The 136,306-nt window shown below is 46.7% G+C and overlaps 6 protein-coding genes across 10 annotated transcripts; 3 read left to right on the plus strand and 3 right to left on the minus strand.

Annotated features, from left to right (window-relative positions):
• Positions 1 to 9,168: 9,168 nt before the first annotated feature.
• Positions 9,169 to 13,116, plus strand: LOC133351722 (G-protein coupled receptor 22-like). Its single transcript, XM_061567150.1, has one exon. The coding sequence runs from the start codon at positions 10,540 to 10,542 to the stop codon at positions 12,166 to 12,168; it is 1,629 nt and encodes a 542-aa protein (XP_061423134.1). The 5' UTR covers positions 9,169 to 10,539; the 3' UTR covers positions 12,169 to 13,116.
• A 9,196-nt stretch (positions 13,117 to 22,312) lies between these two features.
• Positions 22,313 to 45,711, minus strand: LOC133351770 (phosphatidylinositol 4,5-bisphosphate 3-kinase catalytic subunit gamma isoform-like). The gene is given in 13 exon segments (XM_061567270.1): positions 22,313 to 25,655; positions 26,784 to 26,938; positions 28,476 to 28,587; positions 28,769 to 28,893; positions 29,872 to 29,962; positions 31,473 to 31,619; positions 32,539 to 32,633; positions 34,422 to 34,647; positions 37,464 to 37,529; positions 40,012 to 40,660; positions 41,144 to 41,478; positions 41,480 to 42,444; positions 45,550 to 45,711. Coding segments are annotated over 12 exon segments (3,180 nt in total). The 5' UTR covers positions 42,398 to 42,444; positions 45,550 to 45,711; the 3' UTR covers positions 22,313 to 25,394.
• Positions 45,712 to 50,428: 4,717 nt separating this feature from the next.
• On the minus strand, positions 50,429 to 72,473 carry LOC133351818 (coatomer subunit gamma-2-like). The gene is given in 24 exon segments (XM_061567376.1): positions 50,429 to 51,390; positions 52,110 to 52,208; positions 54,363 to 54,501; positions 54,658 to 54,755; positions 55,204 to 55,375; positions 57,335 to 57,474; positions 58,064 to 58,132; positions 58,788 to 58,916; positions 59,030 to 59,133; positions 59,807 to 59,882; positions 60,411 to 60,654; positions 61,038 to 61,133; positions 62,583 to 62,611; positions 62,614 to 62,770; positions 63,341 to 63,408; positions 64,719 to 64,852; positions 66,068 to 66,312; positions 67,403 to 67,495; positions 68,229 to 68,304; positions 69,148 to 69,227; positions 69,592 to 69,663; positions 70,090 to 70,170; positions 70,610 to 70,662; positions 72,296 to 72,473. Coding segments are annotated over 24 exon segments (2,622 nt in total). The 5' UTR covers positions 72,333 to 72,473; the 3' UTR covers positions 50,429 to 51,259.
• A 2,114-nt stretch (positions 72,474 to 74,587) lies between these two features.
• On the plus strand, positions 74,588 to 85,798 carry LOC133351672 (zinc finger and BTB domain-containing protein 39-like). 2 transcript variants are annotated; one of them, XM_061567065.1, is made up of 3 exons: positions 74,588 to 74,654; positions 79,419 to 80,737; positions 80,940 to 85,798. In XM_061567065.1, the coding sequence occupies exons 2-3, from the start codon at positions 79,481 to 79,483 to the stop codon at positions 81,243 to 81,245; spliced, it is 1,563 nt and encodes a 520-aa protein (XP_061423049.1). In that variant the 5' UTR covers positions 74,588 to 74,654; positions 79,419 to 79,480; the 3' UTR covers positions 81,246 to 85,798. The 2 variants fall into 2 exon arrangements, with proteins under 2 accessions (XP_061423049.1, XP_061423050.1); XM_061567066.1 differs by lacking the exon at positions 74,588 to 74,654 and adding an exon at positions 75,144 to 75,162.
• Positions 85,799 to 89,151: 3,353 nt separating this feature from the next.
• On the plus strand, positions 89,152 to 97,778 carry LOC133351627 (zinc finger and BTB domain-containing protein 17-like). 4 transcript variants are annotated; one of them, XM_061566969.1, is made up of 3 exons: positions 89,342 to 89,363; positions 90,138 to 90,209; positions 90,871 to 97,778. In XM_061566969.1, the coding sequence occupies exon 3, from the start codon at positions 91,171 to 91,173 to the stop codon at positions 92,902 to 92,904; it is 1,734 nt and encodes a 577-aa protein (XP_061422953.1). In that variant the 5' UTR covers positions 89,342 to 89,363; positions 90,138 to 90,209; positions 90,871 to 91,170; the 3' UTR covers positions 92,905 to 97,778. The 4 variants fall into 4 exon arrangements, with proteins under 4 accessions (XP_061422950.1, XP_061422952.1, XP_061422951.1 ...); XM_061566966.1 differs by lacking the exons at positions 89,342 to 89,363; positions 90,138 to 90,209 and adding an exon at positions 89,152 to 89,191; XM_061566968.1 differs by lacking the exons at positions 89,342 to 89,363; positions 90,138 to 90,209 and adding an exon at positions 89,166 to 89,187.
• An 8,736-nt stretch (positions 97,779 to 106,514) lies between these two features.
• Positions 106,515 to 124,756, minus strand: LOC133351808 (max-interacting protein 1-like). The gene is made up of 7 exons (XM_061567343.1): positions 124,408 to 124,756; positions 123,276 to 123,384; positions 120,829 to 120,882; positions 120,690 to 120,719; positions 117,517 to 117,631; positions 115,855 to 116,029; positions 106,515 to 114,285 (listed from the first exon to the last, which is right to left on the minus strand). Exons 1-7 carry the CDS (start codon positions 124,475 to 124,477, stop codon positions 114,113 to 114,115), a joined length of 726 nt encoding a protein of 241 aa, XP_061423327.1. The 5' UTR covers positions 124,478 to 124,756; the 3' UTR covers positions 106,515 to 114,112.
• Positions 124,757 to 136,306: the final 11,550 nt, after the last annotated feature.

Below are 136,306 nucleotides of genomic sequence, written 5' to 3' on the forward strand. Positions count from 1 at the left end.
CCCTGATGTTGCTTGACTGACTGTCTGGGTAGCGAGTACCCAGGGCGGCTACTGCATCGGCAGTGGTGCACAAGGACAAATAGCAAACAAACAAAAAACACCGTGGCTTTAAAAAGAAAATAAATGTAATAGGCGACGTTCCGGGCATTGGCCGTTCTTCCATAGAACATAGAGAGGCCTGTGCATGTGCTGTGGAGACGTTGCCTGTTTAATAGTGCACCGAGTAAGGCTGGTGGTTTCTTCAGGAACTGCTGATGGTTTTGGTGTTGCTGTTGTTGCATCAGGCACCAAGGCGGAGTGGTTTCAGCACGTTCTTTTGCGTGTTGTTTGAAAACTATTAAGTCCACCACGATGGCACATAGCGTGTCGTGAGAATGCTATACCCGTGCACGGATACAGACCGCCCCGCCCCCACAGTTAATTGAATCAATGAACTTATTTTAGAACAGGGTTAAAGCCCCCCATTGAGACATTAATTTTATTTCCACTGAGACCTTGGCACATTTTCAAGCCACATATTCACAGAACATAAAAAATACTCACTTGAAACATTTGAAGCGGTGTTTTTTGACAACGGGCTGGCTGTAAATGATTACTAATGGACCATTTTTGGTTGTTTGTTATACATGCAGTTTTCACGTCGATATTGTGCGGATTTAATCCGTCGTTTCGAGAACGCAAAGCGCTGCCCAGCCGGTGTGTGCATGGGTTGGTGAAGGTGGGGAGCCATGGTCGTGGCAGCACAGAAAGTACAGTACAACACAACAGATTCTGCTGCACCGCCCGCCATGTAACTCCGCGGTCTATAGCAACTTGTATGAAAAATCAGAATAGGTGTTACCCTTTTGGCAATACAACAGGTGTTAAGATTTCGATTTAAAGCTTTCGTGACTGCAGGGATTCATCTTCTTGGTTCTTTCGGTAAAGTCACGTAGAAGGGAAATAATAAAATAAATCATTAAAAAATTATTCTCACGACGTTTCGGCCACAACGTAAGCAGCCGTCCTCAGGTGAAGACCAGGTCTGAATGAGATGCTGTCTCCCCGACAGACCTGGTCTTCACCTGAGGACGGCTGCTTGCGTTGTGGCCGAAACGTCGTGAGAATTATTTGTAATTATTTATTTTATTATTATTTTATTATTTCCCTTCTACGTTACTTTACCGAAAGAACCAAGAAGAGGTGTTAAGATGTTCAAACGCCAAATAGATGCCTTTTGCAAGGAATCATGTCTGCATTAACGACACGTATTTGTGGAAATGCGAACAAACATGGCACTGACAATACAGTATATGCATTCTATGGTCTGACACTGGTGAGACTGGGCCATAAAGAAGGCGTAGGGCAATCAGTTTCAAATCTGGCATCAGTTTTTGTCTATCGCATCAGGTTTTTGAGATATAAAATATTGCATTTTCAATAAAAACTGCAGAAGAAAAATATTAAATAAAATGATTTTATAAACACACTGTCCTAAAAATACAGCACCATATTTTAACACTAAAGCAGTCACTGACTCGCAACAACTTGCAATCATAAGTGACAGTTAATTTCGGGTAAAATCAATGAAAATGGGGTATGCCGATAGCATAAAAATGAGATGTGATAGTGCAAATCTGAGATCAGATTTGGAATCAGCACCCTCAAATTAGTCTAAAACAGCTGCAAAAGTCCAGGCCAGAATTTTTGCTATTTTTTGTTGACCAGTGTTATTCTTCGTTGCAAGTATACGAAGAGATGGTCATGGTCGTAGAGCGACTGATGTTAAGTCTAATGATGTTCTTAGAAGGGTTATACATCTGAAATTTAGCACAAGTATACATGCGGTAGTGAAAGCAATGCTGTTAGCGAGAACATCCCAAATATTCGGACATGATGCCAACAAAAAACTGGGGCGCGGATCCGAGGTTGAGTGGTTTCAGTCACAGAGCAGGCTCAGCACAGACGTCTATATCACTCGAAGTCTCACGCTATAAGCACTTCAAAACGTGCCCATCGTCAGCTGAAGCAAGTCTTCGACTCTTGTGGAGTGAGACACACACACGCACACACAGTGAGACGTAAGGGTATGTAGGTAAAGACAAAAAAATTAACCCGTAAAAACAAAGTTTTTCACTATAAATCCTTTATATGCGTGGCGGCTAGAGTCCTCTCGTCCTCTGGCTTGAGATGGCTGCCACCTATGGGTCAGATGATTGCCTGCCACCATTAAGCAATTGGTAATTAAATATTTAATTTGTTTTTTCCTAAAAAGTGTAAAAATTTGGGAAAAAATGTTCACGAAAATACATTGTCACGCACAACGAGTCTGTGTGCAAAATGTCAGCTCGATTGGATCACGGGAAGTGGGTGAAAAAAACGACCGAAAGATTTGCACGGTCGTAAGCGCGCAAGCAAGTGAACTTAATATAAAGGATTTAAAATAAACTCGCCCAGACGTGGAAACAGAGCAGACGCTCGGAGCAAGCGATGTCAGCAAGCATCTATTAAGACCGGCACGGCGAACAAATAGTCACGTGCTGTCAGATCCCTCCCGCCCGCCTTTGTCTCCTCCAGTGCTGATGGTCTAGACGCAGCGCACCATGTACTCTCATTCAAGGCTGAGGTCAACCTAGGTGAAGCGCAGGAGAGGATTAATAAAAAAAGCAAACTTGATAATTGTATGTGTGCATGCTCATCTTAGTTGGCACCGTACGCGTTCGTCGAAGGTGTGCGGCGGATGACAACGACTGCCCATTGTCGTGTGGCCGGGGAATCGAACCCAGGGTGGCGCTGGCTCGTAACGCAGTACAACGAGAGAGAGACACACACATCACCATCACCACCACCACCACCACACAGAGACACGAATGGAACCCCTGCGAGAAATAACATCGCTCTTCTGTCTGTGCTGCAACCAGGGCAGCAATGGGGAGATTCTCTGCAGAAAATAGCCCGGGCACACGTCACGATGGGGTGGTGGGTGGTGGTGGTGGTGGGAGGGTGGTGGTGGTGGGGGGGAGGGTACTCGCGAAAGGGAAGGGGCAACGGAGAGAGAGGGGGGTTGGAGATGCAGCGAGGAGGAGGGAGATGCAGCCAGCGAGTGGCCAGGAGTGAAGGAGGAGGAGGCTTTTGGAGAGGCAAGCTGCTGCTCCCAGCTCCGTGGATCAAATAGGCAACAATAGCTGGCGCACAGCCGTCTGTACAGCCAGCAGCAGCAGCAGCAGCACGACGCGTTACACTCAGAGCCAGTTAACAATCGCGACCAACACCCTCTGCACGTGGTTATTACACTCACAGTCCGATCTATAATGTAAATAGCGCACAGCCACAACACACCCGATATTCGGGGATAGAGCTTGCCCCCTTGCCATCACAGGAGCTGGCAAATGCACCCAGCAGCACATTGTTCGCTACCAATGCCCTGCACCGAACACATCTCTATACCAAACGCTACGTGGGTATAGCTATCAACACCCCGTATTCACGAAAAAGAAGACACGTAACTACTATCACTCTACACCCAACACATATTTACCAACATTTAGCACACAGCTATCAACACTCAGTAAGCAACACCTAGCTATTGCAAATACCCTACAGATAGCTACCCACACGCTGCATTCGACGCATATTTGGTAGAGTTAGTATTCAACATCCCAAACATAGCCACCAATACAGAACACCTACCACACAGCTGCTGCCAAAACCGGCAGCTCGGTCGCTATCTACCAAACACTCGGCTCGTGGACACCTAGATTATAGTAACAACAACAGCGACAGCAACGACACCACTCCGTAACCAACATTCAACACATGGACTGCGGAGTAAGAGGCTCCTCGGAGTGAAGAGATTCCGGAGGCGTGGAGTGAGCAGAGGAGAACGCCGCGCAAAAACAATTTTCTCGACAAGGTGAGCGGCGGCAATTGCGATGTTCACCTGCATGATGCTTGGATGACCAAAAAAACCACGGGGACATAGGCTTGCACGCTACACGTCGTGCGCGTGGGGCTACCGTAGCAAAATCCATTGTTGTGCTGCACTTCTATGCTCCCGCGTCTACGTTGCCCGTCGCCGCTAAGAAGGGTGGGGAAGAATGGGTCAAGTAACCCCCTCTCCCCTTCTTCTTCTTCCTCCCCCTCCACCCCCCACGATTCACACGCGCGTGGAGAGGGCCGCTTTCGCAAAGAGCTCATCTCACCGTTCCGTCTGCGTGTGGTGTCGTGGGGATTTTCCCCGACTTTGGCTGCTACTCTGACATTAGACTCGACCACCGGACATCATCCCTTCTCGTAAAGCACCTCCCCCCGCTCCAAGCTCACGGTCAACATAGTGAAGTCTCTTCTTTGTTCTTTCGGTAAAGTCACGTAAAAAGGAAATAATAAAATAATAAAAATTAAACATAATAAAATACAATTCTCACGACGTTTCGGCCACAACGCAAGGACGGCTGCTTGCGTTGTGGCCGAAACGTCGTGAGAATTTTATTTTATTGTTTTACTTTTATTATTTTATTATTTCCCTTCTACGGCACTTTACCGAAAGAACCAATAAGATGAATCCCTGCAGTCACGAAAGCTTTAAATCGAAATAGTGAAGTCTGGCTTCACTATGTTAGAGAGATTGGTGGCAGAACGATGTGGCACTACTCGAGAATATTGGCACTTGTAACTAAGCAATATAAATGCATTAATTCATCTGTTACTTCATTTAGAACGAGGCGACAACCAAACGAGACCTAATTCTCCTGGGCAACCCACGGTTGGCTGCGTAAATGAACTTAAAAGGGGATGTATCCAACGCTGATTCTGCCGTAGACACGGGGAAAATTGAACGCCACATTTTCAAATAAAATGTCATTAAATCGTTTCGCTATTATGCCTCATTAGAGTGTATTGGGATGGAGCGGTGGTGCAGCGGTTAACGCAATGGGCGTAAACCCGGCCACTTAAGTTCGATTCCCGGGCCACGGCTAACAATTCAATCAGTGGCGAGTGATACCAGATTATAGATTTCACAATCACCCGTCAAATCCCCATCACCAGCCCACATCCCGCCAGTGGCTATTAAAAAAGATCCCTGAATTTCTATTTAAAGCTTTCGTGACTGCAGGGATTCTTCTTCTTGGTTCTTTCGGTAAAGTCACGTAGAATGGAAATAATAAAATAATAAAAATAAAACATAATAAAATAATTCTCACGACGTTTCGGCCACAACGCAAGCAGCCGTCCTCAGGTGGAGAACAGGTCTGTCGAGAAGACAGAGTCTGAATGACACACCCCAGGCTTGGAGCGACTATTTAAGCTGGGATGGAGGGGGAAGAGCGCATTGTCTTCTCGACAGACCTGTTCTCCGTTGTGGCCGAAACGTCGTGAGAATTTTATTTTATTATGTTTTATTTTTATTATTTTATTATTTCCCTTCTACGTGACTTTACCGAAAGAACCAAGAAGAAGAAAATATCCCTGGTGACCGTCACGGCGTCCGGATGCCTTCACCTAGCAGTAGGTGCTATGGCAGGGCCGTGTCTTGCGCTGCATCACATTTTGTGAGCCATTGGAAACCTCGTCCCCATGTCCAGCACTCGAAATCTGGAGTGGCAGTCGAAGGATGGAACACGTCCGGGAGGGCGTCCCCTGGGGAGATGGAGCGATTCGAGCAGCTCTCGCATTGGATTGTTACATCGCAGGGTCGTGAGATAGGGCGACGGCTTGGGGAGGTACTCATCCAGCAGTGGATATATCGCGGCTGACGATGATGATGATGATGATGATCGTTTATAGGGGATCACATCCTGTGCACGCACACACAGACACCCTGGTAGACGATCGGTATCTGGACATGGCCTGGACTTTCCCTCGGTCGATTCAGCCTCAAACGAGTACTTGATGATCAGATCCAAGTAGCATTACTAATCCACAAGGCACGGACTCTGTGGTGATACAACATCAAGGGTTTATTTTTCTCACTTGATATTTTCCAGAAAGCTACTAGGCTGCTTTGGAGTAGGAATTTATCAGCGTAAGGCACTACTACTACTACCACCACTAGGGTACAAGATACGCCTATCCATAATAATCATGTATTTAGGTACCCTATATTGTTATTGTGCCATACATCCCTATAACAATATGATACCGCAGTTTCTCGAGGACAAAATAAGGCAGCGAGATGGACGTGGCGTGACCAAAATAATTCCCGGAACACCGTTACAGGCCGTGCTGGCTGAAAACAGCGACATTAATACACGAGGGGGAAGTGACAATTGAAAGGCACTGTGCTTTGGGGACTTGGTAAACAGGGATTGGAATTACCCAAGCAGGATCTTGTCTGTAGTAGGCATCGCTCTGTTCGGCTTTGCTGATGATCGTGATTATGATGATGATGTATGTATGTTGAACTTCTTTTACACCGTACGTAGCCAACCGTGCTAATGGGATAAATTTAATAACCATAAAACTATTTTTTTATTTGACCAGGTAAGGCCCACTGAGCTATGTAGCTCTTTTTAGAAGTGACCTGGTCAAAAACGACAGCTCAACGAAGTGGCTCATCATGTGGACATTTATAGCAGCCAAATACTCTCAACGTGTGTTTCTAAATGTGGAGGGGAAAACCTGCACGCAACCACGGGGAGAACACGCAAACTCCAAATAAACAGCAGGCGTCAGGATCGAACCCACGACCTCCTGTATACCAGACGAGGTAGTTAACATCTCCCACCGAGAGAACGTGAACCTGCCCCGCCGAGGCATTACTACTATAATGAGCCAAGAATGTATGTTTGTGTGTAACGCGCGTGACGTCACTCCACATGCCGCACCCCCCGTCATTAATATTCATGAGCGTGTGACGTCACTCCACATGCCCCCCGCCGTCATTAATATTCATGAGCCGGTGGATTTTTACACTCACGCAGAAGAAGGTCGAGCGGAAAGACATTTTTTTTTCGCAAATTCGCTTTAAGTTTGACATTTCTTTATTGAAAGTGAATCTAATAAATAATTCTACGCAGCAACAAAGTGGATTTTGGTGTCTTTATTTATTTCTTCAGCACTTGAGACAAAAGGTAAGTCTAATTTATGGCTCTACGTTATGGTAAAATAGACATTTCTCGGTGATTTTCTACATATTGTATCGAATTCCCATTAATTTCAACCCCAGCGACCGAAAGCAGTAGAGAATAAAGTATCAGAGCAGTGATTTTGAACAAATTGAAGGTCAGTTATATCCGGTGCTAGTGACATTAATTGAAGTGTTTTATGACTTAGTTTCGTGCAATAATCACTGCCATTAACAGTGCTAGAGTGAAATGCAGTGAAGTGTTTAATGACATACTTTCGTGCAAGATTCACCGCCATTAAAATTGACACAAGCCACAATGATACTCTGCTCGTAAATATTACAGCTTCGGTCCACGGACGGGCAAAGCGAGCCGGTGTTTGTAAATAAATGTGCACTTTTTAAATAATTCAACAAGATCCGATGACCTTTTTTGCCGAGACGCGCTCTCAGCAAGAGCCTCGTGCCTAATCGGAGACCCCCTTGGTGAGGAGGCTCCGGTCACGGGGTTCAATGTCAGAAAGGCTCGACACGACGCTGAAGCCTCTTCTTGGTTCTTTCGGTAAAGTCACGTAGAAGGGAAATAATAAAATAATAAAAATAAAACATAATAAAATAAAATTCTCACGACGTTTCGGCCACAACGCAAGCAGCCGTCCTCAGGTGAAGAACAGGTCTGTCGAGAAGACAGCGTCTGAATGAAACACCCCAGGCTTGGAGCGTATATTTAAGCTGGGTTGGAGGGGGAGCCTCACCTGAGAACGGCTGCCTGCGTTGTGGCCGAAACGTCGTGAGAATTATTTTATTAGGTTTTATTTTTATTATTTTATTACTTCCCTTCTACGTGACTTTACCGAAAGAACCAAGAAGATGAATCCCTGCAGTCACGAAAGCTTTAAATCGAGACGCTGAAGCTATCCAGCCTGGGGATTGCCCGGTGCATTCACGGGGCGATCACCGATGTCCATATTACTGACACTGCACATGATGGTGATGATGATTGCGATGAGCCCACCGTCAATGCTGGTGCTGATGATAGTGAATCAATTAATGCTGCTGAGGATGATGATATTGATGATTCTACTGCAATACGGTTAAGATTATTGTTCTACTGCGTGCCAATATGGTTATTGATTAATGACGATGACATCGTTGATGCTGCTGCTACTGTTGTTGTTGTTGTTCCTGCTGATGGTGATGTCATTAATGGTACTGCTGCTGCTGATGGGCCTCATTAATGCTGACGATGGTGATTCTACTCTGACTGCAGTTGTTTCTAGACGATACTGATGAACTCATTCACAATGCTACTGATCTTCTTGGTTCTTTCGGTAAAGTCACGTAGAAGGGAAATAATAAAATAATAAAAATTAAACATAATAAAATAAAATTCTCACGACGTTTCGGCCACAACACAAGCAGCCGTCCTCAGGTGAAGACAGAGCTGTCTGATAGACAGCGCTCCAATGAACACTGTTACTAAGCTTGGCAACGTGTGTTTTGGCCGAAACGTCGTGAGAATTTTATTTTATTATGTTTAATTTTTATTATTTTATTATTTCCCTTCTACGTGACTTTACCGAAAGAACCAAGAAGATGAATCCCTGCAGTCACGAAAGCTTTAAATCAAAGCAGAATTATTTCATTATTTAAATTTTTATTATTTTATTATTTCCCTTCTACGTGACTTTACCGAAAGAACCAAGAAGATGAATCCCTGCAGTCACGAAAGCTTTCAATCGAAATGCTACTGATTTTCCCTCCCCCCTGTTACTGCCCACAATAATAATAACAACCGGTTATTTATCCAGCGTTAGCCACAAAGAAAAGTCTGGAGACCAATTTTCACCAGACCGCTGCATTGGGATGTTTAACAGAGGCCACATATGTTGCACGTTTCTTTACGACGGGAGGAAAACTGGTGGACCCAGAGCAAACCCATGCAGGACAGAGGGGGGAGCAACGCGTACCAACTCCACACAGATAGGCACGGGAATCTAACCCAATGTCCCACTGCTGTGTTAACCACTGCTATGTTAACCACTGACGATGTCTGTGGTCTACCGGTCAGACGTACGCGTCATTGTTGTTGTTGTTGTTTGTGTTCCCAGGTTAATTATCGCACAGTCAACCTCACCACCCATCGCACATCGCTCAACCTAGTTGTCAACATCAACATCATCGACAACAGCGGCAGCAATAGTAACAGCAGCAGCAGCAGCAATCGCGATCACAATGAAGCAACATTATCTGCAGCAATAACAGCAGCAGCAGGGGCATCGGTTGCTACAACAACAGCAGCAGGGGCATCGGTTGCTGCAACAGCAGCAGCAGTGGCATCGGTTGCTACAACAGCAGGGGCATCGGTTGCTACAACAGCAGCAGCAAACGTAAAATCAACGCCATTAACAGCTGATGCTACAGCAACAACAGCAGCAACAGGAGCAACAGCAGAAAAATCAGCAGCAGTGGAAACAACATCAGCAACAACAATTTACAACAACAGAAGCAGTAGCATCAGCAGCAGCAGTGGTAGCAACAGCAGTAGCAGTAGTTGCAACATCAGCAGCAGTAGTATCAGTAGTAGCAACAACAGTAGTTGCATCAGCCATAGCATTCGTAGCAACTGCAGCAGTAGTAGCAACAACAGCAGCAGCATTAGCAGTAGTAGCAACAACAGCATTAGCATTAGCAGCGGTAGCAATAGCAGCAGTAGCATTAGCAGCAGTAGCAACAGCAGCGGTAGCAACAACAGCAGTAGCATTAGCAGCGGTAGCAGTAGCATTAGCAGCAGTAGCAACAACAGCAGTAGCATCAGCAGCAGTATCATTAGCAGCAGTAGCAACAACAGCATTAGCAGCAGTAGAAACTGCAGCAGGAGCATTGCTGTTGGCAAATAACGACTGTATGAGCACATGGATGAGTGGGGAGGAGGAGGAGGCGGCGGTCACAGTGAGGCTATGGAATTGAAACCCATATGAATAGCAAGGTGTATAACGTCCATTCTCATGCCCTTTATTTACGCAGGAAAGCCTCGCCGAAACTCAAGGCTCATTTTCAGGAGGGCCCCACATTCAGTCACATTAAACGAGTGTTTGAGAATCAGAATATTTATTTGTACTGCCGGAGGAATCTGATGAGCTACAAAGCTAATTTTCACAGACGTCCGGTAGTTGGGCACCCGGGAGGAAATAATAAGAGTGGTGGGAGAAACCCCACGGCGCACACAAGGAGGGGTAGACACTAAGGCGTCAAACAGATTGATTAAAGAATCCATTGCCGCACCGCCATTTCCTGGCCACCTCGTGGCCTTAGCCTGAACGGGATCGTATTCCCAAGCACGTGGCCTGCCATCAAAGCACCAACCAGACTCAATCCCACTTCGTTTGGGAGATCCCGTCGAGAATCTAGAACGTTTGAGAACCGGGCGCACGACTTGATTCTGTGTTTGTTGTTGTTGCTCATTCTCCACCACCACCACCACCACCACCAAAGCGATGAGAAATATCAGCGGCTCCACCACCACCGCCTCCTCGTCAACCACAACGCTGACGTCTGGCGAAGACCAAGGCCACCCGCGGGCCTTCAGGGCGACCGTGGCCGGCGTCTTGCTGCTCGAGATCGCCCTGGGCCTCGGCAGCAACCTGACGGTGCTGGCCTTCTACGCGCAGCGCCGCTCGCACCTCGTCAACTCGGTGAGCATCTTCGTGACGGTCAACCTGCACGTGATCGACGCTCTGCTGTGCGCCGTGTGCGCGCCTCTCAGCGTCGCCTCCTTGCTCTGGGAGGTGGACGGGGATGATTGCGGTGGCGGCGGCGGCGACGGCTGGGGGTGGACAATCGACGGAGAGCCGCCGAGGTCCTCCGCGGTCGCCAGAGGATCGCAGCTGGCGGTGGCCCACGAGGCGTGCGTGGCTTTCGCGGGCGTGTCCACGGCGGCCAACATGCTGGCCATCAGCCTGGACCGCTACGACATCGCGGTGAGGCCCGCCAAGCGCTTCATGACGCGGGCGCGCTCCGCTGGCGCCCTCGCCATCGTGTGGCTCCTCTCCGCGGTCGCGTTCCTCACCCCGTTCCTCGAGTCGAACTTATCCCCGGCAGGCGACTTCGCCGCGGGCGGCCAAGTCGCGTCCCCCCCGAACGCGACGACTTCCAACCGGCAGCAGCAGTCCCACCACGACCGCAATGGGCAGGAACGACAGCTTCATCAGCGGCAAGAGGATCAGAATGCCCCCCTGCATCAGTTGCCGATGATGATGGCGGGTTGCCACTGGCTGCGCTACCACCTCGCCCTGCAAATCCCCATCTGTGCAGGCACCGCGGTGGCGATGCTCGTCTTCTACTCGAGACTCGTGCGCGCGCTGCGCATCAGGGTGGTGCCGAGCCGAATGGCGCGGCCAGATTCGCGAGGGCGCAACAGCAGCAGCAACAACAACAACCACCACCACCACCACCGCCGCCACCACCGTTGCAGCCGCCACAACAGCATTGGGATCAGCGGCTTGGCGCTCGCACGCAACGGAACTCCCAGAGGCGCCAACGTCGCCGCCAATGACCACCCACCGTTGCGCGTTGCGTGCGCCGCGCGGTGCGAAGGAGCTCGCGGTGGTGGCGCTGGTGGAGGAGGTGGAGGTGGAGCGGGAGGAGTCGGCGCCTCTGTGTCCGTCATCCTCACCCTCCACCGCGCCATCAAGCGCTACCGCCAGCGGCGCAAAAACCAGCGGCGCCTCTTCCGGATGTCCCTCGTCATCGTCTCCACGTTCGCGCTCTGCTGGCTGCCCCTGACGCTGCTCAACGCCGCGGCGCTCTGGATGGGGCCCGACCCGCGGGGGTCGTCGCGCGTCGCCCTCGCCAGGCCCCGGGCCGCGTGCCTGGCGGCCGCCTACGCGGGCCCCGTGCTGCACCCGCTGCTCTATGCCTTCTCCAGGCAGAAAGTTCGCCGGGCGCTCGCGGCCCGAGGGGTCCGGGCCGGGGTCGGCCTGGGGCTCGGGGCGGTGAGGCGGCGCGTTGAGGCTTTGCGCGCCGAGGACGCGTCCGTCGGGCGCCCGCTGGTCGAGACTCAACTCGTGGTGGCCCCGCCGCAACCGAGGTTCCAACTACAACCCGGTCTCTCGGCCGACCCCTAGCTGGGGGGGCTGGGGGGTCGGGGGGTCGGGGGGGCCTCACGGCAACCGGGCGCCACGCGGAGGCAGGATGGAAGCAGCCCTAAGGGCCGGACAGGAGACTCCCGTTTCGGAGGGGTCAAGGGTTTCACGATCGCGGCTTTGTCACGACGGCGAACGCTTTTTGGTCGAGGGTGGAACGCGCCGTGGGACACTCGAGTCGACGTTCACACGAACTCGCGCGCTAGCACGTGGTGCGCGGATCACACGTTCGGCCTTAATATCATTACGAGGGTGGTTCTCGCCGGTGCTGATGTGTACGCACACACCACGTGAGGTGCTCATCTAAGACCCAGTCGACGTAGGAGAGACCGAGATAAAACACGCACAGACACACAAGGACGTCACTTGACAGCGGTGCCTTGTACTGGAGGCCAGCCTCGTGTGTATGTTTTGTATGTATGTTTGTATGTGTGTATGTATGTGCGTATGTATGTGTGTGTATGTGTGGGGAGCGGTAGTGTAGTGGTTAGCGCGCTGCGCTATGAACCCGGCGACCCGGGTTCGATTCCTGCTCACGGTCAATACCAGTGACGATTATCTGAACTGGTCCCGGGCCTCCCGTAGGTCGACTCAGCCTCAAATGAGTACCTGGTGTGGTGTGTAAATATCGCCACTTGGGGAGACAAAGGCGGTCGGGCGTGGTGCTGGCCACCCACCGCCTCGCGTACCGTTCCGGCCTTCATCGGTGCTCGCTAACAGCACTTGCCCCTACAGTCTGTCAAGGCTACACGGGGGATCTTTGTTGTATATTCAAATTGGTGTCGCGAGCAGACTAAAGGTGGCCACGTTCAGCTGGGAATCACTCGTGGGGTTCACGCAGCCACGGCGAGGCGATCTCGCACCTGATCCTAGGAGGTGTTTATTATCTACAAAACGTGATAATGTCGTTTTTTTTTTGGTCCACATAACTCCTCTCTAGCTCGACCGCTGCACCGGTGTCAATGGCCGAGAGAGTTGTCATTTTGCAAGTGTGCTGCGTTTCTTACGAGATGTCACGAGAGAAATGTGACCCTTTGTGTCGTGGCAATTCGACCCATCGCTCCTGGTGCGAGTTCAATCCGCTCTGACATTCACAATAGAACAGCGGGCAACGCGAGGCCCCCGTTTCAAAGGAATCCAATGGATAGGGAGTTGATCTTGGGCAGGATGTTGTGGTGGTGATGGGGGGCAAGGGGCAGCTTTGTGGAGGAGGAAGGGAGGGGGCACAGAGTTAGTGGAGGAGCGATGTAGACGAGCACGTTTCTCACGTCGAGTAGGAATTGTTGATATTTACCCACGAAATGTGTTTTTACCTATGTCAACTGTTATCGTTGTTGATTACAAATAAAGGGAAGCAACGAAAAGAAACGGCGGTAAATTATATATTTTGGTTTGTTTGAAACACTCGATTTTGGCAACAACAACTACCCCCCAACGAATGCATTGACGTAATACGCCTGTGTGTAGGGGTTGTGTTCCTCTTAGTTTTAACGTTCAGGAGTTTTTTTCCTGGGATTGTTATGAAGCGCTGTGGGGCCCTTGTGTGAATGGCGCTGTATAATATTCAAACTGAGTTCCGCTTACTGAGTACCTCGCTCAAGCTTAACGATCTTCCAACTCGTCATTACATGACCCAGTGGCATCACGAGCGAGTCGGACATGCCCCCCCCCTCTCCATGCCCACCATGCCCACCACGCCACTGGTGTCATTCACAATTTTATTTTACTAATACTAATAGGGGTTTTCCCCTTTTTTCTGGCAACAAAACTGACACCTTTGCAAGGAATCATGCTTACAATAACCACAATACTTGCAGTCAAATGCAAACAAAAAACAATACTCTGATAATGTATGCATTGTCTTTGAGGTCCCATGATGAAATTTTATTTTAGCCAACAAAAAATAATTTTCATTGGATTGCCCAGTGGCACGCGAAAATCGGGAGAATACGTCTCATTAACGAGATCGCCGCACCGACCTAAAAAAAATAGTTGAGCTTAATTTAGAGTCGTTACCAACCCTAAATTTTAGTATCTTTGTAAAATTAAAATCGTTTTTTTTTGGGAATCGTCAGCGTCCACAAGACTAATAATTCTTAACGTCGGAAATTCCCATCAGGGCCCACGACGTGGATAGTGATTTGTCTTTTGATGTAGGGCCACCTCCTTTCCACCGAGGTGTCTGAGAGTGCTTAACATCGCTTCTAATCTCGAGCAGTTGAAAGGAAAACCTCGGTGGCGTCTGTCCCTCTAGGCAACAGGTGACTCAACACGTGACCTGCAAATGGGCATTAGTCTGCTGTGTGTAATCGCAATTAGGACGCAGTAAGAGCTGATGGTTTATAATCCAACACAATAAAACCAAACTGTAAATTGGCAATCGATGTTTCGCCCCTCGAAAACAGAAAATCCTTAAAATAAAAAGGGGATTCGGGGAAAACTGCAAGCGTCCAAAAAATCTGTTAATTGGACGCATCGCTTCTTTTAAGTCGCTAATTTGTCCTAGAGAGTGGGATAATTGGCTCGTGGTGAGACTCAAAGACATCGAGCCCGAGCATTTCCCGTCTTACTTCTCTGCCAATTGGTACCGCGTGCGACGAAGCTCGGAGGACAATCTTCGACGGAGCTCACGGGACAATGTTGTACTCCTGTGGCGGTGACAACGCGTGGAATGAAATGAGGACCTCCTCCCCCGGGGTCGTCCGGGTACCGTGATGTTACTCCCACTGCCGAACAGTGAGAGGGTCTCGATTTAAAGCTTTCGTGACTGCAGGGATTCATCTTCTTGGTTCTTTCGATAAAGTCACGTAGACCTGGTCCTCACCTGAGGACGGCTGCTTGCGTTGTGGCCGAAACGTCGTGAGAATTATTTTATTTTTTATTGATTTTAATTTATTGTTTTACCTACGTGACTTTACCGAAAGAACTAAGAGTACAACACCACATCTCTAACTTGACACTCTTTTGTCTAATGGAGTAATTTTTTTTGTATTGTGATAACCTTCTTCTTGATGTTTGTGCTTTTTAGTTTTGGTACCATTTCTTAATGTGCGTATTCATTTAATTTTGATTGTCAGTACGGTATTCCATTTGCTTGTTAGTGGCCTCATGGAGAAACCGACTCGATGCACAAAAAAGTAATGCGGGAATTTCCATCGCTGGCTTTCGATCGCCAGCCTAACAGAGCACTTGCGCATTGGTTAGTTGAGCCTGTGGGTAGTGGCTTTAATTGGGGCCAAAGTTCTATCTTGTTTTCCACGTGGAGTGCAAATGGTAATTCAATGCTTGATGCATAAAACACACAATACAGCACATATCCAATTAACTATACCACCTGCGGGTGCTGCGAGAGAATGAGAAATGAATGGATGAATAGATAATCGCACGTGAAATGCCCTCCCTCCCCATGCGAATTGAAGTCAGAGGCTGCCATCGTCACGTGGTGATGCACCGAAAACCCACACGCCGACCCAACGAAAGCACGCACACTCACCAAGCATGCGCGTCGCTAGTATAAATGTTTGCATTTTAAATCCAACTTTGAGGTTGTGCCAGAGAGAAGTCATTCATTCGACGGGGGATTCATTTATTTGACATTAATTGTGTACGTCTATCGGCTGTCAGCGGTGCTTATTTAGCAGAATTGGTTGTTCCATCATCGCCGCTTTATTCCCCGTAATTTACGAGCGATGTTTGCGCACGGGAATATGCGGGCACACCGGGGGCGGTGTTGAGATGAAAATTAAAACGAGCAAAATTGAAAAGCCGCTCGGGCTTAATGGATCTGTAACGAGGGAGCTCAAAGAGCGAGCTCGATGCTTTTGTCGCGTGCCGGAGGGAAAACGACCCCGCGATTGGCAATGAGGACAGATGTCCCCCCCCCCCCGGCCACTGAGTGTCCATCACCTGACCCGCTGGGACACCAAAGACAAAGATCCGCCCCGTATAGCCTGATCACGCTGTTGAGGGCAAGCGAGGGGGTAGGGGGGTAGGTGGCCAGGCGCCACGCCATGTCCGCCTTCGTCTCCCCTAAGTGGCGATGTTTACTACACACCGCTGCACCAGGTACTCATTTAAGGCTGAGTCGACCAAGGGGAGGCCTCGTTCAGATAATCGTCACTGGTGTTGGCCGTGAGCGGGGAATCGAACCCGTGTCGTCGGGGTTCATAGAGCAGCGTGCTAACCGCTACACTATCGCACGTGATTTTCCTTATCAAGGGATTTCCAGGTTAAATATCTTATTTAAGGTAAAATTGTGTATTTCCTTAACGGTCAATATGGTATCTCTAATTCGTGTTTGTTTCCCGACCCGTGCGTTGCTATTTTTATGACTCGGGCATAATTCCAAAGCCTGCATCGTTCCAACGCTCCTTTGCACTGGTTTCACATATTTCGTTTTTTTTCGTTGCTAAATTTTTTGTTGCAACGTCAATGTTGCTAATTCACGTCACAGTAGGCAACATGCATTGAAGAAAAAATATACACTCAACGAAACTGCCGCTGATAAATCAATTATTTATCAATAAATAAGAATAAATTATTGGCAATAGTTAGATATTAATATTTATGACGAGTAAATATTTTGTTACATTTATGTTCGTTTTTATCATCTCTGTGCTGTGATCATTGTGTACATTTTTAGGAAAGAAGTCGAGTTGGACTGACTTGTCGAAAGACATCCCTAATAATGATTAATTAATGGAAAAAACCATTCCCATTCACGAAATTTCGTTTGACGCGCGTTTTCAGAAGAGCGCATCCCTTTCATCTGTGCGCGGTACGGTGTGTAAACATCGTCACGAGGGAGACAAAGGCGACCAAGCGTAGCGCTGGCTCCCTCGTGTGCCGTGCCGACCTCTATAGGCGCTCGCGAACAGAACTTGCCCCCCCCCCCATGTCTGTTAAACGCAACACGGAGGCGTCTTTGTGCGCAGTAAAATGACCGAAATCTCTCATTTAAAGGGAGAAAAATTGGTGCACGTGGAAAGGTGCAAGATAGTGAATGGCTTCGCGTGGAGTGGCATTTGCGAAATCCGAGCACAATCAGATTGTAACACACGGAGCAGCGCGAACCTTTAGCTTGGACAAAGCACAGCCAGCCAGCACGCTGTACCACGCTAATGAAACGCAAGAAGGATCAATTCACATCCTGACAAAATCGCTGAAACATATATATATATTGTGATTTCCCAATTGTTATGGAGACATGGGGGGGGGGGGGGGCAGTAAAACATGAACAAACCGGATTGCATCTTGACTTAAAACGTTCGTGACAGCAGGATTTCATATTCTTTGGGGACTTTCGGTAAAGTCACGTAGATATCTACTTGACTTTACGGAAAGACCCAAAGAATATAAAAACCAGATTGCAGTATTAAAGTTGGTGGTTTTGTCTTATAATCCGGTAGCAGTGTGTGCACACGTGCGTCCATAATCCAGTGAATTCTGCAATAGAAAGCATTCCACAAGACTGTAAACGAGGCCTTTGTGTCCAATAGGCAAGTGAGGACTTGGAGCCCCCACGGGCAATAGATGCCTTGTCACTATTCAAGAGTTGCAATTAGATATATACTTTTTAAATTCTCGTTTGTGTTATTTTTGTCTAATTTCCCATCATTTGGCCTAAATATACAAATTGCCTAAATATATATATATCAATTGCCATATATGATTTTAATGTAGCCGGGACGAATTGTAAACAACCAACTCTCGCGCGCGCACGATGCGACGTGGGCATCGTGCGAGCACGAACCGATCCCATCGGATGGATTGTTACCCGCCCGGTGTGGTGCACATTTCCTGTTTCGGGGTCAGAGCACATGATTAAAAAACACATTGTCCTGCGGAGGGAGCTGATAGGAACGTTGGGTTGCTCGGTCAATGGCCAGGGTCAACGGCGGCGTGGTGTATTCCGCAAATATGCCCGACTGTGAGGGCGGGCACAAGCCGGCGTGAGTAGGTTAAACGTTTAAAAGGGCACCACGGGGTGACCAGCCCCTCCTCACCCAGCCCCACCCCTCCCCACCCAGCCCCTCCCCACCCTCCCCACCCAGCCCCTCCCGACCCTCCCCACCCAGCCCCTCCCGACCCTCCCCAACCAGCCCCTCCCCACCCAGCCCCTCCCTCCCCACCCAGCCCCTCCCTGCATAACGAACACAATAATCCCCTGTGGGCTGGTGTAACCAGGAGGTTCCTACCAGTAAAAAACGACGCTGTTTGTGCCACAGTGCAATGCGATACATTCGTAGAAAGCATTCGGTGCATTTGTTAACATCGACGTCTGTATAGCGGTTTGCTGTAGCTAGAATTAAATTTGTTTGTATTAACCCACCTATCATTATTCTCGGGTTAATATTTTACTTGTCATTAAAAGCAAGCTTAAAGCGGAACATACAATAGTTTTAAGACACCACGGGGGTTTATTTTTTACCCAAAAGCATAAAAACCCTACATCGAGGTGTGCCAACCCTGCCCATTCACGACAATCAGCGACTTGCAAATGAAAAAAACTAAAACCTAAAAATAAATAATGCCTCCAAAAACCGAAAATGAAAAACCGCAGTTATTAATCTGTACAGCCCCTGGGACGCGATGAGCTCTGGGGTCAAACGCGAATGCTTTTAAATGAGCTCTGAGAAAGAAAGAAAGAAAAACCCCGGGTTTCATTATTAATCAGAGGCAGCTCACCCTCAACTCCCAGCCACCTTTGTTCCTGAACGGGGTGGGGAGGGGAGGGGGGTGGTGCCATCCCTCGTCCGCTTAATCGTTCGTCGCTCCGGTGTCCGAGATGTCTCAAACACGAAGGAGACTCATCGACGCACGCGAGACACCGTTTCAGTTGCCGTTGCTCGACCGAGTCACTGCCGTTGCTCTACCGAGTCACTGCCGTTGCCCTACCGAGTCACTGCCGTTGCCCTACCGAGTCACTGCCGTTGCTCTACCGAGTCACTGCCGTTGCTCTACCGAGTCACTGCCGTTGCTCTACCGAGTCACTGCCGTTGCCCTACCGAGTCACTGCCGTTGCCCTACCGAGTCACTGCCGTTGCCCTACCGAGTCACTGCCGTTGCTCTACCGAGTCACTGCCGTTGCCCTACCGAGTCACTGCCGTTGCTCTACCGAGTCACTGCCGTTGCCCTACCGAGTCACTGACGTTGCCCTACCGAGTCACTGCCGTCGCTCTACCGAGTCACTGCCGTCACTCTACTGAGTCACTGCCGTTGCCCTACCGAGTCACTGCCGTCGCTCTACCGAGTCACTGCCGTCGCTCTACCGAGTCACTGCCGTTGCCCTACCGAGTCACTGAGTCGCTCGACCGAGTCACTGCCGTCGCTCTACCGAGTCACTGCCGTCGCTCGACCGAGTCACTGCCGTCGCTCGACCGAGTCACTGCCGTCGCTCTACCGAGTCACTGCCGTCGCTCTACCGAGTCACTGCCGTCGCTCTACCGAGTCACTGCCGTCGCTCTACCGAGTCACTGACGTCGCTCTACCGAGTCACTGACGTCGCTCTACCGAGTCACTGACGTCGCTCTACCGAGTCACTGACGTCGCTCTACCGAGTCACTGCCGTCGTTCTACCGAGTCACTGACGTCGCTCTACCGAGTCACTGACGTTGCTCTACCGAGTCACTGACGTCGCTCTACCGAGTCACTGCCGTCGCTCTACCGAGTCACTGACGTTGCTCTACCGAGTCACTGCCGTTGCTCTACCGAGTCACTACCGTTGCTCTACCGAGTCACTACCGTTGCTCTACCGAGTCACTGCCGTTGCTCTACCGAGTCACTGCCGTTGCTCTACCGAGTCACTGACGGTGCTCTACCGAGTCACTGCTGTTGCTCTAACGAGTCACTGCCGTCGCTCTACCGAGTCACTGCCGTCGCTCTACCGAGTCACTGTCGTCGCTCTACCGAATCACTGACGTTGCTCAACCGAGTCACTGACGTCGCTCTACCGAGTCACTGCCGTCGCTCTACCGAGTCACTGCCGTCGCTCTAACGAGTCACTGACGTTGCTCTACCGAGTCACTGCCGTCGCTCTAACGAGTCACTGACGTTGCTCTAACGAGTCACTGCCGTCGCTCTACCGAGTCACTGACATCGCTCTACCGAGTCACTGACGTCGCTCTACCGAGTCACTGCCGTCGCTCTACCGAGTCACTGCCGTCGCTCTACCGAGTCACTGACGTCGCTCTACCGAGTCACTGCCCGTTGCTCTACCGAGTCACTGACGTCGCTCTACCGAGTCACTGCCCGTTGCTCTACCGAGTCACTGACGTCGCTCTACCGAGTCACTGCCCGTTGCTCTACCGAGTCACTGACGTCGCTCTACCGAGTCACTGCCGTTGCTCTACCGAGTCACTGGCGTCGCTCTACCGAGTCACTGCCCGTTGCTCTACCGAGTCACTGACGTCGCTCTACCGAGTCACTGCCCGTTGCTCTACCGAGTCACTGACGTCGCTCTACCGAGTCACTGCCGTTGCTCTACCGAGTCACTGGCGTCGCTCTACCGAGTCACTGCCGTCGCTCTACCGAGTCAATGACGTTGCTCTACCGAGTCACTGACGTTGCTCTACCGAGTCACTGACGTTGCTCTACCGAGTCACTGACGTTGCTCTACCGAGTCACTGACGTTGCTCTACCGAGTCACTGCCGTTGCTCTACCGAGTCACTGTCGTCGCTCTACCGAATCACTGACGTTGCTCAACCGAGTCACTGACGTCGCTCTACCGAGTCACTGCCGTCGCTCTAACGAGTCACTGACGTTGCTCTAACGAGTCACTGCCGTCGCTCTACCGAGTCACTGACATCGCTCTACCGAGTCACTGACGTCGCTCTACCGAGTCACTGCCGTCGCTCTACCGAGTCACTGCCGTCGCTCTACCGAGTCACTGACGTCGCTCTACCGAGTCACTGCCCGTTGCTCTACCGAGTCACTGACGTCGCTCTACCGAGTCACTGCCCGTTGCTCTACCGAGTCACTGACGTCGCTCTACCGAGTCACTGCCCGTTGCTCTACCGAGTCACTGACGTCGCTCTACCGAGTCACTGCCGTTGCTCTACCGAGTCACTGGCGTCGCTCTACCGAGTCACTGCCGTCGCTCTACCGAGTCAATGACGTTGCTCTACCGAGTCACTGACGTTGCTCTACCGAGTCACTGACGTCGCTCTACCGAGTCACTGCCCGTTGCTCTACCGAGTCACTGACGTCGCTCTACCGAGTCACTGCCCGTTGCTCTACCGAGTCACTGACGTCGCTCTACCGAGTCACTGCCGTTGCTCTACCGAGTCACTGGCGTCGCTCTACCGAGTCACTGCCGTCGCTCTACCGAGTCAATGACGTTGCTCTACCGAGTCACTGACGTTGCTCTACCGAGTCACTGACGTTGCTCTACCGAGTCACTGACGTTGCTCTACCGAGTCACTGACGTTGCTCTACCGAGTCACTGCCGTTGCTCTACCGAGTCACTGCCGTTGCTCTACCGAGTCACTGACGTTGCTCTACCGAGTCACTGACGTTGCTCTACCGAGTCACTGACGTTGCTCTACCGAGTCACTGACGTTGCTCTACCGAGTCACTGACGTTGCTCTACCGAGTCACTGCCGTTGCCCTACCGAGTCACTGCCGTCGCTCTACCGAGTCACTGACGTTGCTCTACCGAGTCACTGCCGTTGCCCTACCGAGTCACTGCCGTTGCTCTACCGAGTCACGGGCACGGCGCTGCTTTGTGGCGTAACTGTCGTTCGCCCGACGCCGTTGTTATTCGGGATGCGAAGATAAAAAGGTCATTTAACAACAACAGCAGCAGCAGAAAGGAATACGTGGCGGCGTAAACGGCATGGACATATCCAGCGTGCTCTTTAGCTGCGCATAAAGGCACGTCACCCAGGGTACAAGCACCTGTTTACCACACACACACACAGGTATTTAATAATATATCTCGATTTAAAGCTTTCGTGACTGCAGGGATTCATCTTCTTGGTTCTTTCGGCAAAGTCACGTAGAAGGGAAATAAAAAAAAAATCATGTTTTATTTTTTTAATTTTATTATTTCCCTTCTACGTGACTTTACCGAAAGAACCAAGAAGAATATATCTCTAACCGAATGAACAAACGTCGACGACAATGTGATTGAGATGACACGAACGCGGTATTATTTTACAATAATAAAGGCCGTGCACTTTTTATTCGAAAGACAAACCGATGGCCATCTCGAATCTCGTGTGTCCGTTCTACGTACTCGGCACCCTGACATGTAACATCGATGACGATCGTTCAACGGCGCCCACTCGCTTTCGTGTTACTCGGCAAGTCTGCCGAGGGTAAATGCCCCGGTAGAGGTCCACGTTTGCACTGGAGACTTCATTTCCCACTCGATATCTTGTGGGCCACCCTGCTCGGCTGACTTGGAGTAGAGATTATCAGCATAAGGCACTACCACTGGAGTACACAATTAGCCTATTCGTAATAATGATACGTATCTTTGTGTTTAGTTGGTTGTTCTTCCCCCGCACCTCAGATTAGCATGATTGGTAACACACAGTGTGAAAGAAGTTCAACATGCATACATCGTACCCTATATTGCTATGAACAGGTTTATAAACGTTAGATTTGAAGCTTTCGTTACTTCAGGGATTCATATTCTTGGTTCTTGCTGTGTTTTTCACACCTGACGATGATTGCTTGTGTTGCAGTCGAAACGTCGTGAGAATTTTATTGTTTTATATTTTTTTTATTTTTTCCCCTTCTACGTGACTTTACCGAAAGAACCAAGAATATAGGTTTATAAGCGTTAGATTCATGTACTCGCCATTACCGCCAGTGCAGATTTCGTACAACCAGATAATAAGAGTACTGCGGAATGGACGTGGCGTGCCACACGAGTTACCGTAACCAAGATCTCCGTGCGTACGAGGCTCTGAGGCTGAGATAAACTATGTCGCCTCTGATTACCCTCGTGTACCGAGAGCTCTCGAAAATCCTAACACAGGTGGGAAATGCTACAACAACAACAAAAGCTGACCAAACATATCGAACAAGACGCAAGTGAAAGAGTCATGAGACTCACTGGAAAAACTCACCTGGACAAATATAATCACTCTAAAACGAGAATTGGCCGACGGATATTATACGATGATTACGACGACTGGCTGGAAGGGGGCAGAGGTCAAAGGTCAAGATTTAGGGACGGAGAATTATCCGAGGTGGCTTCATCTTGCCACTGCTTCCATCCCTTTGCCGGGCCCAGCACCCATTGGCTCAGTTGTAACCTGGCACTGAAGGCCTCCTTTGATGAATGTACTTAAAATAGATATATAATTAACGAATACTATTCAATAAGCGAAAACACCCTGTGAGAATAAATATCTAATTTCTATGTTTTCATAGAGACTATATATAGATACATTTAATATATTTAAAGTTTGTCTACGATCAAAGTACCCAGAATGCTCCCCATATCACTGAGATACCGGAAGCTAAACTGGTTTGAGCCTGGACAAGTGCTTGGATTGGCGACCGCCTTGCACAACACGTGTGATGGGCTGATCCGAGACTACATTTCTTTAGAACTGCTTTTTGTATTTAGTTCGTTGTCCTTTCCCCCACCCCTCCGATTATCAGGGTGGGCTACGTGTGGTGCGAAAGCAGTTCAACACACGTATGTACGTATGTATGTTGTGGGCAGCAGAGGGCAGTGCGGGAAAATTGTTGGACTGCACTTTCTACCACTTCCTACGACCCATTGGATGACGTAGGTTGTGTAAAGCTTTCTCCGGGTTTGCTCGGAGAGTAGAACAGGGGCATCATGTGACTCGTACCCGACCACAGCCATTGCGAGATTGGTGGAGAAACATTTTCCACATCCACAATAGAGGTTTTTTTGGGGTTAGATCGCGTAAATATAAATGTGTCGTTAAACCCGCCACCACCCGACACAGCCAATTGGTAAGGTTTGTCACGTAAAAAACGACATCACATCCATCAATTTATTTCAGAACGAAACAGGTTGTCTCCACAAATCTGGCTGTCGCCTGATGAAGCTAGTTGTAATTACTGGCGAAACGTCGTACTCAAATTGTACATTTTGTGGATTTACACTCCAACACACCGGTGTGCTGTACTAGTAACAAATTGGCATGTTCTGTTTACGTGACAAACCTTACTATTTGGCTGTGTTGAATGGTGGCGGGTTGAACGACACGTTTATATATTTACGCGATCTAACCCACAAAAAAAAACCTGTATCGTGGATAATATCGGTCGTGAAAGCCTCCGCTGTGTTCAACGGATTTTCCACATCGGCGGTAAAACTCGAGTGACCATGCTGACCAGCAGCCATGTCGAGAATTATCCCTGGCACGTGACCAATCGGCACCTCAGTCATTGCGAGAGGAATGCTCGAGGCGGTCGCTGTCCTGGACATACCCAGCCGCCACGGTGGCCAAGCGATGTTAACTACCTCGCCTGGTATACAGGAAGTCGTGGATTTTGATCACTACCCCGACACCTGCTGATATTTTGAATGATGTGCATGTCTCTCCCCGTGGTCGCGCGGGTTTTCTCCGGGTCCTCCGGTTTTTTCCCTCGACATTTAGAATCGACAGCACGCCTCTCGAGTATTTTGGCTGCGATAAATTTCCACGTGACGATAAACCACGACGGCCAGGTCGCTTCTGAAAAAACGACGAAATAGCTCGGTGGGGCCTTCCTTAACACCTGGTAAAATAAAAATAGTTTATAGTGTTTTTTTAATGGTTTAATCGCTGCCCACCGCACACCAGAGGTCGCAACCGGGTACCCGATACCCGTACCCTACCCGATACCCGGCTACCCGTACCCGGCCGGGTACGGGTACGGGTACCCATTTGCGACCCTGGTGCGGCTGGGTACGGGTACGGGTAGGCCGTGAGTCACTGGTGAGTAACCGTTTCTCACTCAATTCCCAACGTCTTGTCTCTTCTCACAATTCAAGTTCCTAGAATCAACCCACCAGCGCCTGCAACATGGCTTCATCCCAGAGGTCGCAATCAGGTACCCAATACCCGTACCCTACCCGTACCCAGCCGGGTACGGGTAGGGTACGGGTACGGCCGGGTACGGGTACGGGTACCCGTTTGCGACCCTGGTGCGGCCAGGTACGGGTAAGGAATCAAAACCCGTTTGCGACCTCTGCCACACACCGCTCGTCGATCCCCGGAGTGGGGTGCCACTAGGTGGCCTTGCGGCTCGCCAAAAGGTGCATCCACCAGTTAATCTGCACGGTCCAGCCCTTGACTTTGCAGTGCTCGATCTCGCCGCGGATGTGCGCCTCCGCGTCGGCCTCGGACGCCTTGACGACGAGAGCCTCGCGCATGTGCTCGATGTCGCGCGGGGTCACCTCGGGCATCCCCGTCGTCGCCATCATGTTGAAGAGCGTGATGAGCAGGTTCTTGTGGCGACGCAGGGCCAGGTACGCGCGGCAGCACGTGTCCTGGTTGGGGCGGTTGGGGGGGGGGGCGGGGTTCAGAGGTCAGAGGCAAAAGATCAATCCGTCGCTTCTGTCTCCGTGTCAGTTCCGGCGACTGTTTGTGCAGTTGCCTTGTGACTTAAAATCATCGTCGTCATCATTCTAATCATCGACATTGGGCACATGGTCAATGGAGTGGTGGATGAAGATGCCCCAAACGATTTCACCGCTCCATCCCCTTCTGTTGACAAACTCAAGCTCTTATCCGACGTCCGTATATTTACCCAATGGTGCCACCAGCAGTTGCCAAACGATAAATCCGACGCTGACAGTGGCGACAGGGGTAATTTGCTTTTAAAGAGAACACGCTTGCATCCGGGGCGTCTCAGAGAGCGCATTTACACGCGACAAGTGACGTGGAATCGCACAGCTCATCGCAAAACTATTAAAGGGCAACCCCCAGCAGCAGCTGTCCCTGTGTGGCACAAGGTGACCCAGCGCGTGGCCTGCAATCGGTCACGAGTCTGCCAATAGAGGGGGGCGTGATGATTGCCGCTGTGCGTAAACTCATTTGGAATTTGGACAGATTTCGACCGTGACGCCTGCACGCAATGGCCCAGCCCGTTCCCAAATGAAGTCGGAGGACATCTTTGACGTCCACTGTGAAACACACGGCGTGTACTGAACATTAACCGTTCTCGCACAGCGCATTCATAACCAGGGCGGCCTGTGGGTTTTCTAACCGGGCACAAGCGACAGCACGTATGCGCGTTGAACTTCTTTCGCAACGTACGTAGCCAACCGTGCTAATCGGAGGTGCCGGGGAAGGGCAATAAACTAAACGCAAAGAGCAGTTCTAGAGGAACGAGTTGCCAATCTTGATGATTTCAAAGTGCATAGCTCCCAGTGGCTTCCGACTATAGGAAAAGGAAGAGCGTTCCAGACGGCCACAGAACCAACAATCACGCCGATTAGGTGCACTAACGTCCGATGTGGCTAACTGTGCACAATTTCACCCCAAAAAAAACTAAAAACGAGCGCATCTGAAAGTTCCGCACGATGCGGGTGACCGCCTTTGTTCAACGATGATCCAGAAGCCGCGAGGTCGGCGGTGCCGCCGTCCCCCACGCGTCGCGGGCGGCAGCCGCTCACCACGAAGCGCTGGAAGTAGAGGTTTTTGTTTTTGTGCGCGCCCAGGATGCACAGGAAGTCGGGCGTCAGCACGAAGGGCACGCGCTCGCGATCGACGCCCATGAACTTCTTGATGTTGCCCAGGATGTGGCCAAAGTCGATGTGGAAGAGGTTTCCTGCGCGGGGGACCCGGCACAGACACACGCGGTGTGTGATTACCCCCCCACCCTCTCTCCTCCCCGATCAGTGGCTGAGCGTGATTACAGCACGAGGCCAGGTGCAGGAGAATGAAGTGGGGTTCCCCCATGTGCCCAATGTCCATCCTCAAATCTTTGTAGCCCGGTGCCTGGGGCCTGTTGCCCCACGGAATCCATAGACTCAAATCGAGACCCTTAGACGCATAGACACCCACAGATTTTCATAAAGACCCATACACTCACACAGATCCATAGACTCTTGGAGACTCTTAGAGACCCACACACTTACATAGAGACCACTGGTGCAGAGAACGCCTCCTCCCCCCACCTCTTCTAATTTCCCCTCCCATTATCGTGAACTGGTGCCTGGGGGCCCCATCAGCCCATGGGCTTCGGTTCAAAGTTTCAAAGTTTCATTTATTAGGTATAGCCCTGTGAGCCATTCGGCTCTTGATTCGGGTGCAACCGCAACAAACAAAAAACAAAAACATGAACAAGAAAACATCTTAAAGTGACTATGTGCGAACAGAAAATGCAAGTAAAGACAGCAAAATATTGCAGAAAAATCACCGTACACCAACCCTGTGCAAATATCCCAGTCAAACAACAACAACAACCACAAGACAACTTAGATTAAGGCCATCAGTCTAACTCTGTACTACAACAAACAAACATGGCCAAACCAAAACACTTGTCGAAAATCACCCAAATAAAATCCATAAAAGCAATGAAACAGTGATCATAGGAACTGTGACCGAATTTTCACAATAAACGACGTAAACAACATGTACTACCAAACTCCGCAGCCATAGCTGGCTGCATTAGTCACTCCACAACAGTAGGAGCATCATCCACAACAGTAGGAGCTGGCAGGGCCAGCCAGAGCCGAACGATCGTTGCGATTGCTCACACAGCGCCACGGCGGTGAAGGCTTCTGCCTACTGCTCCGCCCCCCGAAACCTTTCGCCGACGAGCGAGGGTGTGACGCCGCCGCTGACTCGAGTACAAAGATCGATCCTTACGCTCGTGATAACGAGAGCCGGCAGAGGCGAACCCCATCACTATAGCTGATCAATCGATGCCACGAATAGCGTAGTTTATTTACAATGGGTAATTTTTTTTTTTACTCAATTACACAATTTTACTTTTCTCAGCTATCATTTTATCGTGACTGGGCTAAGACCACGTGTCAGAGGATGGCCCTGGTAGATCATGTCGTAGAAGTGCTTATATCCCTTCATATGCCCTACAAATAGTGTTCTTTGAAAGTACATTTTTTGAGACGGAGTATGCTGAATTAAGCAAAAAACCAGATTGTATGTGGTTTTTTGTTTGCACGGTTATCACTGATCGCGCAGAAGCCATCAACTCACTACACTTACACAACCGGTTTAACCATGGAGAGGTGGCTGATACTGAAGATTCGAAGCCAGGATCTGAGCGGTGTCAGCCTCGGGACTTCCGAGTTTGGCCATTGCCAACCTCACCGCCACGGCCCAAGCGGGGCATCCCTCACCGTTCTTGGTGATCATGATGTTGTCGTTGTGCCGGTCCCCGATGCCCAGCACGTATGTGGCCATGCAGTAGCCGGCACACGAGTGCATGAACTTCTCCACCGCCTGCAGGTTCTGCTCTCGTGACAAAACAACGCGCGACACGGTCAGGGCCAGATGATTTCATTCTCGAGTGCGCTATTGGCGTCGCATCACCGACACCCGCGTGTGCCTCCGTGCTTCGCCCAGTGTCCGCTCCCCACCAGCACCCCGCGACCCCGTGACCCCGTGACCCCATGACCCCGTGACCCCGCACCTCTCCTGCGAGCGGCATCTGCTCGTCCAGCCACGTCTTGAGGCACCTGTCGTTCCGCGGGTTGCCGCCTTTCTCCACCTGGATGCTCGCGACGGTGTGCGCGTTGGACACCACCTCGATGACACCTGTGGGAGGCACCACCCCGCCCATCCGCGGGTGCCGCGTGTGGGTAACGGGCGGGCAGCGCGGGCCTCATTCGTCGGCTCGGCTTATTCCGCTGTAGCTACGAGTCGAGGCGCCTCTCGGAAGCGGGACAGCGCGTGCAAAATTCATCATCGATCATTATCATAGTCATCAGCCATCATCAATCCACTGCCTGGTTGAAGGCCTCCCCAATCCATCACCATCCCTCGTGGCCCCTATGATATAACAATCCACCAGGCACCTCAACATGAGCTGATCTCAGAGCTTAATTTTCTCAGTCGGCTGCCGCTCTTTCCCCGGAGGCTCCTAGATTGGGAAGTTAAACCGATTCCCGACTGCCTGCAAGAACCGTGAAAAGTGCCACACTGACAGATCCAACGATCCAATGCTGCACTCTCATCTCCTAAGCACCCCGCTGCCAAAACCCAGGCGGTCTTCCATCCAAGTAATTCATTCATTCATCACGCAACTCAGGGAAGGACCGTTGCGCCAAACGTGGGACCTCTTGGAACAGCGTTCGCATAAACTTCTCTTGGCTGCCATACACCGGCGTCTTGAGTGATTTGTTTGAACCACGGTTCACTGGGGGGGGCGGGGGGGTGACCAGGAAGACGTCGCCATTCCTCTGAGGGTCGCGGTTCTTCGAACGTCGACCGCCAATTGAAGGGCGCTATGCGCTGCTCGAGTTTGCGCATCGAGACGGGGTGACGTGTCCACAAAGTGACACCACAGCCGTCTTCCCTCTCGAACTGAGCTCTACAATCGCCTGGAGACTGGTCGCAGATGCAACGGTGACATTTCTGATGAAGTCGAACCATCAGATGCCAAGTAATCGTCCGGCCTTAACCCCAATTAAAATGCAACGTCTAATGAAGATCGAGTGCATTGTGGGTGATTTGTTGATTGATAAATCTGGGCCACATGGCTGCGGTGCACCGATAGGAAGCACATGGTCACACCTGTGTTGTAGCCCGTGGCGATGCAGCCGTAAGGAAGGAGGCAGAGGTCCAGGCCCTCGCTGTCCCAAATGGAGTCCATGATGTTTAAGGTCTGCGCACACACACACAGAGCATCAGCAACATCGTCATCAGCAACATCGTCATCAACAGCATCAGCAACATCGTCATCAGCATCACCAACATCAACAGCAACATCACCATCATCACCACCATCAACAGCATCAGCAACATCACCATCATCACTAACATCATCAACAGCATCAGCAACATCGTCATCATCACCACCATCATCAACAGCAACATCACCATCATCATCACCAACATCAACAGCATCAGCGACATCATCACCAACATTATCGCCAATAGCATCAGCAACATCACCATCATGACCAACATCATCAACACCATCAGCAACATCACCATCATCATCACCAACATCAACAGCATCAGCGACATCATCACCAACATTATCACCAATAGCATCAGCAACATCACCATCATCACCAACATGAACAGCATCAGCAACATCATCATCACCACCGACATCATCAACATCATCATTACCATCAACATCATCAAAAGCATCAACAACACCAGGTCCAACTATGAATGTCCATACGCAGCTCCAGCAATGAAGGCCTCCTGCCAGCCCCGAGACGACCTGCACCCAGAGGGAGGTCGCTCATTCTCCTCTGCTGTCCCCATCGTATGGAACCGCCTTTCCTCCCGCCCCCAGCCATCTATGCACTCGACTTTCTGCCCCAGTTGAAGTCAAGACTCAAGCCCTTCCTCTGTTGCTCCGCCCGTCTGTCTCGCTCTGTTAAATAAGCGAAGCATTCCTCCTTTCTCGAGGATGCCCATGTCCCACCGTTTCTCTACGGCATCTTGAGATGTGTGTTGAATATAGGCATTGTATTGATCCAAATTGTTATTGTACCGTACACCAAAATTATATATTACACACACATCATAATGGCACGAAGACAGTCACTGCATTGCGCTCATTTCTTTAGAACTGCTTTTTGAGTCTAGTTTGTCGTCCCTCCCCCGCACCTCCGATGAGCATGGTTGGTGACGTGCCGTTCGAAATAGGTTCAACATAGTACGTACATACAAATGGAATCTTAAATCAAATCACGATCAAGAAGACGTGAAAGTACATCGCATCAAAGGAGGTGGTAACTCGTTACATCCCTACTCCTCACTCAGCGCGTCCGCCACGTGATTGGTGGGTCACACAGCCATGTGCTCTGCAGAGATGTCCAATTGCTTGGCGAACAAAATGGTGTTTGTACGAGGCAGCATAGCAAGGATATTGTATGTACACACGCTGAACTTCTTTCGCGCCGTACGTGGCCAACCGTGCTAATCGGAGGTGCGGGGAGAAGGTCAACAAGCAAAACTATTTGTGGGGTAGAGTCAGGAGCATTGTCATGCTATGCGTGGGTTTCCTCTGGGGGAGCCTGTTTTCCTCCGCCATGGTGGAATTAAGAAACGGGGCTCGAGCCAAGGACCTGCCGCTAGCGCGGGGGATTACAGAGAGAGAGAGAGACGGGTTTGAGTTGCGTGACACGTGCGGAGGGACGGGCGACGGCTCCAACCTGCAGGATGAGCATGTCCTGGCGCAGGTCGTCGCCGTTCTTGAAGATCAACTTCACGTTGGAGTCGTCCAGCGACGTGGAATCCGCCCGGTGAAATTCCAGCCACAGCGGCTTCTTCTTGCTCGCCAGAACCTTACATTTCTCGATCTGAAAGGCCCAGACGGAGCAACGTCACGCAGAGCGTGCCACGCACGAAAAAAATACAAAGATCCCCCCGTATAGTTGGGGCAAGCGTCAATGAAGGCCGGCACGGCACACGAGGGGGTGGGTGGCCAGCACCACGCCCGACCGCCTTTGTAACCCCAGTGGCGATGTTTACGCACCGCACCAGGTACTCATTTGGGGCCGAGCTTGACCCGTCGCAACTCTTGCAGCAAGCAGTGCACCGCGTTGTCTCAGAGAATGGTTTTGGAAGATGATGTCAAGGCACTACTGGATGCTAAGCAAACTGAATATAAATGTTTTAATCCAGACTTGAAGATTCCGTGACTGCAGGAATCCATACTCTTTGGTTCTTTCGATAAAGTCACGTAGGTAGAAAATAAACTACAATTGTTTTATACCTACGTGACTTTACCGAAAGAACGGTAAGAGCATATATGTTTTACTCTATTTTTAAATCACACAGCAGGAGGTCGTGGGTTCGATCCTGGTGAAAACCGAAAAATGTGACGTGATATTTCGATTTAAAGCTTTCGTGACTGCAGGGATTCATCTTCTTGGTTCTTTCGGTAAAGTGACGTAGAAGGAAAATAATAAAATAATAAAAATAAAGATAATAAAATAATTCTCACGACGGTTCGGCCACAACGCAAGCAGCCGTCCTCAGGTGGCCGAAACGTCGTGAGAATTATTTTATTATGTTTTATTTTTATCATTTCATTATTTTCCTTCTACGTGACTTTACCAAAAGAACCAAGAAGATGTGACGTGATGGTTTATTTCGGCGGAGTAACGCAGTGAAATCTGCCCCCCCCCCGTGCCACCCACTCAACGGCCTCCGAAGTTTGTATCTATTGTCCGTTGGTGGCGTGGCGGAGCAGAGTGGAGCGGGCGAGGCACGTACGACGATGGCGCCGGCGCGCACGCACGGGTCGTACGGCAGCTGGAAGACGCCGGGGATCACGACCCTTCCCAGATTGTCCTGGAGCTCGGAGGCCGCTACAGAGAGACGGTGGTTGGGGGGGGGGGATTGGGGAGTGGGAGAGCGACACGCGTAAACACGCACAAGCGAGCAAGCACGTGCACGAGCAGACGTTCGCGCGTGCGCACTATCACGCGCGTGCAGAATCCGAATCTTGATTCATTAGCGCGGATGGCTACGTGCGGTGCGAAAGAAGTTCAACATAAATACATTTAGACCGGAGAAATCCGATGAGCTACGACCTTCCACAGATGTTCAGTCGGAGCAAGTTGCATGCCCGTGTCCTTGCACGTGTTCGCACACGAATGGACGTGCAAAGTGCAAAGCGCACATGCACGACGCACACGGATGCGCAACGCACGCAAGCAAGCACGAGGAAGCACGCACCGGTGAATAGAAGCCTCGCACACACTCTCGAGCGCAAATAATCGCACGCACGCATGCACATGCGTGGGCTAGACCCCTGTGCGCTTGTACATTGTAAAATGTACAAAGACCCCCCCCCCCCGTACAGTCAACAGGCTGTTGGTGCACCGCAAGCGAGTAGCAGCACCTATGAAGGCCGGCACAGCACACGAGGTGGGAGGGTGGCCATCATACCAGGTAGCCATTTGAGGCTGAGCTGACCTAGGTGGTGTTGGCTGTTAGTAGGAATCAATTTCGGGTCTCTGCCAGGTTCGTAGCGCAGTGCAGTGCGGCGCTAACTTCCGCGCCACCGCTCTCCAAACCCGGCGACCCAAGTTCCAATTCCCACTCAGGGCCAACAGTATACACAAGCGCACACACACACATGTATAAGCGCACGTGTGTACGTACAAAGGCACTAAACTAAACATTTTATTTTACCAGTTAAGGCCCACTGAGCCATGTAGCTCTTTTGCAGAAGCGAACTGGATATCACAAATGATAGCTCAGCGAAGTCGCTTTTGTGGAAATTGATCGCAGCCAAAAACTCTAAACACATGTTTATTCTAAATCTGGAGGGAAAAACCGGAGGAACTGGCGAAAAATCAATGCAACCACGGGAAGAACACGCAAACTCCAAATGTACAGGGGTCAGGGTCGAGATCGAACCCACGACCTCCTGTATACTGGGTGAGGCAGTTAATATCTCACCACGTGGCACCCCACACAGACTGTAGGGGCAAGTGCTGTTAGCGAGCACCTATGAAGGCTGAAACGGCACACGAGGGGGTGGGTGGCCAGCACCACGCCTGGCCGCCTTTTTTGTCCCCCCAGTGCCGATGTTTACGCACCGCACCAGGTACTCATTTAAGGCTGAGTCGACCTAGGGGAGGCCCAGGACCGGTTCAGATAATCGTCACCGGTGTTGGCCGTGAGCGGAAATCGAACCCGGGTCGCCGGGTTCATAGCGCAGCGTAGCGCTAACCGCTGCACCACCGCTCCACACACACACGGGGGGGGGAGGGAGTGGCAGAGGTCGCAAACGGGTTTTGATTCCTTACCCGTACCCGGCCGTACCAGGGTCGCAAACGGGTACCCGTACCCTACCCGATACCCGGCTACCCGTACCCGGCCGGGTATCGTGTAGGGTACGGGTACCTGATTGCGACCTCTGGGATGAAGCCATGTTGCAGGCGCGGGTGGGTTGATTCTAGGCACTTGAATTGTGAGAAGAGACATAGACGTTGGGAAATGAGTGACAAACGGTGACTCACGGCCTACCCGTACCCGGCCGGGTACGGGTAGCCAGGTATCGGGTAGGCTACGGGTATCGGGTACCCGATTGCGACCTCTGGGGAGGTAGGTGGGGGGTGGTCCCGGCGAGGGCGCTATCGACGCACCGTTGGGCGGAACGTTGTACAAGGTGCCGAGCACCAGCTGCATCTTGTCGCCGACGATGCGGAGGCTGTCGATGAGCTTCACCTGCTGCGCGAAGTTGTGCAGCGTGGCCCTCCCGCAGCCCCGCAGGTAAGCCTCGAGCAGCACGGCGAAGCGCGCCCGCGAGTGGGCGCACACCGCGATCTCGCTGCGCAAGAACCAGAAGAAGAAGTGGCCCAGGCGCTTGCTCTAGCGGCGGACGAGACGGAGGGGAGCAGAGGGGGGGGGGGGCAGAGGTCGCAAACGGGTTTTGATTCCTTACCCGTACCTGTACCCGGCCGCACCAGGGTCGCAAACGGGTACACGTACCCGGCCGTACCTGTACCCTACCCCCGTACCCGGGTACGGGTATCTGGTACCTGATTGCGACCTCTGGGATGAAGCCATGTTGCAGGCGCGGGTGGGTTGATTCTAGGAACTTGAATTGTGAGAAGAGACAAGACGTTGGGAAATGAGTGACAAACGGTGACTCACCAGTGACTCACGGTCTACCCGTACCCGTACCCGGCCGCACCAGGGTCGCAAACGGGTACCCGTACCCGTACCCGGCCGGGTAGCCAGGTATCGGGTAGGGTATGGGTATCGGGTATCCGGTTGCGACCTCTGGCGGTCGGTGACAATGAGAGGGCTTTGGTTTAGACGCGCGCATGTACGTTGAACTTCCTTTGCGCCGTACCTAGCCAACCGGGGTAATCGGAGGTGGTGCGTGTTCAGCGGACACGGAGTTGCGTCCAAGGAGGGAGGGAGGGTGTGGTGGTTAAAAAATTTAGCCGACAATTCCATTTTGCTTCGCTTATCTGCGGGTTGGCGCAGGTTATAAAATAGGAAAACCAAAAAATCAACGTGCGGACAACGTGACTTTGTGTAGTTGTGTTCTTGCCGATTTAGATCGTCGTGTTTTGAGACTCTGCTCATGTTTGTGAGCGTCGCCCCTCCGACCCTGTAGTTGATTAAAGGCCGACTGCCTCTGATTGCCCAGCGGCATCCTTCACGAGCCTCCTCCGATTTAGACAATGCCGGTTTCAGTCTTTGACAAGTCCACTCAGCTCCAAATCCTCCCATACCGCATTCACTCCTTATTTTCTCTAGCTCGTGCTGCGCCAGTTTAGCCGAAATACAAGCTGCTTGGGCATGTGGTGGCTGGGCATGGGGACTTCAATGACCTAGCCAATGTAGCCTCGCCTGCCGGAGGAGCTCGCTGCTGGGACTGTGTCCAGACCTTTCTGAAGGATCTACAAATAAAAATAGCTGCCGTTGGCCACCAAGTGGCGATGATGTCACCATGGCGCTTGTGTCGGGCTAGGTGCACGATGAGGCCATGTGAAGAGTCTAAGGCTCGCTGAACAGGAGGTCATGGGGCAGACCCAGGTGCCCGCACACACACAAAGATCCCCCGTATAGCCTGAACAGACTGTCGGGGCAAGTGCTGTTAACGAGCACCTATGAAGGCTGGCACGGCACACGAGGAGGTAGGTGGCCAGCACCACGCCCGGCCGCCTTTGTCCCCCCAGTGACGATCTTTACACACCGCATCAGGTAATAATTTGAGGCTGAGTCGACCTAGGGGAGGCCCGGGACCGGTTCAGATAATCTTCACCGGCATTGGCCGTGAACGGCAATTGAACTGGACAAAGGCGGGACTAAAGCAGGAAGTTATTTTTCCCCAAATACATTCCTTAAATAATTATCAAATAGAGCAAGTCAAGATCTATAAGTATATTGGGGTCATTCTTGATTCAAAACTGAAATTTGAATATCACATTGATTATATTGGTAAAAAGACAAAAATAAAAATTGGTTTTCTGTATCGACACAAGTACTGCTTCCCCCCTATGTTCCGTTTGGAATTGATAAAAGCTACCATAATGCCTCTACTTGATTACTGTGACATCGTGTATAAATCAGCCCCAAGTACTGTACTGAAGAAGCTTGACTCAATGTATCACTCGGCCTTAAGATTTGCGTTGAACTGCCCATATAGGACTCACCACTGAGATATCTACATTGGGTCAAACTTAGCATCTCTCAATGTTCGACGGCTTGTGCATCAGATCTTATTTATTAATGATGTACTTACAAAAAAATCCGCAGATTACCTGCTGGATCTCCTCTCTGTTTCAAAGAACAAATTTGACCTAAGGTCTTCGCTCATTTACCAGCTTCACATTCCCTATTGCCGTACAAATACTGGAGGAAGGGCCTTTGCTATTGATGCCCCCAGGGTCTGGAATGCTATTGCCAATAAACTGCAACTTGAATCACTACCTATGAGATCTTCACTCAAAATTGCTCTAGAGGAGTTGTACACCCCTAGCTGCCACTGCAATGTATTGGCCTAAAATACAATGTTTCGCTCCGGATGATCGCTGCAAAGTACGCAAAGTATGCAAAGTATCTTCTGTGTTTTGATTTAGTGTGCTGATCTTAAAGGTGCATTGAAAAATGTTGATACTCCGACTGATGCTCCTGCTGTTGTGGAGTGACTCATGCAGCCAGCTATGGCTGCAGAGTTTGGTAGTACATGTTGTTTACGTCGTTTATAGTGAAAATTCGGTGACAGTTCCTATGATCACTGTTTCATTGCTTTTATGGCTTTATTCTGGTGATTTTCGAAAAGTTTTTTGGTTTGGCCATGTTTGTTTGTTGTAGTACAGAGTTAGACTGATGGCCTTAATCTAAGTTGTCTTGTGGTTGTTGTTGTTTGACTTGCATCCCACTGGGATATTTGCCCAGGGTTGGTGTACGGTGATTTTTCTGCAATATTTTGCTGTCTTTTCTTGGATTTTCTGTTCGCACATAGTCACTTTAAGATGTTTTCTTGTTCATGTTTTTTGTTTGTTGCGGTTGCACCCGATTCAAGAGCCGAATGGCTCACAGGGCTATACCTAATAAATACACTTTGAACTTTGAACTACCGCTCCCCAAGCATGCTCACGCACACACACATTCACAAACACTCACAAACACACAGCGCCATGCAAAAAGGCGTGCCGTGCCGCACCTACCCTCAGCGCCCTCTGTATGAGGAAGCGGGCGAGTGGGCTGTCGTGGTACGGCTCAAACTTGAGTGCCTGGGGGGGACAAAGAACCAAGCAGAATAGGCGTGTAAGGGAGCGCACGACACAAAAGTAACGACTCGGCAGCAGTGACACGCACCAAAAGACACTGCGTGATGAACAGCTTCAGGGCAAATACAGATTATGATTGTCGCTTTCTCCGTGGAAGACCACGTCGTGGAACTCCTTCTGAGGTCCACAATTCGATCGGTCTCGTGGTCGGCACCTACTAGATCCTAACTGAGCATTCGCAGTGAATGCATCCTCATCGTAGTTGAGCAATATTCATTAAGGACCCTGTCTGTACTGCAAACTCCACAATAGAATCGATGTTTTTGGCTTTGTTGTTGTTGTTGTTGCTGCTGCTGTGATCGTGCGACAACCGGCTAAACGGTATCATCTGCGTAATTGATCAAAATAAACTTAAACAACAGCAACAACTTAAATGTGTGCAGAGGTACACAGGAGGTAGCGAGCAAAGGGAACGAGAGATATTTAGCGATTCTAAAATCACGGTTTAAAAGGAAAGGTTTGAGGGGAGACTTTAAAGCGGAAACACAGAGGGGGAGCAGGCATAATAAGCTGGGCAGGGAGTCCCATTGCTATGATACGGCGAGTGAAGTGATAATAAAAATTAAATATCGTGGGGTTTTTATTTATTTCACCAGTTTATTGGTGACCTGCGACCATCAATTCATTGCACTTGAGAAGCCAGTTTAATCCCAGGCAACACCGGCCAATCTGGACCTACCGCTTGATTAAGTTCCGTGCATTTTGGCACCACTATCCCTGGCCATACGCAGCTGAAATATTACGAATACTATCTGGGATGATAATGCATCAAAATGCTGCCATATCTAAATTTCGTTCTGCACTTGATACCGCCTACCTCCATCTGCTGAGAATGAAAATATATTGGTTTGCCTGCCACGCGATGAACATGCAGAGTGGGTGGGAAGTTGCTGCCGTTCTACTTTTAGGTTCAAAGGTCACTTGGAACCGCCGTCAAAGATAGCTCTGTGGTGTCCGCTTCTTATGAAGGGAAAAAAAAATGTTAGTAACAGTGCAGTCGATTTAAAGCTTTCGTGACTGCAGGGATTCATCTTCTTGGTTCTTTCGGTAAAGTCACGTAGAAGGGAAGTAATAAAATAATAAAAATAAAACATAATAAAATAATTCTCACGACGTTTCGGCCACAACGCAAGCAGCCGTCCTCAGGTGAAAACCAGGTCAGACGCTGTCTCCCCGACAGACCTGGTTTTCACCTGAGGACGGCTACTTGCGTTGTGGCCGAAACGTCGTGAGAATTATTTTATTATGTTTTATTTTTATTATTTTATTACTTCCCTTCTACGTGACTTTACCGAAAGAACCAAGAAGAACAGTGCAGTCATTGGCGACTCGTTCCGAGATCACCAACTCGCTACGCCCGAGAAACCCACGGTTTGAAAGCGTGGGTGGCTGCTGTATTTCAGCAGAAGTGATCTGTTGTTTTGCTTCACGTGAATGATGTTTCTGATGCAAGGTTGTGTATTGCTTTGAATGTTAATCAGGTTATTTTGAAGTGTATTCTTATTTAATGGGTAGCCAGTGGAAGTACTTGTTTTTTTAGGGTTTGTGTAATTGGGATGATTTATGGAGATTCAAAGTGAGTATCGGGGCATTGATTGTGAATGAGACCTCGGTTGTCAAACCTGACCTGACCAGCACAGCTACACACTAACACTTGATACGGAAACACACACACACACAACATGGACGCAAACATGTACAGCATGTACCCTAAGGGAGTGTAGGGGTGTCAGGGGAAGGATTCCCACCAATAGGAGAGAGAACCTCAGTGCTGGTGGATAAAAGTGACCTGGCACTTTATCCACTGCCGAGCGTTCACTCGAGAGAGCTTTTGAGAACCCCTCCCGAGGGTTTCGTTTTCTCTCTCTCTCAACTCGTCCACGCTGGGCAGACGTCTTGGAAGATGCTGGGAGTACCCACACTTTACCCCACCGCTCGGGATCTGCCGATCGAGTGACTAACTGCAGTGGATGCTGCTGGGCGGGATTTCATCAACTTGCCCCGTCATCTCAAATCCCGCGCAGCGATGTCAATTCGGGGTGCCGTGGTGTGCAGGAGGTCATCGATTGCAACTCTGACGCCTGAATATGTCGAGTTTGCATGTTCTGCTGGGTGGAGAAGTAGCTGTCAGTTTGTTCTCACCATCGTGGTGTGGATTTTTCTCCGGGTCCTCCGGTTTTACCCTCCACATTTAGAAACGTGCGTTCAAGGGGAATTTGGCTGCTATAAATGTCCACGTGATGAGCCAACTTCGTTGGCCAGGTCGCCTCTGAAAAAGAGAGCTATATAGTTCAGTGGGCCTCACCTGGTCAAACAAAAATAAGTGAATAGTTTACATTCAAAAAGTCCAGTGTGCTAACCCTTACACGCCTTCACATTTAAATGTCCAACATTCCAACCCACGCCCTCCCTCCCTCCCTCCCACCTGCACGAGCTGCAGCAAGAAGAGCAGGATCTCGTCGTTGCCGGAGGCGGCGAGCCGTTCGACCGCCATGCGGCGCACGAACCCGTCCACAAAGTTGCCGTCGAGCAACTCCATGGCGATGCTCAGGTCGAAGTCCGTTGTGTTCCAGCGCTGCAGGAAGCCGTGCGTCTCCCGCACGCACTCCAGGCTGCCCCAGTCGACGGCGCGGAGCAGCCGGGGCAGCGACTGCGCCGTGCGCGACAGCGAGTCCCGCATCTGCCACAGCAGCGCCAGCTCCGACGCCTCCATGGGGCTCAGCGGGTCGACGTTCACCAGGTGCTTGAGGAACTCGTCCTGGACGCTGCCCTCCGCGAAGAACCGCTTGGCCCGCTCGGGCATGTGGAAGACGCCGGCCTGGGAGCGCGGCAGCGCCACGGGGCAGTCGTACGTGTCGAGGAGGACGCTCACGACGGCCGCGCGCTCCTGCTCGGGGTTAGCGCCTGACGGCAGGGCGCTGGGGTCGGGCGCCCTTTGACCCTGCTGGAGGGGCCACATGTGCAGCACGAACTCGCCCTGGCGAAGCAGCGAGCGGTGGTCGATCAGCGTCATGTTCACGTAGTGCAGCAGACGGACGTTCAAGCTGCGGCTGCCCGAAGGCAGTACGCCCGACCTGCGGGTTGGAAGAAAATTGCATCTCGTCAGTTTTTCTTTTTGCCGGTGGACGGAAATCATCAAGTGGTGACTTTTTGAATACGGCTCACCAACGGCGATCACAGCATGACTGACTGAATGCTGAATGCAAACGCAGATTGAGGCAACAGTGCACTGAGGAACAGCAAACATGGTTACTGGCTCAATATACGTGCGTATTAATGTAGAGCTGCTTTCGCACCGTACGTAGCCAACCATGCTAACATGTGCAGTATATGAGAAGATTTACCGAGTTAACTGGTTGGCTGACCTGATAATACCGACATTTGACAGCTAAGAGCGGACGACTCGTTGGGCTGCTTTAGTTGCCGGGAGATCTCAACGGAACGGGCAAAACAAACGCCGCAGACAGAGGCCGGCACACCAAAACTCCGCGGCCTGCCTGCCGTCGACGAGCCCGAGCCGACGCGACGGAGAGAAGGGCACACTCATCCCTGCCCACCTGCGGAAGCTGTAGAGCGACAGGTTGAGGCACGCCCCCAGCGGCAGGTCCTTCATGCGGATGCCAAACTCGAGCCAGTCGCCCCAGACGATCTCCTCCTGCAGGGGCCGCTTGGACGTCATCACGGACGCCAGCTGCACCTTGCCATGGTAGACGCCGGCCTGCACGTACACCTCGGCGTCCCCCTGCGGGCACGGAGCGACGCCCGGCGGGAACTCGATGCCCCGAATGTTTAGCCGGAGGAATCGGTTGCAGTCCCAGAGCGAGAGCGTGCACAGCTGCCCCGCGTCGCTCCTCCGCAGGCTCAGCTCCTCCGCGGTGCCCGTCGCCCCGTCAGCAGTCGTCCAGCAGCGGCCAGTCGTCCTCCGTCTCCTCGGCCGCCACGTCCGGCAGCTGCGACACCGCCAGGTGGATCTCCTCGTTCTTCTTGACGCAGCGGCGGACCCAGACGAAGTCGACGATGGGGTACGGGCCCTGGATGTACTCGTCGCGCCCGCACACCTTGAACACGAAGCACTCGGCGTGCTCGCGCTCGCTGTGCCGCACCAGCTCGTTGGGGCCGTAGCCGCCGCCGAAGAACCTCAGGGCGATGTCGCGGGGCGAGTCCTTGGGCGACACTCGGATGCTCTGCTTGCGGGCGGCCAAGTGCAGCGTGACTTCGAGGAGGCCGCCTTTCTTGGCGACGCGCTCCTCCAGGTAGGCGGGCAGCGGCTGCGAGGCGACCCACGGCTCGAGCGCGTACGCGAAGGGGTCGCGCAGCTCCAGCTCGGCGGCGCGCACCGCCGCCAGCTTCCGGCGCGTGAACTCGAGCTCGTCGTCGCCGGCGAGGCACAGCGCCTCCACCTTGACGCCGATCAGGTAGTCCAGCTCCTCCTGGAACCTCTGGCCGCGCGGCGTGGGCTTGGGCCGCTCGCGGACGAGGATCCGGCCGGGCGAGATGCCGCGCGTGGCCCAGCGGCGCACGCAGTCGAGCGTCTGGAAGATCTGCTGCCGGTCGTAGATCTCGTACGCGCGCCCCTCCGCCTCGTAGTACAAGGCGTACGAGTCCGGCGGGGCGGTGATGATCACGTAGCACTCGCCGTCCATGGCGCACTTCGTGACGTCGGACCAGAACGAGTCCCAGACCTGGTCGACGCTCAGCGTGCCCTGCACGTTCCTGGTGATGCTCTGCTGCCCGCTCACCTTGAAAGGCAGCACGAACTCCACGCCGATTGTCTGTACGGTGGAGAAACGATCGTCGAATCTGGCGTTCATCTTGCCGGAGTCCAAGTGGTGCCGAGACGATGGCTTGGTGGACACAACTGCAAGCACAATACGTACAGAATAGAGATGTTCTGCTTAACGTGGCCCAGTAGCGCCCTTCATGAGCCTCCTCCAGCGAGGCCAATCTTGATAACACTGGTACCAGTCATCAGCAAGTCGACACATCGTCAGCTATTGCGTCATATCAGTCTATCTCTGCTCTAGCCCAACCATGTGAACCAAACAGAAGAAGCTTGAAGCAAGCGGTGCCTGAGTATGCAGGCTACGTGACCCAGCCAATGCGACCTCACCTGCCAGAGGAGCTTTCTGATGGGACTATTCTCAACTATTTGCAGGACTGTGAGATCCTCACACGATGCAGCCTGGTTAAAGCCAGAATGGATCGTAGGCAGTTCATCTGAAAATTTTCATGCCAGCGATGTAGGTGTTTCTATAAATGGGTCTACATTTCTGAAGCGCAGGAGAATGAAAGGCATAAGGGTGGTCTAAGAAACCTGGGGCTACATGTGGAGTGATAGACCAGGCAGCTTCCACAAAGTGTTACGTGGAAAATGCTCAAATAATCACAAGCGTACAGAGCTGTCTTGTTGAGGTGCGACTGTGAACGCAGTGATGGAGTCGAGTGTGCGGATTGCCTCTGGGAGGGTGTTCCAGAGGTGTGGTGCTGCAAATGAGAAAGATCTGTCCAACCCCCATTGGTTGTGTGTTTGGTTTTGGGTGGTTGGGGGAGGAGTGCGTAGCGTTGAGCAGCAGAAGTGATCTGTTGTTTTGCTGCTTCACGTGTATGAGGTTTCTGATTGCTGTTGGAATTGTTACCGTGTTAAATGTTTATATACACGGGGAAATCCATGCAGTTTTAGAGATATCCCGCAAAGATAATTGGGATAACTCATAAAGAGCACAACATGAGATTTCAAAGCCTCCACAAGTCTCCCACCAATGTCAATATAATTCTAGATTTGAAGCTTTCGTGACTGCAAGGATTCATGTTCTTAGGTTTTTTCGGTAAAGTCACGTAGGTAAAAAATAAAAATTACTAAAAATAAAATAAAAATCACGACGTTTCGGAGGCAACACAAGCTTCCGTCTTCAGGTGGAACCGTCACAGCACGATAGCTGTATCAAGTGAGAGAAATTCCAAGAACACAGTCCTTGTATATATACTGGTTGAGGGTGGGAGGAGCCAAGGTAGGCTCTGAATATTATTTTTGTGAGGTTCGGTGCGGCTGAAGCACGCTGTTTTCTTGGAATAAATTAAAATAATAGCAATAATAATAGAAATAAAATAATAAATCACGACGTTTCGGAGGCAACACAAGCTTCCGTCTTCAGGTGGAACCGTCACAGCTAGATTTACTGTATCAAGTGAGGCAAAAATCCAAGAGACCAGCTCTTAAATACAAGTTAAGGGGGAGGGGGGGAGGGGTTTATCTGAATGTGGTAGCCAATGAATGGAACGTGTTGCGGGGGGAGCGGGGCTAAAAGAGAACAATGGTGCACATCGACTCAGGGTTGTGGCCGGTGTTAGCTGATAATAAACATGAAAGGAAGCAATACTATTAAACGCTGGGCATGTCAACACTCGGTAAAGTAGAATAGTACCTGTCAAATAAGATGGTAAAAATGTGTGTAGTTAAATCTTTTTTACACAAAAAAAACACACACACACAGAGACCATTAGAATCATTATTGCTGTTGTTTGTTTATCAAAGAAAGACGCGTGCAGTCTTTGTAGAGTGACGATCAGTGGCAAAGCAGATTACTGGCTGCTGGCAACTTGACAGTGGTGAACAAACACGAAAAACTTACGAAACAAGTTGTCAAATAACACTGCGGCCTTTAAGAATATATGCCACGTTTCGTGCAATTACACCTTTTTCACAGCACAGCACAGACAGTCCATTACACCGTATGCCCTTTTTTAAGGCCACGGTCTGAATGACTAACGTGTTGGAGTTAAGCGAGTAAGCAATCGGCGACGTTTCGGGCGACGACGCTTGCTCACGGCACTGTGAAGAAGGGCCTTTGAACCAAAACGTCGTCTCGTTCTTTTTTATTTCCGTCCCCTGTGCTACACGAGGAATGTGTTGGGAGTGGTTATTTTTTTTGTCTCCAGTGTTCACCAGGAAATGAACATGAAAGGCTGTAGTCAGGTGCAAGTTACGGACGCATGGTCTCACTGGGGGGTGGGGTGGCACGTGCCCCCTCCCCCGCTCCCCCAATGATCCGATCAAAATCCCTAAATTCGATCGGATCATTGGGGTTTATTCGTAATAAATCGGCATTTTGCGACCCCCACTGCCACTGTGTAGTATATTACTACGTGTCAGGGACTCTATGAGATGATAGGACAATAATCGGAGTCCATAATTGGCAATAAGTACTGGCAAAGCAGTGATAAGTGATTCTAGATTTGAAGCTTTCGTGACTGAAAGGATTCATACTCTTAGGTTTTTTTGGTAAAGTCACGTAGGTAAAAAATAAAATTAATAGAAACAAAATAAAATAATATATCACAAAAAATAACCACTCCCAACACATTCCTCGAGTAACACAGGGGACGAAAATAAAAAAAAGAACGAGACGACGTTTTGGGATTTATTATTTTATTGATTTTTATTTTATTTCGTTTCTATTAATTTCATTTTTTACCTACGTGACTTTACCGAAAAAACCTAAGAGTTGTGATGAGTGACTCAGAATTGTGCGCATTTGCGTACACAGTCCACGACTTCCCTGATCACACAACGCGATTCGAATCCGACCCTCGCCATCGTCGCAAACGCGTCGAATAACAACTCCTATGATGTTTCATTGCTGGAGGGGTTGCCCCCCCCCCCTACCCCATCTACCTGAAATTCCTCTCGCAACACCAATATCGGAACACAACGGGAACCAACCCCTCGAACCAATGTCAATGTGCCACGCGCACTTCCACAATGACCGCGGGTCGGAAGAGTCGTACCTTCAAGTTCAAGTTCATTTATTAGGTATAGCCCTGTGAGCCATTCGGCTCTTGAATCGGGTGCAACCGCAACAAACAAAAAACAAGAAAATATCTTAAAGTGACTATGTGCAAACAGAAAATCCAAGGAAAAGACCGCAAAATATTGCAGAAGAATCACCGTACACCAACACGGTACCTTGCGGGTATTGGTGATGCCCAGCGAGAGACGAACACGTGGGGGGCGGTGGAGGGGGTTTCGATTGGGGGGGGGCCCGGTCGATGCCCAGAGGTACCGAGTTCGACTCCTCGTTCCCGGCGCGCGTCGAGAGTTGTTGCGCAGAGCTGGCAGCAGAGTTACGAACTCTCCGCCAAGCCCACTTCATTTGAATGGGAAGTGACTTCCTTATACGGGGGGGGGGGGGGCAAAGACAAAGATCGCCCGTATAGCCTCCGCTGACTGTCGGCGCAAGCGCTGTTTGCGAAGACCGGCACGGGCACACTAAGAGAGTGGGGTGGCTGACACCACCACCAACAACACCACCACCAACCACGCCCGGCCGCCTTTGTCTCCCCAGTGGCGATATTTACGCATCACACCAAGTGTACGTTTGAGGCTGAGTCGACCTAGGCGACGCCCGGAACCGGTTCGGAAATGATCGTTATCGGTGTTGGTGGCCGTGAGCGCGCGGGGAGGGGAGGGGATCGAACTCGGGTCGCCGGGTTCGTAGCGCAGCGAAGCGCTGACCGCATTCGCAGTGGTGGGGTGGTGGGTGGGGGGGTAACGACTCCGTCTCACGACCATTCAAGGTTAGAATCAAGGGCAGTTCTTTGTTTCGCTTGTAAAGTGCGTGTGCCAGCTCGTCTGTATCGTCTGCCTCCTCGTTCGTGTTGTTTGTCGCTGATGTTTATCCGCGTCTCGCCTGCGTGCTCCGCCTGAATTTGCTGCGTCTGTGTCGCATAGCGGCTGTCAATCCATTGCGGGCTAAGGGGCCGTCCATAAATGACGTCACGCGATTTTGGACGATTTTTGACCTCCCCCCACCCCTTCGTCACACGGCGTCACAAAAAGTCAGACCCCCCCTCGAATATAACGTCACAAAGCTCTGCCCCCCCCCCCCCCCCCCAAAATGCTTCAAATCGCTTTAAACTATTGTCATTTTCTTGGTTCTTTCGGTAAAGTCACGTAGAAGGGAAGTAATAAAATAATTAAAAAAAAATAAAAACATAATAAAATTATTCTCACGACGTTTCGGCTACAACGCAAGCAGCCGTCTTCAGGTGTGTATTTAATGTGGCGCTGCACTCTGATGTTGTAGGAGAAAACATGTATTAAAAACGTCTATTTAATCTATTTAATTAAGTAGAACGTGTTGTCTATATTTATTTAAAATTGCGCATTTTGATGTGACGTCACATTTCTCACCCCCCCCCCCCTCGTCACACATCGTCACAAATGTCTGACCCTCCCCCCCCCCTAGGTGCGTGACGTCATTTATGGACGACCCCTTAGATCGCGTAGATATGTGTCGTTAAACCCGCCACCACCCGACACAGCCAATTAGTAACAAAAACATGCCAATTCAATTACTCGTTCAGCACACCCGAGTGTGCCGGAGAGTAAACCCACGACAACGTTTCCAATTCAGAGCAGTCTTTATTGAGTGCAAAGTCCCTAAGCCGAGCGGTTGCTTCCGATCCTGCTGTGTTGAGGGTGGGGAGGCCCCCTCCACTGAGTTTGTGGATTGGGCAGACTTCGAGGGATGTGGTTTTGCGTGGGGGGTGCTCCAGCCCAGAGGCACATGACGGGGCTTGCTATTCTGCCTCCATCGCTGGAGGTTGACGAGGCAGACCTGGAGAGGTTGACAGCAGGAAGGGGGGGTGCTGTGTGGGATTCGTCTTGAGGTACCCCGCAGTCAATCGATGCTCACATCGGAATATAGTAATTCTAGATTTGAAGCTTTCGTGAATGCAAGGATTCATGCTCTTAGGCTTTTTTCGGTAAAGTCACGTAGGTAAAAATAAATACTAAAAAATTATAATAGAAATAAAATTATTTATTTCTATTATTTTATAATACAATTATTGTATTTCTATTATTTTTATTATTTATTTTTACCTACGGAATACAGTAATCGATTTCAATCGATGGGTCTGTACGTGATGACGTCGTGGGAAATCCCCTGCGGGGCCAGTTTGTACCTCTGCGAGTGCTAATAATAGCTGCTGAGCACGGACATACCGGCCAGGAGACGCAATGGTTTGCATATATAAAAACAAACACGCAGCTAGGGGTTGATGGTGGTGATGGATATCTGTGGGAAAAAATCTGTATAGCGCATCGGATTCCTCCATCCGCTCTTCCTGAAGTCCCTCCTCAAGCTACCAAACGATTTTGCAAGCCATGTTCAATCCACTGCCGCTTGACTCTCGCAAACCCAGGCATAAATAAAGCACGATTTTAGAAAGTGCGGTGATTTAAAAAAAAAAAACGCTACACGAATATTTATTTTGTAAGAAATTGGACCTAGTCTGACCCCAATCTGTATATAGTACTTGAATATGTAATACTCAATAGTCATTGTGTAACATAACGAAATAAAGAACATCCTTCTACTGCATACTTCCATTAAAAACGGAGAACTTTAGAATGTGCCACTGCATAACACATTGTTGAGGGAATCATTTTCATGTGTGGTTATTTATTGGCCTGAAAAACAAATTGGCAGCAGATAACTGGGCTCAAAGCTCTGCTCCAGCCACCAATGCAAGCATTCTACTCATCAAAGGACGGTAATGTCAGCTGTCAATGAATCAAGTGATATATTTGCCAAGCAAGTTGAAATCAGAATCATTATTTAAACCTAGACGAGAGGAGGAATCTGATGATCTATGAATCTTCTTTTCACAGATTTCCAGTATGGGCGGGTCAGCAAGTTTCAACAAAAACGAATCCCATCACGGAGGGCATAAAGGGAGGGCTATTGTCGTCTTTGAAGTAGTTTTACTGCCCAGGTGTCTTGCGGTTGTGCCATATAGTTAGCGCTCCTGCGTTTTCGCGAATACTACTAAATTCGGTTCACGAACTGAGAGCGAAAGGTCAAAAAATGTCGAACACGTGGCACGACCTAACAAAGGACATCGTAAATCTGTAAAGCCACACGGTGCCCTTGTGTTGCTAGGGCATGCCATGTCACTCCAAGTGCTGGCAACTTATTTTCATATTCTTAGGTTTTTTCGGTAAAGTCACGTAGGTAAAAAATGATACAGCTGTCGTGGCTGTGACGGTTCCACCTGAAGACGGAGGCTTGTGTTGCTTCCAAAACGGAGGCTTGTGTTGCTTCCAAAACGTTGTGATTTTTTATTGTTTTATTTTACTTTTATTAATTTACATTTTTTACCTACGTGACTTTACCTAAAAAACCTAAGAATATGAATCATTGCAGTCACGAAAGCTTCAAATCTAGAACTTATTTTCAGAACTGATATTCGGGTTCAGGAACTGGGAAGCTTCAATTCCTGAAGAAGCTCCCTTGCACGTGGAGGGAGAATCTGAACACGCATCGGACAGCTATCAGTTTCATGAAGTCACTCTGGATTACAATGTCAGAGACCAGACGAGTTAATATTTTCTTATTCCCTACAGGTGACATATACAGGGTCTGTGTCGCAGCCACGGTCTCATCCTCGCAACGCGAACTCATCAATCACAATTGTTAGAGCAATTTGTAAACGATGGATATCATCAAAACAATCACAAGCTCAAATATTGTGATGTCACTTAACAGCAAACAGACATTATTTTATCGTCGATTATATTGTATCGATTATCGTAAATTATATTGTATCCATAAGGTTGTACGTAGAAACATATTTAAGACTTTTTAATCCTTGTATTTTTTTAAAAAGCAGTTGCCAAGCACAGGCCAAATTATGTAATAAAACCCCAATAGCACACAACACTGTTACAGTTGCAATAGATAAGACTGAACGTATAACAATATGTACAATATGTGTAATCAATAAAAATCGGCCATGAACCCAGACACTTTTAGTATTTATTTTACTTTATTTCAAAGTCATATATGTCATTACAGTATCAATGGATCTTACAGAATGTGCATGTTTTTTTTTGCTTTTTCCAAAAAAAACAAACCTTGCACACTCAAGAGAAAATTATGAAAAGACACCAATAATCCTGATTATCACTTTTTGTATAAGTAATCAGAGAAAAAAAAGAAAATCTATGCAATAAAAATCTGGACACTTGCTAAGTATTTACAGACCGCGTGCTGAGGATGTTACGTTTATTTATGGGGCGATGCAATCACACGAACCCCCACCTTAGCGGATGAATTGGACTTCACTGTTCCTGTAATCAAACGCCAGCCCCGACACCGGATTTCTAAGAGCTTAAGATTATAAGGAATGATAGTTTTACAATAAAGAACACGCTATACTCTTCCCAACACTTAACATTTTAAGATCTTCTCGGGCCAACATGCGTGGCACTCGGAATTGCAGCTTTCTACGAAACAGCAGGCTTTCATTTACACCGTTTAAAAAATATATATGACACGATGCATCACCTGCCCTCGTCACTAATCGCCATCATACCCCTCTGCGATAATGGAACACTCCAAAGAAAACAGCGTATGAGCATCGACAGTTGAAGTCACACACTCAGGAAGCGTTTATATTTGGACCGTCCCATGCTGTGTGGGGGTGCAGAGATGTATCTCCTCTTAGACGAACCTGTGTACGAGAGGGCTCAACTGCTTGTGAGATTCTGACTGGGTTGCGGAAATTAAAGTGCCCCTTTGAAGCCAATTGCACAATGCTGTTGAAGCCAATTGCACAATGCTGTTAAAGCGATGGCTCAATTTTTGCTCGGCACTCACTGCAAAAGCGCTCCGTGGTTTGGTGACATCACTGGGCACCATACAGGGCTTGATTATAGAACACGTGTCCTTTTTATGCTGACAAGTTGCCCTTGACAACTGGGTCAGGCCAACGAGCAGCAAGGTACTTTCCCATCAAGTCAATGAAAGTCTTTGTTCACGCTATGCAACAAACGGTACTCTTTTCATGTCGACTTTATTTCTGTTTAAGTGTGAAATATTTAAGGCAATAATCCAGTTTGTGGAAATAGAAGAACGACAACGGTGGATGTGGTAAATACTCCGGCGAATGTGGAAAACGAGGTTATCGTGACCCCAGCAAACCTTGGAACTCAGTTCTGGTGTTCCTCATGCGGCAATGACGTATCATGTTCGTGACAACTGCAAGGATAAAGCTTGACCAAAAGCAAGAAATAAAATGAAAATAGGCTGCTGCGGGGAACAGTCACAAAACTCTTCAAGTGATACACATCATCCCTTATTAAAAGCCAACGGCCTCAACAATTTAGACTAAATACGAATGCCAGGCCGTGCTAGCTTACCTTGTGAATCGGATATGGACTGCATGGGCCTGTCTGAACATCAACAACGAACTCCATCAATACCACACTACACCGTAGCCCACGCCTAGTTTCCACAGTAGCTCATGATAGCAAAACTTCTGCTCCACACAAGCTGTCAGCATTCTTAAGAGTGGATAAAAGGAGGCTGGGGTACAGATCGCTGACACAGGTATTTAATTTCTCTTTTATAAACAATTTCAGAAAAGTAATGTACATGATGACACGATGTGGCATTGCTTTGGAAGTATGGGCTAAGAAAATTTGGAGGCTTCAACAGAACGTCCCTCTGACAAATTGCAAACACTACCCTATGGTCTCACGGCTTGAATCTTGTTGGTGTTCTTCGTCTGATGATGCAATAGGTTGGGAGCTGGGGGAGAGGAGTGTGGTTGCAGATGGGTGTGGGAGGAGGTGGGGGGCGCTAGGCAGGTTTGAGTGACCACCCCTAACCCACGGATGAGATGATGACGTCGCTGACCACCGCATCCTGGCTGCGCACGGTCACCTGCATGGTAACGCCGTCCGCCAAGGCCAGCCGAGCTCGCACCAGCACGTCGTGTCCGCCGCGGTACACACCTGCGGTATCAAGACGACAAAACATCCCCCCCCAATTCCTGTTTTAACGTTCATTGACTGCAGAGTATAACTGATCAGAATGTCTATGTACAGCAATGCAGTGGGGGGTGGAAGGAGGAATATTCAAGGTATAAGCAAGTATAAAAATCAACCCATTATCCCTTTGAAAGCTACCAATGTCCTGGATTGGCTGAAACAGTCACAGCGTTTTACCAGGTGTCCTGAAGCATTTGAGTAAATTAGGATGTTTGCAACCAGTTTAAAATGTTCTGCACTCAAGCTCGACTCAAAAAGGCAGGGTTACACCTTGGCAGTGCGTGTGGAGTATTCGGGCAGCAGGTGGGGGTAACGGTGAGAAAAAGGCTAGGCCCCTCACTGTGTGAGTGGAGCGAGCGGTTGCAGGGGCATGACTACTTAAGTGGGTGGAGCCGACACTGGGAGAACCGGCCTCCTCAGCAGGCCTCCTCATTAGGCCTCCCAGAAATGCGGTACCTTTTTACCGTCTGGGGCAAGCGTTGACAGTCTCTTTACGAGGGGCAGCACAGCACGTAAAATGAGGGCGTTTAGTGCGGCCAATGCTAAGCAAAGCTGCCGGCCTGTCTCTCCCATGCTGTAAATGTTTACCGTGACATAACGCCGAGAGAAAATGTACTTCGGGGGGGGTCAGAGAAAAACAAAAACCCCAACAACACAAATCCTGGGAACAGTCCAGAACGCACCTGCCAAGTAGAGCGTGTGTGAGCTTTTGTTCTCCGGCACCTTCTCGGAACGCTCACAAGGCTGCATGCCCAGGAAGCTCACAATGTTCTTCACGGTCTCTGTAAACGCGACACGCGGCCAGTATAACGGATCGAGCTACCGACACGACCGCCCACTCCCGCTAGCCCGGCCGTGCCACTCACTGCCAAAGCGCTGCAGTGATGTCATATCACGTGTACAATATCATCACCGTCGTCATCATCATCAGCAGCAGCGGTTGGCATGGGCAATGTTTGCATGCATTCCCACTTCTCTGTTTGCCTGGCTCCCAGGCCTAGGGGCAGTCGCTCCGTCAGTACAATAAATAGCTACGCCACTGATCACCATCATCCTCATTACCATCGTGCACTGGCCAAGTCATGTCTTTTAAATGCTTGGCCCACAGGGACCCACTACAGCTCCGCATTGGAGTATCCTGTCAAGCACTGGCCCAAGCATTCCATTTCGGATACACTGCCTCGGGACAATACATGTGGAAGAGATAGTAATTAAACAATAAAGACCTCTGTTCTAGCTACCAGTTGACAATAATGTTTTGTTTCAAAAAAGATTAAAGCTCAACGTAGAACATTAAACAATTGGTTATGTTACGTAGAATGATAAATACAGACATTTACATGCCTCTTATGGAGGTTACGTAAACAGCCAATTTAAATGAAAATAGTAATTAAATAAGTTTTTGATGGTTGGAGTTAAGTGGTTGTCAAGTGCCAGAATGCCTCTGTAAGTGAATATACAGTGTACAAACTGTGGAAGCAGAAGTAGTATTTCACAGTGTGATCCAGCACAGCGCTTACACCTTGAAAGATTTGCTAGACACATACACACAGTACAACACCCACATGTAAAGCTACCGTCACAAATATAAAAATAAATTGTCAGCCTCTCAGCTACAGAGAAGAGCTACCATGTGAAGAATGGCAAGGCCTCAAAAACACGTGTTGTGTGCCCATCACAACTGCTTCTTGTGTTCAGTTTGTTGTCCTTCCCCGCACATCCGATTAGCCCGGTTGACAACGTACAGTGCAAAAGAAGTTCAATATACATACACCATGTTTACCCTATCAATGACTGATAACATTTAAATGGCCATTTATTGCTGTGGTAAAGTTTATTTTATTTTATTTTAATAAACCTAAGCATTTTATCAATAAAAAAGTAATTGTATGTTCATGATTGAGTGTGGGTTGTGGGCAGAGTAAGGACCAGAATAGTGGCAAAGAAGGTTGTGATCAGAAGATAAAATCAACACAGAAGATAACAGCACGTAATACGACCACAAATATATTTCTACGTCGACCGCAATGATTGGTAAACCTTTACCAAACGACACCACTTTAAGGTATTCGCACCATTTTGAGTTGTCATGCTGTAAGGGAAAAACAGGTTAAATAAACGGCTCACACGTTCGATTGTTTGATTTGCACATGCGCATCCGCTTGGCAGGCCCTTCAAAGCCATCTCCAAAAATACTCAGCGATTCAATAGACTCAGCGATTCAATAGATGTCTGAACGATACATTGGTGTTACTGCCTTTCATCTTACGGAGCTTAAATTATTCAAGGGAGAACGGGCAATCCTGCCTGGCGATTTGTGGTGCTCTGGTGAAGTGCTACGACATGGATCAGAAACAAGCACAGTGATGAGGGAAATGGAAATAAATGCGGAAAGGTGATTGCTTGGAATTACATTGCAAGGCAGAAAAGGGTAGCACATGGATGAGAGAACAAATGCAATTTACAGACATCATGTTGACCGTTTGGAAAAGTATGTGGGGACTTGGGCAGAAAACGTTTCTGAAAGGCATGATGGCTGGTTGTCGAGTGTAAGGACAGAGCGGCAGCCAAATGATAGAAAAAAACCCAACGAGATGTCCAAAGAGGAAATGGAGCTCTAAGATGAGCTCATGTTCAGGTGCTCGACGGACTGTTAGATCGTAGGAATGTAATAAGATGGCGACAACCTAGGGAGGCCTTTATTCAGAGTGGATATACTATATTCTTTCAGTGCAGCGTGGCCTTGCGTGCCAGAAAATCTTAAGGGCATTTAAAATCGAAGGAGCTATACTGGATAGCAGCACCCATACCAATCAGGCACTCGGATAAAAAAAAAAATTGTTCCCTTCACCAACCCACACCAAGCAACATAGTGATATATAGTAAAACAATCTCAAAGAAGGGATAAATGTATGATGATGACGACAAGCACATACCTTCGATGGTCTTGGTGGCGGTGAGCGCAAAGGTGTCCTCCTTCTCGAACTCTTCGCCCACCTCGTCCCACGCCGCTGAGAAGTTGGGCTTGAGCACCTTCTGGATGTGGTCACCCAACACCACCTCCACGTCCTCCAGCTGTGTCACGACCGACGGCGCAAGTTAACAAAACCTGCGCTGCGACCGGCACGGCAGCACCAGCAGTTTGTGGTACTTGTATTTCTCAACGGCGCAAATTGCATTCAATTGCGAAATGCTGCCAGCGGGGGGGGGGGGGGCGGTGGACCCACTTACCACATACTCGTCATCGTAACCATCTTCTTCAGCCACACCAGTGTTGGGGTCGCAGTCTTTCACCATGAACTTCATGGTGCAGCTGAACGTGCACGCAACTGGTGGCAGGGGAGGGAGACACAGCATGGTCAGACTGCAGCACCAAACTAAAGTACCAAACGAAACAAAAAATCTATTTTTATTTTACCAGGTAAGGCCCACCGAGCAATATTAATTGTTTTTCAGAAGTGACCGGGCCGCCAATTGATAACTCAACGAAGTGGCTCATCATGTGAAAATTTATAGCAGCCAAAGAATCTAAAAGCACGTTTCTAAATGTGGAGGGAAAACTGGAGGATCCGGAAAAAAAGATCCACGCAACCACTGGGAGAACATGCAAACTCCAAATATACAGGCGTCAAGGGCAAGATCGAATTCACGACATTCTGTATACCAGGCGAGGTAGCTAACATCTCGCCACTGTGGCGCCCCAAGGACAAGGGGTGCGTGTGTGCCCCCTGGCCACCATTCCTAGTTAAGGTCAAAGACCGCAGTGAGAGGCCTCACCGGCGGCGGGGTCGTCTTGCGGCAGGCCGACGAGCGTGTATGTGGTGCCGGGCTGGTTGTAGGGCAGGCTGGTGGCCGGGATGCACGTCAGGACTTCGTAACCCTCCGAGGGCTCCATTTGCACGGTCACCTTCTCCAGAACCTGGTCGTTGAGCGTGTTCGTGCAGTCGAACTGCAGCGTTGCGGAGGGGATAATAAAGAATGTTTTTAATTGTATTCATATCAAACCCAGAAATATGAATATTTATTTATATTGGAGGAATCCGATGAGCTATAAAGCTCTTTTTGACAGATGTTCAGTAGGGGCGGGTCAGAACGTTACAATAACAATACAAAACATGCGAGTAGTGCACGTTAGTTCAACCAAGTAATTTAGAGGGAGCAAGAATACATCTTAAGGATACAATGTCACGAAAAGTAAATTATATTCTTGGTTCTTTCGGTAAAGTCACGTAGACGGGAAATAATAAAATAATAATAAAACAATCAAATTATCACGACGTTTCGATTGCAACACAAGCAATCATCAGTGATATTTTTTATAGTTTAATTATTATTATTTTATTATTTCCCTTCTATGTGACTTTACCAAAAGAACCAAGAATATGAATCCCTGCAGTCACGAAAGCTTTAACTCAAAATATAAGTAAATTGTTTTATCTGCTAGTTCATCACTCACAACAGTGTACACTGTTATTGGTCGTCTTGAAAACGTTTCGTGATTCTAAATTCAAGTGCGCTATGTGAAGTGATCTGTTCAATTGTGTTTTATTTCTGTTGGCACTTTGGGACTTGTTTTATAGTCGTAAAAGATGCACGTTCACAAGTAATATATGAAGGTGAAAATGATGATGAGTAAATGAAGATGAGCCTAAGACATTGGCACAGCCTGTGTACGCGAATTACATGGTTATTCAGACACGTGCCAAGACGGTAAATTATTTGGTTATAAGTTTGGTTCACTTCCCCACTCTGTCAATTCAATGATAGATGAAGGCCTCCTGGCATCATGTTTGTTCTTTGGTTATACTTCACGCAGGTCAGTCTGGGTTGGTGAAGGGAGCCGGACGGGCGGATGGGCACGTAAACCAAGACTCAACGCTGATATTAAGCCGTGACCAAGAATTTAATCCTTGGCGCCGGGTTCCTAGTGCAATGCGCTAAGCACAAAGTCATTTCTCCACAGTTGGTTATAAGGGAGATACCTAACTAAGCCCTAGGTAAATGTCTATGTGAAGTCCATTGTGTGTCTGTGGATACAATGGCAAGTGTGTGACGTTAAATCCATGAAAGGTTTTACACCTGTGCTTCCATTCCTGGCCGTGAACACCATTGGCAATCGGTATCTAAACCTGGTCTTCACCTCTCCAAGGTGGACTCAGAAGACAATTAATTACCGGTGCAGTCATGTGAATATCAGGAATGAGTAGACAAAGCTTCACTCCACCGTGTGCCATGCTGGCTTTGAAAGGTGCTTGGTAACACAACATTTACCCCACCAGCCTAAACAGATAAAGGATATTTGTTCTCAAGAAAATTAACAATTCTCCCACTTCTCCGTACTTCCACCCACATCCAAATTATCACCAACTTCTCTATTCCCCTAGTTGTGGCTTCTATTAATATACACGGCAGTAACCTTGCACACTGGCATGGGGGTTGCGGTGACTGAGACAGCTTGTCCGTGGTATGTAACACCACTGATATTAGCTTGATTATTGTTTAATATTTAATTTAATAAATTTTTGCTTATGACCAAATCACACAGAAAAGCACCCAATGTCATCATACGTGAGAAGCTAAGCAGGTTTTAGCTTGCACAGTGCACTTGGGTCGATGACAATGCCAAAAGACTGCGTGGCTAAATACCACTGTTGCAATGCACTCTCTCCACCTTCACCAGCTGGAATAATCAGCATGGTGAGGTATGGGTCAAATATCCCCTCATTGGCCACAAGGTATGGGGGAGGCCCTCAATCAGCAGGGCATTCACAAAACAGACTGCATATGTACTGAACATCCATAGGCTCACACTAACTCAGCACAGATGCATATCCTCTCAAGCCTGAGAAATAGTTGCAGGGTGGTAAATGTTGTACACATTTTTTTTTATGTTTGTCGAGTGACTCACCTGAAAGACAATGTGCTTGCGGAAAGTGTGCTTGATGCAGCGCACCACGTACTCCGTCTCCGACTCTGTGAGCTGCGTCGGTGGCGATGACTTGAACAATGGGCCCAGGTTCTTGAACTCGGGGATGGCGGAAAGTTGCTCTGTTACATCGCAAACACACGCGTCGCAAACACCTCAAATCTTTGCCGGCGCAGCTTCTCTCCGATGTAATTTCAGGTTTGTACCGCGTGTTGTTCGACTTCATGTCCAACACCTCCGATCCACATGCTGAGAAGTTCCTGATGAAGCTCCCAGCAAGTGAAGTTGATATGTTATACATCATGCAGAACAACATGCAGTATGACAAGAAAACACATTATAAAGCTATACAGCACAACAGTGAAAACATATGCAGTAGTACCATCGCAATAATCACATTTCATGAAGTACAATGAAAGCGATGCATGTTTACCTCGGACAAGGCTACGAGATGGCTTCCCTATCAAGTGGGAATGCGCAAGACACATCACTGGAAGAAGGGATGATGGCCGGTGGTTGAGACTAACGATGGAGTCAAAGGTGAAAATGTGTCTGATAGTACGTTCACAAAAGAGATGGTGCTAAAGCGTTATGTCGCAGGACTGTTAGAGATGGTGACAGCAGTGAATTAATTATTGCTGCTGATGATGATTAATGCTATGATACATATTATGCATCAAAAAGTTGCGGTACATGACTGTGTAGGCACACCTTGAAAGATCTCTTGGCGAGAGGCCACCACCTTATCAGGCTGCTTGTGTGTGATGATCGGACCCGTTTCTGTGTACAGAATGATAAAAAAAGAGACAGACAGACAACCATTGCAGCATACATCTTTCATCAGCTCGTGGTATGGTGCCATTACCACATCAGCAATGACATTGTACCTGTCGAACAAAGTCAAATGAATAGAATATGCAAATATGATTTCACAGCAGAAAATGTCATACCTTGATAGGCCCACCCATGTTAAGGACCCCTTCAATCAGATTGTATCTACCCATCAATGTAGTAAGCAATATTTATCTTTCTATTCACGTATTGCGCAGTTATTTTAACTCCCTATAATTCCTTTCAATTCAAGAAACACATTTTTCTTATCTGCTGTACTTCTTATCTGCTGTACTATAAATGCTGCCTGTTATTCACAATGAAACTCCCTCCCATCATCTCTTCTCTCAGGTTCCTAAGGCCTTACTCAATTCCAAAAAATCGTATCTGCCACATTTTGGGCTCTGTGTTGTAGGCCATAGGGACTGCCTTCAATAACTGTGATTAATAGAATGTGCACACCAACCCATAGATATGTTTTCGAGTGGTACCGCATGTTGCTTGAAGGTATGCCAAAAATATGCGTGGCATCTCCTATATAAAGCACAACCGTGAAAACCTACACAGCCCTAATGTCCCCGCTCCTCCCGTCACAAGCACTCACCGGTTGTTCTCTGTTCGGCCAGTGGGGCAGTCGCCAAAGGCACCGACTTCATGTCGAAAGGCTTTTCCGACGGCTCCAGCGTGTACTGGTGCAGAGCCTTCTCCAGACCGGGCACGGACACGGCAAGACCTAAACGATACACGAGCAGGTCTCAAAATCCCAGCACCGCACTCGTACGCCGTTGGCGCAGCCAAGGCCATTTTCACCACCGCCATCAGTCTGTCGTGTGAGGTGGGGCCCACCGTTGAGGATGTAGACAGCGTTGAGGGCCTTTTGTTTCTGCTGGAGGATGTTGAGGTAGAAGGTGGAGCGATCTCGGACCTCATCATCACCGTCCATCATGCACCTGCCACGCAAAAGCAAAACTCCAACTCTCTGACAAACATAACGAAACCTTAACTCTTTAATTGCCTGTGCCTGTTAACCAGGGGACATGCTGTCAGAAGCAGAGTGCAGTGCATACAAAATTTAACTATTTTTACTGTACTATGCTCACACACTATGCTCCCTATTCCTAGGTCTTTCGGTAAAGTCACGTAGATAGGTTCAAAGAAAAGAACAAAAAAAGAAAAAAAAGACCGTTTGCGTTGCGATCGAAATGTCGTAGTTTTTTGTTATTTTCTTTGAAAATATCTGTGACTTTACCTAAAGACCCAAGAATATGAATTCCTGCAGTCACGAAAGCTTGAATTCACTATGCTCCCTGCTTTGACATACCCGCACTGACCAGTGTGTCGAAGTATGCTCAAATATCTTCCATGACCCACATGGTGCAGGGGAGACTCATCCAGAAGTAGATTGACAAAAAGCGTCGTACATCCAAAACAATCGGAATGTGAATGATTAAATAAAAGTGGCCGTGACGAGCGTGGCCTACGAGCTGTCCAAAAGTTAGGGGGCGTTTGTGAGTGGTATGGTTGCAGTGAAATAATGGGAGGCTTTGGCAAACATGCTGTGGGTAAATAACGTTGCATACTGTGACAGCGGTGTAAATGGGGTTAAACAAAGGAGTCGGTTACCTCTGCAGAAGAACGAGAATGCTGGGCAGCAGGTCATCATTCTGAGCACCAAACTTTGCAAGGGCACTGACGGCAGCTGCACAAGGAGGACATCATCATTTTAATTATTTCCAGCAAAGGTTGAACTCGCTTATACAGGAGCTTGTCCATCCATGTATTGGTCCGTAATGGGGGAAGGGGGCGGCACTAGAACTCTCGTCAAGGTGATCAAATATGAACCAACCTCTAGTATAAAGCCCATTACATGCTTATCTTTGTATGCTATTGACGGATGTGTTGAGTTTTTTGTTATTTGTATTATATGTCTTTCTATTGAAAACTGGAAAAATGTATCAAAGGGTTGCCAAAAACTTGGGAGACACAAACCAGAGTATAAACGACTATTTGCAAACATGTAACCACATTTTACTCCGACAGTTACCCATCCGTCGGCGTCCATACTGAGAATTAAATAACTCAACACTTCAAAAGCATTGCACAATTCCATACGTAAACTTTTTTTTTTTAACAGGGGCTGTTGAAACACCGCCAGCCCTCCCACTTTTCCGGTAACAAACGTTCCGTAACGGGCTCAGCGGAGAGACAAAACGATGGATGCACGGACCGGCGCGGACAGCCTCGTTCTCCAGGATGACGCGGTTGTAGATGAAGCGGATGTACTTGGAGGGCGTGGCGGTGCGCGGGCCCTCGCGGCCCAGCAGGTGCAGGATGCGCGTGGCCAGAACCGTGTGCTCGCAATCCTCGATGAACTCGCAGAGGTGTGACAGGCCCGTCTCCTTGCTCTCCACGCCCTCCTCAATGATGCTGATGATGCAGTCCACGATTGCCCGCTTGTACTCAAACCCGCCCTGAGGTCGGAAAGCACATCGAATTTATTATTTCAACAAATACGTATGCATACAGCAGCCCAATTTGTATCTGTTAATACTCAATGAACTGACTATATACAACGTAATTGTGCCCTTTTATCACCTGCTTTCATGACCCAAATCTCCCTGGAAATGGAGACAATTTTTGTCGCAACTGGCTCGCACGTGGTTTTAAATATAGGATATTGAGTAAATAAAAAAGGCCAGATTGACATCGACCAAAACATGACCTTGAATATTTTCCCTATTGTTGGTGATGGAAACTGCAGAACATGTTTGGCAATAATAGCGCAAAGGTAAAAACGCATCAATAATTTAACCCAACCCAGTGCGCGGAACACAGAGCGGTAACTTGTGCTCACCTCATCCCGCAGCATGGACGAGAGGAAGTTCATCATGACGGAGTGTTTGCGTGGGTATTTCTGGCAGAGGGCGCTGATAGCCTGAACCACCACTACCTAGAAAGAGACACAAACGAGTATCAGCAGCCAACCGTTTACCACAAACAGTTCTAGGGATCATTGATGTTGAAAAATTTGGTTCTGAAATGAGAAATTATTTCGACAACAATGTTTACAGCATCACAAGCAACTGTAAAGATCATCTGTATGCCCACAACAGGAATAGGAACATGGAATGTGTAAACATTATATGTCAGCTTGCTTGATTGTGTAAGATCTGTATATTAACATATACTGATAAATCATTAAAAACGTAAAGGATATGCAAGACAGTGCAATGAGCTAATCTATCATCTGACCACAAAGTGGAACTAATGCTAACTCCATAATGATTACAGACTCAGTCAGTTCATTTGCTTGGACAACTAGGGTCTGCTGCATTTATTCGGATGACCTCTGTGCATAGTCTCATTCCAAGCCTCATTTGACAGCAAGAGACAAAGAGACATTGGACCTTCTTCTTGGTTCTTTCGGTAAAGTCACGTAGAATGGAAATAATAAAATAATAAAAATAAAACTTCATTAAATACTTTTAAATAATAAAATATATTCATATAAAATAAACGTATTATGTTTAAATTTATTTATTTTATTATTTCCCTTCTACGTGACTTTACCGAAAGAACCAAGAAGATGAATCCCTGCAGTCACGAAAGCTTTAAATCGAAAAGACATTGGACCTGTTTATGGATCCAGGATAGGGTCGAGTGCCAAATGAGGTTCCCATAGTGTAGATGCTTGCCCCGAGCTCTCATACTCTGATGGTGCATTGTCTTTGAGTTGTGCGCCTTTTGGCGTCATCTGGTCCAACCCATGTGAGACTAGGCTCTAAGGAAAGCTGTCTCGGGTGTGGACCAATCAACTTCAAGGACAGTGCACATTATCAGAGTTATGTCTTTTGTTTGTATTATGACTGCAGGTATTGCGGTCTATGCAAACATGACTCCTTGTAAAAAGGTGTCAGTTTTGTTGCCAGATAGAAGGGTAAACAACCAATTGCCAATGAGGCCTTCGCCAGATTGGTGATCTGACATCAGTGCCAGGCTTTACGGCTTCAAAAGAAGGGGTGGTTTGATCTCAGCATGCAGCAGGTCCACAGACTGAGTCATCAATATCTGACAAACACTTCAATATCCCTCAAGCTTTCGGACATGATTGCAAACCGAAAGTAGAATTTTCCCAACTGCATTTCATCAGTAAAGCATGCACTGAGAAGGGCTTACACTTTGCAGTAATGCTCTTAAAAGGAAGAGCGGCACGGTGGCTAAGGTATGCAAATAGTGTTCGAAAACAGAGTTGGCACTGCTGTGATCCTGAGTTCCAGTTTAATTACGAGCAGTAAAGTAACGGATTACTTAATGGGTCGGTTATGACTTCTAGATATGAATGTGTGCGACAGGCGGTGTGGGAGCCCTTCCGTGCCTTCCGGCGTGGGCGCGCACGCACCTTGAATTCATCGGAGATCTCGGACATAAGGAAGAGATCTGCTTCATTAGGCGATCAATGCTACTCTCGCTGCCGGTCTTCAGCAGCGTGGTGATGGCCAGCGTGGCGATGCTGCGGTTTGAGTCCGTGATTAGGTTCTCCAGGTCCAGGTTACACGCGGTCACTGCTGACGGGTGCTTCATGGCGACCTGCATGGTGCGCGTGCACAAAGGTTCACCGTATAAGCTGTGCAGACTATACAGCCCATGACTTCGTTTCACAAGAGTGACCTGCGATAAATGTTGACTCAACACTGAATTTTAGCTGTACTAATTGAGTACTAGAGACAGGTTATTTAGGCCTGGCGCAATTTTCTTCTGCTACAATTTACTGAATTGTCACGGCTCAAGGTTATTGTTCAAGAATCAACTACTTCTGTCCTTGCATTGCTTGTGGAATCAGTCTTGCCCGCAGAGTTTCCGAGACAATTCTGGCTATCCATGAAATAATCACATATTGCACATATGAATGAAAAGAAATCCAATTCTTACATGCAGAATGTATCACAAGCATATTGATTTTATTCAACAAAGCATTACATTTGTAATTGCTAAATGTCTAAATGAATACCTTGTACATTCAACTTTAAATTGTATCAACTCCATGCTGTTTCTAATTGAAATAGCATCGATGTTGTTGATTAACAGGGGCCTTCATTACGAGCGTTCCTGCCGGATCGGGAACATTTATTTTCAAAGCCGGTGAGCGAAGCGCGATACCTTATTGAGCGTGCGCACAGCTGCGTAGCGCAGCGCCGGCTTCGGGGAGCTGCAGAACAGCTGCAGCACTGGAGACGGGGACACAAAGGAAACGCAAGTCAACGCACAGTGCAGGAAAAAACATAAAGTCTTGAACCTTTTGTCAACACTAAATTGTATCTTTCAAACACATTGCTGACTTTACATATACACACCCAAATATCGACTCCTTACCCACTGGAGAGAAGGCCTGTGATGATTGAACATCACCCCTGATCCAGATTTATGATGGATTTTCACAACTCTGGGTCATAACATCTAAAATTCAATTTTTTTTTCTCTTGTTTGTATTGTCCATCTCTTTCATTTCATTAGACAACACAATGACACCAATTTGTAAAGTGAATCTATTCATGAAATTGTATGCTTGCACTGTTAAATAATACATTTTTATTATTAAATTGATGCCTAAAGGTTGTCATGAATGTCATCACGTAATGTCAGAGCTCATTTAAATATGAATCCACAATGCTTCCACTACATCTTTTAATTGGACAAGATGTAGTGCAATTAAACAATAATGGCTCATTCTTCAAAAAACGCATTACATGTTTTATTTTGAGCAAAATCCTACTGCGAATACGACATAACATGTTAAGGTACCTTGTCCAAGCAAAACGTTGAAAAGAGTACTGTGCATGGCTCGCAGCAATGATTACATGGTGCAATCATATAATCAAGAGGTGTCACTGACCATCACAGGCACAGCTTGTGACTGATACAGCACCAGCTCAGATCTCACCTCTGCCAGTACGCATCACCGCATGGCATGTGAGAGTTTGTATTTCTTTCACCATCAATTCGCAGCCCTTATATTCCTCAGTGGTACGGAGCATCAAGTACATTTGCGTTGACACGCACTCAATTTATGCATTGCTGTAAATAAGATGGCCAATGACAAAATCAACCAAAATGCTCCCGGGCCTCATGAGATCTCTGAAGTTAAGCAAGGGTGGGGGGCCTGAATAGAGCCTGGATGGTTGACGATCCTTCACAACCAAGTTGTAATTGGGCTACAGGGCTACACGTTGAGCAGAAAAGGGCAGCATATCCATAATAAATCTGTTTTGGGTTAGATCATGTAAATATAAATGTCATTAAACCCGCTATCAGCCAACAGTCAACGAGTAAGTTTTGTTACGTAAACAAAACGTGCCAATTAGTTACTACTTCCGCACACCACAACCCGCGCTGACCAGCATGCTTGAAGCATTATCAAATAACCCCTTCGATCCACACAGGATGGGTAGGCCCTCATCCAAATGGGCTAGTACATTTAGACACACGTGCACACATATGTACATCTACATCAACAGGAGAAGGTGCACCAAATCCGCACCGGAGACAGCTGGAGCCAGCTCCTTGGCCGTGCACTTGGGCAGGTGCACGATGGCCGAAGCTGCTTCATACACGACCATCTCGTGCTTGTTCCGCAGGCAGCCTTCGATGAAGTCGAAGAGAGGGCTGTCATGCCTGTCGTCAGAAAGACACACAAGCGTGCAGCACGTGAACTTCGGTTACCAAAAGCCGGGTGGGCAACATTACGGTGACATTCTCACTGTAGTACCCCAGCAAACTGAAAGAAAAAAAACGCTCTCAGTTTTTTCTGGCAAATTGCCCGATGATGCCGGATGTAATCACCAGCGAAACGTCGTACTCAAAACTTGTAAATGTTGTGGATTCACTCTTCAACACACCGGTGGGCTAAAGTAGAGAACTATTTGTCTTTTGTCAATGTGACACATTTTTTACTGAATGCCCGTGTCGGGTGGTGGAGGGTTGCGACACATTTATAAATAACGCGATCTAACCAAAAAACCTTTATTGTGAATATTGGTCGCGAAAGCCGACATGTTAAGCTCACAGTTCATTTGCCCAATATAAGCTCTGTGAACGTTTTAAATCATGTTAATTGCTGGATTAATTGAGTGAGCAGTGTCAGGTTGTGGTAGGCAGAGATCCCAGAGCTTTGAAGCAATCACAAAGTAAGATGCTTCACTCACTGTACCCAATATAAAAATGTTGTCATCATTTCACATCAACTGGGCAAGTGTATTGAAAAAACATCAGCTCGTTCAGACAATAGACGAACATTTTTTACTTAAGCGTCGCTATAACATGTTTCGAGCTGGGTGGCTTTTATATCTGCTTTTGGAAAATGATTGGCAATTCCATGTTTTTTATCGGGACAAGCAAGACGGTTCGTCAACGCACCAATAAGCCATTAATCTCATCAGTCGTGAGAGAACGCCGCCTGACCTGGCTGGGCGACGGATACCACACGACATCAGAGAAGGATGGAGCAGCAGGCCTTCACGTGAGTCCCATAAAATGGTAAACAAAGACAGGGACTACCGCCGATGAACTGGAACTAAACATTGAAGGATTTAGCATCCATAGGAGTGACAAAAGAAAAGCTCTGACTGATGGTACATGATTGTGACAAGTCGACGCATTGGGTAGCTCTGTGTCTGAGACACCGTGTGGAATATGTACCAAGTATGCACACAGCAGGGACCGGTCTATCCTTATAACACGACAGATTTCCTGCAAAGAAGCACTCAGCAGGCAACACTTAATATCATAAATCCAGACGGCATGCTTGCTTGCGACCGTTATACAACACTATGATGTTACGACATATTCACAACTCCTCTTGCTCCAGGCCACAGCCGAAAGCCTCCTCACCCGCCATCCTCCTCCTCCAGCAGCTTGCTGGCGATGCGGATGAGCAGGCAGTAGGCGAAGGGGGACTTCATGCCCTGCTTGGTGAACTTGGCGACCATCTTGGAAACGGCGTTGGGGTCATTGCGGCGGATGTGGTAGAGGAGACCGAGCGCGTGATACTGCACCATGACGTTGTCGCTCGATGCCGCCTCCTGCGCTTCATTCACCCAGCGCTTCACCACGTCGAAGCTGCCCTTCATCAGGTGCTGTGCGGACAGAGAGAGCGCGGGCATGCAATTGATGTGTGACCTGAGAGAACCTTGAAAACCCACAAAATGTCATTGTCGATAAAGTATATACAAGAGTTAATCGGGGTATTTGGGAACGTATCTGCCTTTTCACCAACACTAGTCACAAACACTGCAATAGTTTCTAACAATAATTACTGAAACATGACTGAGAGAACATCCACCACAATTACGTAGCGATAAAATGTTATCATGCAAAGGTGCAAGATGAAGTATTTACATCACTAGTTGGCGACAACTTGGGGAAGCACTTAATCCTGCAGTGAGTGGATAAATCAATGCTGATAATAATAATGACTGAAACAAGTCTCTCTGTCGAGGATTGCCAATTAGTTTCTGAGAGTAAGTCAATTGGAGTGCCTTATAAAACTCGCACGTATACAGGAAGAACACGATAAACTCCATTATCAATAGCCAGTCAGCACCCTATTTGCAGTCCTGTCTCCTGAAGGCACCTTATTGACCCTGGTAGTGGGTATCTCGGACACATCACTTGAGTGTGATTTTCCAAGCCCACCTCTGTCTGGCCATCTCTGCACATTCTAAGTAGAACGTTTTATTGCTTAATTTAATGCTGGAATACATATGCCACACTTGAGATTAATAACTACATTTTATGTGTCTCAATGGAGCAAACGCATCTGAAGACATTGCACAGCAACAGTAGGCATATTTATTTTATAGAGAACGTCAGTCAACAGCACAGATGTCTGGGAAAGACTTTCCCATACTGAGGGCAGCATCAGAGAAAGAGTAACCTCCCACAATGCAAGTCTTGGTTGCTGGAGCGGAGAGTGCGTGTATGTGAGTAAACTGAGATGAGAGGCGAGAAGAGTGAATCCATGGAGAATCTTGAGAATGTGAAGTACGATCTTGAAATTGATACAGAGTTGGAATGGGAGCCAGTAGAGGATTAGAGAAAAGATGGTTTTGTAGCTCCGTTTGTGTGTGCCACGTAGTATGCATTGACATTTTGATCTGGAGTAAAAAATAAAAAGATGCTCCGATTTAGATAAATTAGAACAAGCATTAATGTGCACTAACGTACCAGCGATGACACCAGCGCAGAGCTGGATACACTTGGTACCTTGTCCACAATGGCCTGTTTCATGTACCGTTCAATCCCTTGCAGCATGGTTGTCTGTTCAAGAACACAATTACAATTTGTCGTCATCAAACAGCAAGGAAGCAGAGATGCATCCCTATGTACACATATGAAACTACAAGTTTACAAATTGAAAAGGAACTAGGATAGCCGCACAAATAGAATTCACAGCAGACAAAAACTGAGCTTTTTCAATGTAAACTGCACATGAAAGAGTTAAGCCCTTTCTACGGCTATTAAAAAACAATTTTAAACTTTTAAAATACACATTTAGATTCACGAGCCTTTAGGACCAATGTTTTCCAGCAGCATATGTACAAGTTTACATTTTATAAATTACATTGGCAGTTTTCTGAGGTTATAGGCAAGAGGGCCTCAATGAACAGCGCGGGGATCATTCAGCACAGTTCAGCAACAATGTAATACAGGTAGTCCCCGACTTACGATGGAGATGCGTTACGACGACCCCATCGTAAGACGAAAATATCGTAAGTCGAAAATGGCCTAGCCTACCCAGGAGTCTTAAAGAATGGTGATAATTTATAAAAACAGAGCAATTTACAGTACCGTACTGTATAAACTATATGCGTACAGTACATCCCGGCAGCGTCCCAACGTACATGTATCGTACCTCGTACGCTGCTGCGTTTGCCTGCCGCGCGAAATGTCAAATATTTTACAATTTTGTAAGATCAAAATATCGTAAGTCGGACCATCGTAAGTCGGGGACTACCTGTACTATTTTTTATTGTGATAACAGTGTACTCACGTCAGTGATCTTGCAAAGCGCGCGGATGGCCGGCCCTCTGTAGAGGTCTTCTTTACCAGTCATATCTTTAGTCAAACTACAAAATAAGAGAACGCATGTTTCTCAAGAAAATCTATAACCATTTGTAAAAAAAAAACTTTTGATAATGGTCAGTTAACACATTGGTGCTTCAGTGAACCGATACGTAAAATTGACATCTTTAATAAAATAACAGGTTTTCTCTAACTGCCACTAAAAGAAAAGGAAAATATCCATTTCAGCTGACTGGCCTTATTTAGGAAATAATGATTACAGATAGTATCAATGTTGATAACAGATAGCTTATATAAACTGAACAATTTGTATTTTACCAGGTAAGGCCCACTGAGCTATACAGCTCTTTTTCACAGGTGATCTGGCCACAAATGACAGCTCAACGAATTGGCTGATCATGTGGAAACGTAGAGCGGCCAAATACTCTAAACACATGTTTCTAAATGTGGAGGGAAAAACTGGAGGACCCGGAGAAATAAGTCCCACGGGGAGAACATACAATACAAGGTGCTTCAAAATTGTTAACACTTATATTGGACTATCGTTTTTAATGGAAAAAGAACGGACAGTACACTGCAACATGATAACAAATGTATGTTAATAGCGTCAAAGCGTCTCCACTTGTTCGCCATCATTGTCAACACGTGCCTGGAATTTTCTCCAGGTGGTCTCCAGAGCCCGGAGGCACATTTCTCGTGGTATTGTTGCAAATTCTCGGAAGTGTAACATTTTTTTGAAGCACCCTGTATAGCCTCAGGTATGCTAAGTTGTTATCGAGTTATAATTGTGACACTTAGTTTCAAACATTGTTTTCATTAACTGCAACAAACATAACATATTCATCAAATAACATAATTTATTTTCTATTGTTTGAGCTGAACATTACCTGCTGGTCACGATTATGACGTCCTCCGAAATGTTGGCCATCTCTTTAATAGTGAGGTAGCACATCCTTCTTAGTGTTGGCTAGTGAAGACAAAGAAAATAACTTTCATGCAAATATCAAAAAAACAAAACCAGTAAATATTACGTAGGACATTCACACTTCTAATCTGTATGGCAAGGCCCATACAATACTACATAATTGACAACCGTGTTTCATAGTCAACCCTATAAGGCAAAAGGCCTTCTAGATGTGCTTTACAGTCGCATTTTAAGTAAGTAAATCCAATATCAGTTAAAATGTTGGCAGGATGAGGCCTGTTAGTTTTATGAAACAGGCACGACAGTGCATAATGACTTAATTTAAAGATACACTTTGCTTTATTTGCCCAAAATTACACGAGAAGGGGTTTATAATAATAGCGCAAGCACTCCCTCGTTCACTCACGTCATTGGACTGGAAGAGCTTGGTCATGGCGAAGAACGCCTCTGTCGCTTCAGTGGTTCCCAGGTGCTCTCCCTGGTCAAAACAATGCCGCCCATCACATTGGAGCATCCGTCAAAGGCACAGCAAGAGCAGTGTCACCCCAAAGGGACGGGCTGATGAATGTCGCTTTCCCAATTCAAGTTCTAATTTTTCACTGCATACTTTCACAGCTGAACTAGTTATCAATGCCCATGTTATGGTTCTTCCAAGGCATTATAAAGTCAAGGCAAACTTATTGACACAATGGACTGAACGTCATATTTGGTTGCAGTGTCAGCACATACAACATTCATAATCAACGTTTTTGGGTTAGATCGCGTTTTTGGGTTAGATGACGTTATAACGCGATCTAACCCAAAAACGTTGATTATGAATAATATTGGTCGCGAAAGCCTACGTGTTAAACTGACATACAACATGTATGAGATGTTGGTTTGAATAGCATATGAATTAACTCACCCGGTTGATGAGGTAAACCACCTTGGTGAGAATGTGAAGACATTTCCTTGGGTTGATTGGAGTTTCATTGAAAAGCCGAGTCTGCAAAAAGGTACAATGAGACGTTTACCAATCTCAAATCACTGCCTCCATATCACTTTCTTTTCTTGCACCACATCATTTATTTTATTTTCTCTGCAATAATTTTTTCTTGTTGTGTATTTTTTCCCGTTATTTACGTACTTTTTTTTATTTGCGAAGTAGATGAAGTTTGTTTTTGTATTATCTGTTTGGAACTGGATAATTGATGTGCAGCGTTTTGGGATGCAACTGCATGAATGATGCTATATACAATTAACTTATTATCATCCATACAACAAACATTAAACATATATTATTAATAACACATCTCAAGGTATAAACCCTTAAAATAAAGCAGACACCTTAAATAATATATATAGATTGGATAATGATCAGTATGCTACAATGGTTTATTTGGTTCAAAATACACGCAGCTGCTTTGTATATGAACTACACTGACCTCTTGAAGGACAGCACTTTTTTCCAGATTTTGAAACGGGTTGGAGCCACCACCTGAAAACCAAAATGCATGACGTTATAAAGAAGTTGGTATAAGAATCTGAAAACCAAAAATGCATGACAGTTATAAAGAAGTTGGTATGAGAATCTGAAAACCAAAATGCATGACGTTAAACAAAGTTGGTATAAGAATCTACATATATGCACGTATACCATCCGCTGGCTTTCCATTGAACAAAGTAATAGGACTTTCTGAGGTGAAATGAATGGACGACTGCTCAGGATGAACAAACAAGATCCTCAGCTGACCCAACTGTCAGAGCCTCCTGGTTTCGCCACTCGCTCACCTCGGCGAAAGTGGCCGACGGCCATGAACCGCATCAGAACACCACATGGACGCTGTGGGTTGGCGTATTCTCATATGGAGACCCAAGTGTGGAAGGTGGTGAACTTCAAACAATGGAACACCGAGTGAATAGTTGTCCACTGTAGGCTACTCATTCAGAAGAATCATCTTTTAAAATCACTCTGCCTCTCTAAAAGCTCGTTTGACTGGATATCAAAACTTAGCACACGTTGCTTATTCCTTCCCGCACATCTCCAATTAGCACGCCTGGCTACGTACGGTGCGAAGAAAGTTCAACATACATACATGATCACCACTTCTGAGGTCATTAAAATTGCCTATAATCTATATGAACTTTACAGTTCATATAGATTTGAGGCAATTTTCCGTCATTATAACAGAGGTTATTCATGCTAAATGTTGATTTTCGCACAGTTAGAAAAAACAATGTATTTCTCATATGTAATATGCCAAACTAAGAAAACAATTATGAATATGTTCGTGCAGCCATTGATGAGAGACTATCCACTCGCATCATGAGAACATAGTTTAATAATAATCACCGGTGACTAAAACCCGCACCTCCAATGAGCACGGTTGACGAGGTACGGTGCGAAAGAAGCTCAACGTACATACACAAAACATTATCAGCGGCGCTGGCCGTCTCTCAAGACACCGTGTTACCACATAGACCCAGCGGGGCCCACATCCTGTCGACTGACAGTCTCGATTCCCACCATCAAGGCACACAGAAGACGTCTTCTCTCCGTGTGTCACCCCGTCCCTAACCTCCACCATGGCCTTTCAAAGCGAATCGAATGTCTGTCTGCCACTCCACCTCGCACTGCTCCACGTCGGCCTCCCTACTGCGTGCAAGTCAGGGCGGGCCATTGATAAGTTCGCCACGCTGGGCAGCAGGGGTTGGGGTTAGTGCTCGTAGAATATAGACTTTGTAGCGGGGGACGGCACGAGTGATTGTGCACGGCAATTAGCACTCATCCGAAACGTGAAAATTTAATTATCCGACATCGTCGGTCCACTGCTGGATAAGGCCACCACCCCAGCCGCCGCCGCTATCACCACCACTCACACGATAACACTCCACCGAGAAACACGCACACGACCCGCGTTCATCGCTCCGTCTCCTTCCTCGACGTCAAGTCCTCTCAAACAACGACAACAACCAACGTGACAACAGCGACGACGACAACAATTCCTATCGAGTTAACATTGTGGTCAATGAGGGCCTACAGCGACACCGGCCTGAATGCGGCCCTCGACTAGGCTCGGCGGGGGTGGGGGGGGGCATCAACTAGCACGCATCGCGAACACGACTCGTACCGGACTCCTCGTCCTTCTTGTCGAATTTCTTCATCATGGCTACGTCCGGAGCAAGCGATCGATAGCACCGACTGAGAGCGCCTGTGCGGCGAGAGTTGACCGTCTGTGGTGACGCGACCGACCCCCGCCCGTCTGCGTGGCTCCGTCTCCTCCACGGGACGTGTCACTTCTACCCGGCGTGCCCCGCGGGGTGACGTGGAGAACGGGACGTCACGGCTGTATCGCGATATATCGCGATATACGGCGATATAGGACGATATACGGCGATATATCGCGATATACGGCGATATATCGCGATATACGGCGATATATCGCGATATAGGGCAATATATCGCGATATACAGCGATATACCGCGATGTATCGCGATATACGGCGATGTTTCGCGATATACGACCGCGAGAAATATCGCGATATAGATACCGCTATATCGCGATATAGATATTGCGGAATATCGCGATGCATAGCGATAAATATCGCGATAGATATCGCGATGTTTATATCGCTCGGCTTGTTGCGATCGCGATATAAGAACCAGCATGTTTATTTGTACTGGAGGAATCCGATGAGCCTGTAAAGTTATTTTTTTCACAGATGTCCAGTAGGGGCACGGGGCCAGAACCTTACAACAACAAATACAAAAAAAGACCACGATAAAAGTGTAAAGTATAACGGAAGCTAAACAAATCACCGTAGAAATGTAGAAATAAAACAAAACTATGTTTTACTGGTAGGAACCTCCTGGTTACACCAGCCCACAGGGGATTATTGTGTCCGTGCGTCGTGCAGGGAGGGGCTGGGTGGGGAGGGAAGGGCTGGGTGGGGAGGGGCTGGGTGGGGAGGGTGGGTAGGGGCTGGGTGGGGAGGGTGAGGCTGGCTGGGTGGGTGGGGAGGGGCTGGGTGGGGAGGGTGGGGCTGGCTGGGTGGGGAGGGTGGGGAGGGGCTGGGTGGGGGGCTGGTCACCCCGTGGTGCCCTTATAAAACTCAACGTTTAACCTACTCACGCCGGCTTGTGCCCACCCTCACAGTCGGCCATATTTGCGGAATACACCACGCCGCCGTTGACCCTGCAGGCCATTGACCCAGCAACCCAACGTTCCTACCAGCCCCCTCCGCAGGAATGTGTTCAGAATCATAACTACATCATGTTTTTACACACCGCCCCAGGTACTCGTTTGAGGCTCAGTCGACCTAGGGGAGGCCCAGAACCGGTTTTGATCATCGTCACCGGGAATGGAACTCGGGTCGCCGGGTTCGTAGCGCAGCGTAGCGCTAACCGCTGCACCACCGCTCCTCACCACCACACCAGCACCCGCCATTCTCCACTCAGTGACGGTGGCGTCACCACGGCGCCTGTGCCAGGCTAGGTGCACTTTGAGGCCACGTGAAGTGTCCAATGGCTCGCTGACAGGAGGTCTCGGGGACAGAACCCAGCAGATGCCAATGGATGGGCCGACTGAGATGACCGGCAGATGCACCACCAGCTGTAACACCCCCTATTGTGCCAACTCGCTGTGTTTTATCCGCCCGGCGCGTTGTTGTGAGCGTCACTCCGTTGTTGCTGGAGGGTCCTTCACGAACACTCCACCACCACCACCGCCCTATCGAATACACTGGTCAACAAATTTTTTTTTTTTTCTGGCCTGGACTTTTGCAGCTGTTTTAGACTAATTTCAGGGTGCTGATTCCAAATGTGATCTCAGATTTGCTCTATCACATCTCATTTTTATGCTATCGGCATACCCCATTTTCATTGATTTTACCCAAAATTAACTCCGTCACTTATGATTGCAAGTTGCTACGAGTTAGTGACTGCTTTAGTGTTAAAATATGGTGCTGTATTTTTAGGATAGTGTGTTTATAATATATATTTTTTTTCGATTTAAAGCTTTCGTGACTGCAGGGATTCATCTTCTTGGTTCTTTCGGTAAAGTCACGTAGAAGGAAAATAATAAAATAATATTATGTTTTATAATATCATTTTATGTAGATATCCACATTTATTTAATCTTTTGCTTCTGCAGTTTTTATTGAAAATGCAATATAATATCTCAGCAACCTGATGTGCTAGACAAAAAACTGATGCCAGATTTGGAATCAGCACCCCAAATTACATTAACCCCGTTGGAATACCTTATGCCAGACAAAGTGCGTTGACCAATGAAATCAACGTCCCTCGCACTCGACCCCTACGTAACATGGCGGCACGGAGGCTCCCAAAACGCGTTTTTTTAATTACGCTTTTAACCCCCCACGACCCCCTGTGATAGCGCGCGGGCCACCGTAGCTACGGTCAAGGCTTCAAGAGGTGGTGGTGGTGAAGAGGAAGTACCTCACCTCCGGCAGCGCGGGGATGTGAACGTGAGTCCCTCGGGGTGTCGGGAGGGAGACAGGGCGTTCTTCATGTAATGTTCATTAAGATAAAAACAAATCGAGTTTGTAACGAGCCCCCGGGGGTGTTCTCCTGACCACCACTGCCCATCTAAAACCTCTTCGTCCAATTCGCTTTGTCGCGGCGTTCAAATGGGGCCGGTAGAATTTGCTATCCCTTTGCGCGCGTGTGTGTGTGTGGTGTGTTGTTGTTGTTGTGTTGTTGTTGTTCGTTTGCCTCGTGGCGGCGGTGGTGGTGGTGGTCCCTAGGTTTTATTATTTGGCTTCAGTCGAACAGGCGAGTATCGATTTCCTAGATTCGTCCGTGCGCGAGGCGATTGTTTACCAATTGATGTCTCAGAGCGGACGCATACCGAGGAGATTGAGAGATGTAATCGGCTTGCGTGCAATGTGCTGGGTGGTGGAAATTGTGTTTTTTGCTCTCCAGGGTCACGGTGGCTTGAGAGGCGGTCCTCTTCCCAGAAACGAGTGGATAATGGTGATGATGGTGATGATGATGAGAAACAACCTTTTGTCAAATTTCGATGTAAAGCTTTCGTGACTGCAGGGATTCATCTTCTTGGTTCTCTCGGTAAAGTCACGTAGAAGGGAAATAATAAAATAATAAAAATTACAAATAATTAAATTCTCACGACGTTTCGGCCACAACGCAAGCAGCCGTCCTCAGGTGAAGAACAGCTGTCGGAAAGACAGCGTCCTAATGAACACCGCCAAGCTTGGCAGCGTATATTTAAGCTGGGTTAGAGGAGGAGAGCGCCTTGACAAAGGAGTTTACATATCAACAGAGGAATTTAGCATATTGATGACAAATGCAGATATGGGATTAGTCACTCCTTGTGGAATGTGTAGGTGGTGGGGGGTCTCAAAGTCATATTATGCTCGTGTATTATGTAGGATTAGCAGTGATAAAGGGAGGTAAATTTTAATAGTTAAGAGCTGCAGCAGCCAAACCACCGCGTATCAAGCTCGTGCATTATGTGGACAACAAAAAAGGAGTTTCTAAAGAACTACAAATACCCTACCTACTACCATTGAATACACCGAAGTGAAAAAACGAAATATAAACTACATCAATATAAATTTTGATTTAAAGCTTTCGTGACTGCAGGGATTCATATTCTTGGTTATTTCGGAACCAAGAATATACATCAATATAATCAATGTACTCAATATACTCTCCAATAAGCTGAGCTTGTTAACCCTTTGTCAATCCACTGCTGGATGAAGCCCCCCACACACACACCTCCCGTTGTCAATCGTGATGGTTGTTTCGCCATACTTCACCACGCTGGTCAGTGCGGGTTGGTGAATGGGGTGTCCACAACCACCATTAATCACGCGCCAATAAATAAAGTATGTCCATGTTTTCGTTCGGCTAATTAAAGGAACGAGATAAAAAAAAAACGAATTAGACCACGCAACTAAGAATATTCTGCAATCGGGTGACATTAAGAATCGATTCGGCGAGTTTCAATGATTGATCTCTGCTGGTTAGGCCGCTCTATCTACTACACTGTAGGTGATGCGATTGTTTTGGGTGGTCAGCTGTTCGCTGTTCGCCCATAGACCGTCACCTGAAATGACGAATTGACAAACAGGAGCGTGAAATGATTGCCTTGTTTGTCACAGGTCCAAATTTACAAGCCTTGTCTGTCCTTCCACTGCAAATGTAATGGGGTGGTTAATGCGTTGGGACAAGAGGTCACGTGAACATGAATGTGGCATTTTGGCGGGGTTAATGTAGCGGGAGCGGAATACCTTGAAACGCAACGTTTATTTTGCAAAGGCCGACACGGGTAAACTCTTTTACTCTCTCATTGGTAATCAAAACGCACGTGTTTTTGAGTCGCTAAATCGCTCTGTTCCCCTGCACGTGTCATGCATTTGAAACGTGTCAAGTCACATTACTGTGGTATTCGTGTCCACGTTAGAGGCAGCAGCTGATTCATAAATTGTTCTGTTTGGGTCAGATTGCCTAAATAAAACGTGTCGTGTACCCTCCTCCAGCCAGCAGAGAGCCAATTAATTAAGTTGTGACGTAAATAAATGTGGAATTGTATTACTGCTTCAGTGGTACGAGCATTGCTTAGGTAAAGCACATGCATGCAGTTATATTAAACACAAATACTAGACTGTACCATTCATTTCTATGACCAAATCACCTTTAATGTGCCCGATCTAGTGAGATATAAGCTAAGCTGGATTTAGCCTGAAATTAGTTGTGTGGGTGATTTCGATGCATAACCTGTGATATAGGCTGTGTGCTTATGCGGTGGGCAGCAGAGGGTAGTGTAGCATAACACATTATTTAACTTTACTGTGATTCCATCATCTGTGCTCTTCACCTGACCGTACGGCATGGGGGGTAAGGCCCTCATCCTGGAGTGGATTGACAAAAAGGCTGTACATTGTGAATCTGATAAACATGCCTCTGTTTTTGTGCCACGTAAAATAGGCTTCATGACCACAAAACGTGTCTGCTTGTACCTTAGATTAAGGCAAGTAGTAGGTTGTACCTACTAAAAGTGGACATTTCACTTCATTTACACAGATTTATAATAGGAAGAGTATTCAGTTTAACACGTATGCTTTTCATGACCAACATCCACAAGAGTTTTTTTGGTTTGCTCGCGTAAGTATGAATGTGTCGTTAAAACTCGACACATTTCCGGTTTTAACGACATTTATATTTAAGCGATCTAACCCAAAAACCTCTTGATGAAAAATTATCTCAATTATTTCACCCAGTAAAGCCTCGCTCAGTCTTGAAATATTTAGAACGATTCTGCACTTGCATGTTTGGCCAATCCCACTTAGAGAGGGGCTTCATCATTTTAGATGAAACCGGAGGATCCGGAGGGGACACCCATCACACATTGAGGAGGTCACATTTATCACTGCCATCTCATGGCCACATCTCAGAGCCCCAATGCCTATAACAGCTTGCAAGCCCTTGTGGTCACCCATCAAAGTGATAATCATTCAGAGTAATGTGGTCAAAGCGTAATTTACAGAAGAACATATTTTTTTCTGGCCAGTGGCCACAGCTCTTGTGCATGTGCGGTTTATTTTATCAGACTGATTCAACACATTTCTTTAGGCTGTGTTGATAAAATGTGAAACGCTTTTATTCTACATACAGTGTGCAAATGAAAGTTGCTGGACAAATGCCACGTTTAGGTGCGCGAGCAAGTGTAACCCTGTCAGAAAATGTGCGAGCATGATCAAATACACATCACACGCTGTAGCAACACAACGCTGCTAACGTTTGCCTTTTTAAAAATTCCTTCCCATTAAGTTCTAAATCTTGTATTTTGTCGGCATGGAAATTTCTACAGGGCATTGTGACATAGCCAAAATCTGCCACTTGTATATCGCTCTCAGCCTTATGATTTATCGTTAGGTGTAATTGAAGCTTAACTTGTTTAAATTTCTTAAGCTATACACAGGGGTGCTCTCCAGTGGTTACAGTTTTGTCGCAGCCCAAGACAGAGTATTGTTTTTTTCTCCATACGAGACGGTCACTGCCTAGACAGCTAATATCAACATCCATCCACCTTCTGATGCCAACCCAGCGCAGGCCAGGAGCCTTCTCTGCCATTAGAAATTATGTTAACTGCGTTTATTACGAGGATAACTCTACAGTTATACATTATTTTTTTCCCATTAACATTTCACTGTTGGGCAAAGGTCCCCATCGATGTCTCTGCATCATCTCTTGCAGCCTTCATCCAGTGCACTCTTCCAAATCTGCTAATCTCATACTGTCATCCCGTCTGTCCATCTCTTTTTAAATCCTTTATATTAAGTTCACTTGCTTGCTTGCGCGCTTACGACCGTGCAAATCTTTCGGTCGTTTTTTAACTCACTTCCCGTGATCCTATCGAGCTGACATTTTGCACACAAACTCGTTGTGCGTGACAATTTATTTTCGTGAAAATTTTTTTCCATAACTTTACACTTTTTAGGAATTTTTTTTTTTATATTTAATTACCAATTGCTTAATGGTGGCAGGCAATCATCTGACCCAAAGGTGGAAGCCATCTCAAGCCAGAGGACGAGAGGACTCTAGCCGCCACGCATATAAAGGATTTATAGTGAAAAACTTAGTTTTTAAGGGTTTATTTTTTCTCTTTCCCTCTATCCGTCTCTATTCTTTTGATAATCTTGGCCATATATTGATGTCTGAGCTAGATGGCCTACTCAACTCCGTTTAAGATTTTTTTTTTATTGTATATGACATCTATTTATCCTAGTTTTAATTCTGTAATCGTCATTTCAAATTATTTTCCTTTTGTTTTACAAAAAAAATCCTCCTTTTCATTGCTGTTTTGCATGCTTGTAATCTTTTTGTTCTTTGGTCACCAGGACCCAGTTTGTACCCTGTTTTCAGATTATAGTTAACTCTGTATTATCTGTTGCCATTTTATCTGAGTTGCAGATTAACGGTGCTTGTAAAAAATATATATGAAATATCGTACACAATCATGAACTGGTTTAATTATTAGCTGCTCCTCACTTGTTGTAGGTCAGAGGATCAGTGGCCATCGGAAAGAAAACCTTTGTTTTTGTTTCATCCCGGCTACTCCTTCCCCTTATTACCTTAGATAATTGAGTTTTGACTTCACTTTCGTACAACCACCCTTTGACAGTTAAGCAACAGGCATAGCCAACGGCTCCACTGCCGACGAAAATCATTCCTTGTTTTTTTCTCCCGGCCACCCCCCACCGCAGCTGTACGCCTTCGCACCGGGGAGCACGTCGCAAGCGGCGGCGCTTGCGTGCGTGCGTGCGCGATGTCCACCGGGGAGATGGAGGAGCCGGCGGACGAGCAGATCAGCCTGTCGACGGGGAAGCAGCTGTCGGACCTGCTGCGTGAGCTGAGCGCCTTGTGGCTGCGCGGTTCCTTCTGCGACGCCGTCGTAGAGGTGCAGAGCCGGCGCTACCTCGCGCACAAGGCCGTGCTGAGCAGCACCTGCACCTACTTTCGCGGCATCTTCCTCGACACGCCCTGCAGCAACATGGGGCCCTTCGTGGTGGACTTCCTCACGGAGAAGACCTTCGACCAGGTCCTGGACTTCGTCTACAAGGGCAATGTGAGCGTCGGACGGGAAGACCTCCGCGAGCTGCTCAAAGCTGCCCAGAGCTTAGGCATCGAGTGTCTGGAGGAGGTGTGCCGGGTGTTCGTCACGGACGACGTGGAAGACTGCTTCCCGGACAAGGACACTGACGCAACGTACATCTCGGAGAGCGGGCAGTACGACTGCGTCGAGGAAGGCGACGACACCCCGGGATGCAGCTACAACTCCTTCGGGCAGTGCAACGGGGAGGACAGCAAGAGCCCCCCGCCTGCCAAGCAGGCCGCGCAGTCCTCGAGCGAGGAGGACCTGCCCCAGTTCGCGGCGCTCGACAAGGAGAGCGCGAGCAATACGGAACCGTTCCCGGACCTCTGCCTGGTGAAGACGGAGATGCCGGACGGCGGCCAGCAGTGCTCGTTCGCGCTGTCCGACGAGAACACTCCGCAGTCCGAGTTGCAGCTCGACGACCAGAGCCTGGAGATCCTGCAGAGCGGACAGAGCTCCAACAACTTCCTGCGCGCCATGGAGAAGACGCTGAACATGATCCCGCTGGCCGGCAGTACGCAGCAGCAGCAGCAGCAGTGCGACCTCCTCAACGGCAACGCAGCGCCGACCACCGCCGCGCTGGTCTCAAACGGGCAGCTGCGGTGCCAGGCGTGCGGCGAGCACGTAGAGGAGAGCGTGTCGTGCCTGCGCGAGCACTCGTGCGGGCACCTCGACATGGAGACGCTGGCGTGCCGCGTGTGCGGCGCCATGTTCAGCCACATCAGCGTGGCGGTGGAGCACACGCTGGCGCACACGGGCGTGGCGCTGTCCGCCTGCAAGCACTGCGGCAAAAAGTTCCTGTCGGAGAAGAGCCTCGCGCTGCACTACAAAAGTCACTGCCGCCGTCGCAGGCCGCAAATCAAGGGCGGCCGACTGTCGTGGCATCCAGACCCCGATGCGCAGGAGTCGACGGAGAGCGCGCCATGCCAGGCAAGTGTTTTGGCTTCCAAACGTCATGGTTTGGCTGGATTTTTTTTATCCTTCACAAACGGTTTTTTAAGTTATTTATAAAGTTATCTCTGTCCGATAATTTTTTTCTCCCATTACTTCACAACGTTATCACTCAAACGACAAATGTTAACCCCGTTCTGGCACCACTTCTTCCCCCCCACCCCCACCGTACATGTGGCAGGTGTGCGGCGTGGCCGTGCAGAAGAAGATGGCTGCGTTGTGGAACCACGCGCGATTGCACGTGGATTCGGAGCTCCTGTCGTGCCGCGTGTGCGGCCTGCAATCGACGCGGCGCAATCTCGTCAAGCACGGCCTCATCCACCTGGGCGTCTTCCTCTTCACGTGTGACGCCTGCCGCAAGCGCTTTCTCTTCCGCAACCAGCTGCTTCGCCACCAGAAGGAGCGTTGTCGTGGACAGGGAGAACCGCCCCTGCCCGGCGTGCTCTCACCCTCCGCGCAATTGCCGCTCGACGCCGCCTGCGTTTAACGGCGCGTGATGCACTAGGGCGCTTTTGCGAACAATCTTTTGCCGGCGACCCATCACCGGCAAACGCAGTCAACCACGAGCGCCCGTGGCACCTCGGTTGGAAATTACAATAATCTGCCCACTCGGCCATCGCTTCGTGCAGTCCACTGTTACAATCGCTCGGTACAAAACATGATAGCATAAGCTTTGCGTACCGGAAAATCGGTCGCAAGGCCATCTCTTTCATTCATCCTCATTGCACTGATGTACTGACATGAAGCTGCCAGCTGACATGAAGCCGCCAGCTCTCAAATGAGGAGGGCTTGCAGCCAGGCAGTCTCTTGATTTATGCAACCCGATTGGAAGTTGCTGGTCAGATTTGTTCTGATCGTGGGCAACGCCATTTTTACAATATGAAATGCTGCGAAAACTGACACCGGTGACAATTGCATACGATGATTGGCATAAAATTGCCCAAGTGGATAATGGCATTGAGTGGACAACGTTAACTGGGGCATGTTTTAGGCTCAACCGTTGCTGGCATTGCATTTATCACAAGCAACAACGAGACGCTTGTTGATGAGTGTGTTTCATGAACAGTGCTTGGTCTACAAAGCACACAATTTTTGTTGGTCATGTTACCTCTGTGATCTGATTTGAAGTCATTCTTCCCAGTTTCCCACTAGGGGGAGCAGTGGTTGTTATAATTGGGCAACTAATGTTTTTTTCCCAACATAAAATGGTGCAGAAACTATTACCAGCGAGGGTTGCCAGCAACGATTGCCCTAAAATTGCCGCAGTATACAATGACCATTCGGGATCCGACCCTAATCGACCTTGCGCGTTGCTCCTCGGACGGCTCGCCAACCCTAATCTACAGACCCTAACCCACCCGACCGCCCGAGTTTCTGGGCACCATTTCACGTTTGACACTTCGACCACGGCGGCTGTCGGATGGCGATCTGCAATAAACGACAGCAGCACTGCTCCTCCCCGTGTGGCTCTTCAATCGTAGAAGTAGATTTTTCCAAGACAGCCTTTGGAGTGACTGGAATTTCACAAAAAATGTATTATATTTCGCTTGTTAATCTCTCTCTGATTGGCGATAGCTGGTTGGTGCGATCATTGCACATTAACACTGTTGTGTTAGATGCTTGGAAATATGGGTGGTTTTGATTTTTTTATACACATTGTATTTATACGGGATATTACGCAAGGTTGCGCAATGTTTATTTAATGCGGTGGTTACAATTTTCTCTTGTTTTTCGCTATCGTCTGATTTTTGAGCACGAAAAGTGATTGTAGTGTGACGGACGATCATCCACGGCAGACACAGGGTATCGCCACCGCTTTTCGGGCAATGGTTCACCCTGCAGCTCATTGTTGTACATTAACCATGGAGTACCAACTCTTTGTAGGGGCAAGACATGTTTTATAATGAGAAATTACCCCTCCCGAGCCCATAAAATTAACTCTCATTGGTTTGTCTCATTGGTTTGTTATGAGTAAGAATATAATATGAAGCCAAATGTTCACAAACATTGTGATAAGCTTCAGAGAATCTAAGAGTTGATGCAACACCCAATGTTGTTAGCCACTGGGTGCTTCCAGGGTATAAATGTTTAGCGTGCGTCTCTTAACAGTTGTGTGTTAATGTGTTTAATTTATCTGTGTATATATTGTGTGTGGATGAATGCAGAACATGTACAAGAATGTAAGAGAGTGGCTGACGTGAAATGTTGAACTTCTATGTTCCGCGCGTAAGTGAGATGTGCATTTCTATACGAGACGGTCACTGTGGTTTCAATATGAATCGAACAGGTAATGAAGGACACTGCATTATTGCGGATAAACTAGGGTTTTTGCAATTTTCCTGTTCTTGGCTATAGTTCAACGTGTGGCAAAAATCGACGCGAAGGGATCATTGCTGTCGCTACGCCCATGCTGAATGGACTTGAACAATAATACATAGGTGCTAGAGCATAGGATATATAAACACAAGACAAACCTCAGTTGATCAGTTGCCAAATGACCAAGGACCGCTATGATCCCACAGACTGTCAGAACACAACGTTCATTTGCAGGGGCTAAAGACGAGATTTAGCAGATTGTGCCCACTCAAATTAAAATGGCACCTACATTCTGTGGAGCAGTTTGTCGATGACCAATCAATTCACATGGAAATTCAGCAACTCACGCATGGCATGTACCTGATGGTAATCGCAGAAAGCTGTATTGTGGTGGGGGGGGGGGGCTCCTGAGGATGGGAAACATCAGTGATGAGTGATATCTGAACTGGTCCTGGGCTCCCCCACCCCAACCCCTTCTCCATCCAGCACACACACCACTGTGGTGAAGTATGGTCAAACAACCTCCACGATTGACATGGGGTGGTAAGCCCCTCATTTATCAACAGATTGACAAAGGGCTGTTGGTAAAGTAATTAATGTAGTTTTATTGTAGACTTACACTGCTTTGTTTTGGCTTCTGTACCAGAAGCTCGCTCAGTTGTATCAGTTAAGTGAATTGCGATTTCCTCATTTAATCAGTTTTCGGTGATAACGTTCACAAATGTTGTGACGCGGAGTATATTTCTTTGTGCATGCGTGTATTTGTTTCCCTGTCGGACACTCGTTACATCGTCAGGAGCAGCAGCGTTTAATGTGTCGCCAGCACGAAGCATTGGAACTTTGGTCCATGCTCATTCCATCAACCTGGTTTTGTCGTTGAACCACCTGATTGTGTGCCATGCCAAGACAGGTGTATCGATGATGCATTGCAAAAACCGAACACTTCATGCGTGTGTTCAAGGGAAACGTGGAATCGATCGATTTGAATAGTATTTTTCCACAATAGAAGGACTGTCGGCGTACATTTTAACGTGTTTTGACTTTCAAAACGGAGCAATGTGTTCCGGTCGCTGTGCAAATTGTGATTATGTAACAAATATTTCAAATTGTTTTGATTTAACGGATTTCACAAAGCTTTGTCCATTGTATTGGAACTTGTTATAGTGTTATTTTTCATCTTCTGAAGCACCGGTGGATAAATTCACTGTTTATACCATTGTTTTAAATATGTATTTTGTCTTTTGAAAACTGTTATGGGTACACTTATTGAAATAATATATATGTGTGTTTGTATGTAACAAAAATATATTTTTGACAATGCGTAACGTACGTTTTAAATTATAACATTGAAGTGAAAGCAACTTAGACAAGAAACTTTTATGTCAACTAGAACTGGACGATTCTCATAATTCCTAGCCTGAAATCGTTTTTATTTATCTAAAGAACCTCGGATCAGATTCCTACTGGATTGTGGGAAGAATGGAATTGTTGAGTCGTGTTGTGCAAAGCCTTGGCTTGGCTGGCCTCATGGCTCACCATTGAAACTTATGGCTGAATTTCGATTTAAAGCTTTCGTGACTGCAGGGATTCATCTTCTTGGTTCTTTCGGTAAAGTCACGTAGAAGGGAAATAATAAAATAATAAAAATAAAACATAATAAAATAATTCTCACGACGTTTCGGCCACAACGCAAGCAGCCGTTGTGGCTGAAACGTCGCGAGAATTATTTTATTATGTTTATTTTTATTATTTTAGTATTTCCCTTATGGCTGAATGTTTCAATGGTGATACCAGCCTTGGCTAGGCTAAGCATAGCCAAATCTTAGCCAAGCTAGATTTGCAGTCGGATTCCTTTCTATTTGAATGATTCTTCCATTGCAGAATTATTCCCTGTTAGAATCCCATTCAACATTTAACGGAGATTGTTTTTCATGGGAAGCTCGCGTTAAACAATCACTTCCCGTCGGAATCGTCCATAGGTGAAATCATAGGAATACTGTAGTTTATGATTGCTCAGTTTTAATGTTGACGTAATTTAAATGAAGTTGAGTACATGCATAGCATACGTTTATGGAATACTGTATCGTATTTAAAACGGAGTGTTGTTTCTGACCAAACGAGTTTTTTCTAAGTTTATTGGCATAGCTGTGGGATAGACATTTGACAAAAATAATACGGTATTCAGTACTTGATGTATAAAGTTGAGTTGCAGAGCAGCTAAGAAGCGTTGAGTTAATTAACGAGTTCATTCGTATTTACTTGCAGTGTTGTGGTCGAGCGGTCTCCATTATGGCTATTTATAAATTTACCCAAAGCACACACGTTGATGCCTATAAACAGCGAACACGAGAACGCTTGACACGAGAAAAATTGTTGCACTGCAAAATGTACAAAATGCCCTTGTGTTCAAATTGTTATTGATGCACAAGCGCATTGGTCTGTGGTGTTTTTATATATATAAAACGCGTACAATTTGGTTGTGGTTTTGTCTGTACCGTCGAATATAATGAATGGTGGCATTGATTGTAAATCCTCCATTTATGGGAACACAAGAGGGCGTTTGGCATTGACATCTCGTCCACACACTGCGGCTGTTGTATATAACCAATGCCCACATCTTGCAGAATACAACCATTCTCAAACCATGCACAATCACATCTGTGTTAACGTTTTCCAGCATAGAAATGTTTGTTGTGATTAAGAAACTGTGGTATTCATAATAAAACTGGATTTTTTTTTACTCTACATGTGGTTGAATGGGTTTCTGATTGAGTTTCACCTATACTCTGTTTTTTTCGGTAAAGTCACGTAGGTAAAAAAGAAAATCAAAATAAATTAAATCACGACGTTTCGGAGGCAACACAAGCTTCCGTCTTCAGGTGTAACCGCTCCAGTGAAATTGGAAGCTGGTGTTGCCTCAAAAACGTCGTGATTTAATTTATTTTTCTTTTCTTTTTTACCTACGTGACTTTACCGAAAAAACCAAAGAGTATGGACCCTTGCAGTCACGAAAACTTAAAATCTAGAATTAATGTCCTCTACGGGGAGGAATTTCACTTATCTGATAGAGTTTTTAACAGACAACGAGACAAGAAGTCACAGCTCATCGAGACGCTAACCTTCTGTATATAGTCTCGTGTGTCTTATAGTTCTCTCTATTTAACACAGTAATTTTGCTGTGACGGTGCCACCTGAAGACGGAAGCTTGTGTTGCCTCCGAAACGTCGTGATTTAATTTATTTTCATTTTATTTTTTACCTACGTGACTTTACAGAAAAAACCAAAGAGTATGGACCCTTGCAGTCACGAAAACTTCAAATCTAGAAAGAATTTCACCTGGCTAACAAGAAGACATCGTTGTTTTCATGTTTTGTCTCTTTCCTGAATTATATCCCGATTGTGTTATCAGTGACACGTCAAGAGATGACGAATCTCATTGGGATCTTTCGAAAGCGACCTCCCTTCATGTTCGAGAACGGCCCATGGACGTGGATACCACAGAGCTACCTCTGAGATCCCTTCAAGCGACATTTGGTCCTTACACCAGTGGGAAGTACGTTCCCAATTGTTGTTAATATATATCTGCGCGTACCCTGATCCACTTGCTCCTCTTTTTTAAATCTTTTATTAAATCCTTTATATTAAGTTCACTTGCGTGCTTGCTTGCTTGCTTACGACCGTGCAAATCTTTCGGTCGTTTTTTAACCCACTTCCCGTGATCCAATCGAGCTGACATTTTGCACACAGACTCGTTGTGTGAGACAATTAATGTTCGTGAAAAAAATTTTCCTAAATTTTACACTGTTTAGGGAAAACAAATTAAATATTTAATTACCAATTGCTTAATACTGGCAGACAATCATCTGACCCATAGGTGGCAGCCATCTCAAGCCAGAGGACGAGAGGACTCTAGCCGCCCGTTTCAAAGACCAATGTGGGCTGGGTTGTGGCCCATTGAACACGCATATAGAGGATTTAAAAACTTTGTTTTTAAATCCTTTATATTAAGTTCGCTTGCGTGCTTGCTTGCTTGCTTGCGTGCTTGCTTGCTTGCTTAGGACCGTGCAAATCTTTCGGTCGTTTTTTAACCCACTTCCCGTGATCCAATCGAGCTGACATTTTCCACACAGACTCGTTGTGCCAGACAATTATTGTTCGTGAAAAAAAATTCCCAAAATTTTACACTGTTTAGGCAAAAAAAATTTATTTTACATATATTCAAATAGAACGCATTCATGGCTTTGGCTGAACGTCAGAGTGTAAGAGCCCAGAGCGTAACCCCTCCACAGGCTGTGGTGGAGTAGCGCAGTTGGTAGCGCCCTCGCTTCCCATGCCAAAGGTCGCGGGATCGATCCCCGTGTCCTCCACAGACGAATATATTTTTAAATCCTTTATATTAAGTTCGCTTGCTTGCTTAGGACCGTGCAAATCTTTCGCTCGTTTTTTAACCCACTTCCCGTGATCTAATCGAGCTGACATTTTCCACACAGACTCGTTGTGTGTGACAATTAATTTTCGTGAATTTTTTTTCCCAAAATTTTACACTGTTTAGGGAAAACAAATTAAATATTTAATTACCAATTGCTTAATACTGGCAGACAATCATCTGACCCATAGATTGCAGCCATCTCAAGCCAGAGGACGAGAGGACTCTAGCCGCCACGCCTATAAAGGATTTAGAGTGAAAAACTTTGTTTTTACGGGTTTACTTGTTACGGGTTATTAAATCCTTTATATTAAGTTCACTTGCTTGCGTGCTTGCGTGCTTGCTTGGCTTGCTTACGACCGTGCAAATCTTTCGGTCGTTTTTTAACCCACTTCCCGTGATCCAATCGAGCTGACATTTTGCACACAGACTCGTTGTGCGTGACAATTAATTTTCGTGAAAATGTTTTTCAAAATTTACACTGTTTAGGGAATTTTCTTAAAATATTTAATTACCAATTGCTTAATGGTGGCAGACAATCATCTGACCCATAGGTGGCAACCATCTCAAGCCAGAAGACGAGAGGACTCTAGCCGCCACGCATATAAAGGATTTATAGTGAAAAACTTTGTTTTTACGAGTTAATTTTTTAAAATCCTTTATATTAAGTTCACTTGCTTGCTTGCTTGCGCGCTTACGACCGTGCAAATCTTTCGGTCGTTTTTTAACCCACTTCCCGTGATTCAATCGAGCTGATATTTCCCACACAGACTCGTTGTGCGTGACAATTTATTTTCGTGAAAATTTTTTCCAAAATTTTACACTTTTTAGGAAAAAATAATGGTATGACTGTGTGTGTGTGTGGGGGGGGTCTGTTTGTATGTATGTGCGTGCAAGTCTTCATCCTGGTTCTGGTTGTATGTGCTTGCGTGTGTGAGTGCGTGAGACGAGGTGGCCGAGTGGTTAAGGCGATGGACTGCTAATCCATTGCGTACCGTACCACGTCGTTGTCCACTCATTGACATGCTAATTTTTTCTCTGCCCCCTCCCTCTCTCCGCCCCCTCTCTATATTTAAGGCCTCGTCACAGAGACGATCCCTCTCTCTTTGTGCCGATACGTGTTCTCTCTCTGTGTATCTTCATGATGTCTGTCTGCTTATATGTCTGTCTATAGTTTTCTGGTTAGATTTTTGTTGCTATTTCTTTTATACCTGATGATGATTGCTTGTGTTGGAATCGAAACGTCGTAGTATGCTATTATTTAATTTATTATTTTATCGTTGTATGTGACTTTACCGAAAGAAGACGATCGCTTGTGTTGTGATCTTAACGTCGTGGTTTTAGTTTTTTATTTAGATTTTTCTCTTTATTTTTTTTACTGAAAAAATTTGTTTTTATTATTATTATTTTATTTTTCTAATTTGTATTCGCTTTATTAAAATTTTTCTATCTACGTGACTTTTCCTGAAATAACCAAACAATATTAAAAAAAATTAGGAATCAATTAAGGGTTCGCAAGACACGTGGCATCAGCTAGGGGGAGTTGCATTGCTGGCAACTTTAAAGGGGTGGAGGGGGGGCGCATTTAAAAAACGCGGTTTCTCTTTGTTGTTGTTGTCATTTAAAGGCGCGCGACTTGCCGTAGGTGGCCCGTGACGTCACCAGCCAAGAGGCAGGAAAATTGCGGGTCGGTGAGTGAAGTCGTCGTCGTTGTTGTTGTTTGTTGTTGTTGTTGCCGTACCGAAGCCGCCTTTAATTGTTTCTGTTTAACGGTTCGGCTTTCATCGGATCCGCGCGCTCGTTTTCCCCTTCCTCGTGCAGATGTCAGCCCGCAACACAAGCGCCTGGGCCTTCTTTGTTGAAGTGGGGACGCAAATTTCGTCTCTGATGCTGCTGCTGCTGATGCTGCTGCTGCTGTGATGGTGGTGATGCTGCTGCTGATGCTGCTGCTGATGCTGCTGCTGATGCTGCTGATGCTGATGCTGCTGCTGTGATGGTGGTGATGCTGCTGATGCTGCTGCTGATGCTGCTGCTGATGCTGCTGCTGATGCTGCTGCTGATGCTGCTGCTGATGCTGCTGCTGTGATGGTGGTGATGCTGCTGCTGCTGATGCTGCTGCTGCTGATGCTGCTGCTGTGATGGTGGTGGGAGATGTCTCGCGTGTGAACTGGGTTTCGTTAGGCCAGGAAACCTCCACTGCTGCAGTGTCAACGTCTCACGCTCTCGTGCATTGTAACTGTGTGTGTGTGTGTGTCTAACGCATTGTTCATAATCAAGGTTTGTGGGTCAGATCGCGTTATTTATAAATGTGTCGTAACCCTCCACCACCAGATACGGCCAAACAGTAAAAAAAATGTGTCACGTTTTCAAAGGACAAATTAATTGACTTCTTTAGCCCACCGGTGTGCTGAAGAGAGAATCAACAATATGTGCTGAAGAGATTCTCTCTTCAGCACATATTATGAATAATATTGGTCGCGAAAGCGTACGTGTTTAAATGAACGCATTGTGTAGGAATCTGACGCATTCTGTGAGGCACGCACATTGTGTGTGCGTCTCACGCATTCAGACTCGCATTGTGTGCGAGTCGAGAATCCCTACGAGTCTCACATTGTGTGTCTGTGTGTGCTGCTGTAGTGGGGAGCGGTGGTGTAGCGGTTAGCGGTTCTGGGCCTCCCTTAGGTCGACTCAGCCTTAAATGAGTACCTGGTACGGTGTGTGAAGATCGCCACTCGGGAGACAAAGGCGGTCGGGCGTGGTGCTGGCCACCCACCCCATCGTGTACCGTTGCGGCCTTCATAGGTGCTCGCTAACAGCACTTGCCCCTACAGTCTGTTAAGGCTATACGGGGGATCTTTGTTATCATTGTCTTACGCATTGTGTACGAATCTGACGCATTGTGTGCGAGTCTCACGCATTCTGTCAATTTCGCCTTTCACGCCAAGTAAGTTTGGGATTTGGGTGCCAAGAGAAAACCCACGACGTGTTCCAAGGGATGACACTCCAACGTTGACAGTGTGTGTCACTGGTCAGGGCCCACATGCTCTATTGTCATCACCAGACCACCACAACATCTGTGTGAGCCACCACGTCTGGCCATAACGGACACACTACCACCGTTCAGAACTGGACTTCAAAACTGCACGTGGACACATAACGTGGCACCCCCACACCCACCTTGGTCTCACGCCAGCACTAATCACGCTCACAACTTGCGCAATGTCCATTTGCAAATCTTGAGGGAGCAGTGGTAAGGTATATTGTTTTAGTGCCCCGAGAACGATTGTTTACGGGCGCTTTATACGTTAAAATTGTTATTTTTCATAAACAATGTATTTTAACTCGTCCGATTCTTTTTTCTCTTTTACAGGCACTTGTTTGGCGGTGGAGTGAGGACTGACAACAATTCCATTAAATCATACCAAAACGTATATTACATGAGCCACTAGTGATAGCACCTCGTTGTACTGTTAATCCTGTGTTACGTTATTAAGCGGCATGTAAAACTTGTTGCGGCTCCAAATACATTAATGCTCGCTTCTAATTTAGAAGACTGAATCGTGAAGTGGTGACGAATACAATTACTAAAAATCTATATGTATATACCAACTAAAAATTACAGCCAATATCAATAACGGCAATCGGTACAAATCGGGAGCAGACTGTAGCAATGGCCAGTGACAGAGGCGGCGAGGCGTTTTACTTGCGCAGCGCCAGCGCGCTGCCCAGCGTGACCCATCGGCTGAGCGCCATGCGGCACACCGGCTCCTTCTGCGACGCCGTTGTGGAGGTGCAGAGCCGCCGCTACCTGGCGCACAAGGCCGTGCTGAGCAGCAACAGCCCTTACTTTGCCAGCCTCTTCTGCCGAGCCCCTTGCAGCAACCTGGGCCCCTTCGCCCTCGACTTCCTGAGCGTTGCAACGTTCGAGCTGGTGCTGGACTTCGTGTACAAAGGTGCGGCGCGGGTGCGGGCGCACGAGCTGCGGCCTCTGCACGACGCTGCCAGGACGCTGGGCATCGCACCGTTGGAGGAGCTGTGTCGGCCGCTGCTTACGGATGAGAGAACGACCCCGATCGTCAACGCGTCGTCGTCCGCCACCTTCGACTACGACGGGAGGCCTCGCGGAGTCGAGGCCAACCTACGAGCCTCCCCCGAGCTGGTGTCCGAGGGGCTGGCGCCAGATTTATTTGACCGCGGGTTCCTGGAGGATGGCACGGGGGCACTGTGGAGGAACCGCTTTGCCGAAATGGAAGGTGTCAGCGTGGCGGGCGTCTCCGGCAGCGGGCACAAGCCGGACGATGGGCTGGACGCAAGCAGCGTGGACGACGAGTCTGGGATTCACTCGGCCTCCAGGGGGATGGAGGACAAGCGCTGCTCCGAGAGCGATAGTGGCCGAGCAGAAAACACCGCCACGGAGCAACTGTTCCTTTGCCAGGTGAAGACTGAACCGAATGAGGAGCCGCCTTGCAAGGTGGCCAGGACCGAAAGCACCAGAGCCAATGGCGGTCAGGTTTCCGGCCTCGCTGCGGTTGATGGGCGAACTCAGGAGACGGGAGGCTTCAGGGTGACGGACATTGCCGCGCTCGGCGGTTGCTCTCGTGAAGACCTAGACGGGTGCGCGGAGCCCGGCGCGAGCGATTCTCTCGCGGGGCAGAGCGCGGCGGGAGCAGCGCAGCACGAGATTGGTGTGGCGCAAATCGCAGCCGACCACGTGCAGTGCCAGGTGTGCGGCGACACCATGGATGAGAACATCTCGTCGCTAAGGGAGCACGCGGCCATCCACGTGGACCGCGAGACGCTCAAGTGCCGCGTGTGCGGACGCGGCTTCACCACCTTCAACAACGCGGTGCAGCACGTGTACAAGCACTGCGGAGTCACCGTGCTCGCCTGCCACGACTGCGGCAAGACCTTCCTCTCGCTCACGCGCCTCACCCTACACTACCTCAACCATTGCCGCAAGAAGCGCCCGCCTCCGCCGCTGCCTAGCGTGCCATTCGTGCGGCCCCTCGAGTACCGGCCGCCCGACGACGCCGGCGAACACCACGCGTCCAGCTACGCCCCGTGTCAGATCTGCGGGCTGCCCGTGCACCAGAAGATGGCGTACCTGCGCAGTCACGCTCGTTCCCACGTGGACCTGGAGCACCTCCTGTGCATGGTGTGCGGCCTGAAGCTCACCTGCTCGAGCAACCTCATCAAGCACGCGCTGCTGCACGTGGGCGTCTTCCTGTTCGCGTGCCCCGTTTGCGAGAAGCGTTTCGCCATGCAGTGCCTGCTGCAGCAGCACCAGAAGAGGGGCACCTGCCTCCCGACTCTGTGGAAAGCGAGTGCCAGGGGGGACGGTCCCCATGGTGTGGACGAGGCCAATAGAGTGGCTCGCTCCAGCTCCATGCCCCCTCTTGAGTAGACTTTTTTTTTTATTTTACCTCGTACAGTATTACTGTGTGATATTTCGCAGTTGCACTGTCTAGCTCTCCTGTGACGGTGGGTCACCAATTCTGGCGTCACAAATGTAATTAAGTTTAACAGGAGAGGAAGTATGGTGTGTGGAGGGTGCTGATTGTTGGGAGGTGAGAGCACCAACCTAGGCTCTCAGATTTATGGGTTTTAGCTCACCTTTAATTACGAGCCTTTTGCCCGTCCAAGGACGGGCGTATTGCAGTAAATCTGAAACTTGCAAGCAAAAAGCAGACACACGACGTTATATTCATTGCATCAATGCGTGCGCAATTTGTAAGGGTGCGGTGACACAGACTTATTTCACTTTAAGGTTATAATCCCTTGTTGATCATGACGTCCTTTTTACTTTGATGTCTCAATAGCGTGACGGAGATTGCGTGACATGAGGCTTCTGCCTTTGTCGGGAGGGTTGTGAGTTGACGCCGAGGAGGGGGGAGGAGGAGCCTAGGCCCCCCATGTGGAGTGACGTCAGCCGCTAATTATTATGAATAGGGTGGGTGTCCAATCTGTAGGACGTGACCTTAATGATTATTATGTAACACGATTTCTGTTCCTGGGTAGTAAGTGTTATTTTCTAATTGTTTATGCCTCAAAAGTATAGGAAATGGCTATTCCCACAAACTTTGCTTTTGTGACCTGTCAATCTGCAGTTCTCTACACTCGGATTCTCGAACTCTCTGGAGAGAAGTCCATTGCGAATGACCATCCTAGATGTAGTGTCCTTTTCAGATAACCAGGTTTTACCCTGTCGTGCATGTTCCCACAACCATTTTGGGCTGATGTCCAGTTTCTGAAGACCTCAGCCGTCACTTCTGGACCCATGCCACGAGGCACCTTCAAAGGTTTTCTTGCTGCCCTTCACCCTCCTAACTTGTGCACGTGTACTGGCGGCTTGCGTGATTTCTGTCTCTACCTTACCACCCTGAAGCCAGTGAGAATCTGGATCCTTGGGGTGTCACACGCCCTTCACATGGCCCACTACAACCTCAAATAGAGAGTGTTCCATGCAGATAACCCGTACTCTACCACGTAGATATGGCGAGTCGATTTCCACCTCTGGTGTGGGACATCATCTTGCCATTCCATCAAAGGACAATGCTATTTCCCGCTGTAAAGTCATCTTTTAATAGGTGCCTGTCAATCAAAACACCACTACACCCTGTCTCTCTCAACAGTCATACTGTCATCCTTGCCCAATCTGAACATAACCTGGTTGTGTTGGATACCTTTTAACCGCCCACATCCCCAAGGACTGGTAAGTTTGACCCATCCTCCAGTGTTGCATACTGGCCCTTTTCTGTCTAATAGCTGTCCCACCAATCCTGTGTGTAACCTGGAGTCTTTTCCAGCAGGGCTGATCTTCCCGTGCTGATCACACATGCATGCAAGATGTCCTGGTTTTCCCACAAGAAACACTTTCCAGGATTGAACTGCTGTCCCCCTTCAAGGCGTATCAGGGGTTTTACAGGGACCTTCAACTCAGTTGTCTTCCTACTCCCTGATGTACTTCCTGGGACCCAAACTTTTATCCTGCAGCCAAACTTCACGTGCGGTTCTGTGCTGTTAGAAACTGTTCTGCTGGTGCGGCTACAGTGCCAAGACTCTTGGATTCTCTCCCTAAGGCAGGGGTGGAGAACCTTTTTTCTGACAAGAGCCATTTGGATATTTATAACATCATTCGCGGGCCATACAAACTTATCAACTTCAAAATTAGCCTGTTATATTTTGCCAAATATTTAATTAACCCACCCCTAATGTGATGGCTGGAACTGCTTCTCTTTGGCGAGGCGTGTGATGTTAGCTGGTATTGATGGTGTTGCTACTCGCAACTGCTTTTCCAGGTTTGCTCCTAGATGTATTGAATTTCGAGTTCCGCCTGCGGTTGCCTTGGCAGGGCCACACCAAATGATTTTGCGGGCCTTATACGGCCCGCGGGCCGAACGTTCCCCACCCCTGCCCTAAGGCATACCACCAGATCCCGTGGAGATGCTCACAAAACCTGCTCACGCAACAGCCCCCCATAGGACGTTGACACTTCCTCCCCCCAATTCTCCCCATCGATCTAGATCAGCGGTCGGGAACCTATGGCTCGCGAGCCATATATGGCTCTTCTGGTGACGGCATATGGCTCCCAGACAATTTTGAGCTGAAAAAAAAATACAAAAATCAGTTTGGAACTGATTTTAAAATACTTGTGATATTGCTTAATAATACTGTGTCATTTTAAAGTAAATAGAAATTAGTTTTGAAGATAAATTTCACGGGTCACGGGGCCTCAACGCCTGCATGAAGCTCAACCTCACCACGTACGAACCAGACTACAAGGTCATCAGCAAAACCATGCAGCACCAGAAGTCGCATTAAAAGTAATACATATTTTATTTATTATACGTTACAAATACTATATGGCTCTCAATGCAATATATTTATAAATATTTGGCTTTTATGGCTCTCCCAGTCAAAAAGGTTCCCGACCCCTGATCTAGATGGTCACGAAGTCTCACCATGAATTGGCCAAAACTTTTACCCTTCTCTGGCCTAACTTTGTGGAAATGTAGTTCTGAAGCCGTCCTCAGTGAAAGCATACCTCTCGAACAAAGCCGCTTTAAAATGTTCGTAATCGGAGGCCTCTTCCCTACCGAGTTGGTGATACACCAGGAGAGGTTTACCACTCAGCAAGGCACTCAAATTAATTGTCAAATCAGATACAGGCCAACCATGGCTCTATGCGTACCTTTCAAACCTAAAACAAAAATAGTCAATCTGATCCTTTGTCTCCATCGAACTTTGGGAGCTTTGGTACAGTGCTATTCCCTGGAGCTGGCCCCATTGAAATGGTTGCACCCACACTCAAGTTTCTTGAGTTCCAACTCAATCTGTTCCATTTTAATTCTTTCGCCTTCAACAGCTTCCCTCTCTAAGCAATCACCCCTTTCTAAGGCTTTACATTCCCGTGCCGTTTCCTCTCTCTCCCCATTTTACATTTCCATTTTGAGCTTTTCGAGCTCTGTCGTCTGTTTCTCCTGAACGTTCTCCCTTTCTAAAGAAATCATCACGGCCTCCTTCTCCATCTCTCACCATCTTTTTGCAACTCTTTCATCCCGGAGAAACATCTCCAGGTCTTGTGCCCCCCCTTGCAAACCTGCTGCCTCTGCACCCTCTCCCACCACGGGGCCGCTGCAGACCGCATGAGGCAAGGTGGAGGGGAAAGCCCCATGTTAAGGCTCGGTGTGCAAGTTTGCACTACACGTTTTAGGCAAAGTGTGACCCCAGTGAATGTGTGCATTCCACACAGCTGGGAGTTAGACCTATCCCTGCTCACTTTCCGTCTCGCTGGTGCTGCTGGTACTGCTGCTGTGGTGGTGCTGCTGCTGCTTTTTAAATCCGTTATATTAAGTTCACTTGCTTGCGTGCTTGCTTGCTTGCTTACGACCGTGCAAATCTTTCGGTCGTTTTTTAACCCACTTCCCGTGATCCAATCGAGCTGACATTTTGCACACATACTCGTTGTGCGTGACAATTTATTTTCGTGAAAATTTTTTTCCAAAATTTTACACCTTTTTAGGTAAATGTTTTTTTATATTTAATTACCAATTGCTTAATGGTGGCAGGCAATCATCTGACCCATAGGTGGCAGCCATCTCAAGCCAGACGACGAGAGGACTCTAGCCGCCCGTTTCAAAGACCAATGTGGGCTGGGTTGTGGCCCATTGAACACGCATATAAAGGATTTGTAGTGAAAAACTTTGTTTTTACGGGTTAATTTTTACAAAATGACTGGAGGGCCATAGAGTTGGTGCTTTCTGCCTCCTCGCCCGACTGAGTTCCCTTTTTTAGGGAGTCCCCAATCCGCCCAGACTGGGTTTCCCTCTGTAACTGGTCTCAGCTGGTAGGTTTGTCACACTAAACCCCCCCCTCTCAACTCACAGAGTGACTCCGATGCACCACCCGTACTGCCAACTTGTAAAACAAGTCCACTACGGCGTGGTATTTCATAGTTGCGCAGTATATCTCTCCCAACGCATGTTGCGGCTTGGACGGTGTTGGACGTCACACCGACCCACGTGTGGCATACAACCCGAAAACATCTGGGATCTCGTACAGACGTGCCCGTTTTTTTACTCTTTAACGTGACTTTGTGTCACCATTTTAGACTCGCCAATGATAGATACCTCACTCTTTCCATTGTTAGGTCACAGCGATTTCGTCGGGACTTGATTGGGACATGATGAGACGTTTGCAGTCTCGGCGTTTTACACAAACTTTGCGATTGCTAATAGCAGCGCTGGGCAATGTTTTTTTATTTTAGCTTGCCCGCTCAGGGGCAACTAACTGTGTGTGATGCAACGTTCGCCACCAAAACACTGCCTCAGCCATACAGAGACCTCGGCGTGGTTCGAATCAGGCGCTGGGCCAGGATGCAAGCAATGCGGTTGTGTTGAGCAGTCTTGTCCCCTCCCACCAGGCAGATATAAGCTATACTCTGGTTCTTTCGGTAAAGTCACGTAGGTAGAAAAAGAATAGATCACGACGTTTCGATCGCAATACAAGCAATCGTCATCAGGTGAGACAACCACAGTTTCGGCACCTGATGACGATTGCTTGTGTTGCAAACGTCGTGATCTATTATTTTTCTAGCTACGAGACTTTACCGAAAGAACCAAAGAGTATGGATCCCTGCAGTCACGAAAGCTTCAAATCAAGATATAAGCTAGTTCCTTGATTTGTATTAACACGTCAAACATTACTCAAATGAGCATGAACTTGATGAGTGTAAGATAGGTACATATAATGATTAGTTTTTCAGGAGCTTAATGGATTTTTAAAAAAATTATATATCAGACGTGAGAATCTAGTTGTAGATATAATGGAGTTCAAATGTCAGCAGTATTTAATTGTATTTAACGGATCTACGAGTTATCTGGCCTGTTGTCTGTGTGTATTTCCATATACGTCTGAAATAACACTGAAAGTATTGTACAAAATAATTGAAATACAATATCGACATAATGGTAGCAACGGCAGAAGAATACGTACGGCAAGCTGCATAATCTGCGAAAGTCCCTGTGACTCACGGATTACCTCTGGCTCGCAACTCCCTCCGCAGTCCACGGGGTATTGAATCTCTTCCGCGAGAAGATCACTCCTCCCATAATACGAGTCACAGCGTGTTGCAGGCATCCTCGGAATAATTGTAATTTATTATCTTATTATTCTATTGTAATTATAATTTAAAATGTTTTACTGCATAATACGCCCGTGAGTTATTCTCAAGGTGCGCTCTGAAGTGCAGAGAAATGCGCATCTGCAGATGAGCAAACGCAGCGCTCCACGTAGTCAAAAGGTCGCACAGAGGGGCGAAGTGAAGCTGCAGACGCTGTCTCCCCGACAAACCTGGTCTTCACCTGAGGACGGCTGCTTGCGTTGTGGCCGAAACGTCGTGAGAATTATTTTATTATGTTTTATTTTTATTATTTTATTACTTCCCTTCTACGTGACTTTACCGAACGAACCAAGAAGATGAATCCCTGCAGTCACGAAAGCTTTAAATCGAAATTGAAGCTGCACAGTGAAAGGCGGTGCTGCAAGTAGGAAGGTCGGTGATGTGGAATCTTTATACAGGTAGGAACAATGTTCCACACTGCCCACCAGGGATTATTTGTCTGTCGTGCATAAATATATATATAATATAAACAGCTCTTTGATTGGTGGAGACCTACTGCCGGGTACGGAGAGGGGAGGTTCCTAAGGGAGGGGGGGGGGGTCAGCGGAGGGGCTTGAGGGAGGGGGGGGGGGTAAGGGGAGGGGCCTAAGCAAGGGGGAGGGGCCGATAGTTAAGGGGGCTGGCTACCTGGCTGGCTGCCTGGCTACCTCAAGTCAAGTTATCTTGTCTACAGGTAGGAACAACAGGTTCCACACTGCCCACCAGGGATTATTTGTCTGTCGTGCATATTTGTCGTGCACGAATGCGCTGTCCAACCAAGTTCCTACCTGCCCACTCCGAAGGAACGTGTTTTTGCTAAATTTGACAAATGGTCATGCACCGGCACAGGCTAGCTGCGCTGACGTGATCTGTGGAGTCGTCGAGGGTTATGGCCTTTATTTTAATACTGGAAAAAAGGACAAAAATCCTTTAATATAGACCCCTATAGTAGATTTGCTCCAATTGAGTATGGAAAAAAAATCATCAAGTCCGCACCTCCGATAAACACGGCTGACTAACCTACAGTTCGAAAGAATTTAACACGTAGCCTTTCGCAACCAATATTATTTATAATCAATGTTTTTGGGTTAGATCGCGTTATTTATGAATGTGTCGTAACCCTCCACCACCCGACACGGCCAATAATAGTGCAGACTGACTTATTCCTGACACATGTCAATAGGCAGAGTACAATATGGATGGGGTGAATTTTCAAACGGGTGTCTCGTGTAACTGCAGGAGGGGGGGGGGGGCAACCCCTCCAGCAATGAAAAATGATAGAGGAGTTAGTGAGTAAGTAAGGACTTGTCCCTTGCTTTTTATTCGACGCGTGTGCGGCGATGGCGCAGCAATCGATCGGGGGTCGAATTCGAACCGCGTTGTGTGATCGGCATCGCGCTCGCTGAAGGTGAATGCCTTCAAAGAAGTCGTGTACTGTATACGCAACTGCGCACAATTCTGAGTCACTTATAACTGCTTTGCCGTTACTTTTTGCCAATTATGGACTCAGACTATTGTCCTATCATCTCATCGAGTCCCTGGCACGTAATAATATACTACACAATGGCAGTGGGAGTCTCAAAATGCCGATTTATTACTAATAAACCCCAAGACTTTTTTTTACCCGGTGGTTCCTTGCCTTCGTCACAACAGTGTGTTTATCTTCTTGGTTCTTTCGGTAAAGTTTTTACCGAAAGAACCAAGAAGATGAATCCCTGCAGTCACGAAAGCTTTAAATCGAAACAGTGTGTTTGTGTGTGTGACGCCATCACCGTTAAGCTGTCTGAACCATCTCATATTTGTGTTGTGTACACAAGAGCGTGGCGGGTAAAACAGATTGTGTGTGCATGTTAGATTGTGTAGTAAGCGTTTAATAATGTTAATAAACTTGTTTTGTTTTTTTACTAAACAAGCTTTGTGTTTTGATTTAAAGCTTTCGTGACTGCAGGGATTCATATTCTTGGTTCGTTCGGTAAAGTCACGTAGAAGGAAAATAATAAAATAATAAAAATATCAAACAATAAAATTCTCACGACGTTTCGACTGCAACACAAGCAATCAGCATCAGGTGTGAAATCCACAGCAAGACAATTTGAGCATTTTATTGTTTTATATTTTTATTATTTTATTATTTCCCTTCTATCCCACAAGGATTCCGTGCTCGGCTCCCTCATCTCAGTATATCCCCTGCAGGTTGGCAAAATCGTGACCGGATTTAATGCTGATCGTCATATCCACGTTAAATACACCCAGCTCTACATCGTCACGAACGCCCCAAATACAACGTCGCTGTACACTCACATCCCCCCTTCACGTGGTCCCTTCGTGGATTGGTGCTCAGCGTTGGCAGATGTGAAGAAGTCCTCCTCCTCGGCACTCTGTCCTCCAGCAACTGAAGCCTTCTGTCAAAGCCTCCAGTAAACCGTGTCTCAGTGAGCGGTCGTTCATTGCCCTCTGCCTTAGTCTGGCAATGTTCCTGTACCCCCAGCAAATCCGTGCTGTCAACGACCCACCGCAGCTAAAGTCCAAGCTCAAGACCTTGCTGTGTTTCCCTCTGCCGGTGGGGTTACCGTCTCACTCTCTGGAGCAATAAATTCGCCCGCTCTTCACGTGCACAGTCTTGAGATGCAGTCGCATGCCGATGCGATCCAAATGAAAACTGTGAATTTTGTGCGACAACACTTTCACGTTGCGATGTGTAAATTTTGAGTCTCGTGATGTGAGCCCATGTCACGCGTGCCAACGCCATGATGCATTTGCACAGCAGCGAGCGGTTTGGTAGGTGGCTGATGATTTAAGGCTTGTCTAAATTCATCGGGCGGGTGGGGGTTGTCTCCCCATATCTAATTGGACAAAATAAATGTAGACCGCGAAGGCGAATCGAGACAATTCTGGTGTATGGCAATGGATTTCCAATTAGACGGCGGATAAATTACTTCTATATGCAGGTAGTGGAAGATTACACATTTCAGCGCTGTCAATCCTGTCTTTTGAGTAATAATATAAACAAATACATCTCTATTTAAAGCTTTCGTGACTGCAGGGATTCATATTCTTGGTCCTTTCGGTAAAGTCACGTAGAAGGGAAATAATAAAATAATAAACATTAAAATAAAACAATACAATTCTCATCACGTTTCGATTGCAACACAAGCAATCATCATCAGGTGTGAAAACCACAGCAAGAACATTTTTAAAAAGTGGCGGTTTTTTCAAACCGGATCCTTGGGGGCACGTGAGGTCACTTATAAATGTGTGAAATCATATCATGCACCACGAGAGTCATTGGTGAATAATCATGTATGAATCTGCCAATATAAAATAACTACGATAAAATGTTAATACATATGGTCACCTATAACGATGTAAAAAAACACCTTTCTAAAGTATATTGATTGTAAACAATGTGTTGTCCAAAAGCCAAAAAAAACCGTTGAGAACCACTGCTGTCGAGTGGAGGCTTATCCCACCACCAGTGGTGTGTGCAAGCAATTGCAGGGCTGCAATTTTACCCTTTTCTTTACAAGACTAAGCAGCCGCTGTGTGTCACCATTGAACCCGTCGCAATACGTGGATGTCTGGACTAGGTTGCTTGGAAGCACACATCGCTCGCGTAAATTCGTTGCAACCGGAGGAGCCTCACATCATCGGGTGCCGTGTATTTAAATATTGATTGTCTTTCTAGTGCCGGATTAAGCTAGTGCGGGGCCTGTAGCATATGTTAGAGGGGCACTAAATAAAATAAAAAAATCCCATAAATATTAAAACACGAATGCATTTACTTGCATAGTAAAGTAATTGTATTTTTTCATTTGCTATACAGCCGATAAAACGACAAATCACGAACCTTAAACACCCAGTCGTGCATAGAAGTTAAAGGCGGTATAGTACTATAGTAATATAGCAAGCGCAGAATCATTGAACCGGAATTGATAGCATTTAGCGCGGGTCCCTTGAAAGTGCGGGGCCTGTAGCATATGTAGCTACTTGTGCTACTTGCATAATCCGGCACTGTCTTGCTCTGGGTCAATTGTTTCAAAATAAGTCTTCTTATCCGTTGTCAAAAATGCAAGCCCTCAAATTCACGCCGATGCGCCCCCTTCTGGCTCACGTGGATGGTAGCTGGGCTGGGTGGCTGCACTGTTGACGACCCTGAGCAGTCTAAACTTAACTCTTTAATTTTATTTGACCAGACAAGGCCAACTCGAGCGATATCGCCGCTTTACAGAAGCGACGTGGCCACAAAATGGTCACTTAACGAAGTGGCTTATCATTTGGAAATGTACAGCAGCCAAATACTCTAAACGTGTGATGTTGATTCTAAATGTTGAGGGGAAAAACCGGAGGACCCAGAGAAAAATCCACATGACCACTGGGACAGAGAGAGACACGCAAACTCCAAATACACAGCAGGCGTCAGGGGTCGGGATCGAACCCACGACATCATGTATACCAGGCGAGGTAGTTAACATCTCCTAGCCACCGTGATGATGATGATGAGAGAAACACGCAAACTCCGAATATATAGCAGCAGGCGTCAGGATCGGAATCGGACCCACGACCTCATGTATACCAGGCGAGGTAGTTAACATCTCCTAGCCACCGTGGTGATGATGATGAAACACGCAAACTCCGAATATACAGCAGGCGTCAGGGTTCGGGATCGAACCCACGACCTCATGTATACCAGGCGAGGTAGTTAACATCTCCTAGCCACCGTGATGATGATGAGAGAAACACGCAAACTCCGAATATACAGCAGGCGTCAGGATCGGACCCACGACCTCCTGTATACCAGGCGAGGTAGTTAACATCTCCTAGCCACCGTGATGATGATGAGAGAAACACGCAAACTCCGAATATACAGCAGGCGTCAGGATCGGACCCACGACCTCCTGTATACCAGGCGAGGTAGTTAACATCTCCTAGCCACCGCAGCGCCCTCAGGAGTCGACGATGGAGTTGTGCCGTGCACGCGATGTTCTTTACCTTTTGTTACGGGTGGCAGATTTTTTTTTTAAATGCCCGTGTGTGTGTGTGCCAGTTGGCCGTAGCGCTTCTGTACTGAATGTTAACTCGCAGGGCAGGAGGAACTCCCAGGACAGTATCGAATATCTACGTGCACTGGCGGAGCCAGTGGGGTGGGTGGGGTGGCACGTGCTCCCCCCCCCCCCCGCAATGATCCCATCGAAATCCCCAATTTCAATGGGATCATTGGGGTTTATTAGTAACTAGCTTGACTACCCGGCTTCGCCCGGGACTTGGATTCACCACGCCCGGCCGCCTTTGTCTCCCCAGTGGCGATGTTCACACAGCACACCACTCGTTTGAGGCTGAGTCGACCTAGGGGAGGCCCAGGACCGGTTCAAATAATCGTCACCGCTGGTGGCCGTGAGCGGGAATAGAACTCGGGTAGTCGGGTTCGTAGCGCAGCGCGCTACCTGCTACACTACAATGCGTCACGCTTCCACGTGCGCGGGTCACGTGACAGATGTGACGTCACAGTTCACTTGCCGTGCAAAAAATAAATGCATTATTAAGCTCCCCCCAAAATTTTGTAAAAGTGTATTTTTTATATTTTGTGCATGGTGTACAGTCTGGAAAGCACCCACATGGCAAATTTCAAGTTTGTTGCATGTCGGGAAGTACGCTAAACATTTTGAACAGACACACATATTCACAACTTTGCCTTTCCTATATATGGAGATAAATAGGCATTTTGCTACCCCCACTGCCACTGTGTAGCATATTATTAATTGGCAATAAGTAGCGGCAAAGCAGCTATAAGTGACTTTCAGAATTGTGCGCAGTTGCGTACACAGTACACGACTTCCCTGAAGGCATTCACCTTCAGCGAGCGCGATGCCGATCACACAGCGCGGTTCGAATTTGACCCTCGATCGATGGCTGCACCATCGCCGCACACGCGTCGAATAGAAAGCAAGAGACAAGTCCTTACTTCTTCTTGGTTCTTTCGGTAAAGTCACGTAGAAGGGAAATAATAAAATAAGAATAAAATAAAGCATAATTGTATTTTATTATGTTTTATTTATTATTATTGTATTATTTCCCTTCTACGTGACTTTACCGAAAGAACCAAGAAGATGAATCCCTGCAGTCACGAAAGCTTTAAATCGAAATTTAAATCCTTAAACTAACAACTCCTCTATCATTTTTCATTGCTGGAGGGGTTGCCCTCCCCCCCTACCGCCATTGTCTACGTGCATGTATTTTAAAATGTTATAAAGATCATCTTTAAAAGTTGTATTTACTATGAGTCTTCAAAAACTTATTTTTTTCGGAGGTTGTAGGACAAAATAAAATTAAGCCCGATCAAGATTCTCAAGAGGCATATTCATGTTTGGCGTCCTCTCTCTCTGAGATGTGAAGTCACAGTTGAGAGAGGAATTTAAATGTTCTCAGGGCAATCAGTCACAATCTATTTGAGGAAAAACCGGCCCTTCTGCTGTGTTTAGAGTGTTTATTTTACGAATATTCGGTTTAGGAAAAACCTCATTTATTTGGACTGACGATTCAAAAGACTTTTCCCTTCCAGGACAGTGGCGACAATATGGCTATCGATTTACTGAATAATGTCTGTGCTCTGCTTATAACCCAAGATCTAAAAGTAGCACGACCAAAAAAAAATTCACTTTTGAAAGTGCAAATGGTGTTTTTTTTTTCTTTCCCCCACGGGGCATGACCTGACCTGGAGACGGGAACATTTTTATTTATGGAGAGAACAATATCAGTTACATTCCTGCCTCACTGCCTTTTGCAAGTCACGAAACAAAATTGAGTGACGACCAAGCCCGAGGGCGCAATAGTTCGTGCGCTTTTGGACAAGCCAAAGATTTTAAAACGAGCGGGGTGATTTGCATGTCCATCAATCTATTACAGAGAAGGGACGACTGCTGGCCATGGCTGTGGTAATGAGACATTGCCAAAGGTCTCGCTGTTGTTAGTGCGATTACGAAGTTGTAACCTTTTAACTAATTAACGCTTCATCGTGCTCGATGGGCACGAACGCAGCGTGCGTACAAGCCTGTGTGAATATACCCAATTGTCTATACGAATACTTTTCGATTTAAAGCTTTCGTGACTGCAGGGATTCATCTTCTTGGTTCTTTCGGTAAAGTCACGTAGAAGAGAAATAATAAAAAAAATAAAAATAAAACATAATTATTATTTTGTCAAGGCGCCCTTCCCCCCTTCCAACCCAGCTTAAATAGACGCTCCAAGCGTGGTGGTGTTTCATTCAGACGCTGTCTCCCCGACAGACCTGGTCTTCACCTGAGGACGGCTGCTTGCGTTGTGGCCGAAACGTCGTGAGAATTATAGTTTTATTGTTATTATTTTATTATTTCCCTTCTACGTGACTTTACCGAAAGAACCAAGAAGATATACGAATAGTGTCAATGTCCGAACAACAAAAATCCCACGTGGACAGTGGGCTCCATGTTTATTTGATCACGCTCACGACTGCTCGTGACCCAAGTGTGTTAAGAACACGTGACCTTGGGCTCTTCACGGGGAGTCTTGGCTGGACATGATGAACCTCGGCTTTGCTTGAACACAACGCTCTGGGTCACAAGAAAAATTGGGATTACGTTGGTCGCTGCAATGCCGTGGGTCAACAAGCCCGAGCAGGCTCCACGTCACCCCCACCACCCCCCCCTCGTGTCTAAAAATAAACAACTTTATCTGCTATTCGCTGTGTTCTTTCCACTTTTATCAGTGAATTGTGGTAAACGTAGCCCGCAATAAGCTGCTCCCATAATACCGTTTCCAATTGCTATTTTATCACGACAGTTGTGCCATATTGCAAGAGACGAAACTTCGACATACGGCACACTTAGGACCATGAAGTTATATGCTGCACACTATATATTGACGACCAAATCACCTGCGGAGGTGACCAATGGCATGAGAACTCTGAAGCCAAGCAGCAGGATTGAGTCCGAGAGTGCGTGGATGGGTGACCAGCATGCAGACAAGTTTGCGGAGGGTTGTAGGGCGACATGGTGAGCCGCAGAGGACACTACATTCCAGTCCATTTATAGTACTCTACCGATTCTATATTCCCACACAAAGTTTCCCTACCTTCAGACACACTGACCAGCGTGGCAAATTATGGTGTAATAACCCTAGAGGCGTGGGTATGCCCTCATCCAGCAGTGGATTGACAAATAGGACTTACATGTGCAGTGTATACATTAATGGCATAGAGTAGTTCAAAATGCCATCAGAAACCTACACAGACTTGCATGTTTGTTTATTTAGACATTGTAGGTACCTGCGTACAATTAAAACACACGCAACTGTTCGAAAAATGAATTGAACAGATCGAAATATACTTTATAATAAACTTTAATAAACTATATTATTACATAATATAGGGAACAGCAATACAATATACAGTACATACACAGCATAAATTTTTTTTTACAGCTAACTTCCAAACACTGCACTGTCAGTAGCAATCAGGAGCCTCTTTTTTCAGTTGTCAACTTCTTGAATTCGGAGAGCACATTAATCATCCCTTGCAAATGTGTGCGCACACGCTGGAAGAAATTGCGTGCGTAACTTTAAAAAACTAACTCAAAATAGCCCCCCATCAGGGAATTGTAAGAAAAGGGCCAAATTGTGGTGTACAACAAAACAGTGTCAATCGATGGTGTCCATGCTTTTAGTTGGGACGGTAAGACTATATTTTCACGTTGACGCACTTTGTACAACGATGCCTTTTGTCCGCACGCAAGATTTTCACGATGTAATTACACCAAGTCAATGCGGCAGAAATGACAGGACACAAGGTTTAAAAAAAAAATCACATCAACGCAAAGGTGACGAGATCATTAGACAGTTACAGCCAGTCCTATATTTGTTGAATTTCACCAAAATCAGTGGCAATCAAACGAAGTTCTCGTCACTCGTGAGTCTTAGTTGCAATGTTAACCAGTCGGGGAGAACAATACTAAAGTGGCAACGAAACTTACACATAGCTGCAAAAGGTAGTCACTCACTCAACATTTATAATAAATGATAATCCCGTACTGCCTAGTCTTCAACGAATTGTGTACAAAGAAAATAATAACATGCTATATACAAAGCTATGTACAATGCTTTAGTGCGGTGGAGTGCTGCTTATAATGGTGCAAGGTTTCGGGTTGGAGGGAATAACTTTGCCATGCATGTAGCCCAGCGTTCACACAAACATGGGTACCTATTGCAGTACTTATATATGTATATATTCAAAATTCATGTAAAATTTAGTATTTAATTATGTAAATATGAACAAAATAAAATCACACACAGCTGGTTTATTTTCCCCCAAAACGTCAGAAACTGGCAATTGCAAACCTAGAAAAATTACCAAGATTCAGTACTAGGCATTGGCCTGGTATACAAATGCCATGACAAGCATAAGGCAGGAAATCAACATTTGGTTGAATTAAAAATAATGTCCATTATCACGATGGTAAGATGCCAATTACAATATCTTGTTGGAGGCAATCGAGAGAATATGACACAACTGATGCCCAGATTATTTTTGTACTGTGTATAACAGACTAAATTTAAACACATGGACTGTGACACTGGGGTGGTGTTTAGTGGCCATCTCTCGCAGCAGATGGGAACAATAGTCCAAACAGAACCCCCACTGAACCTTATTTTTACTCAAACTATGCAGGTTATTGTAAGCATGTCCTTATTCAAATGAAACGATATACACTGTAAGATATTTTTTCAGTAGATTGAAAAACTTAACTACACATACTGCATTGGGAATTTTTTTCCTACACATTTCTAGGCTTTTTCATTACACATTTGTAGGAAAAAAATAAAGTGTGTTAAATTCGTACCATGTTTAAGCCGTTTGTTCCGAATTGAGCTTAAGGTGTACATGCGAGTTTTTGCCTACATTGTGCAGGCAAAAATAATGATTCTGTAACTGCCGATGAGTGCCAAAATCGAAGCCAGTACTACTGTTCAGTTGCTACACAACTGACAATACTTATCCTGAAGACTTGTATTCCCTTTCAGTAAATACCCGTAATTTTTAAAATACTGAATTGTGTAATTAAATGACGCAGGGAATTAGATAGGGTTGGGGATATGCCTGCATTCACATTTGTAACATAAACAGTGTTTAATTGTAATTCACACAGGAATACATTAAATCGTAGCGGTTATGATTTCCCTGCTTTATGCTCAAAATGCAAGGCAATTGCATGCTTTGTTGAATACACATCAGCTTGCCAGACAATCGATTGCTCTACTGTAAATGGAAACGGACATTAACAAGTTATGCTATATTATAATCGCTATCAAGAAACTAAAATGTTTGGATCACACCATAACATTAAAAGCACCATAAAAATCCACAGATTGCCACAGGAAGGGAAAATTTGGTCATAAATAGAAAATGTGCTTTTTCTTTGTCCCTCCAAAAAGCACAAATTATAAAATACTTACCAGAACATAAACGTACAGTAATATATACATTCGTACTTGTTGATTCAAGCTCCAGGTAAGTGCCAATTAACTTATCTGGGCTAAATCTAAAACATACTAAATGTATGCAAGGCCTTTAAGAACTAATCTAGGTATTTTACTAAAAGATTACTATAGTATGGTAATTCAATTTTATAAGAAATCTTTGTTTTGCAATTGACCGTGTAGCATTTTTTTTTGCATAGGTCAATGCCTGATAATGGTTGCAAGTGCAATGCTGTACGTGACATGTGATGCGACGTGAACCCTTTTCAACTCCCTCCCCCCCTCAAGTCTGCCTGACCCAGGGACTCGAGAGCCTTGACCCCGAGGGAGCACACCCCAACCCTGGAGTCACCATCACCACCACCACCAACCCTTCCCCCCCCTCCACAACATTAACACTCTACGGGTCTGTCGATTTATAGGTCTCGTGACGCCGTGGAATGCTCCCGAGTCGTGCAAGGGATTGGTGTTGTGACACAGAAGTTCTGGGACGGAATGGGGGGTGGGGGGGGGCAAGGCATATGCCCCTCGGTCGCAGAATTTGAGCTAATGTAAAAGGGCCATCGTGTGTACGGGTTTGCGTGGGGATGCACAACATGAAAAAAGAAAAAGAGACAGCACCATGTCCACAAAGAATATGTGAGACTATCCGGCAGCACCTGATTAAGAGACCATGGCAATTCGATGACAACAGTTCAACATATGAGCAATGAGCAGACCTAAAACGTATGCTGGTGTTTACAAGTGTCATCACAACGGATTTACTTGTAAGAGTTTTACATGCCAGCCCGTCATTTTGGCCGCATAAATCTTTTTCCTTTTCGCTCTCTGGCAAATCACAGTTCATCATTCAGGTTTCATTTGTGCAACAGCACAAAACACGGCTCAATTTTGAGAATCCTTCACTGCTCAATAGGATAACATATGGTGGATTGCATCCTATCACTTGCAAGAGGGCTTCACAGCTGTTTCTGAAACAGCAAGCAACTTAACAAGACACGGTTTAACAATTGTTCATTACAGGGAATTACTGGCTCAGAAACTCCAGCCATAAATATTTGCAGGAAATTGTGTGCACTCCTCTTTTAATAGAAGCCCAAGGTTAAGTGTGGGATTATGGAGGTTGTTTATACACCTTTTATAAGGTCAAGCAGAAATCTGCTGAAGTGTCCATGTTTCGTAAACAGCAAGTGTTTTATTGACTAAGGGCGATAAGTGTGTACCCGACGCAGGGTTACATACGGGTGAACTTGCGTGCCCTGGACAATGAGAAAAATCAAACGTGCTCTGGTGAAGAGGAAGTGGGTACTACACAGTTTCTGTTGACGACCTAACCGCCTTTCGCCAACAACAAAGAGCATCACCTGTAGTATCTAATTGCATCGGCGGAGCGAGCAAACACCAAGCAGGTGCATGTCATGTGTTGTCTCCAACACGCGTTCCCACGGGGACACAATGCTTAAAACTGACTGACAAACAATAACTAAATGGAGGTAACGAGGCAGGCTCTGGTTTTTCCTTCATTTTTCCTGTCGGGTCGGGAAGGGGTCGCTTGCAGACATTCGCTCTGCACTCTACCCCACTCCGTACACCGTGCAGAAATGTGCCAGTCGTGGCGAATTGTGTTAACGACTTACGTGTCGGCTCGCTTTCCTTGCTGTTTAACTGGTGCCTATCTGCGAGACCGCATGGCTACTGTGTACCATTATAGCACCAAAGGTTTTATTTTCTAATGCATTAGCTTATAGTCAAGTCAATTTGAATGTTTGCTTACACACATGGCACAAATCTGCCACTCAAAGCGCCATCGCAATAATACAACCGTTACTTTTTTCATTTAGACAACATCTAAATACATTACCTATGTCCTGTACAAAGGGCTTATTAAATTGATGCACTGGAAACTGGTGACACTGCTGTTTTTCTTATGAACTAGTCTCTTGTTATGCTTTGCTTTAAAATACGGTATGAGCTTTTTTTAAATTTTAACAGTCTCTCACTTGTGTAAGTACAGCCTGAAAAGTCTTATTACATTTACAAAAGGTTTTTGTAGCATATAATACCACTGTAATCGTGTGCAGGGTAACTTAAACAACTGCTTTTATCCCTCTGCCAAACTGCAGCGTTATACCCTTGTTATCGGTGCCTGAAAATTGTTTTTCATCTTGTAAGCAGATTGATGGAGGGTTTATTTCCCCCTCCTCAACATGTCGAGACAAGTCTCAACGGGGGGGGGGGGGGGGCACTTGGATCATAAACATATATTGCATTGACAATTGTTTAGACTTAAAACTGCCAATAAAATTTTAACTAAAAAGGCACACGAAAAAAAACTGCAGTGAAGTCCCTGAGATTCCCAGAAAAGTTGACTTGTGGAATCAAAGACTTTTTTGTACTTTGTAAAGCTCCTGTTGCTACACATTTAACAGTTCACAAAGTAAATACACTTTAAGAACACAGAAACAGCTGAATTTTTGAGCTGTCCTCATTAAATGTCTGTCTCTTTTGTTTTGTAATCGGGTGAAACGTTAAGGCTGCACCAATACGTAAAATCCATAAATAAATTGCACCAAGGCTTGATCAGTTACCGTGGCAAAGGTCTGGCAACGAGCAGCATTACATTTCATCACAACGCCCAGCAACAACTACACCAACGATACAATGGCTCCTAGAACGTGCACCGCTCTATGTACAATCAACCCAATTGGTCACTAAGGGTGATCAGTGCAGCCTTAAAGCGAATGGAGATGTCATCACCGTGCCCCAGTGGAAACACGCAGAGCAACGAGAAACCTTCCAATAATTAAAGCCACGCAATATTTGGAGTGCTGCGGCAGACACCGACCGACCGACCGAGACTCGCCACCTGATATTTTTAGTTTGTCAACTTGGGTGGCGCAGAGACTCGGAAGTAGTGGGCGAGCGGTAACAGTGGGTGAGCATGGCGTCGCCCGCCAATGCTCTGTTTGTGCGATTTCACGAGTGCAGAGCTAGCGCCCGCAGGGTGGAGTAACGATGTTTACACTCGCATTTAATTATCCACTTTGCCACTGGCTGCTCACACCATTGAACTCGCAAATTGCGGTCGACGCTGTTATTGCGCGCACGCAACCGCTCGAGTCTCCAAAAAATTAACACGAACTTGTCTCAATCACGGAGGTGCTTCTGTGCATTTCCATTGGCTCAGGTAACCACTGGAAGATAATTAGAATGTACTGTGTTAAGAGCCTCACCAAGTTAACACTGCTACATGCTGGGAAGGTAGTTATTGCCTTTTTTGTACAACTGTTTTAGAAGTGCAGAGGACTAATGTTTGTAAAAATACACAGCCAATCACTGCACATCTACATTATATTTACAAGTCTTTTTTTACATTTTTGTACGTTTTTTTTGTTAACAATAATCTCACAGTGCTCTACATTACAAAATCGCCACGTAATGTACAAAATTATTTGGCAGCAATTCAGTAACTGGGCAGTGTTTTGTGCAAAATTACCTGAAATTTACCCAACAACAAACTAAACCAATGCAACTGGTAAATAGCGAGCAGCACGCAACGTGTAAATTACCCGGCAACATTCAAACTCAAGTGCCGTTCAGCACTGGAGAACTGCCACATGTTTGTCTCACTAGACCTCCATCCAAAATCCTCTTGCCTAACAGTTTGTGTAGCCATTAACCTGTAACAACTTTGCTTTTGTAATTATTTCACCAATTCCCAATCGGATTTTACACAAATGTTGAATTAGCTTTACACGCCACTGTTAACCCTCTGAGGAGTTACTACCTATCGGTTGTCCAAAAAATGATGGGGGGAAATAACTCTTTTTTTTTTTACGATGCAAATTGACAGGTAACTTGCACAGCAACGCAACCCTGTTACCAAAGAGTCACCGTTTACTTTGAATGCCGATAAAGCACTGACAGATGGATCTGTCCACTTGCCTACAATCCTCTTTTTTTAAATGCACCAGTTATAAACAAGATGCTCAGAAAGTCTGGCACGAAAGAAAACTAGACACCAACTTGTCTGGCACAAGACAAGATCGGCTCGCTTAAAAAAAAAAAAGAGACAAAAAGAATTTCAACAGTAATATCCAAAACATAAAATAATAACGACAACTATGGGAGCTACTGAAGCATCTCCCTCGCAGTGTTTCGGCAAAAACTAGAGCCTTTGGTCCACGTTAACTGCTCCCTAGGGGGTCTGTACGACCGGCTGGTGCACTGGGAAGGTAAATAAACGGACAGCGACGTTAGAGCAAGTGGAACCAAACTTGGTATCGCTGCAGTTTCGGTCATTCTCCGGGCCATCATCAGAAAATGAAAATCTAACGTAAACATGCAACAATTAGAACATTTTGTCTGTTTATACATCAACTCAGCTTCTTGTCATGCACTTCCGATATCCTAACTGGTACGATACCAAGAGGCGCTTGACTGGCCGTATGTTTTCCTGCATTTCCCGAACACGCGAGGGGGAGGAGGGGGCAGTGCTGGCGAATGCATGCCATGCTCCAGTTCACCCCCACGTATATACACAACATGCCTATGCCACGAAGGCTTACGATGATGCACCATCACAAACGTCGATAGTTCTCAAATAAATAAAACTCTCTTTTTACCGATATTCACATGTTTGCTGAAACATTTAACGATAATGTAATATTTATCGCCGATAAGCTCAAGTGCTTTGATTGTAAAATGCACTGTCTATAAACAATGAAGGCTGATTTTTTGCTTTTTTTCCTGCTTTGTGTTAACACCATAAACTACACTGTTTTCTGCTCAAACGGTACAACTGTTGTTAAACTTGTCTGGAATGTTGTGTTCGGAGAGTTGTGAGCCCGCATTGCCCTACCTGCATGTAAGGGCACCGAGGATAAAGTTGAGTCCTAGAAGGAACACGCAGGCATCACGCTTAAGCGTTAAAGCCAACGTGACATCGGGACGGGACTACTTCCATCAACGAAATAAAAAGAGAAAGTTACTTTTAGTAACAGAAGGATTTCATCCAGGGTTAAAAATGGCCTCGAATAATACATTTGAAAATTGGGGGGGGGGGGGGTGGAATCTAAAAATATTCTTGCTTGTTAAATATGAGGATATCCCAAAGTGTTTGTGATCACAAAAATACCTATAGTAATAAAATTAACAATACAAATAAAACAAGACCTAAACACGGCTTGGCACTGAGGCTACTAAATGCCTGCAAGTGAACCCAATGTTGTTCCATCATTTCTCTTGGGAGGGGAGGTGGGTGGGGGCAGGTCACGTTTACCCAAGTAGGACAGGCCAGGTATAGAGCAGCAGAGGCATACACAGGCAGGCCAGACCCCAGCGGCACAGCAGGCACAGGACGAGGAAGGTTGGCAGGGCCAGCTGGACTCTGATGCTGTGCCGGTGGCAGGCAGGGCAGGCCGGGGGGGGGGGGGGGGGGGGCGTGGAGCTAGCAGAAGCTGGGCCACTTGAGGCTGGAGCTAGAGTATCCGCCGTCGCTGGCCGAGCTGGCCAGGATGCTGCTGCCGCTGCTTTCGCCGTCGCTCACGCTGCCCACGCTCAGGTTGTCCGTCTCGCCGCCCACCGACAGCTCCAGGCTCTCCACGTCCACGTCCACCTCTTCTGTAGTCGCGATGGCAGAGTGGGGTAGGTGGGGTGGTGTGGAGGAGGAGGGCATGCGCGGGCATGGACACACAACAGCCACAATGTGTTAAGAGTACGACGCTCAGACAAAAACACACATTTGTCAATTATACTGCCCTAAAAGTATAAATATAACATATCAAGAAATTTAATGATTGGCATATATATATGTATTTCCTTTGCTGTTTATGCTTGTGCACCATTGCTAATACAGAAACACAAAAAGGCTTTGTTTGCCATGAGACAATGTGCATATTAAGCGATGCACAATTACCATTAAATCTGTTTATTTTACACTACATTGCCAATAATTCACAATTTACAGCCCTTTATCAATCCACTGCAAGTCGTTGGGAGTGCGGGTTGGTGAAGGGGGTGTCCAGGTTCAGGTTAGATACCACTCGCCGATGAGATCAAACTTGGGTCGCCTTAATCAAGATATAGTGTGCTAACCACTGCGCCACTGCTCCCACCAATCATTGGCAATAAATGTATGAAACTGTTTACTACAAATTTAATCTACGAATATTTTGACTTCAGAATCACGAGCGTAGGCCATTGTGTGCAGGTCACTGATCAAATATAGATTTTTAAAAAACTGCTCGAAAAATGTTTACTTCTACAAATTACCAATGCTACTGTGGACACAGGCTTAAAAACACATCTTTTACTGCAAGTAAATAGGTTGCAAAAATAAAGCTAGCATACTGGCTACAAAGCACAACAACTACTGATAACCACGCAGGCTGCAAAACTAATTACTGCAAGCACACAGGCTTAAAAACAATACAGCTACTGATGACGCAAGAGGACACAAAACAACTGCCACAAAGACATAGGCGGAAAAGCAACAGCACAATTATGGAGGCTGGGAAACAATAGAGATAATGTTAACACATAGGCAGCAAAGCATACCACAGCTACTAATAGTACAAAGGTTGTGGAACAATAGTCACTACACGCACAGACTACAAAACAATAGAGCTGCTGCGAGCACGCAGGATGCAAACAAGTACAGCCGGTGCTAGCACCTCGCCTGCAAAATATTGGTCCTGCAAGAACACATGCTACAAAGTAAATTTAGACACTGGTAGTACACAGTTTGCAAACTGATACGGCCAATACTAGCCTACAAGCCGCAAAATGATCGAACTCCAACTAAAGCAAAGGTTTAAATACTCCGAGTACACGGCCTGAAAAATTATCCCGACACTAGAAACCTGGTTGCAGTAAATTACAGCGAGCAATATGACTACTGCTCTCACAGGGCCGGCAACCAAAAAAACAAGAGTCTTTTCGAATTCGGTAAAAAGAAAACCCCTCAATATATCAAGAGCCAGAATGCATGTAAATACGCCACGGTCCTTAATAAATAACGCCACGAACCAATCCTTAAAGAGCCGCATGCGGCTGTGGAGCCACAGGGTTTGCCGACCCCTGTGCTAGCACACGGGCAGAAGTAAAATACACAGCTACTCCAAGCACAGGCTGCGACACGGCTCCAGCTTCAAGGAGCTGTGCAGGCCCAGGTGGGTAGCGCGTGCACACCTCTGTCGGAGTCGGAGCGCTCCGAGCTGAGCGCCGAGCCCAGGCTGTCCGTGCGCATTCGCTCTACGGTGACCGGCGCACCCTGCAGCTGCTCGAGGCGTCGCCGCAGGTAGCGATGCTCGCGCTCCAGCTGATCCTTCTGGTGCTGAGCTCTCCGGTCCTGCTCTTCGAGCCTCTGCAGAAAGAGAAGAGCGAGCAAAGGGCGGCCACGACAGTCAGCAGGGTGGTGGGGGGGGAGGACATCAACATCGCCGCTCTCCTGCTGACGCATCCGAGATAAGCGATGAGGCTGCTGAACCTAACACCTGTTTCTACGTAAACAGCGTGCATTAGAGGTGGCCGGGTGGCTCGGGCAACTAATAAAATGTTCGAGCAGCGAGCTGCCACAGATGAAAATCCTGGGTTCGAATCCTGGTTGCAACAGCCAGTGATTAAACCAGATTCTCAAGTATAGCGAGTTTATGGTCTACGCCTGCTCAACAATGACTCAATGATTTTTTTTAGGTCATGACAACGTTGACAATTTAAAATAAGTTTTTGACATGCAACGAACATGTGCACAGCCTGTGACTTTCAGGTGCTATACACAGACTTAAAATCTCCTATTCCAATAGTTGTGCCTGGGACACAAATGTTTGTATATTCGTGCAAGATTGGAGATATTTGATTTTTAGCTGGTCTTCTCTTTAATTTGGAAGATTCCACCTATGAGGAACTAAAACTTTAAACCGAGTGAGATGTGGTGTGTATCCATTTTATAGATTATGAATGAAGACAGATTCATGTCTGAAATTTCCTACTGCAGGAGTTATTTTCAGGGTCTGGACACTGAACATGTGTTCCAATGGTGGACAGGATGTTTCTACGTCCCATGGCACGATCCAAAGAGCACAATAAGAATACAACTTGCTATAGAAATTTGAAGGAATGTTGACCGTTGTGCACACTTTCCCACCAGAACCATTTCCCATCAATATTGACAATACAAACTTAACCAATGCTGCAGTGCCCTTAAAGGTCACAAAGTGATTTACCCATAACCGTAAAAGCTAACGAATTTGTCAAATGAAAGTCAAGTAAAAAAAACTAACATTACACCAGAAATGTTAATGTAAAAAGTTTTGTTAAAAACTGCAGCTATCACTCAATGTTTCAATCAACTTTGTCATTAAACATTATGCCACATTTACTGGTTGCATTCCAAATTAGTTTCTATTCTTTCCAATTTTACTCCAATTGAGTTTTTAAAGTGAGTCATAAGACTAAGTGACCATCTAGAGCTCACAGGGCAGTGCAACGGCTTGTGTTCGCGAATACTTCTGGAAAAAGTCACAACTACTTCTAAGATCAAATCAAGTAACCTCACGTTCACATTTGGGGCTCTGCATGTGCCCTGCTATCAAGACATTAAATGACAGTCAAACAATTTTATTTTCCAGAACTCAATACGTGAAATATTTGCCAAACTAAGTAAAAAACTGAACTTAATACGAAGGATATTTTTTTTATTTTGCACAAACGGGCTGAGACCATCGGCACTCCCTACACATGCATGCCTGGTTTAATTGAAACCTGGGTAACCCAGGTTTTCCAGCGGTGTCAGTTCGGTGCTCTGACCCCCAAAACCACCTGGGCTTGGCTATTTTACTTTCCATTTGTCACCTTTATGTGGTTCTTGGCCTTGTTGAGCAGGCCTAGCGTTGTGTGGCGGGAACATTCGGCCTCAAGGGGAACCATCTCCTTCAGGCGCTCAAGGCACTTGCGCAAATGGGCTCTCCTGAAAGGAATAATACGATGATCACAAAACACAATACGTCATTCTCATAAGCCTCAACTCATTCTCACAATACAATCTCTAGTCGATGGGAGATTACTTAATATATGTTGGGTTAAGGCAGCAGATTGCATCAAGCAAAAAGCTTCGAGCAAAGAGCATGAGATTCGTAGTTCAACCGACACAGTGCAACCATTTTTAGCGCAAACTCCACCATGTTAACGGCGGGGATGCTGTAATGACTGATGAGTATGTTTGTCGTATGGTTACAGCCTGTTATCACCCCCGGGCAAGTTCACACCAGCATCCAACACACTAACGAAGAAGCAACCTCTATGCAGCCAGAGCATCATGCTGTGGCAATGCTCCAAAAACAGCCTTTAAACTTGGGACCACATTGATATCATTCTGTCAGAGAACGTGACCACTACATTGCGCTCATTACATTGCGTGCTCAGCCCGAAGTTCATGAAATCCTAAACTTAACCTTGAAATAGAACACTTGCTCTGCGTTCGCAGAAACCCAATCACCAATCTTCTGATGACCACCAACACCTATTTTACATTCGATGACTGGGTTTACAGAAGCACTATATACAGAAGCATTCAACAAGGAGTTTCTTACAAGCATCTTAAAAGCTATGATGTCTAGGATTTCACGTGTGTAAATATAACATGACCTGTTCTACGGATCGGCAGAAAGCACATAAAATAACTGACCGGTTATTGCTAAGCCACGCAGCATTATTTGCATTTGCTTCCAAAAATACTTGGGACGGAACGGTACATGTTTAAACCACAATGTATGCCGGGCATGACGTTAGTTTCCGAAATGTAATATAAATTATGCTGATGCTCCAGTTTGACTCTATCCAAATCTAGGCGCAACAGTAGTCTGGCAAGAATGCAAAGTGGAACTAACAGGCAGCACATGGCTACCGTTAGTGGGAGCAACGGGGACTGAAAAACACACATTTATAGGAAATGTGCATCTGTTCAGTCATCGCAAAGACTAAATAGGATGTTTTGCTACGTAAAATGATTCAGCTCAATAACAATAAAAAATTATGCTTGACAAACTTGCACGGGTCACTGGTAAAGTATAAGTGTTTGTGGTGGATTTAGTACAAAAAAACCAGTTACATAATCTGCAGACTAATCTTTCATTAATTCATTAATTCATTTTTGGTGCAGTTTCAGTCATCAAAGGCTTGGAATCACTATGAATAGACAATGATGTCACCAAGTAATCTGCGCCTCCTGCCGAAAGCACATACCTGGCACCCTAGTGCTTTAATGATTGTGTATACTCCACACACACATCACATACAATGCTCATGTTGAAATGATCTTAATAGTTCGGCAGGTGCCTTTTGTAAAACTGACAGTCAACACACCATTTGAAATTTGCAAAGCTAAACGAGGCAGGTATCCATGCAGGTATGTTTGCATGCTTGTCAATAAGATCAATGCTGGGTCATTCTACGGGTGGATTAACGCAAATTCCAAACGATGGTATAACTTAACACAATTCATAAAGCTAAACACGTGCTTGAATGACACATCAACACGTTTCAATGAAGTCTATTTAAAGACGTAGCTTACACAAAAGTGCATATACATTTGTACAAGACCATAAACCATATGAAGGTGTGCCTTCCAAAAATAATCGCCCGTGCTTTCACCGAGGGCTGTTTTCTGTGTTGTTTTGTTGTTGTGGTGCACAGCTTGTTTTCAATCAAGGGTGGGAGTGGGGTTCAAGGACAGCCCTGTACATTAATAGCCACTTGCCACTTGAGATATCCAATACAGGCTCACGTCCTGTGCCACGAGCGGCTGAATGAATTGCGTTCGACACACATTTTCGGCCACATGGACACTCATCTCCCCTCTTTCATCCACCATCTTCTGTTTTGTCAGAGCCACGTAAACCAACAATACAGTTGCTGTTCTATTTGCATCCACTCCTTCACCACTACTGCCAAAAGGCATGCTTTGCTCCAAGGCAATCAACTGTGCATGCCATTTTTTAAATACAGACTACAGAGTGATTAAAAAAATGGAAGCAATGTTTTTTATTATTAAATTTTACGGATCCATTTAAAATGAAGTCATGTTTTAACACGGCTGTAATGGCACAGGGTAATCATTCCATTATGAACTGAGAGATGGGTTTGGATTACAGGCAATACATATACAAGTAGCAGCTACTTTTTAGTTTATCCTGCAGGTGATCTTTATATATTTGGTCAGATCATATATATCCCTATGTTTGGCCACACATTACTGTATCTAAAATGTTTATGTTATTATCAAAAGGAAGCTCCTGACCTCAAGCTGTGACATGCAGAATTTTAAACCATTGGCATGTGGAGTTGAAAAAAATTATAATCACGGAAAAGTGTTTCTATTTTACGCAACGGCAAAGCACCAAGTATCAGCCAATCAGCAGGAAGCGATTAGCAAGAGACGCATCAGGTAAAAAGCCACTGCTTGCGGTTTACGTTTAAGACATAAGCACGTGAATAATACAATTTCTAATTTATGAAAATAAATGAAGTTTCCAAAGTCATGCAAGACTCATTTTCTTAGTTCTTTCGGTAAAGTCACGTACCGAAAGAACCAAGACGATGAATCCCTGCAGTCACGAAAGCTTTAAATCATGCAAGACTGTTGAGGATTTTCACAATTCAGTGTAAATGCCAAACGCTCCAGGTGCAACTTATGAAGGATTCTAAAAGAGTGGTGGGAGGGATTGTCCCAAGTCATCCTGCCCGGCTGCCTTGTTTAAAACAGCCACAAGGGCTTCAAGTTCACACGTAGGTGTGAATGACGACACAGCATGCCTGTGCGTACACCCATGCAAGCCTTTCCCTAACGAGCACGTTTCGTGGGCCTAAAACCCAATTATGCCACCTAACCAGATAAAAGTCTGTGGAGTGCAACAAAGAAATAAAACGTAACAAATTCAGTGTCACAACACATTCACGATAATTGACGTGCATCATCGTTTAAATCCACAATAACGCAACAGTAACAATGTTTTAAAGTGTTTATTCACCTGTTTTTCTCCAGCTCATTGTGCGTAGACCTGCAACGAAAACCAAAAATCCCATGAGAGATTTTTCCTTTCAAAGTGTAAGGTTTTGCACAAAACAACTTTCAAATTCAATGTCCACAATTCCAATCAAAATCTGTACCTTATTGCAGGAACTAGAATGGGATGTTCAGTGCTGCAGAGTTCTGTTCTTCCACTGGGAACAACAACAGAACAGATTGTTAAACACATGTGCTTAGCACATACTGCATTTTAACATCCAGTAAGCACAACTTCCTCCCACCATATTGTGCAGGAATCGGGCCATAAACAGTACGTAACGTTTCAAGCACTAACACTGCCCTCCAACTTCCACATTCAGCGCTCATGTTTTGTATACAAAAATGCATGCGTGCAATTATGGCTGGCGCAAACATTTTTTGTTGTTGTTGCATCAGAAACAAAAAAAATGAAGTATTTCTTTATTTATATATGCTTCAAATTATTGCCACGGCCTCTCGGTTCAGTCCTCAAGGGGTTAGAAATTCCATACTGCTCCAGTTTCAACCATTTTTTTCTACAGTAAAAAAAACACACAACCCAAGCACCAACACCACCCCTGCAGCCATCAACAGAAACACGTTGAGCCACGCACTGCACTGTCATGCATTGGCAAAGACTATAATTTAATTCCAACTTTTTCTCGAATACACAGCACACGGAAACTGTCAAAAAAAAGCATTGCTTGTGAAAAAAACCCACAACAATAAAGAAATATTCCACGTAAAGGCTTTTTGTTGTTGTTGCGGAGAATGCTATTTTAGTCCAGGAGACGCCACTGTCAATTTTAAAGTCAAGTGCCTTACATGAACGTGCCAGCATGAATAATGGAAAATAATGCAACGCAATTCACCATTACCCTCCTCCTCCTCCTCTGTATGTTAGTGGGTCAATGCAACAGCAACAGCAGCATGTGTGCAATCTGTTGCATGGTTTGCAAGGAAAAGACGATTGCACAAACAACAGAAGTATTAAAGCCTCGTCGTTTTACAGAGAGCCGTCGTGATGGCTACTTGTGGCCACGGCGGTGGTTGCTATTGCCAGAGCGCGTTCGTGTTTGGGATGGCAGCAGTAGCAGCACAATCCCGTATCTAACCATCGGCATAAACACATTACATTGGTTAAGACGATTCCGTAGCGAACAAGGCAAGAAGCCTGTGCAAGTCAGTGGTTTTAGAGAGCTCCACAAGATGTGCAAGGCATCAGCAAAGCGACGAAACTCACACAACCCGCCGGTTTGTTTTGCAAAATTGGTGCGAGAGGTTGGTGGTGGTGGTGCACGGACGACCGACTAATTTTGCTCTCATTTCTTTTTGCAATCGTGACGAATGGCAAAGCAGCAGCAACAACAGCATCAAGCACGCACGGCTCGTGCTGTTTATCGCGAATAAACCATTGCCTTCGCGTTATTTTGATTGTTGCAACCCAACAACAACAACAATTTTCTTCTTCACGAATTCGCTCAAAATGGCGCCTCGGACGAGTGGCAGCTCCCCTCGCAACCCGCACACGGCCGTGATGCTGCTGCTGCTTCTTCTTGTGTATAACAACAACAACTCTATCATCTCTCTCTCTGTGTGTGTGTGCGCGCCCCCCCCCCCCCCCAAAACAAAACTAAACACCAGCAGCAGCAGCCGCAACAAGACGTTTTAAAATGCAATAACTGCAAAATTAGCGCGCAGTTTGCGGGATTGTCTCCCCCAACACGTCCACACAGTGCCTCTCCACCCCCCTCCTCTCTCTGCATTGCTTCACGTTAGTAGATCTCTACATTTCTTTTGTTTAAACATTTTTGCATCGATGTTGGCTTCTTTTATCTCTCTCTCTGCTCACCCACCCCCCACGCTTTGACGTTACCGACAGACATAATGGTGTTTGGGTGAAGATTGTCAACAAAATAAAGCGAGCACCTTGGGTTTGCAAATGCAATGTAGGAAGCATTTCACGTAATGTGTTGTTGTTTTCTTCCGTACGCATAATATACAACGCGTGCTACGGTAGTTGAATAACACAACATTGTAAATGTGCCTACTGTGGTGGTATTGTTTTTACAAACTATTTAGAAGCGTACACGTGAGCCGCGTTGCATCAGTACCGTGGCGAATGTTAACATCGCAGTCAATACACGACTGGGGTGCATTGTACAAATGTACTAACATTGCGTGTGTGTTAGTCGGGTAACAACACAGCAATGATGTAGCAGCCTGTGTGATACGTGTTAGCGTGTTGCAATTGACAAGTTAACACTAAAGCAGCATCTGTTCGAGTGCTCGCTAACACTAAACGATAACAATGCAGACACGCACGTGTTCGTTCTACAGAGGACATCTACAACAACGCAATTGCGATACACGTGAGATTATTAGAGCGAGTTGACACACACACGACTGTAGTACTGTACTACTAGTTAGTAGTATTAGTTGTTATTCGTGAGTAGCTACTCTTATTACAACACGGTGGCAACGACGGCGGTGTTTGTGGGCAACTGCTGCAGTCGTCGTGATGATGTCCCCCATCAACAACAACAACATCAACAACAACTCTGCTCACCTTCTACCGATAATCTTCCTCGACCTCATCTTTTTCCTGCTCGATGATTCCTCCTCCTCCTCCTTGTTGTTGTTGAAGGGCAACAGAGCCGCGTAGCCGTGCTCGGCCTCTGCATCCACACACGGTCGAGATGGGTGGACGGTCGACGAGGTTGAGTGAGAAGGTGGTGGTGGAGAGGGCATTTAGAGAGAAGGTAGTGGTGATGTTTGTAGAGAGAAGGTGGTGAGGATGTTTGATGTTTGAGATGGTGGTGGTGAGGGCATGGAGAGATGGTGAAGAGATTTGAAGGTGGTGAGGATGTTTGATGTTTGAGATGGTGGTAGTGAGGGCATGTTGAGAGAAGGTGGTGGTGAGATTTGTAGAGAGAAGATGGTGAGGATGTTTGATGTTTGAGATGGTGGTGGTGAGGACATGTAGAGAGGTGGTGAGGATGTTTGAGATGGTGGTGGTGAGGGCATGTAGAGGTGGTGAGGATGTTTGATATGGTGGTGGTGAGGGCATGTAGAGAGGTGGTGAGGATGTTTGTAGAGAGAAAATGGTGATGATGTTTGAGGTGGTGGTGAGGGCATGTTGAGAGGTGGTGAGATTTGTAGAGAGAAGATGGTGAGGATGTTTGAGATGGTGGTGGTGAGGGCATGGAGAAGGTGGTGAGGATGTTTGATGTTTGAGATAGTGACCGTGGTATTTGGTGAGGTGGATGAGGTTGATGTACCGGGTGATGATGTGAGAATTGAGGTGAGGATGAGGACGGGATGATTTGTCAGACGGAGGTTTAGGAGGTGGATAGATGTACGAGATAGAGCACGAGTATAGACGGGTGATGATTTGACGTGGAGGTTATAGCACCGATATTTAGGCAATGGATGTATTGATAAGAGGGGTTATGAATGTTGAGTGTACACCATCAGTTGTACGAGGTGATAGATGCATGGCGGAGGCGATGTAGATGAGATGAAGGAAAAAACCCAGGAGCGTACAGGTTTGACACCGTGGCCACGTCAAGTGACCCCCTGGGTAGAAACCCTCCGATCACCACCCCGGCCATTCCACTTCTCTTCCAAACCAACCCCAACATCCAACAGCGGACCCAAGTGTCCTTCTCGGCCCATCATCATAATCCTTGTCAACGCACCTCGTTCTCTTCTCTCCAGGTACTCGGCCGCATCTATGAGGATCTGAATGTTTTTAGGAACAGCTGCCATGATCTTCGGCTGGTGCCTCCTCTTGCTCCGCTCGTATTTCTTTTTTACCTCCAATTATCACTGTTGTTGCCGCCGTTTTATTTTCGCCCGCTCTTCGAATGTCCTTTTTATTTTTTTTACTTTGCGCGTAAATAATAGCACAGTATGTATACGTGTGTACAAAAATATAAGCAAGCACCCTGCGTTGTTTTTTTCTTTCTTTTCTTCTATATATATTTGATACAGTATTTATAAACGCGAGTGCAAGGAAGGGCGCGCACACACACCCGTCCGTTAACACGCGATTTGTTTATGATCGGGCACGGGACCACGGTGGGGGCTTTCGGGGGGGAGGGAGGGAGTTGGGGGGGAGGGGCTACCGGAACCCAGTGCGGGGGAACCGAAGGGGCGGGGTAATGCATTGAATACGGAGTGGAATAGGGGGCGGGGCCGGAAACTAGCGCGGGGGGGCGGGGTGGAAGTCGCGTAAAGGCGGGTGGGAGGGAGGGGTTAAAGCCTGGAGTTGGAGGGTGGGGGGGAGAGCCACCGGAACTGCGCGCGGGGGATTGGGGAGGGGGCCCAGCGCGCGCTGCTTGTTGATACACGTGTCTGGTGGGGAGGGGGGGGTTGAAGGGGGCTGGGCGGGGCCGGATGTTGACGAGGGGGATGAATGGTGAGCGGGGGGGGGGTCGGTGTGGAGTTCGGAGAGTCCGGAAGTGCGTAACTCGCCCAGCAACACCGCGATGCCGCGCTTTACCATTGGCCCGTAGTGTACGCCCCCTCGGGCGGCTTGACCAATGGGAGAGCTCCAGCGCCGAGGTTTTTGTTGTGCCATGTGGAACCCACGTGGCCCGCCCCGGACACACGTGGACTAAGTGCTGCTCGATGCTGCGGCAGGAGAGTGTGTGTCGGAGGAGTTGTGAAAAAAAAACCTCTTAATACAAAAATAGTAACACGTTTGGAGGATTTTTTTTGTAAGTTTATTTTTGCTAGAAGTGTATAATTGTATTTCATCCACCTGTAGGTTTTTTTGTGGAAAATATTTCAAGAGTCTTAAAATTGTTTTTATGGATTGATTTTCCGGTTATCCAAATTAGGCGACAAACCATATTTATAGCTTTGCTTTAAAGCTCAATCATTAACCACGATTGCCACTTCTATATGAAGGCCTCGCAAACCTGTTTTTTTTAGATGATGGAGATGATATGTCACACTTTAAGGAGCAGGAGTATTGTATTAACATCAAATAAGTGGGAGAAGTTTTATTAAATTAGCAGACCTTTTTACGAAATGTTTACAAGCAACTGAAATATAATACATCTTTTAATGCCTATTTTGTCTGTTAAAATCGAGTACACAAACAAACATGTCATTCCAATCCCCAAACCTATGCAGTTGCCTCTATAGCCCTCTGTGTATCGTACAGCCATACACCTAATGCCAAATGTCTTCAAACACAAGAAAACAATCTCGAGGTTAAATCTCTGATCTGGCAACACAACTGCGTGTGTACGTGCTGGTTTGCACGTGGGGGGGCGGGGGTGATAGGGATTATTTGTGCTGTGAGGACATAGCTCTCCTTTGGTGACCCCGCTTAGATTTCTTCGCGAGGAACACCTACCCGCCCCCAGCTGCACTTTGAGCAATTTGCGACTTAAGTTCAGAAACTGTATTTGGAGGGGGGGGGGGGGGGATCGGCACTAGGTTTACTCGGCCTGAAAAAAAAAAAGAGCCATCTGGTACATGCAGTTGGTATTGTTCGGCATTCATTGGTCACGAGAGACAAAGACGCTTCTGCGGGTGCGGTGCAGTGTACGAAACGTGCATTCAATGTGGGGAGCGGTGGTGCAGCGGTTAGCGCGCTGCGCTACGAACCAGGCGACCCCAGTTCGAGTCCAGCTCACGGGCCCCTACGCAAGTGATAGCGATTATCTGAAACGGCGCTGTGCTTCCCCTAGGTCGACTCAGCCTCAAATGTGTACTTGGTACGGTGTGAAAAGCGTCATCAGTAGGGAGACAAAGGCGGCCCGGTCGTGGTGCTGGGCACCCATCCCCCCCTCCGTATGTGCCGTGCCGGCCTTCATATGTGCTGCTCGCTAACAGCACTTGCCCCAGCAGTCTGTTAAAGGCTATACGGGGGATCTTTGTCTTTTTAAATTGGCACTTGCTACTAAAGCAGCTAAGGGGGAGCAGTGGTTCTCGAACTACCACGTGAACCCCGGCCACGGATAACGCCAGCGATAAACTGAACCGGTCCTGAGAAGAACCACCTTCAATCCGCATTGACCAGCATGTCGAAGTATGGTGATACTATCACCACTATGACCAACAATGGTGATTGGGAGGGTTTCATTCAGCAGTGGAATTCACAAACAAAAAAGCTTTTACCCCCAACAGTTTACAGCACAGCTACAATATTAAGAGGGATACACGTGAAAAACTGGATTAACATGTATCACCACAGTGGAATGACACGTGCGCAGTGCAATGACACGTGCGCAGTGCAATAACACTCATCTGCCCCTTTGTCATTCCACTGTTGGGCGAATGTGGGTTTGACCATACTTCACCGGGTTGGTGAATCTGCTGTAGCCAGGAATCGAGCTCTGGTTAAAGAGTTCCTAACCACAATACAAATGCTCCACCCCGTACATAATGTACCGTTTAGGACACAACGTACGTGAAATAGGCGTTATGTGTTTATGTCATACAATATCTGCCAACCCCTTATTAGTGCCTACCTTATTACAAATCAATTCAGACCTTATTGGTCACCCCGTGCTCTTATAAATCTCAACGTTCATCCTACAAAGTCCCATCACAAGGGAGAAACACAAACAAATAGACAATCATTTTTGTTGATGCCCTTATTGAAACGGCTGTACGACGTATGGACTTGAAAACTCAATCTCCCTGTACAAGAATACGGGGTGAACCGTATAGGTTGACAGGTATGAGTACATATTCTTAGGTTTTTCGGTAAAGTCACGTAGCTATCGTGCTGTGACGGTTCCACCTGAAGACGGAAGCTTGTGTTGCCTCCGAAACGTCGTGATTTTTTTTTATCAATTTAAATTTTTTACCTACGTGACTTTACCGAAAAAAACCTAAGAATATGAATCCTTGCAGTCACGAAAGCTTCAAATCTAGAAGGTATGTGTAGCTCAAATGCAAACTTGTAAAATTATCTTAACTATGTAACGCAGTGGCTCAACCTCAGGGAATCACACACGTCTCAAATATCCACAGAAAAAAAAACATAATCACAATGGGATGTACCACGCGATGACAGTTCATTCCCAAATGCTCACGCCTATACAATGACGGAAGAATTTAAACAAATGTGATTAATGTCAGGCATTCTAATACGCTTAATATGTGTGTATGTTACGTTCAGACGAATCTCAACAACAACAAAAACTGTTTAACACCCCTTAACTATGACAAGCAAATAAAGAATGTTCCCAAAAACACCCCAATTGCGTAGTTAGTATTTATACGATAAGTATGCCAACACTGTGACCAGATGAGAGCTCATTTATTTGCAAAGAAAAGTACGGGCCAAAACTAATACAGTACAAGAAGAAATGTAGAACATTTTTATGCATCAACTGCTGGATATGAAAGCTTCGTCCATGGAGTGGGGATTGTGTTTGACTATACGGGCCGCACAAACATCAAGTACAAATACAACTATAAATAGGCTGACGTTTTGGGTCACGGCTCTTCCTCTCTGCTCTCAAGAATGTGGGCATCGTCTGAAACGTCATCCTATTGTATAGGTTTTCTGTCATAAAAAAAACATACTGTGGCACGGTTGGCTACATGAGGTGCGTAAAAAGTTCATCATACATGAAGAATGTTTTTTGTCGTTGTGGACTACTGCCAATACAGTCCCTTAATTATTTGCAAAAAAATCTAGCAAAAAACCCAATACACATAACATATACAGTTTTCAGAAAATGTATTTTAATATCGCTTTGAATAAACTGGGTGAAAGCATGTCACTCTGTCTAACTCCGCTTTCAATATGCATTTTGACATTTTCTTCATGTGCAGTGATGTTAGTTTTGCTGATCAGCTGCGATGGATGATGGAAGGTGGTCAAGAATAATGGTAGCCTTCTTTCGAATGGCTGATGTAAATGCAGAGTAACAACTACGATTTCACATCCACGTGGTCAAGCCAGACAACCGCGTCAGGGGCAGTGTAGTGTATCGCTGTAACGTCTCCTTGTTATTTGTGGATCGGGCATTACGTCGTTATATTTTGCATGGAAATACAATTAACTGGAGAGTCAAATAAAAACTGGACACGTAGGTATAAAATAAAGAGTATGGATCCCTGCAGTCACGAAAACTTCAAATATAGATGAAAAACTGGACAGTTTTATATTTTCAATTTGTGCATCAGCTATCCGCATCTGCCACGGTTTGTGCAATGATGGAGTGGCAGCCAAGGAACGGGATGCATGTGTAGTGACATCGCTGGATGTCACCATGCTATGGGTGTAGTACCATCCCTATAGGGGCACGGTATGTGTTGAGTAATAGCGATGGATGGCATCATGCTGTAAGTGCATTGCCGGCCCTACAGGACACGGTGTGTGGGTGCCGACCGAAGGGGAAGGTCGTGTGAGGCCATGGCACTCTAGTTGACCCGGGAGGACACGTGACCGGTTAAGATGACAGAGGGGCCCCCGTGAGGGAGCTAGGGGGGGGTCACGTGATAGGGACCCAGATCCTTCCCAATGGTTCTGGAAGGTGGACGTGGCCAAGGGCGGAGCCAGCCACGCCGCAGAGAATATAAGCCGGGTCCCGAGAGGGACCGGGGCTGTTCATCCCGGGATGAACACATTCCTGCGGAGGGAGCTGCTAGGAACGTTGGGTTGCTCGGTCAATGGCCAGGGTCAACGGCGGCGTGGTGTATTCCGCAAATATGGCCGACTGTGAGGGCGGGCACCAGCCGGCGTGAGTAGGTTAAACGTTGAGTTTTATTAGGGCACCACGGGGTGACCAGCCCCTCCCCACCCAGCCCTACCCCTCCCACCCAGCCCCACTCTCCCCACCCAGCTCCACCCTCCCCACCCAGCCCCTCCCCACCCTCCCCTCTCTACCCAGCCCCACCCCACCCATTTTTGGATGCACGACGGACGGACGGACACAATAATCCCCTGTGGGCTGGTGAAACCAGGAGGTTCCTACCAGAAGAACCCTTCGTCTACGATCTACGTTCTACGAGTCTTCCAGCACGGTGACCCGGGCAGATACTGTTGGTCCCGGGTCCGTAGTAACAGTTACGTGGTAACTAGTGTAGTAACTAGTGTAGTTAGCCGGGTGGTCACCACCCAAGGTTGTTATTCTGTTAAAGGGAAGTTACCCCGTGTGTTGGAACTAAATAAATGAGCTGGCCTCCAAAGTCTACATCTGCGACTCAGTTGAACCCACTACACATGCAATAGAACGTCAACCTAAGATATGGAGCAATTCAGTCTGCTTGTGTCCGGGTGTTCGGTCGACTATCACATTATAGTATCTTCAGATATGGTTGGCAGCTTGAGGAGGCCTTCATCCAACATTGGCTAGACCTTGGCTGATGGAGACGATGATGATTACGCACAGCATATGTTCCGCTTTTCGTTTCGCTCATACATGTGTCCGTCACGATCTACCTTTGCGAGTGCTAATGTTACATTTAGCAAAATGGGCCGGTGCCATTTAAATTGGGATAAACACAGGGAAATGTGAATAAACACGGCAAACATGTCCCATGCGCAAAAGTTGCCTGGTATGCCTGCCTATGCAAACATATACATCTCACGTAAACACACCGCGCATCAATATATCTAAATCAGCTCAAAGTCTCCTGTAAATAACGCGATTTACAGGAGGAGGAGGAGGCTTGAGTTTCGCTACCCTCCCCCTGGCAGAACAGACTCTGCTCCGTGCAGCAGCGAAGAGGCCCCTATTGTAGCCTCTTTCAATCATCATCTTTCGTTTGCTCACGTTTTTTTCCATTCTTTCTCCATTATTGTACTACTATTATTTCCCATTATTTCTCTTCTCTCTCCCCCCATGATCGCGTTCCTTTTTGCGTGCATTGTATCGTATAATTGACTCGTCTCCCCTCCCCGTGATGCGTCACGGGGTAAAAGTTTGCTCGTATAAACTAAGAATTGAGTATTTAATTTGGAGCTTTCGTGACTGCAGAAATTACTGTTTGGTTCTTTATACCTGATGATGATTGCTTGTGTTGCAATCGAAACGTCGTATGCTGGTATTTAATTTATTAGTTTCTCTTTATACGTGACTGTATTGATTTATTTGTACTCAATTCTTACTCTTTGGTTCTTTCGGTAAAGTCACGTATAAAGAGAAAATAATAAATGAAATACTAGCATACGACGTTTCGATTGCAACACAAGCAATCATCATCAGGTATAAATGAATATTTCAATGAATATTTCATTTATACCTAACCGCATCACACGACCTGGTATACCTAAATGAATATTTCATTTATACCTGATGATGATTGCTTATGTTGCAATCGAAACGTCGTATGCTAGTATTTCATTTATTATTTTCTCTTTAAACGTGACTTTACCGAAAGAATCAAAGAGTAAGAATTGTGTACAAATAAATCAATACACATCGGCCTCGGTGTAGGAATGTTGCAGGCATTGTATTTAAATACTTAGTCGATGTGTTTCTATGTGTGTTGGTCAATGTCTGTGTGTAAGTCCATGTGTGTGGCTGCTTTTTTCGCCCGGGCAACGCGGGGTATTTACCGCTAGTTTAAATATAAACTAACCACATCACACGACCTGCTATGTCTAAAGTGTTGTGTTTATTAGAGCAGTATTAATAATTTAATGTCACAGTATCATGCGTATTGTGTTTCAAAAGCGTTGTGACAGGTTCGTACGGATGGCATTGCAGTACAGTGTTCACAAAACATAAACGTTACTATTTAAAATAGGTACATTTAACATAAACATTCGTGTTTAAACAACTCAACCACACACTCACAGCATCTTGTACTCGTCATACACAATGCAGCATATGTTTCGATTTAAAGCTTTCGTGACTGCAGGGATTCATCTTCTTGGTTCTTTCGGTAAAGTCACGTAGAAGGGAAATAATAAAAAAATAAAAATAAAACATAATACAATTATTTTTTAAAACATAATAAATTATGAGCAATCGAAAGATGATGATTGTACAACATATGCTGCTTCTTGGTTCTTTCGGTAAAGTCACGTAGAAGGGAAATAATAAAATAATACAAATAAACATAATCAAATTAGGTTTTAAAACATAATAAATTATGTTTTATTTTTATTATTTAAAATAAAATATGATAAAATGATGTTTTAAAACATAATAAATAAAGTGTAATTTTTATTATTTTATTATTTCCCTTCTACGTGACTTTACCGAAAGAACCAAGAAGCAGCATATGTTGTACGCGTGTCCAGCTTTTTGTCAATCCACTGCGAGATGAGGGCTACTGCCATTCTCTGTGGATTGTGGGGGTTACTCGACCATACTTCACCAAGTGGTTTCATAGCAGGTCGGTGACATTTGCGGACACACATCAAGAGGCAAGCCAACGCATTAATTCAATCATATCCTTTATTTATAACTATGAGCAATCAGCATGGTGAAGTATCATCACATCACCTCGGCCTGTACTGCCATCATGGGGGGGGGGGGGGAGGCCTCATCCAGCAGTGGATTGACAACAGGGCTATGCATACACATCTGAGCTGCGTGCTGTGCTAAACAAAACAAAAAAAAATTGGGATACAGCCTAGGCAGTGGTGTACAAGTACAAATAACAAAAGCATCGACACATTCATCACGAACACTGCCCTAAAAGGAAACAGACTGATTTATTGTATTGTATGTAATAGGTCACGTTCTTGGGCAATAGGCCTTCTTCATAGCACAGAGATAGTTAAGAGTAATGCGTAGGGAGCCTACGTGCCAGCGTGTATGGAGGCTTTGCGCCACATATTTCTTCACACTTGCATCGCTGTCCAATTTGGAACATTTGAGGTTGCTTAAATACCGCTTTGCAGTCAGCAACTCACCATGCAATCCACTTTCGCCAAACTACTATAGCAGCCAGAACATTTGTCGACTGAACAACTGCAAGGGTGTGTTTAATTATATTAACGACGATGATTTCATTGGGGCACCTCCTAGAATATTAAAAATATATATATATATTATCATAACAATTATTGTAGTTATTTATATACGTGACTGGGAGATATTGTTTTGTATTATCCGTTGTCATTAAATATTGCAAGTCTGTACACAGAGTACTGGTGCTGTATACCGTCTGGGCCTCCCTTGAAAAATGTCACATGACACGTACGAGCTGTAATGTCTGGCAGTATGGTTATTGTTTGAAAGTGTACCATGCATCATAAAATGTTGTAAAACATTGAACTACATTGCGAAATATCCACAAAAGCGTCACCGAGTCCCAAAGACACTTTTCAAGAGAGTCGTTTGGGAGGAAACAAAATTACATGGAGAAATGCCATCATTCATACGGTGGGGGGAAACGCTTACATATCTGCGCAGATGGCTCACGAATCCTGTTTTTAAACTAGTTTTTATTTTATTTTACCAGGTAAGGCCAATTGAGCTCCATAGTTATTTTTTATAAGCGACCTGACCACAAATGATAGCTCAACGAAGTGGCTTATCGCGTGGAAATAGCATCGCAGCCAAATACTCTAAACGCGTGTTTCTAAACGTGGAGGGGGGTGAGGGGGGAAAGAACTGTAGAAAAACACACGCAACCACGGGAAAATAACGCAAACTCCAAATATACAGCAGGCGTCAGGGTCGGGATCTAACCCACGCCCTCCTGCATAGCAGGTGAGGTCGTTAACGTCTCGCCACCGTGGCGCCCCAATGTACTTGCTGTGCTGCTCACTCATGAGCACTGAAGCGTTGGATGGCAGCTGTATGCCACCACGCCCACCAATGGATTTTGATTCTAGACCACAGTATGGGTATATCGTGCCAGTACACGATATTATAATTCAGTACAATAAACAACACACACACACGCATCAGGCATAGGCTCCCACTTTACACAACCTGCATTAACCAGCACGGTGTAATATGGTCAAACAACCCCCATAAACTGCACGGGATAGCAGCACTTAGCTAGGAGTGAGTGGATTGACACGTACACACGTCCATAGATAATACTGGTAGGAACCTCCTGGTTACACCAGCCCACAGGGGATTATTGTGTCCGTCCGTCCGTCGTGCAGGGAGGGGCTGGGTGGGGAGGGCTGGGTGGGGAGGGGAGGGTGGGGATGGGCTGGGGGGGTGGGGCTGTTTGGGGGGTGGGAGGGGTGGGGCTGGGTGGGGAGGGGCTGGTCACCCCGTGGTGCCCTTATAAAACTCAACGTTTAACCTACTCACGCCGGCTTGTGCCCGCCCTAACGGTCATCCATATTTGCGGAATACACCACGCCGCCGTTGACCCTGGCCATTGACCGAGCAACCCAACGTTCCTACCAGCTCCCTCCGCAGGAATGTGTTTGGCATTCGAGTAAAGTACGGACACAACAGAATCTTAAGCGATGGTAAAACAACTGGGCTTATGGCCACGTCCTCCAATCATCATAATTCCCGTGTGGATGCGGAGTTGAACGATTACACTAAACTATTAAACTTGTTTTATTTAAGCAGGTAAGGCCTACTGAGCTATATAGCTCTTTTTCAGAAGCGACCTGGCCACAAATGAGAGCTTGACGAAGTGGCTTATCATGTGGAAATGTTTAGCAGGCAGATACTCAAAACGCATGACTTTAAATGTGGAGGAAGAAACTGGAGGACCCGGAGAAAAGCCCACGCGACCCCGGGGAGAACATGCAAACTCCAAATATGCAGGCGTTGGGGTCGGTATCAAACCCACGACATCCTGCATATCAGGCGAGGTAGTTCACATCTCTCCACCGTGGCGCTTGAGAACCCATCAGTGATTATTAAGGAAACAAGCCCTGGCATATGGATTATGGACTTTCCATCCATTGCCTTCAGGACCAACGTGAACATTCACAAAGAAAATGGAACAAAAGCTGAACAATGTGGAAACACGGAGAGGCATACGGTTGTAATTATCCAGAGGCTGGAAGCGGAACACATGGATTAGAGAAATCATATTGACTGTAAATGAAAGGGGGCCTTGGGTTAGTCGCCGTGGAGATGGAACAATGAAATTAACCTGCGTGCAGAAGCCAGATGGATTGTCACAGTACGAGACGACGAGAGATGGTAACGGCTTGAGGATACCTCCATCTAGATGTGGATAGGTCGTGGCCGATAGGGATGATCTTCTTGGTTCTTTCGGTAAAGTCACGTAGAATGGAAATAATAAAATAATAAAAATAAAACATAATAATTCGGTAAAGTCACGTAGGATGGAAATAATAAAATAATAAAAATAAAACATAATAATTCGGTAAAGTCACGTAGGATGGAAATAATAAAATAATAAAAATAAAACATAATAATTCGGTAAAGTCACGTAGAATGGAAATAATAAAATAATAAAAATAAAACATAATAATTCGGTAAAGTCACGTAGAATGGAAATAATAAAAATAAAACATAATAAAATAATTTCAGACGCTGTCTTTCTGACAGACCTGTTCTTCACCTGAGGACGGCTGCTTGCGTTGTGGCCGAAACGTCGTGAGAATTATTTATTATGTTTTATTTTTATTATTTTATTTTTTCCATTCTACGTGACTTTACCGAAACAACCAAGAAGATGAATCCCTGCAGTCACGAAAGCTTTAAATCGATAGGGATGACTCAAGCCAACCAACAGACATGAGCATCTTGCCAAATTTTCAACTTTGAATGTACATACGTATTTATATTTGAAGCAATATGAAATGTAAACTATAATTATGACAAGTGCATGCAATGCTTTAAATGGTAAATTTGATCAGAGGTTGCTGCTAATTAAAAGTAACACGTAATGCCCATTTAGTACAGTACATTATGCAACGTTAATACGTACAGTAATCTCCTTAATGCAATAATTAAAGGGGAACAGCCAGTGGATGTGGACATATTAGACCGGTTTTGCCCAACAGTGATGGTTACTCTTATAATTATTATTGTCATTATTAATTGTACCGGCACAGTACAATTAATTTGTTTAACTTGAGCGTAGAGAAGATATTTAAAATCTGTATCTATCAAAATGTACACAAAACAGACCCATAAAAAATGGGATCTGCAAAAGTATTTTTCTCGTATGTATTGCATCATGTTGAGGACGATTTCTTGGTTGTTGTTGTTATTTGAAATATCTTACTCAAACATCACTTCCTTTTATTAAAAATGTGTTAAAGCCTTGACGCTGGAATGCTGCCCAGGGGTAATGAGTAGCAAAACCGACTTGCAATGCAGACATCCCCGGTATTGATATCCCGGCATGGCAGTTTAAACAATGGGCTAAAAAAGCGCACATCCATCCGCCTCTGTCTCGATCCAGCTGTTCAAATTGGTAGTGGGTACCACGTGTTAGTCGATTTTAAAGGTCACACACATGTGGTGGGGTAAATAGTGGCTACTCCCACCCCTTCCAAAATGTCTTGCCAAGCTTGGCGGAGTTCACCGAAACAGCCTCTGCAAGTGGAAGCTCAGCAGCGGCATGAGAAAACAATTTCAGGCTGGACTTGTGGATTTTTATTTACGATATCGAAGCATTAACAACTTAATATTGCTGCCCTCTAGTGGTGTGTTATTTAAAATGAAATCTTATTTGCACTTTGGTGTTTCCATTTTTATCCGTACG

This window comes from Lethenteron reissneri, chromosome 38, assembly GCF_015708825.2.
Source record: "Lethenteron reissneri isolate LAM-NWPU_2019-01 chromosome 38, ASM1570882v1, whole genome shotgun sequence".
Lineage (NCBI taxonomy): Eukaryota > Metazoa > Chordata > Hyperoartia > Petromyzontiformes > Petromyzontidae > Lethenteron > Lethenteron reissneri.

Bases quoted from the DNA above. Each gene is read 5' to 3' on its own strand.
- LOC133351722 (XM_061567150.1), top strand. From the start codon at position 10,540: ATGAGAAATATCAGCGGCTCCACCACCACCGCCTCCTCGTCAACCACA.
- LOC133351672 (XM_061567065.1), top strand. From the start codon at position 79,481: ATGTCCACCGGGGAGATGGAGGAGCCGGCGGACGAGCAGATCAGCCTG. The intron at 80,738-80,939 runs GCAAGTGTTTTG...TACATGTGGCAG, and splicing joins CGGAGAGCGCGCCATGCCAG to GTGTGCGGCGTGGCCGTGCA.
- LOC133351627 (XM_061566966.1), top strand. From the start codon at position 91,171: ATGGCCAGTGACAGAGGCGGCGAGGCGTTTTACTTGCGCAGCGCCAGC.
- LOC133351808 (XM_061567343.1), bottom strand. From the start codon at position 124,477: ATGGCAGCTGTTCCTAAAAACATTCAGATCCTCATAGATGCGGCCGAG. The intron at 123,385-124,407 runs GTGCGTTGACAA...GTGTGGATGCAG, and splicing joins CCTGGAGAGAAGAGAACGAG to AGGCCGAGCACGGCTACGCG. The intron at 120,720-120,828 runs GTACAGATTTTG...TTTTCGTTGCAG, and splicing joins ATTCTAGTTCCTGCAATAAG to GTCTACGCACAATGAGCTGG.